Below are 136,854 nucleotides of genomic sequence, written 5' to 3'. Positions count from 1 at the left end.
GGACAGAGGATTTGCCTCTGATATTAATTACAGTATAAGGTTCCCTGGGAGGCTTGGGCACTGTAACAGCCTACTTAGTCAAATTAAGAGTTTTTGTATTGTTGTCTTTTCGAAAATGGATTTGTTTATTGTACGTGTGTGGTGCGCATTGGGAGGTCTTCAGAAGATAACAAATGGGACTTGGATCTCCTTCCACCATATGGTCGTGGAAATAGAATTCAGTTGGTCAGTGTAGTGGGCAAGAGCCTTGACCTGGAGTCGGCTTGCCAGCACTTTTTATATGTCAAGCAAATCCCAATTGATATATAAAACGTTCTTTCCCAACGTAAGTTAAGATTTTTCTTTATTTGGAGCTTGAAGTTTGCTCATACGTGTTATTAACAAACTATTACAATATCCAAGAAAATAAATAATACTGCCTTATTTTTGTCATTAAAATACCAAGTGCCTGAGTGTCGCAAGAAATATTAGCGTTAAGAATACAATAAACCAGCCGGGTGGTGGTGGCGGCCCACGCCTTTAATCCCAGCACTCGGGAGGCAGAGGCAGGCGGACTTCTGTGAGTTCGAGGCCAGCCTGGTCTAGAAGAGCTAGTTCCAGGACAGGAACCAAAAAGCTACAGAGAAACACTGTCTCGAAAATAAATAAAATAAAATAAAGTAATGCACCACCAACACCTGGATGGAAAAAGTATTTTTACCAACCAGTTAGATCCAATTAATTGATTGCTGTTGGGTTCAATTATGTCTTTGAGACTTTCTGCTTCTGAGATCTATCATTTAGTAGAGGGAAGTTGAAATCATCAACTATGATAGTGATGGTGTATTTATTTAGATCTCCTTGAATTTCTGGAAGTTTTAGCATTACATATTTTGACCTTTTCTTGTTAGGCGCTAACACTCACTTCAAAGGGAACAAGAGATGGTTCGTTCTGGAACCATTATGAGTGACTGATCTGGGAACATGGATTCAGATTACCCCAATACTGTGTTTCAACACAATAATAGTTATAATGACAGAACAAAAGGAAATAACGAATCAGGACACTCTTAAGTCCATTGCTAAGACCCCAGGGTAAGCAGGCCCAAAAAGAAGCCTCAGCGTGGGCAGCAGATGCTAACTGATAGTCTCAGCTCTGGGTTGGTGGAAACTGTATTCCAACAGATGTCACCTGAGAGTCATAGGGATGCTAGACCAGACTCAGAAGTGGGCTACGAATGGCTATTAATAGGGCTAATGATAAGCACGATAAGTCGGCTCTAGACCTGCAGCATTCCAAACTCTCCCCAAACACGGAACTTCTGATCAGTTCATCAGCCTAGCAGGATGTGTGGCGCAGGTGAGGCTGTTTCCTAGCGCTGCAGCTGCCAAGAGTAAGAGGCAGTGTGTCTTCTGCAGGAACTGACCTTTTTGTGGTTGTCGAATGCCACTCTTTACCCTGGAGAGTTTTCTTTCCTTCAAGGTCTCTGTGGTCTAAAATCAACATGGTTACTTCACCTCTATTTTGGTCGGTGTTAGTATGGTTTATTTTTCTTCATCCTTTTTTCCCCTTTATTTCTGCCTAAACTGATCTTGAATTCTGAATCTTTTCCCTTTGGTTTCTACCTCCTGAAAACCAAGATTATCAGCGCACACCATCACACCCAAGCCTGTCCTTTCACTTTGGGTATATCTGTGTCTTTATATTTAAGAGAAATTTCTTATCTGTTTTAAAGATTTTATTTTTTTTTATTTTTTTTTTTTTTTTGGTTTTTCGAGACAGGGTTTCTCTGTGGTTTTGGAGCCTGTCCTGGAACTAGCTCTTGTAGACCAGGCTGGTCTCGAACTCACAGAGATCCGCCTGCCTCTGCCTCCCGAGTGCTGGGATTAAAGGCGTGCGCCACCACCGCCCGGCCTAAAGATTTTATTTTTATTTACGTATTTATGTATGGGAGTTTTGCCTGCATGGATGTCTGTGTACCAGGTGCATTCAGTGCCTGTGGAGGACAGACAGGGCATCAGATTTCCTTGAACTGGACTTACAGATGGTTGTGAGCTGCCACACTGGTGCTAGGAATCAAACCTGGCTCCTCTGGAAGAGCTACCAGTGATCTAGCCACTCAGCCGCCTCTCCAGCCCCCCTTTTTAAAAACAAGTTTTTCTTTTTCTTCTTTCTTTTTTCTTTTCTATCTCTTTCTTTCTTTCTTTCTTTCTTTCTTTTGGTTTGTTTTGGTTTGATTTTTCGAGATAGGGTTTCTCCGTGTAACAGTCCTAGCTATTTTGAAACTCGCTTTGTAGGCCAGGGTAGGCTCAAACTCACAGAGATCCACCTGCCTCTGCCTCCTGAGTGCTGAGATTAAAAGCAGGCATCACCATCACCCAGCTCAAAAACAAGTTTCTTATAAAAGCAAATTCTGGAATACAGGGTTCCTCAATTTCTTCATCTCTTTCTATGTCTTGACCAAAAGTCACAGTTTCCAGAAACTTTTTTATTAGCACTTTCCCATTTTCCCAGTGTGTATATGTCTGTGTGTGTGTGTGTGTGTGTGAGAGAGAGAGAGAGAGAGAGAGAGAGAGAGAGAGAGAGAGAGAGAATGAGCACTTTTGCACAGGGGTATGCACAGACCTGAGGTTGACATCTGGACTGTTTCCTAGCTGCTCTCTACCATGTTCACCAAGGTAGGGTCTCTCAACTGAGCCCAGAGCTCATTTGCAGCATCTTGATACAAATAGCCAGCCAGCTCCAGGAATCCCCCATCCTGGGCTTTCAAACTCTGTAGTGACACGCAGGCCACTACACCTGCCTGCTTTTACATAGGTTCTGGGGATTCAAAGTCTAGCCCTCACGCTTGGTCCACTGAGCTATACCCCCAGCACGGAGCCCCTTCTATTAGTTCTTTTTATAGTTCTTAGTGCAACATTTGAAGTTTGTAAATACAAAGTGTACAGTTGTAGCAGTGTGGGAATGGTGATTGAGAGACTACAAGATTGTATACACACACATATCTATATCTAACAGTCACTAAAGGGATATGTGATGCTCTCCAGCTTCCTCTCAGATGTGTATCTGAGACACAGACACAGTGTGACGGAGCAGAGCTGAGCTCTCACCAAAGTTTCCTTTTATTGCTTTTCTGTGTCTCACGGATTGGTGGTAGCAGACCAGAAGCCGCTTTAATAATGAGCCACGGACCTGGGTCTGGAGAGGCAGGCAGAGGTTCTGTTGTAACCAGAGCATGGGAGAGCCCAAGCTAGCACTGGTATTGCTGTAGGCAGATCCGATCTACAAGTGAGAAGGGGGACAGGATGCAACCTGTCAACACAAGGAATGCCCTTAGCTGCTAACTAGAGGAATCCATACTTGCCATGGAGACAACCTAGAGCTCAGGAAGTTCCCTGAGTGATGCACTGTAAACAGTCAAGCTTCATCCCAGTGTGTTACTGTGGAGTCCTAGCTGTCCTCGAACTCTTTCTGTAGACCAGGCTGGCCCCAAACTCACAGAGATCCACCTGCCTCTGCCTCCCGAGTGCATCACCACTGCCCAGTTTGACTCTGTTCTGAGAACTGATTATCCCTGAGTCTTTGGATCTTTGGCAACTGCTCAAATGCAAGTGACTATTAGATATCTTCCTGGAGCATCATGACAGGAGAAGCCCCTCAAAAAGCATAAAGAACTTTTACTTTTGTTTCTTCTAGTTAAAAGTCATCTCATGCCATACAGGGTGTAGGTCCAGCTACTTTAGAGGCTGATTCAAGATCTCTTGAGGCAGGAACTCAAGGCCAGCCTGGGTAACACAATGAGACCCCAGCTGAAAACAAACCAACAAGACATCAGGTTCAGACATATACACTGAACTGCTAACCACGCCTCCTTTGGGATGGCGCAGTGGAAAGGGCTTGACTTCTCTGCATCATAGAAATCCATTCACTTGGAAAATGAGCACTGGCTTTATGATTTGAGAAAAAGTAACGAAAATGTGAAGGAAGGAGGAAGGGAGAGACAGAGGAGAAACGAAGATCAAGGGAAAGACAAGGAAATGCAAGCTGTGCCCTCTCCTCCATCCAATCCCGGATAAGGTCTGGGGAAGCCCATCTATGTCCCATCAGGCAGCAGCTCGCAGTGTCACAAGGACAGCAGCTGCTGGCCTTCTTTGGTACCTTATTCATCATGCATTTATTTTATTGAGATTTGTCAGAGGCAAAAGAGCTCCAGATAAAATACAAGCAACATCTTATTTTTTTCATTAAAAAACAAACGACCCCCCCACCCCAAATCAGTGAGCAACACTCGAGGGTACCGAAGGAGAGGGAAAATGGACAAAGACAAGAGTAGTTCCAAGGGAAACTCAGCAAGTCCCTGGCCTGCCCGTAAGACATGCAGCCTGCTACTCCCCATCTAATCCTACCCGGAAGATGTGCAGCCTGCTGCTCCTGTCTGTCTAATCTTACGGGATCTAGTCCTGTAGAGTTTAGGCCCCAAGACTTGACACAGAAGTCACTGTCCTGGGTCTTTGTCACAGCACTGGCCAGCAGCTGGGGACACCCAGTCCCTTAAAGACCCCTCCTCAGGCTCACCTGCCAGGAGCCCCCTGCTTCCCCACCCTCCAGCAAAGCTGCTTCTGCACTGCTGCTTCAGTGCTTAGGGGTCCAGTCATCTTGCTGATTAGCGGTTGCCCCCCAACACTGTTTCCACCTTGAAGATGGGTTTATTTACTGATATGAGGACTCAGCATAGGCTTGGACCCTACCCCTCTTCATGTGGGGTGTTGCCATGTCTAGAGGGGTGTCCAGTGACCTTCCAACCCCTCCCACCATCTCTCTACCCTCTTCTCTAGTGACACTACCCAGAAGCCAGAACGACCTTGCATTCAGATGCTCACAACACAACTGCTAATTCTAGCCAAGGGCGTGGGGGAAAGGACAGCACCCAGGGGCCTGTGGCTGCTCTGCGGGGAGGGCTCTGGGCTAATAATAGGCAGGGAGATTAGGAAAGGATTTGAAGTGCTTCGTTATCTCACAGGAATGGCCTTCAAGAGCCTTTCCCAAGCTTCCCCAAGAGCTGTGCCACCCCCTGGTCCTGTGTGTCTGAGGGCCACTGTTGCTTCGTCCTTATCTGCTCCACCCCCACGGGCTCCTGGCCCTCCACCCCAAGTTTTCTTTCTGCGTCTGGTTTCCTGAACCCACTTCTCTGTTTCTCTTCCTCCATGCACTTCCCTCCACTGCTTCCCACAAGTCTTCCCGTTCCTGGTGGCTTTTGTTCCCTCGTCCATCCGGCCAATTCCAGCTCCCCCTGTTCCACCTTCTTTCCTCCCCGGAGCATCACTGTTTCCAGCTGTGGCTCCGACCTTTGTGCCCCTCCCTAATACGTGTGTGCCAACTCCATGCCCACTCTTCCTCTCCTCTGCCTCCTGTTACAGTAGAGCTGGCTAAACATAGGTAGCAGAGTCTGAGGTGGGGTTCCCGAGCTCCACTTCCTCAACATCTCACAATCGGTACCATGACACCAGGCATAGGAACACCTTTGAACACCAGACTGGGGACATGGCTGACTGGGGAGGCGCCTCGTGGAGCCCAGCCATGGCTATTCTTAGAAACCCAGCACCACAAAAGGGCCTTTGCTTTGTTTCATTCCACCCCCACAGAGTTGCTCTTGGCAGCCAAGACTGTAATCTCATAGATGAGGGGCCCAACACGGGCCCCTTGCACAAGCCCAACCCTTCGTCCTGGTTTCTCTCCACTAAGAGGCACTGCCCTTGGGGAAGGTCACCTCCTCTGTGACAAACACACACAGTGGCAAAACTCTGACACTCTCTCTACAGTCTTGGTCTATCTTAGACCCCAGTTGGGCTTACCTTTGGCAGCCCCACCCTTACCACTTAGCAGACCGCCTCATTGGCTCCTCTCTCCCACTCTCCAGAAAAAGCAACCACCATATTTTCCTTCTCCTTTCTCTTTCTTCTTGCTCAGAATGGGTCAGCTCTTCCAGCCTAGTGAGTTCTGAGCCCCTTTATAAAGCCTCATCTCTTCGAACTTCAGGGAGTCTGCCCGGCTCTGAGTTCTATCTGTCTGCAAGTCCAAGCATCTCTCTAACCCCAAGGCTGCCTGCAGCTCCTGAAAGGGAGGCATCCACGAGGAAACAGCAGCCAGACTCTAAGGTCCCTTCTTCCAAATGTGACCTGAGAGCCTCAGATCAGGGAGTGACTTACTGTCTTCTCCCATGCTCAGAAAAGCCGGTATGTGTGACTCTGTTTCTAATTCTTGTTCAGAAATGTGGACTCTTAGTGGCGGGCTACATGTTTGTGCAGTACAGGAACACCAGAGAACATTCTATCAAGTTCTTAGAGAACAGCAAGGGCCCATCCCAGAGATCAGGAAGTCATTCCAGGCCTGGGCTATAGGCTGAACTTCTAGACTTATAAACACTGTAATTCTAGAATAATTCACAGACACCAAAGCCTGAGCAAAGGCTAACCCTGGGTCTCTGGGCACAACTTATTTCCAGACCTCTATGTACTTCCCACTCTGCCTTGAGAGCAGAGAGCTCTGGAGGCTGAGGTAGTTGTCAGGCCGATCAGTGAGAGCCGAAGACAGAGCTAGGGCTGCAGCAAGCTCCCTTCCATGGACCTGTGGAAGCCAGGAAGCCTTTGCATCCGCAAGTCCAGCTTGTGTTCTCTGAGCAGTTACAAGTCACCCTCCTAGGTTCCAGAAAGAGAGCTGGAAACGAGAAAACTGTACCAGAGAAGACAAAAGGGAACGGAGAACAAAGCAAGGACATGGTTCCTCACACACACACACACACACACACACACACACACACACACACACACGGCTCCACGTGCTCAGGGCTGCCTTATCTTCAACAAAATAAACCATGCAGTCTGGCCTGCTTCCCTTTGGTCGATGTTTAGTCTCATTCTTCCCATTGCCAAATTGCTCAGCTGGAAGGCGTAACCCCCACGGCCCACACTTCCTATCCTTCTCCTTACTAACCTCATCCACCCCATCCTTCTTCTTGATTAAACTGCAGCAGCCAGGCTCTGCCCTGTGGCTGCCCGGAAGCTGCTTCCTGAAGATGAGCCAAGTTCTCTTCTCTGTCCTTTGGTCACTTGGCCTTTCTTTGGAATCTGACACTACTGGCCACCTGCTCCTCTTGAAATCCTTCTGGGATTTCTAGGAAACTTCTCTCTCCTTATTCTCTTTGGCTCCTTTTTTTCTCTTCCCAGTCTTTCGTGTGTGTGGTGTATGTGTATATAACGTGTGTGAACATTCTAATCTTTAGTGTGTGTGTTTGTACATATAAGACATGTGTAAATACTCTAATCTTTAGTGTGTGTGCACATAAATGACATGTGTAAACACTCAGTCTTTAGTGTGTGTATGTACATGTATGTTGTGTGTAAACATTCTAATCTTTAGTGCATGCACATGCATGATGTGTGTAGATATTCTAATCTTTAGTGTGTAGATATTCTAATCTTTAGTGTGTGCGTGCACATGCATGATGTGTGTAGATATTCTAATCTGTAGTGTGTGTGTGTCTGTGTGTATACCAGCATGACGTGTATAAACATTCTCATGCCACAGTACACATATGGAGGTCAGAACACAACTTTTCAGAATTGGTTACTTTCTTCCATGTAACTTTTTTCTGATCCCAATAATTCTCCTGTCTTCCCCTCCCATTTTGCCATAGGACTGCTGGAATTACATATGTTTGTTACCACACCCAGCATTTTTTTTTAAAGATTTACTTTTTTAAGATTTATTTATTATGTATACAGTATTCTCAGTATCCTGTCTGCATGTGTGCCTGCAGGCCAGAAGAGGGCACCTGATCTCATTTCAGATGGTTGTGAGTCACCATGCTGTTGCTGGGAATTGAACTCAGGACCTTTGGAAGAGCAGGCAATGCTCTTAATCGCTGAGCCATCTCTCCAGCCCCCTAAAGATTTATTTTTATGTTAGGGCTGTGTGTGTGTGTCCTGCACGTATGTCAGTGCATCACAGGCAGGAGTACCCATGAAGGCCAGAAGAGGGCGATGGTCGCTGGAAATAAAGCTATCAATGGTTGTGAGCTGCCATGTGGGTGCTGGGAGCTGAACCTGAGTCCTGGACAAGAGCATCACGGAGCCATCTCTCTAGCCCACAGCCAGCTTCTTAGAGTGGGTTCTGGGATGGAGCACAGGTCATCAGATGTCATGGTAAGCACTTTTGCTCACTGGGCCATCTCTGTCCTCTGCGGGCTTCTTTCCTTTTCTCCTTCCTTGGGCCATGCTGTCTCTCCAGTCTTTCCTTTGGTCTCCAAGCTCATGGCATCTTACAGTACTACAAGGTGGCCAGTTCTCACCCACCAGTCCTACCTGCCAGCCCACGAGTCTCTACCCTGCCGGTCTGCAGACTTGCCTTCTTTCTACCCCAACTTCGCTGACTCCCCACAGTCGTGATTTCTCCTTCCCAGCTTCCCGGAGCCTGTCTGTAGAAGGGCATTTTATCCCCTCCGTGGGAATGCCTCCCAGTCTGCTCACTTCCTTTCCCTACCTCTTAACTTTGATGGCAGCTTTAACCTCTGCTGCCGTCTCCTTGCCTCTAGCTTCTCCCCTCTCGGTACCCAGCCTGCCCCTCAAGCTGTGCTTTCAAACTATCACACCATGTGCCATAGTCTAGTGCTGCGGCCACTCTCCATTGCTCCCACAACAGCATCCATTTTGCAGGTCTGAGAAATACGGCAGGTCAGTAGAAAGCACTTCGAACGAAGTGGCCCTGAGCTTGAATCCTAACGCCACATTCCCTGCTTGACTTTGGGCAAACGCTTTATTCCCTCTGAACCCACTGCTTGTGCACAGACTGTAATTTGGGTTGTATTGACTGAGGTGTGTCTAACTCTGTGCAGAGAGGTACCCACATATAGACCGTGAGGCCTCATGTCTTTTTCTTTCCTCCTGACATCTCCAAAACCACATAGCAAGAGAGGTTCCCCTCGAGTCCTTTCTAGCTCACCGCAGCATTCCCCATCCACATTTTGGGCCACACTGATTCTCACTGCTGGGAGCACAGCTGGCCGCACAATGCGTTCAAAGGCCTCTCCTCCTTTTAAACTCCAGGTCCATGTTCCCACCTTAAAACTCTGCCAGCCCCCATAGAGCAAGAGGTTTTCAGCCCCCTGGTTGTTCTAGATCCAGACCCTGTTTTGTAACAGGTGGTTGTGAGCTGCCTTGTGGGTTCTAGAATTTGAACTCAGGTCCTCTGGAAGAGCCTCCAGTGTTCTTAACATCTCTCTGCTCACCTCCCTCTCTCTTTCTCTTGTTGAGACAGGGTCTCTCTTGTTAGCCCAGGTTGTCATAGAACTCACTGTGCAGACCAGGCTGGCCTTGAACTCATAGAAATCTACCTGTCTCTGCCTCCTGAGTGCTAGGATTGACATGTGCCACCACATGTCAATAGGTCCAGATCTCCCTTTTTTGAAGAAAGGTTTATTTATTTTTGTTTTATGTGTGTGGATATTTGCCTACGTGGATTCATGTTCATTACGTGTATTCCTGATTCCCGTGGAAGCCAGAAGAGGGCATTGGATCCCTTGGAATTGGAATTACAGAGGGTGATAAGATGTCATGTGGGTTCTGGGAAACAAATCCAGGTCCGCTGGAAGAGCAGCAAGTGCTCTTAACCAGTGAGCCATCTCTCCAGCCCCATCTTAGGCTTTCTTTCAGTGTGCCCATTTTTAAAATATGCATACTGTCCTAGTTAGTCTTGTTGTCGTTGTATCAGTTTGACATAACTAAAGTCATCTGAAAAGAGGCAACCTCAATTGAAAAAATGCCCCCTCATCAGGTTGGCCTTCTTGATGTGGGAGGGCATAGTCCATTGTGGGTGGTGCCAGTCCTAAGCATGCATGGGAGCTATGAGAAATCAGACCGAGGGGCTGGAAAGATGGTTCAGTGGTTAAGGACACTAGTTATTTTTCCAGAGGACCCAAGTTCAATTCCCAGCACTCTCATGGCAGCTCACAACTGTCTGTAACTTTAAGATCTGACACCTTCACACAGACATGCATGCAGGTAAAATACCAATGCATATAAAATAAAAATGAATTATATTGAAGAAGAGGAAGAGAAAGAGGAAGAAGAGAAAGAGGAAGAAGAAGAAGAAGAAGAAGAAGAAGAAGAAGAAGAAGAAGAAGAAGAAGAAGAAGAAGAAATCAGACTGAGCAAGCCAGCAAGCTGTTTTTTTAGTTCCCACTCCAGGTTCCTGCCTTGGGTGCCTGCCCTGACTTCCCTCAGGCATGGGCCTGAGAGCTGTGAGCCAAAATAAACCCTTTCCTCCCCAAGCTGCTTTTGGTCATGGGTGTTTTATCATATCAGTAGAAACCCTAATTAAGGCGGTTAGTCATAGTCCCCCAGTGGCTGTCTCTCACTGGCCTGATATCTGGCCAGCCTATCACTGGGTCACGTGATATCTCCCTGACTGGCCTAGGAGTCTCTACATAGACCAGGCTAGCCTCAAGCTCACAGAGACCTGCCTGCCTCTGCTTCCCGAGTGCTGGGATTAAATACCTATCCCACCTTGCCAAGGCAAATTTGCCCGAATTTTCACATCACAGTACTCCAGTATTCTTCTTGGCTGACCCTAACTCAAGAATATCTGAAGGATTTCTGGGTGCACCCCCTCCTGAGGGCTACGGTTTAACCCACCTCCTTCCTATAGCCTGACTGTCCATCTCGACCAGCAGCTTCATTCGGGGTTCTTGAGATTTTCCGGCCAGGACACAAAAAGCATTCACCTAGGGCTTTGCCTCAGCTCCCTGACAGCATGGCCATTTCGCTGGGCCAACTTCTGGTGGGCTGGGGGTACACACTGGTCATGAGAGAAACTCTGCAGACAGCAGCAGAACAATGGGAGCTTTTCTGGCTCAAGGCTAGCCTGTGAAAATGGGTTGGGTCTAGACATGGTGGGACTGAGGGAAATCTGGGGACGGAGAACTTACAGCTGATCACTAGCCCTGCTGTGTGCATCTGAATTTCTGATGTCCTTGTTTCTTGGGATAAAAACTTCTCACTGTGAAGTCCCTTGTGTGCTGGTGTGTGCTAAGCCCGTCATTGGCGACCATAAGCCCCGCGAATGAACACACTGACAATGAAGCTGGCTCAGGGATCATACAGCTCGGAAATGAGAAGCTGGGTCTCAAAGTAGATCTCTGCACCCCCAGAAAGTCACCTCCTAAGTTCCCTCAGGCTCCTAGACTGGCTGCTCCACACGGTGTCACCTCCAAACACTCTTGCAGGAGAGATCCACCTGCCTGAAAGTACTCCTACTGCGGCTGGGCTGCCTTGCCAGTTGGCCCTGTCCATTGGAAATCAGAGACTGGGAGATGGGAGTCTGGGGCATTGTGCGGGCTGGCATGCAGAGTACAAAAGATTTTGGAGCCAGCGGGAACACAAAAGGATGACCAGAAGTAGCAGTTGTTTGCAGAGGGAACCTGAGACTGCGCTAGCTCACTCCCTAATCCCCAGCCCCTGTGGAGCCAGGGACAGGTTCCCCCAAGGTCAGCTTCCCCCTCTCCTGGTCACAAACCACTGAAGCCTCCTTCCTCCTCTTGGGCCAGGTGCCCTACCTCTTTTGTCTCCTTCTGTCCCTCTCCCTTTGGGTTTTGGGGTTCCTTTCAGATTTTTCCCCTTTCCCATTCAGGTCTCTTCTGGTTTAGCCTGTGTACCCCACCCCCATCCTCACCCTAATTCCTAGCAGTAATTTTAGCAAACTTTCCGCTGGTCTCCCCTGGCACGTTCACAGCAAATGGCTCATGTTTGGGCTTGACATTCGATCAATGTGGTGACAGAGCCCAGACAAAGCAGACACAATGCCTAATTGGGGGGGGAGGGGGGGGAGTAGGGAGGCAGATTACCTTCCTTCCACCCAGGCCTTATTTGGTCTACCTTAGTGAAGCGGCCCTCCCTCCCGGCCCTCTTTATTTATAGCCTTTGCTCTGTGTCCTTTGTGTTGTCGGCTGTCACTCTGTAGTGCACACCAGTCACCACCCACTCCTCACAGGAGCAGAGCCCCCACTCTCCCCACGAGGAATGTGCCTGCATGCAGAGCACGGGCTGAGCCCTGAAGTCAGGGTCCACTGCTACAAGCAGTCGGATTGACGAAGCTGCCCAGGGCAGGCGTCTTTGCTTTGGTTCATTGTTCCCTATTTTCCATTGACTAGAACAGTGCCAAGCTCGTAGTAGACACTCAATAAATGCTTGCTTAGGAAAGGGTGGGCAAAGCCACCCAACCTTCCAACAGCAGCAGCAGCAAACAAAAGACTCAAAAGCAGGTGTCGGAGGGGCTGCAGACGGAGTGGGAATTTTGAAGGGCACCAGATCCTCGGGTCTGGGATATGAGACATGGAACTTAAAGTTAGGAAAGTGATTTATATTCTGCATGGGGCATTGAGAGCAATACACCTAAACACCATAGGCCAGAACCCTCCAAACCTGATTAAGTTACTGTTTGTAGAGACAGCTTCCTGGTCATCCCTCAGCCAATCCCCAGCCATGCAGGCTGACCCTGCCTAAAGACACGCACTTTAAAATGGCTCACCTGTGTTCCAGGTATTCTTTATCATCTCAGTTGCATGCCCCTGTGCCTGAGCCCTGCCCCTGAGCTGGGCAGGATGCCATCTTCATACTTTGTGCTTAGAAAGCTAAAAGCGTATGAAAGAGATGCTGCCTTCCTCCAGTGCTAGAGGTCCCTCCTAGTGAGTCCCATCTATTAATATCTGGCAGGGTCTGGAAGGGACCCCCAGAATTTGTTCTCTTGAGCATGTCAGCAGCAGAACCTACTCCTTACCAACTGCAACTTCATGCTTGAGGACTGCAGAGCTGCGCTGCCATGGGAGGCAGCCCCTATCGTCTGCACTGTAAACAGGGCTGCTCTGTGTCCTTAGACTGTGCTTTGGTTACCAAGAAACCCCAGAGCAGCCCTTCCTGGAATTCCCCTTTCCTGCTGTGCCCATCCCACCTTCAAAATGTACCTGCTTTGCGCCCCATCCCCCAAGCCTGTCGCTCTCCTTCAAACACCGAATCAGCTGGATTAATCCGCAGGCACTCAGAGCTGTGCTTGGGAAAAAAAAGAGGGGGGGGGATTTCAAACCAAACCATGAAGCGGTTGCCTAGACACGGAGCAGCGGAGCTTGCACAGGTCATGCGGCAGGAACAAGGACTGACTGTGCGCTGTCCAGCGGCTGGGCGCCAGCGTTGCTCCCAGGCCCTGCAGGGAAAGGAAAGATTTTTTTTTTCCTGTCCTGTCTCTCTCCCCACTTGCAAGAACAAAGATTGCATCCATGTCTGAACAGAGGTCGGGTGGGCCAGCAACAGTAGCTGTATTATCTACAGCCCTGGTAGGCTCACTTCTGTGCCCCTCTGCAGGGCAGAGAGATGAACACGGTCAGGAAAGAGCTCGGAAGTAGGACCAATAGGTAACTGGTCCTCCGCGGAATCCCTAGTTCCCCGGCCCTGGCTAGGATCAACTTCCTATCTGCAGAGGGTCCCCACCTTGCTCCCCTGAAGCTATGGGACCTTAGAGGAAGCACTCTCACCTCCATAAAGTGAAGCACTTAGATGGATCACACTAGGGACCTGCCTGGCTCAGTGATCTCAGCACATTGCCTGCCAGGCCCATGAAAACCCGTGCCTGAGCCAGTCCCAGTGTCTAAACTCTCTGGTCATTCTTTTTACCACTTAACCAGGAAGCTGCCTCCTGGCTGATCCAATCCAACTATCATCCCAGGGCCGTGCCCCCAACTCTGCCCTGCCCCTTCCCACCTCAGTCAAATGAGGGACTCAGGCCAGGAGACTGGGGAGGGTACTGGAAACAGGACTGGGCTAGTCCTGGGGGCAAGGGCTCTGAGGGGCAGCAGTGCCAGGGCCCAGGCCAGGGCTCTGCCTGCCTGAGGTCACGGTGGTCGTTGTCAGCTCACTCTCCAGTGAGCTGTGGAATGTGAGAGATATTTCTGCTTCACTTTGAGCCACCCCAGCCCTGGAACTCAGACCCTGAACATGCCATGCCACAACAATGACGACCACTTCCAATTGTTTCCTGGCTGGGGGTGGGGAGGGCGAGCACTGTTTGGACAAGGGAAGGGGGGGAGTTGGGGGGGAATGCTTTTAGTGACAACAGCCCTTTCTAAATCTGGCTAGGGACTGGGTGCAGGTGGGGGTGGGGGCACCCTGCTGCCCCATATATAAAGTCCCTGAGGTCAGGTCTGGCTCTGAGCAATCTCCTGTTTCCTTCCTTGCTGGCCTCAGGTAGGAGCGGGAACTGGAGGCCTTCCTCTGGGATAAGGGGCTCCAGGTTCCGGAAGAGATTTCTCTAGAATATCAGGCTTCTGAAAGGACTTCACGTAGTACCCGATTATTATTGAGCCCTCCTGTGCAGATCTAAATATACAGGCTTGTGCCATAGAAATGCAGGGCCGTGTGTTCCCCAGGGGAAATATCTGTATCTGAACATGGCCCAGAATGCAATAGTGGGGGGGGGTGCACACACGCACACACATGTGCATTTGCACACAAATGTGTGGGTGCACACTTGACTACAAGCACATGTGTCTTAAATGTACGGGTGAGTATACTTTTCACCACATAAGATTCAGTAGAAGACATGCTTGCCATCACGCCTGGGTACAGCGTTTTGGGGGAGGAGGGGCAGAATGCCGGAGAATAGTTCTGAAGGAAACCCGTACTGTGAATAGTTGAGTCTCCATGTTTGTGGAAGCACCCGACTGTCCATGGAGACTCTGTGTGTAGTCTCTGCAGCAGGACCTCACAGGCATGCAGGTGTCTGGGGGGGGGGGGGGGTCAGGGTGTTCTCTGGTCTGGGGACTCTGAGGCAGCCACAGGAGCCAGCTTGTGTGCATGCTTGGCTGTTCTTGAGGCACACGAACACTGTGGGAGCGTGTGCGCTGAGGATGGAAGCAGCCTATCTTTCTGAAAAGTGTGTATACATGCAGCAGGCATGCATGCTCACTGGGGGACGTGGAAGATGCGCTGGGAGGGATGACCCATCTAACAGGATGCTGTTAGAGTCCTGACCCTTGAGCCTGAAGTCTTGACTCTTGTTTTGTGCCCTGAGAAGAGCAAATCATGTGGCCTCGGTTTCCTCACGTGTCCAAGGGGTGGCCATTGAGTGAAAGAATAAAAGTGCTTTGTCTGAAAACATAATAAACCAATATCACTATTATTGCTTTGTAGGTGGCTCAAAGAAAGGAAGTCTCGCCAGTCAGGTACAGGTAAGAGTAGAACAACCCCCTAGGGGTAGAAGATTGGGGCTCAGAGGCAACAGAAAGCTGTTTGAATTAGTTCTGGGGAGAAAGGAAATAGCGTTTGGAAAGGAAGGAGAGACTGAGCAGCGCTTCTGGTCTCTCCTGGGGGTGGAGGAGCAGGAAGCTAAAGAGCACAGAGGACAGGATGGAGGTGGCAGTGGCCAGGTTGGCCTACAGCCTGCCGCAGCCCCTTTTCTTCCTCCAGGGTTCCTCTAGGCCTGGGCCTACTTCCTCATCACTAGACACGTTTGAGAAACCAAGGTAAGAAGAGCTGACGTTCAAGTGTTGGGGAATCTGGGGAAGACTGGACATGGTAGGCCAAAGCCAAACTGGAGCTGTCTTTTCTTGCCCTGCTTGGAGACAATGACCTGGTTTCCAGGAGCTCCTTGCCTATGGCCAGTGAGGGACGGGGTCTGTTGACAGGGAAAGGTAGAGGCATACAGAATCCTGCCCAGGAAGAAGGTTAGGACACTCCCCAGAGTGCCCCAGCTTGAACAAGGTGAAGCTGTCCCTTTTGCCTGGCAGTTCTCAGGCTGATCTCTCATTTAGGAGTAAGCTTGCAGAGCAAGGGACTCGTGGGTGACTCCTCCTGAGTACCGAGCGTGGTACCAGATCTGGGAGCTGCCACCGAAGGGGACAGCCCAGAGAGGGAGAAGGCATGTAGGTAACAGCCGCTTCTTCTCACCCCAGGCTCAGCCATGGCAGATGCCGAGATGGCCGCGTTCGGGGCTGCAGCCCCCTTCCTGCGCAAATCTGAGAAGGAGCGGCTGGAGGCGCAGACCAGGCCTTTCGACCTCAAGAAAGATGTGTTTGTGCCTGATGACAAGGAAGAGTTTGTCAAGGCCAAGATTGTGTCTCGAGAGGGTGGCAAAGTCACTGCTGAGACAGAGAATGGCAAGGTAGGTGTAGATACCGGCATGGGAAGCCACTTGAGAGAGCCCACAACTGGGGTGCACAGAGAGGGTACGTGCATGCACACCTGAGGGCCACTGAGCCTTTTGTCCTCTAGGTAGGATGGAAGCCCAAACTCTCCCATGATCCTTCTGACTCCCAGCGTCCACCCTGCATTCAAGATCCCTCCTCAGCTAAATACCTTCTCACCCACCCGTACCTTCCCTACTCCCTGCATTGCCGCTAGAGCAGGGCAGACACAGGCTGACAGTGCCTGTGTGGGCTGTTACAGACGGTGACCGTGAAGGAAGACCAGGTGATGCAGCAGAACCCGCCCAAGTTCGACAAGATTGAAGACATGGCCATGCTGACCTTCCTGCACGAGCCGGCTGTGCTGTACAACCTCAAGGAGCGCTATGCCTCCTGGATGATCTACGTGAGTGTGGCACCAGTACCTAGAACCTAGAGCTTCCTGGGCAAGAGCAGCCTCCTGAAGCCAAGCCAGGACCACGGCGCTCTACACAGGCTCCTGCTCCTTGTTATAACACTGGACACATTCTGAGCTTTCCCTTTGCTTTCTTCCTCTCTTGGAGTCTTTCTCGAATTCTGAAAATCACCCTCACACGCTTCCTCTTCCTTACCCCCCAGACCTACTCAGGCCTCTTCTGTGTCACTGTCAACCCCTATAAGTGGCTGCCAGTGTATAACGCTGAAGTCGTGGCTGCCTACCGGGGCAAGAAGAGGAGCGAGGCCCCGCCCCACATCTTCTCTATCTCTGACAATGCCTATCAGTACATGCTGACAGGTGAGCCTGGTGTCCTGGCCTGTGTCCCCTCACCCCAGCCCCCACCTAGCCCCAACCCATTGTCTCTCCTCTTCTCTCTTCCAGATCGGGAGAACCAATCCATCCTTATCACGTGAGCACAGTTCCAGACTCCCTAATCCCAGCTCCCAGGGGGAACCCAGACTCCTTTGCACACACCTATGATTCTCTTTCTCTCCACCCCATGCTTTCTTCTCTGATTTTTTTCCCCAGCTCCTTTTTTTGTGTCCCTCTTCCTTTCTGATATATATATATATATATATATATATATATATATATATAGTTTATTTAACTTTATTTTATGTGCATTGGTGTGAATGTGTCAAATCCCCTGCTACTGGATCTTCAGACAGTTGTGAGCTGCCATGTGGGTGCTGGGACTTGAACCCGGGTCCTCTGGAAGAGCAGTCAGTGCTCTTAACCACTGAGCCATATCTCCAGCCCCTCCTTTCTGCTTTTTATCTCTCTCAGTTTTCTCGCTTGCTTCCTTCACCTGTTGCCTTCTAACTCTTCCTTCATCTCTAAGCCCATTGATAAAGTCTGCACGTCTTCACCTCTTCCTCTTCCTTATCTTTCCTTTCCGAAACCTTTTCTTTCCTCCACCTACTCTTCCAAAACAGTCCTCCCCTCTGATTGAGCCCATTCTCTTATGGCATCTTTCCTGCTTGCTCACTGGATCCTCGGTGCCATTCTCTACCAACTTCCCTATGAGAATGCCCCCTCTCCAGTAGGGACAGGTGTTCTCTCCTCACTTGAGGTTTGTTGACCGTAAGCAGCAGTATCTACTGCCTATTGAGCCTTTGCCTGTCACAACAGTGGAGAATCCGGAGCTGGTAAGACTGTCAACACCAAGAGGGTCATTCAATATTTTGCTGTTATTGCTGCCATTGGGGACCGCAGCAAGAAGGACCAGACCCCAGGCAAGGTAGGCTTGTTGTCACCTAAGGGTCTGCATTATGAGAAAGAGAGTGGGAAGTCTTCACCTCCCATCCTTCATGACCTCTTACAGGGTACCCTGGAAGACCAGATCATCCAAGCCAACCCCGCTCTGGAGGCCTTTGGCAATGCCAAGACAGTCCGGAACGATAATTCCTCTCGATTTGTGAGTGATATTCCACCTTGCTCTTGGGACTTGGGCTGGCTGAGGATTGGCCTCAATTACGAGCCTTTCCCGGGCTTACTCCACCCTCTTCTATCCATCTCTTCAGGGAAAATTCATTCGAATCCATTTTGGGGCAACTGGAAAGTTGGCCTCTGCGGACATAGAGACCTGTAAGTTCCGTGAAGCTACTGGGGCTATTTAGGCTGAGCCCACCCTGCCCCCACACTATCTGGTCTCAATACCTTTCCCCCATACCCCAGTTTTGCTTTCTTTTCCTGACTCTATGCTCGTCTGCCCTAGGCTTTCCCTCTGTCTCGGGTACCAGTGCATGCTCTATTGGGGTTTTTCTCTAAGATGCTCTTTCCTTCTGGGTCTCCGCCCAATCTTCATGTGTGATGTCTGCATCCATGCGTTGTCTCTTCCCTGCCCTCATCGCCATGCTCCTCACCCCCTTTCCTTCATTTCTTTGCACCTGCATTCTGCCCTTTCATTCCTGCCCCCTCTCCATTCACAGACCTTCTGGAAAAATCCAGGGTTATTTTCCAGCTGAAAGCAGAAAGAGATTATCACATTTTCTACCAAATCCTGTCTAATAAAAAGCCTGAGCTTCTAGGTGAGTCAGACTGAGACCAACTATTTCCATGGCAACCCAGTCCCCTCTGCTAGCGCCTGGATTCTGTCGGTATGCCTCGGGCCTGATGACACTGCTAGATCCAGTTTTGTGGGTCAAGTCAAACTCTGAGCCTTCGTCCCCTTGGCCTGTGTGCTATAGCCAGCAGCCGCCCCGATAGCCAGGGGTTATGGCACCATCTGAACCCCGCTCCTCCCCCTCTTAGACATGCTGCTGATCACCAACAACCCCTACGACTACGCATTCATCTCCCAGGGAGAGACAACTGTGGCCTCAATCGATGACTCTGAAGAGCTCATGGCCACTGATGTAAGTATGTGAGGACACAGCCGGGGTGAACAGGGAGGAGTGGCCCATGGTGGCAGCTTAGGAGCAGAGCTACAGCACTGGCTATGATTTCTAAAGAAATACAACCCTCCTTGAGAGCTAGAATGTGCCCTGTGGACAGAGCCTGCTGAGATGCATGCCAGGAAACAGGAGACTGGAGCACCAGAGTGCTGAGAACCATGGACAGAGAGGCCAGGGAGGCAAAGGACAAAGTGACGTCACAGGAGAAGTGGGAAGGAGAACCATAGATCCCGTGGGGCTGAAAGGAGCTATGGGTAGAGGAATGCATACAGGTGTGAAAGCCCAGGCAGAGGAGTGAGGGAAGGGCTGGGACCACAGGTGGGTAACCCACAGTGGCCGGCGGCAGTGGACAGGTGTGACTGTTGACAGCAGGCAGTGACAAGGCAGGGCCCTGAGCCTCTGCTGTCTCTCTTGGTTTTGGAGTCCCTCTCTGGGTATGGAAACCATACTTGACAGGGACTAGGAAGACACACTCAAGTCCTCTCTCCAGCCTTCGAGGGATCTCATTAACCAGCCATACTTCCTTTTCTGGGATTCACCGATATGGGACCCGCTTACAGAGCGCCTTTGATGTGCTGGGCTTCACTCCAGAAGAGAAGAACTCCATTTACAAGCTGACAGGCGCCATCATGCACTTTGGAAACATGAAGTTCAAGCAGAAGCAGCGGGAGGAGCAGGCGGAGCCGGACGGCACAGAGGGTGAGAAACAGGAAAGCTGCCGAGCGGCTGCGGGTCACGTCTGCAGCACGTGTGTCCTGTACTAACTCTGCCTCCTGCCCTGTCCTTCCAGAGGCTGATAAATCCGCCTACCTCATGGGGCTGAACTCAGCCGACCTGCTCAAGGGGCTGTGCCACCCTCGGGTCAAAGTGGGCAACGAGTATGTCACCAAGGGGCAGAATGTCCAGCAGGTGGGTTTTCTTCGAAAGAGAAACAAATGGAGGAGAGATCATGGCGTGCTGGGGTATGAGCTTTCCAATTCATGCTTCCCATTAGCACAACTCGTCTGGATCTTTCCCTTATCCTGCAGGTGTCATATGCCATCGGGGCGCTGGCCAAGTCAGTGTATGAGAAGATGTTCAACTGGATGGTGACTCGCATTAACGCAACCCTGGAGACCAAACAGCCCCGCCAGTACTTCATAGGTGTCCTGGATATCGCCGGCTTTGAGATCTTCGATGTGAGTCCGGGAACCCTGGCCTGCCTGGGACGCCACTTGTCCCTCACCCACTCACTCATACCTCTGGTCACGTGTGGAGGGCTAGCCATGGGCCAGGCCCAGGATGGCAGTGGAGATCATATAGTGACAGAGCCAGTCCCTGTCCCCTCCCTGCCATGACCTGGGAGGGGACCAGCTATGCCTGTGCTGGGCTCCGTGTGTGGCACAGTCGTAGGCTGGCCCCATGGCCACTCAGACCCTGAGTCAGCCTGCCTGACTGGCTGTCACACCCTCCAGTTCAACAGCTTCGAGCAGCTGTGCATCAACTTCACCAACGAGAAGCTGCAGCAGTTCTTCAACCACCACATGTTCGTGCTGGAGCAGGAGGAGTACAAGAAGGAAGGCATCGAGTGGACGTTTATCGACTTCGGCATGGACCTGCAGGCCTGCATCGACCTCATCGAGAAGGTGTGCCCGGGCTCCACTACCTGAGCCTTCCACCCACACTCCCCACGAACACTTCAGAACTCCAGATAAGGGGTGGCTCTTCTCCCTTCTGATGAGTTCAGTCTGAGTATCAGAAGTGGGACTCTATTTTCCAGAATCCTGTGTTGTCCAGAATGCCCATGACAGAGTGCCCACAGCTGCGATCCCACTAATAGCTGTGTTCCCAGGGGCTGCAGATTGATACATAAAAGACAGGCAGCTAGAGGTTGGCCGTCCCCACCAGCCTGTTTGCCGACCCTGGCTTACACACATCTAAGGTTCAGGGAATGTGAAGGTGGTACAGGAGTCAGAAGAGAACACTGTTTTTAACCTCAGCATTGCAGGGATCCAGGAGATGGACGTATGTTAAAGGTACTAGTAACAGCCACAGACCGAGACTTGCAAAAAAGACCCAAAAACAATAAAACAACTCCCGCCTGTGAAGGCTTGACAGGTGTCAAACAGTAGACAGCTGCTGTTCTTGAGCAGAGCTTAGTTTCCTACCCTCCCCCTTGTGAGAAAACACTTACATGAAGAATGTATGTCTACCTGAGTGAAGTTTACTCAATGATTCTCTCCCTCCACTCTCAGCCCATGGGCATCATGTCCATCCTGGAGGAGGAGTGCATGTTCCCCAAGGCCACAGACATGACCTTCAAGGCCAAGCTGTACGACAACCACCTGGGCAAGTCCAACAACTTCCAGAAGCCTCGCAATGTCAAGGGGAAGCAGGAAGCCCACTTCTCTTTGGTGCACTATGCTGGTACCGTGGACTACAACATCCTAGGCTGGCTACAGAAGAACAAGGACCCCCTCAATGAGACGGTGGTGGGTTTGTACCAGAAGTCCTCCCTCAAGCTGCTCAGCAATCTCTTCGCCAACTATGCCGGAGCTGATGCACGTGAGTGTACCGGGCGTTAGCATTCTGAGCTTTATGCCTAGTTCTGAGCCACATCAAATTGCAAAACTCCACCCCTTCCCTGTCACAGAATGCCCTGAGGTGAATGGAATAGACTCAGTGAGAGAGAACTGGGTAGAGACACTGACACAGCCACTTCGAAAACCTTGTCTGATAGCCAAAGAGGACAAAATGTGAGGAGAGGCTGTTGGCCTCCATGCCCCGTTCCTGGCCTCCCTACATGCCCCCTAATGCCCCCTTTCTTGCCTTCTTCTCCCACAGCTGTAGACAAGGGCAAAGGCAAGGCAAAGAAAGGCTCATCCTTTCAGACTGTGTCCGCTCTGCACAGGGTGAGTGTGTAGAGCCATGCCTAGCAGGGTCCCCATCCGTTCACTCCCTCAGCCCCAGCGCCTGCCAACACCAGCTCTCCTCAGGTCTTCCTGACCCTCTTCATGGCTGTGCCTTTGGTCGTCTCGTAGCCTCTACTCTTGCTCCCCGACTCAGCTCTTCCATTTCTCATCTGCCATCAGCCTCTCCTTTGCCTGTGCTCTCCCTGGGAACCCGAAAGCCTCCTCCTTCCTGTATTTTCTCCATTCCTTCCTCTCCTCTCTATTTGCTACTGCTTCTTCTTGCTTGCTTTTATTTCTCCCTCTTTTTCTGACACAGGAAAACCTGAACAAACTCATGACAAACTTGCGCTCCACCCATCCGCACTTTGTACGCTGCATCATCCCCAACGAGACAAAGTCTCCAGGTGAGTCCATGAACTTGAGCGAGCCCACACTGGGCACGCACTGTCTCAGAGACAGGACCAAGTACTCTCCAAGCCTTGGTTTCCAAATCATTTTCTTCTCCCAGACTACCCCTCCAGTGTTCCCTTATGCTGGGAATGTATACCTCAGAGTGATGTGTAAGGCATTTTTATGGCTATCAGCTCATGAGTGACGGAAAGCCCTTCAAGAGGCATATAAGGAATGTCTATCTGTTTTTAAACTGTAGAAAACAAAATATCAGGAAACTTGGGTTCAAATCTGGCTCCGATTTCAATTAGCTCACTGACTTTCTACAAGTCACTTAATCCCTTAGCTCACTCACCTGGAAGATGAGATACATCTGTCCTGGAAACAACCACGAAAATCAGTGTAAATTATATGAAGTGAAAGACACGAAATCTTTTGGTTACTGTTAAAAAGCATGGCGGGGGGGGGGGGGGAATGAAACAAATAAAGAATTCTTACTGACGGATTGGCTTGCTAAAGTAACTAACTAATGTGTGCCTGAGCCAGGTTGGGAACCCAGGGGACTTGGTGTTTGTCTAGCTCTCTCTCCAATCGTTTTTCTCCTCCCTGCTGCCCCAGGGGTGATGGACAACCCTCTGGTCATGCACCAGCTGCGATGCAATGGCGTGCTGGAGGGCATCCGCATCTGCAGGAAGGGCTTCCCCAACAGAATTCTTTATGGGGACTTCCGGCAGAGGTGGGTAAGGGGTGCCCCGGAGCTCAGGGAGCCAGGGGTGGGCTGCTTTGCTGGGAGTGGGGGCCTATGGTGGCCCTGGAATTCTGCAGGCAGAGCAGACCCACACCCACCCAGAACGCAAATAACTCTGAGAACTTCCCTCCCAAGGTACCGCATCCTGAACCCAGCAGCCATCCCTGAGGGTCAATTCATTGATAGCAGGAAAGGGGCTGAGAAGCTGCTGGGCTCCCTGGACATTGACCACAACCAGTACAAGTTTGGTCATACCAAGGTGAGTCTAGAGCTGCATGGAATGGGTGCAGAGCAGATAGCCGTACTGAGTGCCACAGCTGAGACGGTTGCATTCCCCACAGTCAGACCTAGAATGCGCAGGTGGTGGGTACCTGCAAGCTCACTGAACTATCTTCCACCCACCTCTGCCCTGGTCACCCTCCCTTAAGGCTGTACCCCCATGCTGATTCTACCCACTTGCCCACAGGTGTTCTTCAAGGCAGGACTGCTGGGGCTGCTGGAGGAGATGCGTGATGAGAGGCTGAGCCGCATCATCACCAGAATCCAGGCCCAGTCCCGAGGTGTGCTTTCCAGAATGGAGTTCAAGAAGCTGCTGGAACGCAGGTGAGAGGACTTTAAAGGAGGTCCCCAGACCTCCTGAGGTCCAGGCTAGTTCAGTGACAGTGTCAAGAGAAAGGCAACAGTGGGCCCATCAGGAGGAAACTGTTAGGAAAGGACCTTATAAACACAAGATGGTCCTTAGCATCCGAAGGCCTCGGGGAGGGTGAGATAGATAAGGAAAAGGGGTTTATCTAGGAATAAGGGTCTTAGATGGGAAGGAACAGGAGTGGTTCTCATGCCGTTCCTCTCACTGTGCCCACAGAGACTCCCTGCTGATTATCCAGTGGAACATCCGGGCCTTCATGGGGGTCAAGAACTGGCCATGGATGAAGCTCTACTTCAAGATCAAGCCTCTGCTGAAGAGCGCAGAGACGGAGAAGGAGATGGCCAACATGAAGGAGGAGTTTGCACGAGTCAAAGATGCACTAGAGAAGTCTGAGGCTCGCCGCAAGGAGCTGGAGGAGAAGATGGTGTCCCTGCTGCAGGAGAAGAACAACCTGCAGCTCCAAGTGCAGGCGGTGAGGCCCCGTAGCCATTATCAGCTCCCCTGCTGCCCCCTCTGTACTGAGGAGTGCACCATCTTGTCCCTCACAGGCTGAGGATTCTGGGAGCACATTTTCAAAAGCCTCCAAACTGATCCCTCAGGAGGAGAAAAGGCAAAAAGAACCCCCTTTTAAATATACAGGCTTAGTCATGTAAGGTGGCGCACACCTGTTATCCCAGCACTTGGGAGGTGGAGACCAGAGAAGCAGAAGTTCCAGGGTGGCTTTTGTTATAGCGTGAGCTCAAGGTTAGCCTGGGCCATAAGAGATCCTGTCTTAAAAATATGTATGCATTTGTACACACACACACACACACACACACACACACACAAACGCGCGCACACACACACACAGCAGGGTTCCTAGTGGAAACTGTAAGCCATCTTCGAGCCTAAATTTCTTCATGCTTACACAGAAATTAAGCTACAGGTTCTAGAGGTTAAATTCACAAATGCAATTTCTTCAAGCAAGGAAACTAGAGGAAAAGGCCATGTGAAGACTTTTGATTTCCTCCTCTGCTCTTCCCCCAGTGCTCCCACGCCACACCATCCTAAAAGCCCTCACTGTCCTCCTGAGGCTCTTTTCAGCCAAGAATAAGCTGGGTCCCTCTCCTATCTGGGTGATGCACCTCTCCCTTCTGCCACCTGTGAGGACAGGAACCCACCCTCAGACCAGCCTCCCTTTCTGTACCTTGACCCCAGGAACAAGACAACCTGGCTGATGCAGAGGAGCGCTGTGACCAGCTGATCAAGAACAAGATCCAGCTGGAGGCCAAGGTGAAGGAGATGACCGAGAGGCTGGAGGACGAGGAGGAGATGAATGCTGAGCTCACGGCCAAGAAACGCAAGCTGGAAGACGAGTGCTCGGAGCTCAAAAGGGACATTGATGACCTGGAGCTGACACTGGCCAAGGTGGAGAAGGAGAAGCACGCCACAGAGAACAAGGTGAGGCCAGCTTCCTCTGGTTCCAAACCACATTGCTGTAGCCTGGAGGTTCTTCTAGGTGTCCCCAGGTAGTGTCCTTTGACTTAAGGGGAATGTGGGATTTTTTGTTTGTTTGGCAGGTGAAAAACCTGACAGAGGAGATGGCTGGACTGGACGAGATCATTGTCAAGCTGACCAAGGAGAAGAAAGCTCTGCAAGAGGCCCACCAGCAGGCCCTGGATGACCTGCAGGCTGAGGAAGACAAGGTCAACACTCTGACCAAGGCCAAGGTCAAGCTGGAGCAGCAGGTGGATGATGTAAGTAGACGGGGTGTAATGAGCTTTGATACATCAAAGCATGTCCATCTGCGTTGAGAGGTATGCGTGAGTGTGTGTTTGGGTGAAGGTATTGGAAAGTGTTTATTCTCCTGATATCTTCCCAGAATAAAACTGGGGTATAGGAAGCACGAGGGTTATCAATTTTAAATAATGTATCTAATATCACTGTTATTTATGATCAATCACAAAGCTAGGCTGTTGGGGTTTTTTTTGTTGTTGTTGTTGTTTTGTTTTTCAAGACAGGGTTTCTCTGTAGCTTTGGTGCCCATCCCGGAACTAGCTCTTGTAGACCAGGCTGGCCTCGAACTCACAGAGATCCGCCTGCCTCTGCCTCCCGAGTGCTGGGATTAAAGGCGTGCACCACCACCGCCCAGCTGTTGGTTTTTTTTAAAAAACATAATTAAACTTTAAAGTTTAAAAATTAAACTCACCTAACTCTATCTTTGACCATAGGGTTTAAGGAATTATCTCATAAGAACATTATATATCTCTTTGGTAAATTGTGAGACTCTTTGAAGAGGATCTTGGCAGAGTCTGATCCTGAGCGACCATTGGTCCCTCATATGTGTATATATGTCCATCAATCCCCTTATCATTCTGCTCTAATAACTTAAGTATTTGTCTCAGCCATAGGACTAAGAGCTCCCCTCAGATGGGAACTTGAGTTTGCTCAGTTTTGTATCTTCAGTACCCCGCCCAGAGCCTGGAACCAGTAGGTACTTACAGGGTGCTGAATGAATGATTAGAGTTCTGGAATCTTATCCCAATTTCATTCATTCAGAAAATATCTATTGAGCAAACCCTCCATTCTCAACATTCCCATGGTTACCTGGAAACATTGGTCCTTTCCAGGGGAGTTTCCAGAGTCCTGGATTTCCCAAGGATTTCCAAAACGTAGAGTAACAAAACCAAGGCCTTTCTCCCCACCAGCTGGAGGGATCCCTGGAGCAGGAGAAGAAGGTGCGCATGGACCTGGAGCGAGCCAAGCGGAAGTTGGAGGGTGACCTGAAGCTGACCCAGGAGAGCATCATGGACCTGGAGAATGACAAACAGCAGCTGGATGAGCGACTTAAAAAGTACCGCGTTCCCTCACTGCCATGGCTTTTTCTTTTCAGCCTGGTTTAGCTCACAACTGTGTGAGCTCACCCAGGAACCATGCTAAGAGGCAATGGATGCTCAAACTGAGGGCAAAGACCTACAGGAAGAGTACTTTCGTCTCTAACACGCACGTTATGGTCCTGTGGTTCTCCCTGGCAAGGAGCCTTGCTTGGACCCCTCAAGCCCCTTGTTCATGCTAGGCCCTTGGGAGAGGTGAAAATAAAAACATATATTCTTTGTGAGCAATCAGACAAGGAGGAAGGCTGTACACAAAAGCCTCCCAGGAAAGCCTCCTTTGGGTTTTTCCACAGAAAGGAAATTGAATCACAAAGAAATGGCTCTGATGTTCAAAAAGAAAGAAAGGGTTGGGCCATTTCTTTTTTCTAGGTAACTTCTAGTCCCAGTCTTTATTGCAAGACCTCTCAAAAGGTGCACACACAGACTTGGTTAATAGTGAGTTGGAAAAACGTATTTTGATATTTGAGGATCTTATCATACTTCAGCTGTTTTTGCATAGGAATCTTCACACTTCCCTAGACGCAGTTTTAAATTATATGTAAATATGTGTCTGTGAGTGTAGTGCCCTCAGACGCCAGAAGAGGGCATCAGATCCCTGGGGGCAGCATGAGGTCAGTGCTTCCTCTGGAAGAGCAGCACTCTCTAGCCCCTGCTCTGTCTCCTTATAAAGATGACATAGAGGTGGCTAAGGCTCAGGAAGATCAGTGAGTTGAGAGGAAAATGAGTATGATCAAAATGCATGATGTAGGGATATGAATCTGGAGATAGGTACAATGTTTATTCCCCAATTTTAAAAAAAGAGGCTACTGAGTTGCCTAAACTAACTGTGACAAGTTAAAGACCATGCCCCTTCCCCTTTCTCAGAGAGAGAGAGAGAGAGAGAGAGAGAGAGAGAGAGAGAGAGAGAGGTCTTTGAAATAGTCTCACCCTTTCACAGAGGGAAAACATAGCCTGAGGGGACAGTCCCATAGAGGCCAGCCCTGCCGCTCTCCAGGGCTTTCCCACTACATTCTTACTGGACTTGAATACCCCAGCAGGAGGTACTCTTTGGGTAACCTTAATCACTCCTGGAAGTTTTTTTTTCCCCCTGCGCTTAGTTTTATAGCCTCTGATCTCTAGTGGATACTCCAGATGCCTACCTGGCCTCCTACCCCACCCCACCACCTTTCTTCCCTGCAGGAAGGACTTTGAGTTAAATGCACTCAATGCCAGAATTGAGGATGAGCAGGCCTTGGGCAGCCAGCTGCAGAAGAAGCTCAAAGAGCTTCAGGTAAGGCGGGGGACTCCAGCTGTGTGGGCAGTGCCTGGCTGGTTCTCAGCTTCCCTGGATCTCCTCCAGCCTATGCTATTCCTGAATCACAGGAGCTGTGTGTCCATGAAAGGGGACAAAATGCACAAGTCTCCCCATGGGATTCCCATAGGAGGGGCTTCTAGATTTGAAGAAGAGAGCCTGGGGAGAAACAGCTCTGAGGGCAGCCCTCCTGACTTTCTGTCTCAGCTCTGGCTAGTCACGTGATCATAGACTTCTACTGCAGACCTCTAGGTCTCGAGGCCCACCCTGTCACCTGGTGACTTTTGAGATCCCTGCATCCTTTATGGTTCTTTCCTCTAGAGCAGGCATTGAGTCAGACCGTCAGTATTCCATCAAGCAGGCATGATTTTCTCAGCTAGACTTTTGCTATTTTCCTGCCACTAAACTGCTCGGAAAAACCCATGAGACACAAATTTATTTGTCCTTCTCCAAGAGATGTTTTCTTCTATTAAGATAATATGCAACTCTAAAGCATAAAGGAAAGCTGACTGGGCTGTGCAAGACACCTTCCTCCCAGGGCTGGAGAGATGGCTCAGTGGTTAAGAGCACTGACTGCTCTTCCAGAGGACCTGGGTTCAATTCCCAGCACACACATGGCAGCTCACAACTGTCTAAAGGTCCAGTTGCAGGGGATCTGACACCTTCACACCAATGCACATAAAATAAAGTTAAATAAACCATTAAAAAAAAGACACCTTCCTCCCAATCCTTCTAAGTCTACCTCTCCAGTAATATAGCAAACTCACTTGGTGTTCTACATGGGATCCTTTAGAACCCTGGGGTGGGGGACATCAGGAGACCCTCAGTGGAGGGGTCCAGGAAGCCTGTCTGAACCTCCATGTCCCTGACTAGGCACGCATCGAAGAGCTGGAGGAGGAACTGGAGGCCGAGCGCACAGCCAGGGCCAAGGTGGAGAAGTTGCGTTCGGACCTGTCCCGTGAACTGGAGGAGATCAGTGAGCGGCTGGAGGAGGCCGGTGGGGCCACATCTGTGCAGATAGAGATGAACAAGAAGCGGGAGGCCGAGTTCCAGAAGATGCGGAGGGATCTGGAGGAGGCCACCCTGCAGCACGAGGCCACAGCTGCGGCCCTGCGCAAGAAGCACGCGGACAGCGTGGCCGAGCTGGGGGAGCAGATCGACAACCTGCAGCGTGTAAAGCAGAAGCTGGAGAAGGAGAAGAGCGAGTTCAAGCTGGAGCTGGACGATGTCACCTCCAACATGGAGCAGATCATCAAGGCCAAGGTGGGCCCTCTCAGCCGCCCCCTCCCCTGGTTCCCTCCATCGGCCTCCAGTTGCTTTGTCTTCCTCCGTCGCTCTTTTCCTCCTTCCTTCCCCTAAGTTGTTCTCTGCTTGCCTCCTTCCTTCCACGGATCCCTCTTCATCTCTTCTCTGATTGTAGCCTTACTCCATTTCACTCCCTTCCTGCACCTACTGTGGAACTCTTTCCCCTCTCAGGCTAACCTCGAGAAGATGTGCCGGACCTTGGAAGACCAGATGAATGAGCACCGGAGCAAGGCTGAGGAGACTCAGCGTTCTGTCACCGACCTCACCAGCCAGCGGGCCAAGCTGCAGACAGAGAACGGTGAGACAGGGGCTGGAGCTCCAATGGGCCACCCCAACCTTGGGTGCACATGCCTCTTACCTGCCCCCGATGTCTCCAGAGCATGGGACCTACGGTTGAGGTTGGGGAGGGGGTTGAAGATACCTCGGTGCCTCCCCAGGGGAGCTGTCCCGGCAGCTAGATGAGAAGGAGGCGCTGATTTCCCAGCTGACTCGAGGCAAGCTCACCTATACCCAGCAACTGGAGGATCTCAAGAGGCAGCTGGAGGAAGAGGTCAAGGTGAGGCCTGGACTCCACCTGGCCCAAGCACAGAGTGCATTGAGTCTGCATCTCTTTCTTCCCTAAGAGAGAGGCTTATCTGGTCCACAATTCTCTATAAATTATAAAAAGAAATATTAGCCCAGCCTTTCCTAAGTGTCCTTTAAATCTGTTCCCCAGACTGAGAGGTACCCTTTGGGTGCCGCACTGGGGTGGGGTATGGGGTGAAGAGGCATGGAGGGAGTAATCTAAGGCAGTGGTTTTCAACCTGTGGATCACAGCTCCTTTGGGGGTCAAAGGACCTTTCCACTGGGGTTGCATATCAGATATTTATGTTACAGTCATAACAGTAGCAAAATCACAGTTCTGAAGCAGGAAAAATAACTTTATGGTTGGGGTCACCATGGCATGAGGAACTGTATTAAAAGGTCACAGTATTAGGAAGGTTGAGAACCACTGATCAAAGGAGACAGGTTTTGGCCTTCTTGGGTGCAGATATGGGGTGCAGGGCCTGCACAAAAGGGTCCTCGGCTTACGAGAGCAATCTGAAGACTGGAGAAGGAAGTAAGCTGTTCGTGAGAGAGAGACAAGAGCGTGAGTTCTCAAATATGCCAGGGCCAGAGCCGCAGCCTAGTCAGTAAAATACTCACCACACAAGCATGGAGACGGCTGGGCCCGAGTTCAGTCCCCAACACCTATGGCGCCACACTTGTAATCCCAGCACTGAGGAGGCAGAGACAGGGAGGCTTCTTAGAACTGACTGCCCGCCAGTCCAGTCAAATTGGTGATCCTTAGGTCTCAGTGACAGACTTTGTCTCAAAAACTATGGTGGACAGTGTCTGAAATGACACCCAAGGTTGACTTTGGGCCACCATATTCTTGCAGAAACACCCAACATCCTCCCCACAAAACCCCACATCTCTACTGATGTACCTCTTATAGTGTGGTGATCGTAGAAATATCCTGATGTCCCTGTAAAGGCAATGGATAACAAGACCTGCTACATGGAGCACTGGGCAGCAGGCACAGGAGCACTGGGCAGCAGGCACAGGAGCACTGGGCAGCAGGCACAGGAGCACTGGGCAGCGGGCACAGGAGCCCTGGGCAGCAGGCACAGGAGCCCTGGGCAGCGGGCACAGGAGCACTGGGCAGCGGGCACAGGTGCACTGGGCAGCGGGCACAGGAGCACTGGGCAGCGGACACAAGGAGCACTGGGCAGCGGGCACAGGAGCCCTGGGCAGCGGGCACAGGAGCCCTGGGCAGCGGGCACAGGTGCACTGGGCAGCGGGCACAGGAGCCCTGGGCAGCGGACACAAGGAGCACTGGGCAGCGGGCACAGGAGCCCTGGACAGCGGGCACAGGAGCACTGGGCAGCGGGCACAGGTGCACTGGGCAGCGGGCACAGGAGCCCTGGGCAGCGGGCACAGGAGCCCTGGGCAGCGGGCACAGGAGCCCTGGGCAGCGGGCACAGGAGCACTGGGCAGCGGGCACAGGAGCCCTGGGCAGCGGGCACAGGAGCCCTGGGCAGCGGACACAAGGAGCACTGGGCAGCGGGCACAGGAGCACTGGGCAGCGGGCACAGGAGCACTGAGCAGCGGGCACAGGAGCACTGGGCAGCGGGCACAGGAGCACTGGGCAGCGGGCACAAGGGCTTCCTCTGTAAACAGGGCAGCAGTGCTTTACTCTATAGGATCATTCTAGCTCAGGAAGCCACTCCAGGTTCACCGGAGACTTGGAAGTAGATGTGGCCAAGGGAGCATGTTGAGACTGCGGTAAAGGTATGCCAGGGGTAGCTTTATGGAAAAAGTTGATCCACTCCCTTGATGCCCACCTCTTCCCAGGCCAAGAACGCCCTGGCCCACGCCCTGCAGTCAGCCCGGCATGACTGTGACCTGCTGCGGGAACAGTATGAGGAGGAGACAGAAGCCAAGGCTGAGCTACAGCGTGTCCTGTCCAAGGCCAACTCAGAGGTGGCCCAGTGGAGGACCAAGTATGAGACGGACGCCATCCAGAGGACGGAGGAGCTGGAGGAAGCCAAGTGAGTCCTGGGCAGCCAGCCCTGGCTGATGCTCAGTAGGCCCCACATAGGGGACTCTTAGCGTGTGGTTGTGCAGGAGGGCCCTGCCCCAGCCCCACCTCCTGCTCCTCTCAGGGAAGCTTTTTGCTCGCGTTATGTTTCTCATCCGAATATAAGACGAACAAAAGGTTTGTCTGAGGGCTGAGTGCTCCCACCTGGGGTAGGGTGCTGTAGGGAAGGCGGCTGCAGCCAAGAACACAGTCTTCACAGGTGTCTAAGTCTTCATGTTCAGCTACCAAGATCTGCCTGCTAAGTGCTCAACCTGTCCTCGGGCTTTTCTGAATGCTTCTGGGTTGTCAAGGAGAGTCTTTTGGAAGGCTCACATGTTCTTCTCTTGTCCAAATCTACCTCCTCCATTTTCCCCATCCCTTTCTACCCTGCCACCCTTCCTACTTCCCCTGGACAGGAAGAAGTTGGCCCAGAGGCTTCAGGATGCAGAGGAGGCAGTGGAGGCCGTCAACGCCAAGTGCTCCTCCCTGGAGAAGACCAAGCACAGACTGCAGAATGAGATCGAGGACCTGATGGTGGATGTGGAACGTTCCAATGCGGCCGCCGCAGCCCTGGACAAGAAGCAGAGGAACTTCGACAAGGTAGGCTCACGCCGGGGCTGCGGGCAGGACTGTGGGCAGCGCAGCGTGCACGTGCACGGGGCTGGTGGGGGCAGTGCCAGCTCAAGGCCAGAGCATTCTCCTTGGAGGCAGGGGAGGGGCCTGGGGCAGCTCTGGACCGCGTGCCCTGCCCTGCAGATCCTGGCAGAGTGGAAGCAGAAGTATGAGGAGTCGCAGTCAGAGCTGGAGTCGTCCCAGAAGGAGGCGCGCTCCCTGAGCACAGAGCTGTTCAAGCTCAAGAATGCCTATGAGGAGTCCCTGGAGCACCTGGAGACCTTCAAGAGGGAGAACAAGAACCTCCAGGGTGTGTGGCTGAGGGGCGGGAAGGGCCACATCCCCATGCCTGAGGACCCCAAATGCAGTCCAGACAAAGAAACATGACCAGCCCTACTGAGACCACAGAGACTCCAGACTGAGTTGCTACATATCCCCCACAGAGGAGATCTCGGACCTGACTGAACAGCTGGGCTCCACTGGCAAGAGCATCCATGAGCTGGAGAAGATCCGCAAGCAGCTGGAGGCTGAGAAGATGGAGCTGCAGTCGGCCCTGGAGGAGGCTGAGGTGGGCGTGCAGGGGAGAGCAGGGCTGGGGTGCAGGATGGGATCTAGACTTTGGTCCCTGTTCCTATTTTCTCCTCCCCAGCTCATTGCCAGGGCCTTGGTCAGTGCTGGACAACACAACCAGCACCCGGCAAACATTTGTCAATGAACGAGTTGAGGGTCACCGAAATCCCTTCATGCAAACATTTTATCACTGAGTCTCCGAGGCATTCCTCTTTCCACTCAGCCCCTTTCCACCTCTGCCTGCCTGTGTTTTTTTATACTCCGCGCTTGATTGCTTCTGTTTCCTTGGCAACACTTTTCATTTTCTTCCTTTGTCTTCCAATCTGGCTCTCCCTGCTGGGAGTCGGCCTCACCTTCTCTTCAGATTGCTTTCATTTTTCTTATGTACACCCTCTCTTCCTTCCTCTGCACCTGACTGCAGAGCCATGTACGCTATTCCTGAACTCTCTCTGTATTATGGTTGTTAAACAGACTCCCACGTCTGCCCTGGACATTGACTATATGCCTGCCAACCCTCCCCCCCTCCCCCGCACCCTTTCCAGGCCTCCCTGGAGCACGAGGAGGGCAAGATCCTCCGCGCCCAGCTTGAGTTCAACCAGATCAAGGCAGAGATCGAACGGAAACTGGCAGAGAAGGATGAGGAGATGGAGCAGGCCAAGCGCAACCATCTGCGGGTGGTGGACTCCCTGCAGACCTCCCTGGATGCAGAGACGCGCAGCCGCAACGAGGCCCTGCGGGTGAAGAAGAAGATGGAGGGCGACCTCAACGAGATGGAGATCCAGCTCAGTCATGCCAACCGCATGGCTGCCGAGGCCCAGAAACAAGTGAAGAGCCTCCAGAGTTTGCTGAAGGTACCCAGAGACTTCCATAAACAGGGTGTCACCTCACCCAGAGAGGGAACTAATTGGATGGCAGAGGCACTAGCTCTCTCTCGTCACACAGTCATTGTAGAGCTACCTGACAAGTCAACCCTGAGCCACCACAATGGACTTTCTACTCACATCCAATTCTACATGACAGCCTTGTGAAGGCCAGCCTTCTATCTTATGTTCACTTTGTTGCTCTTCAGGACACTCAGATCCAGCTGGACGATGCTGTCCGTGCCAATGATGACCTGAAGGAAAACATTGCCATCGTGGAGCGGCGCAACAACCTGCTGCAGGCTGAGCTGGAGGAGTTGCGGGCTGTGGTGGAGCAGACAGAGCGGTCTCGGAAGCTGGCGGAGCAGGAGCTGATTGAGACCAGTGAGCGGGTGCAGCTGCTGCACTCCCAGGTGAGGAGGTGCCCTGTGCATTCCTGAGCTCAGCGGGTGACAGGGGAAGGAGCCCCTCAGAGATGCCCAGAGTGTTTCCTACTATGCCATTCTCATCCCAGAACACCAGCCTCATCAACCAGAAGAAGAAGATGGAGTCAGACCTGTCCCAGCTCCAGACTGAGGTGGAAGAGGCGGTGCAGGAGTGTAGGAACGCAGAGGAGAAGGCCAAGAAGGCCATCACAGACGTGAGTCCTCTGCCCTGCCTACCCACCCCAGGCCAGCATCTCCCCAGCCTGCTCAGTGAGCCCATGAGGACCTGAACAGACCACGTGTCCCCCCTCCCATGCACAGGCCGCCATGATGGCAGAGGAGCTGAAGAAGGAGCAGGACACCAGCGCCCACCTGGAGCGCATGAAGAAGAACATGGAGCAGACCATCAAGGACCTGCAGCACCGGCTGGACGAAGCCGAGCAGATCGCTCTCAAGGGTGGCAAGAAGCAGCTGCAGAAGCTGGAGGCCCGGGTCCGGGAGCTGGAGAACGAACTGGAGGCTGAGCAGAAGCGCAATGCAGAGTCAGTGAAGGGCATGAGGAAGAGCGAGCGGCGCATCAAGGAGCTCACCTACCAGGTTGGGAGAGCACTGTGAGCCCAGCCCATGCTCAGTGTCTTAAAGCCACAATAACAAGCAACCGAGGGGAACAGAGAGGTGTTACTACTTCTTCCTAGCCATAGTTGGCGTGCCGCCCCTGGGCACTCTTCACCTTGCCCTAGCATGGCCAACTCTTGTCCCCTGGCCCAGAGGTTAGTGGTTGAGCCTTGTAGCCTGTGTGTCCCCCCTTGACATGCACCCTCAGGCCATTTACAAGAGATATGCACAGTTTCAATCAGCAATGCCTTTCCCCAGAAGATAATTTATAGCCAAGCTTGCTACCAAAGACGCCAAAGCCATTCAAATAAGCCTCAAAACTTTTTGGTACCCAGAGCAATATAAACCCAGCTTTCCGACTCCCCATTAGAACTTGTGACTCAGTCTAGCATGCTGCACCCTCCAAGCACCCTTTGTCCTTAGCCTAGCTCAGGTTCGTGTCAGCCCATCGCGATCCAGGAAATTCTATCATGCTCACAACCCCGGAGTCACTCCCGGCACATGCTGGGCCCAGAGCCAGTGGGCTTACGCTCCGTGCTCCATGCTGTTCCAGGGCCCCAGGAGCCTGCTCCCTGGGACAATACACATAAGTCACTGTACTCTTTCAGGAATCCCATTACCTCATCGGGTTCTTTCATTATATAATTATTTAAAATACTCACATTCAAAGTGAGCTTAGTGGTACATGCCTATGATTCCAATACTCAAGAAGCTGAGACAGGAGGATCATGTGTTTGACTAGTCCGGGCTGAATAGAAAATCCATGTCTCAGAAAGATGCTCCTTGGGTGAGAAATTATAAACAAATTCAAATATGAGGACCAGAGAGTAGCGTTGGTTCAGAATGTAGCATTCAGGATGAAGAAGTCAAGGGAAGCCAGGGTGGGTGCTCCCCCCTCTCACCTCTGGCCGTCCCCTGACATGCAGACAGAGGAGGACAGGAAGAACCTACTGCGGCTGCAGGACCTGGTGGACAAGCTGCAGCTGAAGGTGAAGGCGTACAAGCGCCAGGCTGAGGAGGCGGTGAGTGACCTTGCTGGGGTTGAAGCCTAGAGGAGGGACACAGTGTGCCAGTCTCCAAGCCTGGAAGGCTAAGAGGCCAGGTCCCTTCTTAGCCATCTCTTTATCTGCACACAGGAGGAGCAGGCCAACACCAACCTGTCCAAGTTCCGCAAGGTGCAGCATGAACTGGATGAGGCAGAGGAGAGGGCAGACATTGCTGAGTCCCAGGTCAACAAGCTGCGGGCCAAGAGCCGTGACATTGGTGCCAAGGTGGGTTCCTCCCCTGGACCTCACTTGTCACCTCCCACAGCCCACACGATGCCTCTGTCCCCTCAGACAATACCATGTAGTATGTCCCCTAATTGACCCACAGAGTTTCAAAGGCTAAGGCAATTGAGTTCCCAGGGACTTCTAAGGTTCTCATTTTCAGTGATTCTGGGTATCCCAGGTCAAACGAAGTCAGAAACCCCACATGGCCCCAGTTTATATATACCCTTTAGATCCAATTCCTTCCAACTACCAGCTTCTAGTTCCCAGTTCAGTTCAGCTGCTAACCTTAAAACTCAAACATGAAAAGAATATCCCACAACTGCCTTGATCTCACAGAAGCAGCCTGCCTCTAGCCTACTCATGAACCCTTTTCTCCAGAACTTTCCCCTCCTCAACTAATCCCTGTAAATACATCCATGCCTACACAGGGGTTCCCACCAGATCACACAGGGGCTCCCACCAGATCACACAGGGGCTCCCACCAGATCGCACAGGGGCTCCCACCAGATCGCACAGGGGCTCCACCGACCAGAAGCCCAAGTTTCAACCTCAGTTTCCAAGCGCTGTCCTCAGGGTGCTGGCCACCCCAGAGCTAATTTGTACTTTGTTTTATTTCAAAAGGGCCTGAATGAGGAGTAGATCTTGAACTGCCTGGCCCTCAGGGTGCCTTTGAAGCCCTCAGATCTGAAAGCCTTTGTAACTTCCCTTAGGAGGAAACAGAATAAAGCAATTTTCCTTGAAGCCAAGACCCTGCCTCTAGTCTCTTCTTCGCTGATTTCCGACCCTGGGGCTCTGGGGTAGGGAGGTGGGGCTTGGAAGAAGGAGGGGCACCTTCAGAGGTGAAGGCCTTCCCCCAGGACCCTGTGAAGCTCTGAGCCCTGCTGGCGCAGCATTGGTCCATGGATCCCCCTCCAGAAGAACATAGCAAGAAGGACACACCTCTGCTCTCAACCTTTGCCCAGCCCAGTGCCTGTCAGGTTGAAACAGGATTTAGAGGAGACTCTGAGCTCATCTGGAGCACTGAGTCCACCTATCACACACTTCTGTGCCCGTTCTAACCAGTACTCCACACTGATAAAACCCAGGGCTGGCCCAAGGGAGGAGGCCCGGAACATAGTGACTCTTCCGTCTGTGACGGTATGACCCCCTCGGCAGATGTGGTAATGTCCCCTTAGACCCCATCCTAGGCAGGTCTCTGGGAGGACATAGGATAACAGATGTAGTCACATGCCATTCCAAACATAGCCACCTGCAGTGGCCCATGTCCCTCGCACATAAGCAGGAGGACAGTAGCCTTGACATACCTTTGTTTTCCCTTTCTCCCCATCCCCCCAAGACCCAGACCCTTAGTCTCTGGTGCTCATTTCTTCTCCTTCATATTCCCCACTGAGACTCCCGTTGGCAAGGCTTTTTAACTCTGCAGAAGCTGGAAAATGGGCTTTGGCAAACCATCTCAAGAGGAAGCGGGCAACAAAGGGACCAGATTTTGGAAGCAGGGAAACTAAATCGTTGAAAAGTCTGGAAGTAGGGGAAAAAAGAGCAAGCAAGACTTCTTCAGCTAAGCAAGGCTGGCTCCCTTGGCATTCTGACACAGTAGGGGCTGAGGGCAGGGCTAGGGATGGGGTCTGAGAGACAGTGGGGTTTTAATCCATCTGTGGGAACCTGGCTCAGCCCTGGACTGAATCTCTCATCAGCCATACCCACAGAAACATTTGTGCGTGGCCTGACTCCTGTTCACCAGCTCTCCCTGGGCTCTAATTGCTGAGAGAGGCAACCAGAGCATGGGCCCTGTACTGAAAATGAGGGGACAGCAATAGCAGAAACTGCAGGGGAGGGAGAACAGAGAGTTGATAAGGAAGGAAGAAGCGTCCTAGTCAGAGTAGACAGGAAACCCAGGGATGGCTCAAGCAGAGGAAACAGAGAAGAGAAAGAGATCCTGGGCACAAGGAGGCTACAGAAAGGGCCCAGGTCCCCACACTTCCTCTTTAGACCCGCATCCCTTCTCCCTCTCTAAAACCACCCCTCTCTCTAGAACGGATTTGAGTAGCCATGAAGGGATCAGTAGAGTCCAAAGAAGAGCACACTGGAAGAAGGGGATGTGTGGAGAAGCCCAGGAAAGCTAAGAGCCAGAGTCAAAAAGAGCAAGAGATAAAGATGCTGTCAAGGTAGCCAGGCTGGGCACAGACAGAGGGTGAAGGATTGAGAATGGATGAGGAGAGACAATGAGAAGACCAGAACAGACTCCTGGGGGGCACTGCAGGTGACGCTGTAAAGGGAAAAACTTGGGCTACCTTTAGATATAAATCATGGAAGCCAAGGAGAAGGAAGGCTGGAGAGAGCTGAGGAAGAACATGGAAGCAAGGACAAGCCAGGCTGAGTGCCCCATGCGATCAGTCTGCAGAAGGCAGAGCCCAGGTATGAACGCCTGTACAGCAGAGGCTAGGACTGATTTCACGACAGGGGACAGAAGGAAGACACGGGAGCAGATGGAGACACGGGGAGCCAGGTAACAAAGGGATGGACTGCGCCTCAAAGACATGCTCGGCCCTTGGGACCCTCTCACCTGTGACCAAAGTGTCCATCTGTGTCCACGTACTCTAGAATTTTCATCAGACTGCAGGACTGTTTTGGGAAGCAGCTGCAAAGAGCATGTGAGAGCCAGGCGAGAGAAGGGGGCCTAGAAAAGGAAGAAAAGGCCAAACCAGGCCACAGAAGCAGGCAGAGCCCAGAACTGAGTTAACTCTTTCCTTGTCACACCTTCCGTGGGAGACAATGGGAATTCCATGCCCATAACCCTCCATGGGCCCCCACTACCTACACCAACTTTGGCCTGCTTGGCATGCAGGGTTCCCTAAGGACAGAGCCTGGTCTTTGTCACTTGGACCTGACCCAGGCTGACCCAACGTTCTTGGTCCCTTATCATGTCCTCAGGACCTTGAAACCAGGCAGTGACATATTAGGCCATAGGCTAATCTTGCAGCTTGCACACAGGGACCTCAAGTGACCTCCAGTGACCTAGCTGCAGACAAGTGGCTTGCATCCTCTGAGGGCAACCATTTGGCTTCTTCACCTGCAGATGGGAATGCAAGGTTGGCTCAGGTCCCTTCAAGGGTACAAGATCTAAGACCCCTGGAGGTCAGTGTGTGTCCCTGAGCCCATGATGGGACAATGAAGTATCTTAGGGGCTGGTGACATTGGGAGGACACCACATTACTGGCTGAGAGTGCTGTACTCAGAGAAACTGACCGCTGTGTGTCCTACCCACCTCCACACTCTAGAGCTATATTGAGAGGTGACAGTAAATACGGTGAAAGCTGGGTGTGAGGGTGTAAGGAAAGCCAGAGTAGGGGAGTCTGGCTTTGTCTCCTGAACACAATGTCTGCTTAGTTATAACAGCCATGGCCTGCTAAAGGCCTAACACCTACGGCCTCTGAGAAATGGCAGCCCTGGAGGACAGGGAGGATCTCTAGGGTTTGAGTGCTCAAGAGTACCACAAAGAAGGCATGTGAGGATAAGGCCCAGGAGGGTTACAAAGGGGGTACCAGAGTTCTACCTGGCAAGAGGAAAGTCTGCAGAGCCCCCACTCATGGAATCCGGAGCCTGGGGCCAATGGGTATAAATCTCTGGGCATGCCAGGAGCCCCAGCCAGCCATCCCAAGCAGCACCTGCATCCTCTGGCAGCTCGGAGGGGCGGAAGGGAGCAACCCCTCACTTACACCCCTCCTCCCTCAGCCCCAGGATTAACACCTCTGGCCTTTCCACCCTCCCACCTCCCATCAAGAGTGGAGGGTTGAAGGAGAGTGAAAACCTGTGCATCCAAACATGGGAGCGCAGATCTATGCATCAGTATGTGTAGAAGCAAGAAAGAAAATTTGCAAGCTTAACTGGGTTAATGTGTAAAGGTGTGTGTGTGTGTGTGCGTGTGTGTGTGTGTGTGTGTGTGTGTGTGTGTGTGTGTCTGAAAATGGGCATGGATGTGCAGCCGTTCAGTTCTGTGTGTGAAGTTTACTGGTCTGCAAGTTTGTATGTAAATGCCCAAGGCAGAGTGGGCTAAGTCCCTCCCATGGCTTAAAGAGATTGGATGATGGCCTGCATGTCGGGGAGAAGCAAGCACAGGATGAAGACTCCATATGTGTCCCAAACCAAGGGAGCAAGGCCTTTGGAGGATAGTTGTCTAGAGACATGGGCAACAGAGACCATAGACAGCATCTGTACAGAGTAAGGAGTGGGGGGGGGGGGGGAGAGAGAGAGAGAGAGAGAGAGAATTCTTTTACTAACGAAGGGAAACTGAGTCTTGCACCCGAACAAGATGCCCTCCCTGAACATCTTGACTCTAACCCCTGGGATCTAGGACTGTGGAACTCCAGGTGTGAGAGAGTAGGCGAAGCCCCTCAGCCTGGAGCTGTGCAGATAGCCAGGGTGAAAGGGGAGGGGAGGAAGCCTGTGAGCTGAAGGCAGGGGATAAATATGAGGCGTGCGAGAGAAGGTGACCCTTACCCAGTGTGCTCAGTTCACCCTTCAGCTTAAAAATAACCGAGGTAAGGGCCATGTGCGTGGGGAGGTGCGACAGTCTGGTCTCCCCTCCTCTGCCCATCGGCCCTTTGGGGAGGAGGAATGTGCCCAAGGACTAAAAAAAGGCCCTGGAGCTAGAGGGGCTAGGGCAACAGACCTTTCATGGGCAAACCTTGGGGCCCTGCTGTCCTCCTGTCACCTCCAGAGCCAAGGGATCAAAGGAGGAGGAGCCAGGAGAGAGTGGGAGGGAGGGTCCTCCAGATGGACTCCAAATTTAGGCAGCAGGCACACGAAATGGGATATAAAGGAACCGGAGCCTTGAGAGCCGTCGGACAGAGATTTCTGCAGCCCAGGTAAGAGGGAGTTTAGAGTGGGGGCTCTCCAGCCACACCAGACTGTCCCCACCTAGGAGGAAGCTGCCTTCCCTGGAGATCTACCTGTTAGGATGGTCTTCCAGCAGTCTGGGAGGTTCTCCCTAACAGGGGTTCCACAGGAAGCATCAGATGCCCGGCCATTATTCTCCCTCCTGGGCCTGCTTTCCTTATCTTGGTCTTATCTTGCCTCCTGGTCTTCAGCAAGATTTGCCTTGACCACGTTTCTCTGCTGTCTCTCTGCCTTGCCTTCCTGTGTGTTCTTCCTTTCCCACCCATTTCTCACTCCCCTTGCCCCCTTCTCGTGTTTATCCTTCCCTTCTTTCTATGTCACAGTGCTGGGAATTAAACCCAGGGCTCACACATATTAGGTAAGCAGTCTACCAGTGAGCCACACCCCAACCATGCTGTGTCCTTTCTTATCTGCTTCACTCCCTATGTTGGCCTGTTCTAGCCTAGTCAGGATCTCTGGGTCGGATTCGCCGCCTGCCTGCCGGCATCTGCTATTCTTCATCCTGCCTATTCTTCTTTCTGTCCTTTGTGGAGCCTCATCCCAGCTGTGGTTCAAATTCTTCAGGATTATCTGTGAAAAGATTAGCCAGGTGAGAATGCCCCCAAGTTTCCCCTGCAGACAGCGGGTCATGATTCTTCCAGAAGCCAGGCTGCCAGACCCCTCTCTCTCTCTTCCCCCCCATCCCCTGGCAGCCCAGCACCCTCCCATAACAAACTCAGGCCACTCCTACCCCATACAGACCTCTTGCAGAGAGCCTCCTTCAGATGACTTCACAGGCAGGACAGACAGGTCGGGGAGGCAGGCACTTTACATGGGGCAGTGGTGGCAGATCCTTAGGAACTGGTACAGAAGAGGCAGCACAGGGGTGGGCTAGGAAAGATGAGGCTACGCAGAAGCCTGGGTCCGCACCAGGAATGACCGACCCTTCCCATCTCCCCCATAAGGGCTTCAGATCGACAAGATGACGGATGCCCAGATGGCTGACTTTGGGGCAGCGGCCCAATACCTCCGCAAATCAGAGAAGGAGCGCCTAGAGGCCCAGACTCGGCCCTTTGACATCCGCACAGAGTGCTTTGTGCCTGATGACAAGGAGGAGTATGTCAAAGCCAAGATAGTGTCCCGGGAGGGGGGCAAGGTCACTGCCGAAACTGAGAATGGCAAGGTATGTGCACCCGTGGAAAGACAGGGGTGGGGTGGGGCAGCTTTGGGAGAGGGGTCAGGGTGGAGCCACCTGTAGTGGGATCTAAGGCACCTGAGAATGGGTGGTAATGCCAAGGTATGTCCCCTTGAGAACCCCGGGATCAGAACCTTCTCAGGGGAACCTAAGCAGGTGCATCACAGTGTAACCCAAGAGAAGCTCTCTTGCCAGAAAGGATGGATGCTGTCTTTCTCCTCAGGGAGGTCTGTAGATTAAGGACCAAAGAACGGCATTAAAGACAGACCTCTGTTCCATCCCTCCTGTCTGTGCCTCAGTTTCCCCCAAGAATCCCCTTTCTCCAATTCCCTTCCCCTAAACCAAAAGCAGATGCAGGCCCAGATGGGCATAAGGAGCAGAACTTTTGAGCCCAGAGCTGAATCCTAAGGCAGCGATGCACCTAAATGCCCCTTTCCCTGGGTGCTTGGTCTACCGTGAGACTCTCACCCTGTCACCAGTGGGGCTCAGAGCTGTGTGCCTCACAGGTGTGCTTCACAAGGATGTGTGGATTGGTAGCTACAACCCACAAAGGTTTCCAATCCATCCCGGTTCAGCCCACTCTGGCCACGATGAAGGCACATCCTCTTCCACTGTAAAAACACCTGGATCCCTATTGCCAGATGCTATTGGCATCAAGTCATAGCAAACTGATATCAATCAAGCCCCAACTGTGACTGATGAGGAGTGCAGAGTTGGGGTGTGCTGCTTTCCCATAGGGGGAAAGGTTTTCCTCGAGCAGCAGTGCCCTTGAGGACTGTGTCCAGGAGACAGCCCAAGAGTCACACATGACAAGTGGACCCTGATTTTAGAGCCGCTAGTCCCCAGCTTTGCCTTTATGTATTTAAAACACGGGAGCAGAAAAGAGATGGCCACTGGATAGGGACAGGGTTGGCAAGAGAAAGGAACCCTAGAATATCTTTAGAGCGTAGGCAGGAAACCACCTGGGGCCTGAGTCCTAGTGAGTTAGGAGCAGGAAGCTGGGACCCTTGTCCCCTAGGAACTGGGGAATGATGGCAAGTCAGAGCTGTGTCCTGGGAAGAGAAAGATCTGACAAGAGCCCACAGGAAAGTGGTCGTCCATCCCATCACCCATTCTCCTTCTCCAGACGGTGACCATAAAAGAGGACCAGGTGCTGCAGCAGAACCCTCCCAAGTTCGACAAGATTGAGGACATGGCCATGCTGACCTTCCTGCACGAGCCGGCTGTGCTGTACAACCTCAAGGAGCGCTATGCAGCCTGGATGATCTACGTGAGTGGCTGCTGCACGCTGCAGAGGCCTACACAGGCCAGGGGGCTCACAAACCCAGCTTCCTCTCGCCCAGCTGATGTGGCCAGGGATGCCTCTGACTGCCCCCCCCCCGCCGCCAGGCCTAGACTCCCCTTACCAACCACACACCGTCTTTGTCTTCTGCTCAGACCTACTCAGGCCTCTTCTGCGTCACTGTCAACCCCTATAAGTGGCTGCCAGTGTATAACGCTGAAGTCGTGGCTGCCTACCGGGGCAAGAAGAGGAGCGAGGCCCCGCCCCACATCTTCTCTATCTCTGACAATGCCTATCAGTACATGCTGACAGGTGAGCCTGGTGTCCTGGCCTGTGTCCCCTCACCCCAGCCCCCACCTAGCCCCAACCCATTGTCTCTCCCCTTCTCTCTTCCAGATCGGGAGAACCAATCCATCCTTATCACGTGAGCAAGCACTAATCTTCCACAGGGGTTTTGGAGGGTTTTCCCAGGCTGATTCTTGGGGTGCAGGTGGGAAAGAGTGCTTTCAGGGTATAATTCAAAGGTATGGGACCTGGTCTCTTCTTAGAAGGCAAACGTTATGTGATATTGGGCTCTGGTGGCCAGGGCTAGGACAGAAAGGACATGGAGAACTCTGTATGAACAATAGTGGAATTCCTGGGCTCTGATTGTCCCTTCTTGCCTCAAGCGGAGAATCCGGAGCTGGGAAAACGGTGAACACAAAGCGTGTAATCCAGTACTTTGCCAGCATTGCGGCCATAGGGGACCGCAAGAAGGACAATCCCAGCGCAAACAAGGTGAGCATGGGTCACAGGCTCAGCAGAGGAGCTGCGGGGTTGCAAGTAGGGCTTGTGGGATTAGTGCGGAAGATCGCCTGGCAGGACACACGTGTGGCCTGAAGACTCATCATCCATGCAGCCCTACTCCTGAGGAGCGGTGTAGGCAGCCGGCTAATCAAAACTGTCTAGAAGTGAATGGCAGATGAAGCCCCAAACTTCTGCTCCTTTCACAGGGCACCCTGGAGGACCAGATTATCCAGGCCAACCCCGCCCTGGAAGCCTTCGGCAATGCCAAGACCGTCAGGAACGACAACTCCTCCAGATTCGTGAGTGATCCTGGACCACTACTAAATGGTCTCATCCGAACTGGTCAAGAAAATGATGGCAGTTCTATTTGGCCAACAGTCAACACATTTGGTTGATTATATTGCACCTGGGTTTTGGATATCATTAAGTACATGTGCATGCACACACACACACACACACACACGTACACATACACATGTACACACACACGCACGTGTGCACATACACACATGCACACACATGCACATACACATGCACACATGCACACACACGCATACACACATGCACACACACATGCAATACACACATGCACACACACATGCACATACATACACATGCACACACATGCACATGCACACACATGCACATGCACACACATGCACATACACATGCACACGCATACCTGCGCATACACATATACACACACCCTCCTGACCCATTCTGGCTCCTTGAGTTCTGGGAACCCAGGAAAGAGACCCAAACTCTCCAGAGGTGTGGCAGAATAGATTTGGGTCATATTTGAAATCTCTTATGGACATTTTCAACATATCTTCCCCTTTTCCCACACCCTGGGCCCAAAGGCCTGAATTTCTACATGCTGAGAAAGTCACCAACCTCCTTGAGCCCCAAGTCCTTCACTTGTAGAACAGGAGTGATACCAGCTGCCTTACGGAACACTGGCAGGAGGGGATGAGGTGAAAGCCACAGAGAGGGGCTGTGGCGTAGAACAAGCCTGGCTGCTGTTTCCCCCCCAGCTTCTCGCTGGTGTCTGGGCATGAGCTGCCTTCTCCTAGTTTTGCTGATACTAAACTACAAAATCAAATAGACCATTTACATTCTAGAATCATCCAGGGCATTCTTGGTTGGGCTGACATCCAAGATGATGTGAGTCCATATTTCTGACCAGTGCCTTCACTCTGTCTGGTCTACCCACAGGGAAAATTCATCAGGATCCACTTCGGAGCCACCGGAAAGCTGGCTTCTGCCGACATAGAGACCTGTGAGTACCTCCACACCTGCTCCCATCCTGCCGTACAGCCGCATCTCCTCACTCCCTCTGTCCCTGCCTAGATCTCTGCCTGCCTTTCGGTATTAATATTCTTTCCTGAACCAGTCTTTCCCTGGGAAGTCTTCACTGTGGTGTGGAAGCCTCTCGCTCTGATCCCGCTCTGTTGCTGACTCGGCTCTCTCCTCTCACCTGTTTGTCCTCCTCACTCTCTTTCCCCCAGACCTTCTGGAGAAGTCCCGGGTGATCTTCCAGCTCAAGGCTGAGAGAAATTACCACATCTTCTACCAGATCCTGTCCAACAAGAAGCCAGAGCTGCTGGGTAAGGCCAGCCTGACCATTGCCCACGGCCTCCCCAGAGGCCCCCTGTGGGCTCCTCCCCTGGCTCTATCCATCCTCTCCTGGCTCCTCTTTCCTCTGCTCCTGTCTTCCTCCTCCCTGCTGGACCACACCTCTCTGGATGTGTTATCAAGTGCCTTGCCCTCCTTTTGTCTTTCCTCTCTTGCCTACCATGTTGTCTCTCCTCCCCGTTTTCTTCCTCCTCTCCACACACTTCTCTTTGGTCCACTGTCTTTTTCCTTCCCTTTCACTGTAGCCTTGGGGATATTTTTCTTGCATGTTTTCATTTCTTTTGTATTCTCTCATTGGCCCTCAGTGACCTTCCTCTTCTCTACCTCCCCCCTGTCCTATCTCCCTCCAATTCTCCTCCATTCTCTCCTCTTTCCCCTTCTCTACCTCCTTCTCCCCCATCCCCACCTTGCCCTCCCTGCTTGGCACAGACATGCTGCTGGTTACCAACAACCCCTACGACTACGCCTTCGTATCTCAGGGAGAGGTGTCTGTGGCCTCCATCGATGACTCCGAGGAGCTTCTGGCCACCGATGTGAGCGAGGAGGCTGGAGATGCCTTCAGGGGTTCTGGAGAGCTCCTGGGTCGCCCTCCACCCAACCTCCATGTCTCTCCCTCTGTCCCAGAGCGCCTTTGACGTGCTGAGCTTCACGGCAGAGGAGAAGGCTGGTGTCTACAAGCTGACTGGTGCCATCATGCACTATGGGAACATGAAGTTCAAGCAGAAGCAGCGGGAGGAGCAGGCGGAGCCGGATGGCACAGAAGGTGTGGGGAGGTGCAGTGTTGAGGGAACCCTAGGTACTGCATGGGCTAAAGAGGCCTATTGACCTTACATGCAGAGGACAGTCACCAGGGGCTGAACCCTCCATGCTGTGCCCAACGGTTTATTCAACAAGCCTTTGGTAACAAAGTCGTTTGGACTATTATACAGAAAGTGGGGGATCTTGGGAGCAGTATGAGATCAGTAGCCAACGTCTTCACCCAGGGCCAGGCCCTGCTGCCATGCCTGCTCTTCAGTAAGGTCCCAGGCAGGCTGGAGGAATGGAGCCTTGTGGGATAGAGAGAGGGAGTGGAGGATGTGGTGGGACGAGGCCTTGGAAAGTGGACCCATGGCCACACTGATCAGAAGTTAATTGGGACAAGGAAAGGAGGCATTGAAATCACTTCTACTGTCCTTGTCGATCAGATGCTGACAAGTCCGCCTACCTCATGGGGCTGAACTCAGCTGACCTGCTCAAGGGGCTGTGCCACCCTCGGGTCAAAGTGGGCAACGAGTATGTCACCAAGGGGCAGAGTGTCCAGCAGGTGTACTACTCCATCGGGGCACTGGCCAAGTCAGTGTACGAGAAGATGTTCAACTGGATGGTGACTCGCATCAACGCAACCCTGGAGACCAAACAGCCCCGCCAGTACTTCATAGGTGTCCTGGACATCGCCGGCTTTGAGATCTTTGATGTGAGTCCGGGAACCCTGGCCTGCCTGGGACGCCACTTGTCCCTCACCCACTCACTCATACCTCTGGTCACGTGTGGAGGGCTAGCCATGGGCCAGGCCCAGGATGGCAGTGGAGATCATATAGTGACAGAGCCAGTCCCTGTCCCCTCCCTGCCATGACCTGGGAGGGGACCAGCTATGCCTGTGCTGGGCTCCGTATGTGGCACAGCCCTAGGCTGGCCCCATGGCCACTCAGACCCTGAGTCAGCCTGCCTGACTGGCTGTCACACCCTCCAGTTCAACAGCTTCGAGCAGCTGTGCATCAACTTCACCAACGAGAAGCTGCAGCAGTTCTTCAACCACCACATGTTCGTGCTGGAGCAGGAGGAGTACAAGAAGGAAGGCATCGAGTGGGAGTTCATCGACTTTGGCATGGACCTGCAGGCCTGCATCGACCTCATCGAGAAGGTGTGCCGGGTTCCTGAGCTCTCTTCCCTGACAATCCAGACAAAGCAGAGTTCCATCTTCTCTACCCTCAGGAAACTACAGTCCCCAGAATCCCAAGCTGCTTCCCAGACCCAGCTTCACCCACTGTGGTGAGGTCACAGGCACCCACAAGTGCTTTCTTCTTACCTCAGACGTGGAGGAAAGTTTCTTTGCTTTTTCCAGTATAAGACGGTCACCTCCCAGGGACTCCTTACCCTTTTCTGTCACATAAGAGACATCGTTCATGGAAGGATCCTAGACAGAGCCTGGAAATGTCTGTGCTTCCTGCTTGCTGAGAAATAACCAGTTTCTAACCTGTGTCCCCCGTGCTGTGGTGACTGCCTGCAGGGCCTTGCTCTTTGATATGGGCCACAGCCCAGTGTCTGAACTGCACTCGGTCAGCCACCATCCTCCAAAAATGGGAATTTCCCACAAGCCGAGTCATTGCTTGAATTATAGATCAAGTTTCTCATTTTCCAGGGACCACAGACTTCCCTAAACTATGAGAGTTTATATGTATCTTTCTAGAGTAGTAGTTTCCAGAGTCATCAAATTCAAAAGAATTCTAGCCCCAAGGAAAGACAAAACATACATTTTTTAAAGGAGAAAAAGGGGTTTCAGAACCTAGATGGCCTACCACCAACAACTTTTGAATTGCTGCTGACAGAGATCTGGTTGCCCCTGTAGCCTGTGGATGCATATCTCTCCCTAGCCTGAAAAGTGGCTTGTTTCTAGTCTTTGCAGACCTTGAGGGGAGTCATTAGGAATGAATAGCTATTGTGCCATTGGGGGGAAATTATGTGGGGTATCTCCAGATGTAACTGGATATAGTTTAATTAAGAATATTATCAGCCAAGCAGTGGTAGCGCATACCTGTAATCTCAGCACTTGGGAGGCAGAGGCAGAAGGATTTCTGTGAGTTCAAGGCCAACCTGCTCTACAGAGTAAGTTCCAGGACAGCCAGGGCTACACAGAGAAACCATGTCTCAAAATAATAATAATAGCAATAATAATAATAATAATAATAATATCTTCCTATTTGGGGCCAAGAGGCTCTGCCCAGGCACCCTCATTGACAATGCAGGTCTGTCTGTAGGATCTTCCTGTCAGAGTGTGGGACTCCAAAAAACTGGATGTGTAATCAGGGATTCTTTCTCTCCTTTCTCTATGCTTTCAGCCCATGGGCATCATGTCCATCCTGGAGGAGGAGTGCATGTTCCCCAAAGCCTCAGACATGACCTTCAAGGCCAAGCTGTACGACAACCACCTGGGCAAGTCCAACAACTTCCAGAAGCCTCGCAATGTCAAGGGGAAGCAGGAAGCCCACTTCTCTTTGGTGCACTATGCTGGTACCGTGGACTACAACATTATGGGCTGGCTGGAGAAGAACAAGGACCCCCTCAATGAGACGGTGGTGGGTTTGTACCAGAAGTCCTCCCTCAAGCTCATGGCCACACTCTTCTCCACCTATGCGTCTGCCGACACTGGTAAGGGAACAGCCCCTACAACGGGCTAGGGAGTTTCCACAGGTTTGGGGTCCAGAGGCAGCAGCCAGGCCCCACCAGTCCATCGGCACTGGCCTGCACCTTCCTTTACCTTGAGCCATGGGTATTGGAATACTTGTCTGTCTCCTGAAGACTGGGAGTAGCTGGAGGCCAGCAAGGGTGACACACACATTTCTGTCAGACGCTCAGCACAGAGAAATGTAGAAAGATTTCAGTGCACATTGACAAGATCGCTGAGTAAAGGGTTAGACAGATGAGCCTCCAGAACGAAGAACAGGTGTGGTTTGAAATGACTCCAGTAAAGAAGAAAAAGAGTTGAAAGCAGAAAGAGCTTGAAGGCGGGGATAGGGGAGAGGAAGGCAGGGCGGTAGTGGTGTTTCCAGCCTTATCTTAGCCTGCACTCTCCTTAGCTTCCAGAGGCAGTTACTTCCACCCTCACGGAAAATAGTTTGCCCAAGTCACACAACCCCTGAGGAACAGAGCTCTGCCCTTGCCCAGGAGCGCCTGTGTTTTTAGGTTCTTGCTCATGGGTTCTTCTCATGTTGTTAGGTGACAGCGGGAAAGGCAAAGGAGGAAAGAAGAAAGGTTCATCCTTCCAGACAGTGTCTGCTCTCCACCGGGTAAGGACCCAGAGATCGCAGAACTCCTGGAGTGGGTAAACCCGGGCCTCTGTCCTGATGCTCAGTGTGTGGGAAGGACAGAAGCCAGTTACGTGGTCATTTTTTGGTACTTAAATACTACATGAAACGGAGCTCACTCTGTTTCCTTTGGGTGGTCCTGGTGATGGAGCCTCTCCAGCCCAGGGCTCGGGTGCCCAAGGGCAGATACATAAGGTCCCTGATTCCCCACCATACTCATATCCAGGAAAATCTGAACAAGCTGATGACAAACCTGAGGACCACCCACCCTCATTTTGTGCGCTGCATCATCCCCAACGAGCGGAAGGCACCAGGTGAGCCATGGGGAAAGTTTTAGTCATGGGAGGCTGCCTGGTATCCACTTACCCAGAGACTGATTCCCTTCTGCCCTGCTGCCCCAGGGGTGATGGACAACCCTCTGGTCATGCACCAGCTGCGATGCAATGGCGTGCTGGAGGGCATCCGCATCTGCAGGAAGGGCTTCCCCAACAGAATTCTTTATGGGGACTTCCGGCAGAGGTGGGTAAGGGGGGCCCCGGGGCTCAGGGAGCCAGGGGTGGGCTGCTTTGCTGGGAGTGGGGGCCTATGGTGGCCCTGGAATTCTGCAGGCAGAGCAGACCCACACCCACCCAGAACGCAAATAACTCTGAGAACTTCCCTCCCAAGGTACCGCATCCTGAACCCAGCAGCCATCCCTGAGGGCCAATTCATTGATAGCAGGAAAGGGGCTGAGAAGCTGCTGGGCTCCTTGGACATTGACCACAACCAGTACAAGTTTGGTCATACCAAGGTGAGTCTAGAGCTGCATGGAATGGGTGCAGAGCAGATAGCCGTACTGAGTGCCACAGCTGAGACGGTTGCATTCCCCACAGTCAGACCTAGAATGCGCAGGTGGTGGGTACCTGCAAGCTCACTGAACAATGTGCCCCATGCTGGTTCTACCCACTTGCCCACAGGTGTTCTTCAAGGCGGGGCTGCTGGGGCTGCTGGAGGAGATGCGTGATGAGAGGCTGAGCCGCATCATCACCAGAATCCAGGCCCAGTCCCGAGGCCAGCTCATGCGCATTGAGTTCAAGAAGATGGTGGAACGCAGGTGAGGCAGGAGTGGAGAGGGGGGTGTCAGATGAGAGGCAGGCAAGCAGTGCCAAACAGTTAAAGGATCTGGTTCAGATCTTGGCTCTGCCACTTGCTGGGGATTTGGACAAGTAGCTCCACTCCAAAAGCTTTCATTTTGAACTACTGTTTTAAAGGCTCCATTACGTGTCCAAACACTGGACTAACAAAGAAGTCTGACCTAATACTTGTAGATGTATAAACTGGTATAGGATTTTGAAAAACATTTTATTCTCTTTTTAATATGTGTAGTTTTTCAATAGATCCATTTATTTATGGGGGAGGGTGCTATGTGACATCTATGAAAGTCAGGGCACAATCAACAGACCTGGGTCTCTCTTTCTACCATTTGGGTCCAAGAGATCAAACTCAGGTCTGCAGGACTGCAGCTTTTACCAGCCGAGCCAACTCACCAGCTCTTATTCTCTCTCTTTTAAGGAATGTGTTACATTTATGTGTTTATGTGTGTGCCCGTGTAGGTGGCATGTGTGCATGTGTGTCTGTGCATGAGCCGTGGTGCATACAGAGGTCAGAGGACAATTCGCAGGGGTCAGTTCTCTGCTTCTCCCGTGGTCAGTTCCAGGGACTGAACTGAGGCCATCAGCCTTGACAGCAAGAGTCTTTGCCAGCTAGGCCATCTCACCAGCCCTATTCTTTTCTTTGAGGTTGAACTATCAGATACTTTTAATTTTTTAAGCTTTTGACAAATTCATGCATATATTCAATGCACTGTGATCATATTCACCCATTGCCCCTCCCCCAGCACTCCTGCTGACCCCTTCTCCTTCCTAACTCGTCCCCTCTTGCTTTCATGTCTTTACTTTTTTTAATCAACGCATTTCACTCCTGAATACAACCCCTCAGAGAAACCCCTTCACATGTACACCATGAGACAAAACCCCAGTTTTCACAGAGGTCTTAATCTTAAGAGCAGAAACCTGGAGACGACCTCAGTTTCCCTCTAAAGGAGAGTGGCTGAATAGTGTTCTGGCCACTTGGTGAGATACTAAAAAACAGCGAAAATGGCTAAACTTCAGTTACATGGTAGATAATACATGTGAACTTTAAAAGCATAAGTCACTAAGGGAAGAAAAGCAAGTCAGACAGCAGACATTCAGTATGACACAGTGGAGGAGGCCAATGCGACTGGTACCATGACTGAGGAGACTTCCTTCTAGTGTTCTTCCTAATTCCGCACTTTCTCGTCAGGGATGCCCTGCTAGTTATCCAGTGGAACATCCGGGCCTTCATGGGGGTCAAGAACTGGCCATGGATGAAGCTCTACTTCAAGATCAAGCCGCTGCTGAAGAGTGCAGAGACGGAGAAGGAGATGGCCAACATGAAGGAGGAGTTTGGACGAGTCAAAGAATCACTAGAGAAGTCTGAGGCTCGCCGCAAGGAGCTGGAGGAGAAGATGGTGTCCCTGCTGCAGGAGAAGAACGATCTGCAGCTCCAAGTGCAGGCGGTGAGGCCCCGTAGCCACTGTTAACTTCCCCACCCCACACTTTGGTCATACTTCCCACAACTCCACACCTCTCTGTACCAAGAGTGCACCATCTTGTCACATGAAACCACATACTTTCTCTTCCCTCTCTCTCTGTCTCCTGGATTATTGTCCATCTCATCTCCGGAGTATGAGAATCCAGAAGCTTCACCCTCTAAAAGACCCGGCATCTTTCTTCTCTTTAATCATTAGCTTCTTCTCTCCCTCCTCCCCCAGGAACAAGACAACCTCAATGATGCAGAGGAGCGCTGCGACCAGCTGATCAAGAACAAGATCCAGCTGGAGGCCAAGGTGAAGGAGATGACCGAGAGGCTGGAGGACGAGGAGGAGATGAATGCTGAGCTCACGGCCAAGAAACGCAAGCTGGAAGATGAGTGCTCGGAGCTCAAGAAGGACATTGATGACCTGGAGCTGACACTGGCCAAGGTGGAGAAGGAGAAGCACGCCACAGAGAACAAGGTGAGGCCAGCTTCCTCTGGGTCAGCCCAGGTCTCCTGAAGATTTCCAGACCAGAGTATGGGCCTAGTTGATAGCATCTTTATAGGTGTCTCTGGGATGACATCTTTTGACCCTAAAAGCAATGTGATTAGTTTTTTTTTAATTTATTTTTATTCACTTTTGGGGGACAGGTTAAAAACCTGACAGAGGAGATGGCTGGACTGGATGAGATCATTGCCAAGCTGACCAAGGAGAAGAAAGCTCTGCAAGAGGCCCACCAGCAGGCCCTGGATGACCTGCAGGCTGAGGAAGACAAGGTTAACACTCTGACCAAGTCTAAAGTCAAGCTGGAGCAGCAGGTGGATGATGTAAGTAGCAAGAACCAAATTCCCCTTCTCTCAGATCAAGATTTTGTAGTTGGTACCCATAGATAAGGAGTTCTTCCCTCGGCATCTAACGTCTCTAGCCCCAGGGCTTTCCCGTTGTCTGTGGTTCCTCGTCAGGCATCTCTGAGTCCTTTGTGTTTTCAGGATTTCTTTGCAGGCTTGAGTACCAACCTCACCGGACTTCAATTTTAAGACTGTGGGTTTCGGCCTCTCCAGCATTTATTCATTTTATTCTGTCCGCCAGCTGGAGGGATCCCTGGAGCAGGAGAAGAAGGTACGCATGGACCTGGAGCGAGCCAAGCGGAAGCTGGAGGGTGACCTGAAGCTGACCCAGGAGAGCATCATGGACCTGGAGAATGACAAACTTCAGCTGGAAGAAAAACTCAAGAAGTATGAACTGTGGTGGGCAGGAGGGACCAGGGCGTCTGGCCTGGTAGCTATGGTACAGAGTGCCATGTACAGTATTTCCACCGGTTTGATTGCCCTGGGCACAGTGGAAGGGAGAGCCACCAGGCTGCTCCCCCACTGTCAGGGCCAGGACCGGGTTCTGGCATAAAGCAATAAAAGGAAACAGGCCCAGTGAAAGAAAGATCACCAGTCCCATGTCCGTTCCTCTCCAGGAAAGAGTTCGACATCAACCAGCAGAACAGTAAGATTGAGGATGAGCAGGCCCTGGCTCTTCAACTGCAGAAGAAACTGAAGGAAAACCAGGTGACCTTCTTCTCAGTGTGGCCAAAGGGAGTCAGAGCCTGGAGGCTGGGGAGGCTGTTTAAGGTTCTAGACAACATCTGGGACTCCAGGCAGCCCAAGACCCAAGCACTCTTCGGTGCAGAAACACTGGCCTTCCCACAACTGAGCAAGAATATGTCATCTTCTTGGAAAGCTGTTTGGGGAAGAATCATACCTAGAAATAGGGCTTCTTTTTCCCAAGATGCACTCTGCCTGTTGAGAGCTCCTCTGAGCCTCTCTGCTCCCCCTCTGCACAGGGGTGAGGCAAGCCCTTACAAAGCCCCCTCCCATAGGCTGCTTCGTTCACAGTCCTTGGGTACTAACCTCAACCTCTAACACAGCCTAGCGCCCACAGGCATCCTGGAGTAAGTCACCTATCCTCCTTATAGTCAAAATTCTTCTCGCTGTGCTATGACAGTAAGGCTGTAAATGAAGGCTTACCCACATTCATGAGTGGTTTGTTCTCCCATCCTCTTGGGTTAGCCAGAATACTGAGCCATCCCCGGGATCTTTGGCCTCTTGAAGACAGCAATGTTGTTATCCTCACCAGGTCTTGGCTCTGGGCTACAGCATCTCCCTCTTTAGTGTAGGCCCTGAGTATCAAGTCCCAGCTTCTCCATCTTGAGAGTGGAAGTGTAGATCCCCTCTTTCCCACCCCAGGAGTCACTCTGTGGCCCATTAAAGTTGTCCACTACACCAAAAAAATGGGATCCCCCAGATCTTCCCTACAGAGACAAAAGTCCAAAATGCTAAGTGGGGCACTCTCCGATTCTAGCCAAGACCAAGATAAGGCTACAACAAGGTGGGGGTATAGAGAAGAGGGCACCTTGTGGGCACATGGCTGGCTTGGGAAGCAGCAATCAGGCTAGAACTCAGGCCTGGCTATAGCTAAGGAATCCACAGAGAGTGAGGAATGCATTTGATTAGGCTTCATGGTTAGCTCAGATAACTACAACAGTATCTGATTGCACCCGAGACAGCTTGCTGCAAATGTTTATAAAGACATGAACACTTGCTTTCCTGCATTATGGTTAGTGGAGCAGAGTCAGGTGAAACTGGATTCTTCGAGGTTCATAATCTCATGAGGTCTCAGGATCCCCCTCCAAGCCAAGATGCTCAGCACTTAGGCTGCAGCTGCTCAAGATGAGGCTGGGATGGTTTTAGGAAATTCTCAAAACTTTGGCATCAGCTGAATTCCTAATGATAGACAGTTCAAGTTAGGGTGTTTAGCAGCACCTCTTGATTCTCCTTAAAGCTGCCATAGCATCCTCCACCAAGTCCACATGATTGAAAATGTCTCCAGGCATTGCCAGCTGTACCCAATGGCTGAAAACCAGAGCTAGAGACCTAGTACCTGGGAGTCTTTCAGAGCTCTGGAGTGGGGACCTCAATGGAGGGGTCCAAGGTCTGTTCTGAACCTCTGTGTCCCTGACTAGGCACGCATCGAAGAGCTGGAGGAGGAACTGGAGGCCGAGCGCACAGCCAGGGCCAAGGTGGAGAAGTTGCGCTCGGACCTGACCCGGGAGCTAGAGGAGATCAGTGAGCGGCTGGAGGAGGCCGGTGGGGCCACATCTGTGCAGATAGAGATGAACAAGAAGCGGGAAGCCGAGTTCCAGAAGATGCGAAGGGATCTGGAGGAGGCCACCCTGCAGCACGAGGCCACAGCTGCGGCCCTGCGCAAGAAGCACGCGGACAGCGTGGCCGAGCTGGGGGAGCAGATCGACAACCTGCAGCGTGTGAAGCAGAAGCTGGAGAAGGAGAAGAGCGAGTTCAAGCTGGAGCTGGACGATGTCACCTCCAACATGGAGCAGATCATCAAGGCCAAGGTGGGCCCTCTCAGCCGCCTCCCTCACCTCCCTTACAGCTGTGCCTTCTTGTCCTCTCTGCCATCTCTTGTCATTCTTATTCCCTTTATTCCCCATTGGCCTTTGCCTCCTGTCTGCTCTGCCTCTCCATAGCCTTTGCCTACATTTTTCTACTAATCTTTCCTTAATTCATGTGCTCTCCAGACTGAGTCCCTTCTACTCTATGTCACCCTCCTGCCTGTCCTCTGTGCTCACTACATCCCCTTCCTTCGTCTGGTCTGGGTTCACACAACTCCTCCTCCTCCCTGCCAGCTCTAGCCCTTTCCACACTCACCTTTCATCTGCTTGTCGTGGCCTGTAGGCAAACCTGGAGAAAGTGTCGCGGACATTGGAGGACCAGGCCAACGAATACCGAGTAAAGCTGGAAGAATCCCAGCGCTCCCTCAATGACTTCACCACACAGCGAGCCAAACTGCAGACAGAGAATGGTGGGTGCCCCTGACCGTCTCTTCGCCTGACCTTGGTGGGGCTTTGGTTTCCCCGTTCCGTGACCCACGAACCCATCATTCCATCTCCAGGAGAGTTGGCCAGGCAACTGGAAGAAAAGGAGGCGCTGATTTCCCAGCTGACCCGAGGGAAACTTTCCTATACCCAGCAGATGGAGGACCTCAAAAGGCAGCTGGAGGAGGAAGGCAAGGTGAGGCTCAGTTAATGACAGCGGGGCAGGCTTGATGACATCCCTGGTCATGACATTAACTGCAGAAATGCACCTGGAAGCCAGAGATAGTCTAGTCACCTATCTCCCTACTAAATGACCCTTTAATGACTCCTTATTTATAAGGAAGAGAGGTAGGCATATGAAAATCACTCAAAGATGTTGAGAATCCATTTAATTGGGTGAGTCTGGGCCTTGACTGACATGAATAGACATAAGAACCAGAGGATAGGGAGGCTGGGTTTGCTCTCACCCCCTTGATGCCCACCTCTTCCCAGGCCAAGAACGCCCTGGCCCACGCCCTGCAGTCAGCCCGGCATGATTGTGACCTGCTGCGGGAACAGTATGAGGAGGAAATGGAGGCCAAGGCTGAGCTACAGCGTGTCCTGTCCAAGGCCAACTCAGAGGTGGCCCAGTGGAGGACCAAGTATGAGACGGACGCCATCCAGAGGACTGAGGAGCTGGAGGAAGCCAAGTGAGTCCTCTGTGGCTACCACCTGCATTTGCAAAGAGAAAGGGGCGGGGCATCTGCTGTGAAGACAGGCAGAGTAGACACAGGAAAGGCTTCTGGAGCGGGAGATAGAAGAGTGGGGAGGACGGGTGAACAAGAGAGGCATCTGAGAGAAGCCTGACTCCTGCACACCGGAACATCCGGCTGGCCGGCCCTGATGTGTTTCCTTTGACGGGTGAGCTTTTGGCCCGGGTTATACCTGACACTCACGTATAAGACGAGCAAAAAGCTTGTTGGTCAGAGGAGTGATCGTCATTCAGCCTGGGGGGGACTCAACCTGGAGGGGGGCACTGCCACCCAGATTGCTGTGGCGGGGGATAGAGGCTGAGCAGCCTATGCTAGAAGACTCTGTCCTAGGTACCTGTCTCACCTCCTCTAGACTGGGGTTCGAGGATCTATCTCAGAGAGTACTGGGGAGAAACTGGGTTTTTCTCATCAACACTGGGAAGAAGGGGATCATGTCAAGGCTTTGATGCCCCAAGTACAGTCACATACATTCCCCTGGACAGGAAGAAGCTGGCCCAGAGGCTTCAGGATGCAGAGGAGGCAGTGGAGGCCGTCAACGCCAAGTGCTCCTCCCTGGAGAAGACCAAGCACAGACTGCAGAATGAGATCGAGGACCTGATGGTGGATGTGGAACGTTCCAATGCGGCCGCCGCAGCCCTGGACAAGAAGCAGAGGAACTTCGACAAGGTAGGCTCACGCCGGGGCTGCGGGCAGGACTGTGGGCAGCGCAGCGTGCACGTGCACGGGGCTGGTGGGGGCAGTGCCAGCTCAAGGCCAGAGCATTCTCCTTGGAGGCAGGGGAGGGGCCTGGGGCAGCTCTGGACCGCGTGCCCTGCCCTGCAGATCCTGGCAGAGTGGAAGCAGAAGTATGAGGAGTCGCAGTCAGAGCTGGAGTCGTCCCAGAAGGAGGCGCGCTCCCTGAGCACAGAGCTGTTCAAGCTCAAGAATGCCTACGAGGAGTCCCTGGAGCACCTGGAGACCTTCAAGAGGGAGAACAAGAACCTCCAGGGTGTGTGGCTGAGGGGCAGGAAGGGCCACAAGGGCAGGGGAGGACCAAGTGTGATCGCACAGACCCCCAATATTGATCTTTCTGGTCCTCTGATCCTCAGAGGAGATCTCAGACCTGACTGAGCAGCTGGGAGAAGGGGGGAAAAACGTGCATGAGCTGGAGAAGGTCCGCAAGCAGCTGGAGGTGGAGAAGATGGAGCTGCAGTCGGCCCTGGAGGAGGCTGAGGTAAAGGGGCTGGCTCTCCCTGCACCCTCCAGTCTGTCCCATTGTGTCCTACCGTACAGGAGTCACCCTGATCCAAAGGCAAAAGTCTCTTGGCTCCCGTTCTTAGTAGAAGATCACGTACCCAGTGACCATTTACTGCCTCCAAAGCTAAGGTCTTTACGCTGGACAATGCCACGGTCTGCTTTTAGGGCAGAAGGTTTGCTTCCCAGTTGTAATCTGGCCATCATAATGACAGCTCAAACAGCTGGGGAGGAACTCAGGCCCCAGAGCCAAATGACCTGGGTTTGAACCCTGGCATGAGACCATCTGGGTGCCTTGCTGTCCTCATTGGTAAGGTGGAATTAATATATACACCTCATAAGACTGTGTGTATGATTATTATGAAGATGGAGCAAGATAACACAGTCAAGGATTTGTTATATATTAGCCATTATAACTGTGCTTTTCTACAAAGCCAGAGGGCTATAGAAACTTCAACCTTTTCTATGATTATATTTTGGTGGGTCAGGACTCCTGCTATGTTAGTCCCAAAGGTCTGGTGACTGAGAAGTCAGATTCTTTCCTTTTCAGAGGACAGTCCAGGAGTTAGGAGGCTCTAGGGGTCCAGCATTTCCTCTCCCACTGCAGTCTGGGTACAGGGTCTAACACCACAGCTCCTTTCTTGGTGACAGTCCTGGTTAAAGTCTGTCATCCTCTCATCCCCAACACCCAACCTAATTCAGCCCTGATTACCCATCTTCAACTCCTCTTCCCTTTCCAGGCCTCCCTGGAGCACGAGGAGGGCAAGATCCTCCGCGCCCAGCTTGAGTTCAACCAGATCAAGGCAGAGATCGAACGGAAACTGGCAGAGAAGGATGAAGAGATGGAGCAGGCCAAGCGCAACCACCTGCGGGTGGTGGACTCCCTGCAGACCTCCCTGGATGCAGAGACGCGCAGCCGCAACGAGGCCCTGCGGGTGAAGAAGAAGATGGAGGGCGACCTCAACGAGATGGAGATTCAGCTCAGCCAGGCCAATAGAATAGCCTCAGAGTCCCAGAAGCACCTGAAGAATGCTCAGGCCCACTTGAAGGTAACAGGAGCCAGGGCTCTCAGAAGGTAGCGAATCAGAGTGTGTGTAGTGCCCAGAAAGATGCTAAAAGGTCTACAACCAAAACATTTTATCCAATCTTGTCCGATCTTGGAAGCTAAGCAGGGCTGGGCCTGGTTAACACTTGAATGGGAGGTAGTTAAGGACAGGGAATAACTGGGTTAACAAATATGAGAAGGTAGGAGCCACCTACCTCCTGGACCAGAGCCTCAGGACCAGAGAATAAAGAATAAGATAGGTGCTTACTTTCCTGTTGACAAGAGGCTGTTGGAAGGGATGGGGTGGGGTGTGCTAGACCCAAAATGAGAGGTTTGGATGGCATACGATCTATGCCCTTTCCCATCATACTTTCCCCATAGGACACCCAGCTCCAGTTGGACGATGCTGTCCATGCCAACGACGACCTGAAGGAGAACATTGCCATTGTGGAACGGCGCAACAACCTGCTGCAGGCCGAGCTGGAGGAGTTGCGGGCTGTGGTGGAGCAGACAGAGCGGTCTCGGAAGCTGGCGGAGCAGGAGCTGATTGAGACCAGTGAGCGGGTGCAGCTGCTGCACTCCCAGGTGACTAAGTTAGGGTCCCTGTGCAGTAACCAATGAGTGTCAAAACTCAGGATAATTTTAGAACAAGTCAAGCAGGATTGCAAAGTATCTTACTTCTTGGGTCCACTCTCATCTGGGGAGAACTGTTATCTTGAGAAAGAGCAATAGACTCAGAAGCTAAGTACGTCATGACCAAGTCACAAATCTGGGGACCATGGACTCCATTTTGTCATCTGATAGTCTTGACCTAGAGGGCAGCCTCCAGCTTGATCTGTAAAGATAGGAGCTTGGGAGTTTAAAGATGTAATGGGGCTGGAGAGATGGCTCAGCAGTTAAGTGTGTTTACCGCTCTTTTGCAAGACCTAAATTTGGTCCCCAGCTCCCAAGTCAGGTGTCCCACAATGTCCTATAACTCTGACCCCAGAAGATCTGATGTTTTGTCCTCTGTGGGCACCAGGACTCACATGTGCGTGCGTACACACACACACACACACACACACACACACACACACCGGGACTTTAAAAAACATTTCTAAGAACCATGACTACATCTTCTTGCCAGGCAAACTGTGCAGAGGACGCCACTTTATAAACCCCCACTGTATCCAGCTCTACTCAGAACAAGTGTGCCACACTATTGTGGTGCTTTGTGTGATTTTGTTCCATAATTTAGCACGTGTGTAAGTGACACCATCCCCTGACTATACCCTCTCCTTTAGTCAAGTACACACTCCTCTAATCATAATCATCTCTAGTTATTGTTCCTTAAAATCTTCCCGTTTCCCCTGGAGCACTACGCTGTTCCATACACAAACATGTATTACTAAAGCGCTCAAGGGTGAAACTCTAGACCTTGGAGTCTGGAGCCTTTCTTCAGAGCTGGTAATTTCCTGGACCATATTCATTATCACGAGGAAGGGAAAGTAAGGAATATCCTGAAAGCTAAGCTTGTTTGACTTTTACTTGTATATGTACATGTATGTGCACGGTACATGTATAAGTGTGCATGTGTGTAGAGGTCAAAGGTTGACCTTGGGCATCTTCTTCTCTCTTGAGAGAAGGGAGACCTGAGTGTGGAGCTCACCAACTGGCTGGACCAGTTGATGAGCATCATCTGCCTCTAACCTCCCGGCACTGGGTTTTCAGATGTGCACTGCTGTGTTTCCAGATGTGCGCAGCTGCCACATCAGCTTTCACACGGCTTCTGGGATCTGAACTTAGGTCATGTCTGTGTAGCAGGTACTTCACTGACTGAGCCATCTCCCCAGCCTTAGACGGACGGCTACTGCTGCTGTGGCCTCCTCCTCCTCCCCTTCTTCTTCCAATGACACCTTCTAGTTTTCTCTGAAAAAAATATGGAACCAAGCAATAAAGCGTGTATCTGATCTTTCTCTATTCGTATCTAGAACACCAGCCTCATCAACCAGAAGAAGAAGATGGAGTCAGACCTGACCCAGCTCCAGACTGAGGTGGAAGAGGCGGTGCAGGAGTGTAGGAACGCAGAGGAGAAGGCCAAGAAGGCCATCACAGACGTGAGTCCTCTGCTCTGCCTACCCACCCCAGGCCAGCATCTCCCCAGCCTGCTCAGTGAGCCCACGAGGACCTGAACAGACCACATGTCCCCCCTCCCATGCACAGGCCGCCATGATGGCAGAGGAGCTGAAGAAGGAGCAGGACACCAGCGCCCACCTGGAGCGCATGAAGAAGAACATGGAGCAGACCATCAAGGACCTGCAGCACCGGCTGGACGAAGCCGAGCAGATCGCTCTCAAGGGTGGCAAGAAGCAGCTGCAGAAGCTGGAGGCCCGGGTCCGGGAGCTGGAGAACGAACTGGAGGCTGAGCAGAAGCGCAATGCAGAGTCAGTGAAGGGCATGAGGAAGAGCGAGCGGCGCATCAAGGAGCTCACCTACCAGGTTGGGAGAACATGTCAGGACAGCAATGGCTTTCCTAGCCCACTTCTGGGCTCAGACAGGGTCCTTCTGGGATGTGCCATCCCTCACTAAGGCTAGGCACCACTTCTCACCCGCACCTCTAGGTGCTCTCTGCAGTTTCTCTGACGGTTTCTGGAGGCAGTTCAGCTTGAGCCCAGGGATTTTTGTGTGAATAGAGACTCCTATTTTTCCAAAACTATTTCACTTAACATTTCTCAGGGTTTTTTTTTTTTTTTTTGGTATTTCAAAGCACTACAATAAATGTTTCACAATAGTCCAGAAAATTGTTCTACCCTCTGCCAGCCAGACACAAAGAAATGCCACATGGCACTTTAGAAACAAGAGTCAGTTCATGGGAGAAAACAGATCCCCTGTGGAACTACTGGGACAGCTAAAGGAAGCCAAGGTCTTAGAGCACCCTCTCAGAGTGTCTGAGAACTCCAATTGTACAGCTGACATTGGCCAGTGACTTGCTAGTCTCAATTTCTGGGAGGAGAATGTTAAGGAGATGGGTAAATTGGTCCATTTAAAGAGTGGATACAGAGGCACAGGGACAAATGTGCAGTGGTATCCTAGAGCATCAAATGACATGGAGACAGGACTATCTAAGGTCATCAGAGCCACTGGCCTTGCTGCCCACATTCTGGCTTGTTAATTAGAATAATCTAGACAACGATGATACCAGCTTTTCTTTTGCTTTCTTTACCACTCCTCTTCTGGTCACCTTAGAACCACTGGCCGAAAGTGCCCGTGTTGCTGCAAAGGGCCCTTCATTCACCAGATGGAGGCCAGCAGACCCTGTCCCTGCATATGTCCACATTAAGAAGTTCCCTGTGGCTCTGAGAACCTCAGAACCTCCGCCCACTCACAGTACCCCAACACTCATTAATTTGTGGGTCCCCGACTAAAATTCTCTTTGATGTACAAAGAGAGACAGCACCCCTTGACAGCCACTGGAGGGAGAAGCAGCTGAGGCCTGGGGAGCAGAAGAGAACGAGGGAGGAGGAAATGATGATTGCACTTGCTCCTCTCTCCCAAAACTGGCTTTTCCCTCCCATCCACCTTCAGACAGAGGAGGACAAGAAGAACCTGATGCGGCTGCAGGACCTGGTGGACAAGCTGCAGCTGAAGGTGAAGGCGTACAAGCGCCAGGCTGAGGAGGCGGTGAGTTGATAGTTTTCTCTCCCTCTTTTATCAACACACCTACTAGTGAGAGCCAGTATCTGCCACGGTGGGGCCTTTTATCCTGCATGTCTAGTATAATCAGAGCTGTATCTGGTACCCCAAGTTCAAAACCCAGTGCTGTATGAGCCCTGTGTCTGTCCACTCGTTGCTTAGAGCCCACATATGTCAGGCCAAGTGAGGAGTAGGGACAGAACAGGGGCAGGTGCCGCTGAGGACAGGAGAGGGCCATGAGTTGGAACTGGGACTGGAAGGGAACCAATTAGACACAGAGCAAAAGAGAAGAGATCTGGCTGGACAGAAATGGTGGGTGCTGTGTGGATGAGCCCTGCCGTGAAGAAATCCCCCAAGTCTGCAGGCATCTATCTGAGGCACAACTGGAATAGATGTAGTGAATCTGGATTCTGAGCAGGTACGCCAGGCAGCATGGGTTGGTTCATTGCAGGCAGTAGGTGGCCGTGAAGGATGTTAAGCACAAAACCAGTTTGAGGAGGGTACAAGACAGGACATTCCTGGGAGGGTTGTTGCAGGAGCTGGGTGAGGAGCGGCTCAGGAACAGGGACCATGAGAATCTGGGAATCCACGGTTCTTCTCACCCCATCCTCCCATCCCCTTTATCTGCGCACAGGAGGAGCAGGCCAACACCAACCTGTCCAAGTTCCGCAAGGTGCAGCACGAACTGGATGAGGCAGAGGAGAGGGCAGACATCGCTGAGTCCCAGGTCAACAAGCTGCGGGCCAAGAGCCGTGACATTGGTGCCAAGGTGGGTTCCCCTGAGATTTCTAGTCATGCTCTCACCAGGATGTCCCTGCAAGCATGATGCTCTGAGCAGCTACATGTATATCCTGCATGCATTTAGATATGTGGAGTACAGGGAAAAAGGAAACCTGAGGGTCCCACAGACACCTAAACCTGAGAATCCACTCCCCCACTCACAGCAGCCCTAGGTCTGTATTCTAAACCACAAGCAACCCTATCCTAAGACTTCAGTTTAACCCTGAGATACCCCTGTCTTTCCAAGGGTGTCTTCTAAAAGCCACTAAAATCTCTAGGGATTCCTCCCCAGACCATCTTGCCCTCGCCCTCATGCCTCTTATTGCCTTTTCAGCAGAAAATGCATGACGAGGAATGATGCCGCCTGCAGAGCCTTGCTGTTGCCAGCCCACAATAAACACGAATACCTACCTGAGTCTGCCTGTTCCCTCTGTCCTTTCTACCAGCTGTCTATCTAAGGTGGGAATTCCGGTGGCCCAGGAGGAGGGTGGCCACAGCCTCTGTATGAGCTGTGGGATCAAAAGCACTCCATATCTGTGGAGGAAGAAACCAAAAGAGAAGTGAGGAGCTCTGTCCCAGGGAGCAAAGCTATGGTTCCAGCATCGTTAATTGCACGAGAAGTTCAAAAGTAGGAGAAGCAAAAGCCGGGTGCAATGACCCAAGCCTGTATTCTCAGGAGGACGTAGGAGGTAGAAGCAAGAGGCAGCCCAGCTAGAAAGCAAGTTCAAATCCAACCTGGGCAATGTGAGACCCCACCTCCAAAAAAAAAAAAAAAACAGCACCCCCCCCCTCTCAAAGAGTAGAAAAAACAAAGGTACTGCAAGGGCAAGCCAGCTCTAGACACTGAGGCATGGAAATTTAGAATTTAGTGTGGAGGTCGAAGCCGCCCTCCACTGCTCCACCACTGAGCTGGCAGAAATTAAAGTTGTTCCGGGCCATGTGTTCCTTCTAAAGTGAACTTCCCACTGATACCAAAAAGGTCTCTGCACTGTCAAGGTTGGAAGTGTGGAAACTTCTGTGGGACACTCAGGAGACAGCTGAGACCCCAGTCTACTTGGCTCCTTAGCCGGAGCCCATAGGATGTGTCTTCCCACCGCCAATATCAGTCCCAGCCTCTGTGAACCAGGCCCCAGCAGGAGAACATTCCAGGACTCAAGTACCAAATGATGCTAGACCCAAGTCAGGATGGGGTATAGATGAAACAGGGACAATCCTCACTTTGTATTCCTTCACACATACATAGGTGCATGTTCAGATCCAGAGCTGGTACAAGTCCAACACTCCCCCGCTTCATCCTGAGCTCTTTCGTGGAGTAGACACACAGTTGCTTGGGGGATGGAACTAAGATCTGCTGGAAGGCAAACCCATGCCCTCTTCTGGGCATTTGGGCAAGGTTCTCCCGACCCCTATGGCATCTTTTCACTTACACTCTTATCCCCTGCTTCCTTAGCCCAGCCTTTCTTCCTCTCCTCCAGGACTATGCCCCTCCCACCCCCATCCTCCTGACCATGGCAGTCAGCTAGAAAACCTAAGTCCAGGGAAACCCAAAGTCCAGTTGACTTCTTCCCTGGAGCAGCTGCCAGGCCTGAGGAGGTACCAGAACACAAAGATAGGAAGACAGGAAGCAGGAGGCAGGGGAAATCTACTCGAGGGAAGAGTAGTCACCAGAGGAAAGCATGGCACCACACTGCCCCCAGGTTCAGGATTAAGGGCACAGCAGGACTTGAGGCCACAGCCTAGAGGGAAAAAGGCATTTCAAGAGAGGAACAAAGCATTGAAGAGAGGGGATAAGAAGTCAGTTGGAATGGAACCACTTAATGGACCACAATGGGTTCCCCAGCTGGGCAGAGAAGTACTGTCTATAGACTGTCATGGACCACACAGTTCCTCTTTTCCAAGCCTATTTGCCCAGCTGTTACCTCAAAACCTCTGGTGTCAAGTATAGGCTCTGTAGACAGGAAACACTCAGGAAATGTGTCCTGAGGAAGTGCCAGCCCGGGAAAGTGGATCCACTGGCAAAGGGGTGGGCCCCTGTTTTCAGAGCTTCAAAAGAACTCAAGACAGTATCTAGATCAAGACAGTTCTGTTTCAGTGTCAAGATGTTCTAGACCCAGCTCTGCTACAAATGGAGGTCACCTCCCACTAACTAAGCCCCCCTTTTCTCCTAGATAGAATGAGGGAGTGTGACCAGTTCATATCAAGGAGTTTTTCCTTCAGTGCTGGTATTTTAGGAATTTCTCCTAAGACATTTGGCGGTCCTCTTCCCTATGGTCTGCCAGTCTGACCCTCACCATGCCACAAGGGGGAGCTCTGCACAAACCCCAGAGAAGGACCTTAGCCCACGGCTGACAGGTGTGCTGGGCTGTCAGCATCAGGAAAGCAGCCCAGTACACAGCAATGTGGCGCCTTCCTCTGGTGTGTCAGGCTTAGGTATGAAGTTTCGTCTTTGACATATGTCTTCAGTTTCTTCAATCTAACCCTCGTTCCCTCGACCCAGGATCTTGGCTCTCTGGATCACTCTTCCCTGTGGATCACGATGAACTCTTTGGCTTCCTTACTCAGTATGATTTTCTTTTCTTTTCTTTTTCTTTTTCTTTTTTTTTTTTTTGAGACAGGGTTTCTCTGTAGCTTTGGAACCTGTCCTGGAACTAGCTCTGGTAGACCAGGCTGGTCTCGAACTCACAGAGATCTGCCTGCCCCTGCCTCCCGAGTGCTGGGATTAAAGGCGTGCGCCACCACCGCCCAGCGGTCTCAGTATGATTTTCAAGGAAGAAGAAGACCCACCATTAGGATTTGAATATTTTAATTTGGGAATGACTTGGAGGCGCAGCAGCCTGCCCAGCCCCCCACAACTCTGCCACTTTTCACAGATCCCCTGGGACTTCTCAGGCACACGTCTCTATAGACATAGAGTAGATGATGGGCACTTGGGAGGTTCAGTGAATCCAAAGATGACAAATCTGGGCTCCGTGGTTCCTGTGTCTGGTCGTGCGAGCCAGGTGACCCTGGAATCACTGCTGGTCCCCTGTGGAGATGAAGCCATGTATGACTACAGTATCTGGGGCAGAGATAGCAGCATCTCCTCTTGCCGGGCATAGACACTCACCCTCGGTTGTCCTAGGCATCAGCTCAGTTCGGTAGATCTTGAATGCATCATAGGCAAAGACAGAAACCAAGATTATGCCAAAAACCTGTGGGGGAAAAAAAGAATGGGGGTGTCTCAGCGGAGGTTGTCAGACTAGGAGAGAGGGGTCAGGAAGAAGTAAAGGGATGAGGTATGAGCAGATTCAGGCTTTGGTTTGGACACCAGAAGTGTGCCAATACCCCAACCACAAGTCATGCAGATCACGGCAGGGATGAACTCACAAAAGCAGCAATGGCAGCCCCCTCCCTCGAGGTCACAGCAGCAAAGGAGACCACCAGGAAGATGATGATGGCGCTGACGCAGCGGAGGAAGTCCTGGGGAACCAGAGGCAATGCGGGGAAGGGGTCATTCCCAGCAGGTTTTCCAAGCTAGTGAGCTTTTCCAGTCTGATCCTCAGAGAATTAATTGCTGCCCGGGGATACCTCTGGACACAGGTGAAAGACTTTCAAGGGAGTGAGCTCACAGCGCTACACAGAGGATGGGAGCAGATTAATCTAGATCAGCAGGAGGCAGAGGGGACAGCAGTGAGCACAGCCACATGGAGCAGGACTGAGCAGGCCTTGGCCTACAGTCTATATGTCTCCTTGGCAGGGGCACTCTGATGGGCCAAAGCTCACTGTTGAACATAGGCCACCACGTGAGTCAACACACAGCTTGACTGTGGGGATGGAGGGGAGCCGTGAGACAACAGGAAAACTGGGCAACCGGAGAGAAGCAAGAGACCAGGACGGGATGGGAGAGGCAGTGTTCCTCACCAGACAAGGCCAGTTAAGTCTATCGAAGCGCTGGTAGTACTGGGTGGCGTAGAGGAAGAGGAAGGCGAGCGTGATGAAGAACTCTAGCAGTGCTGCCGCCATGTAGGCAGAGATGGAGGCCGTGAAGCAAACGAAGATGACAAAGGTCAGGGCCTGCGGGACCAAGTATGGTGTGCTTTCTGAGGAGACCCAGGCACAGATCCGGCCACAGTCACCCGGAGCCCCCTTTTCTCTTGATACCCAGCCTCACTAAGAGGGAAGCATTCTCAATGAAGATCCCTGGTGTCAGGGATCATCAAGGACATCTCCATCCTCCAATCCTGTCATCCCAGGAATCCCAGCAACTCTAGTTGTTTGGCCAATCTGCATATCCCCAGGGGAGTCCCCAGAGCACAGGACCCAGAGCACAGCCAGCTACAGAACCTCTGCCCAAAAAACTTTCCCTACTCCAGGCTGCAGCAGACAACGCAGATGACAGCAGCCAGAAGACAGACAGGAAAGAGGCTCCGTATCAGCACCGTGATCTTGCTCAGCAACCAGGGAAAGCCCGAGAGGAGACGCTCATGAGCCACAGCTGACAGACAAAGCGTGGCTGCAGGAACTCTACCCTTTTGGACACATCAAGAAGTAACCCTCCTAGAAGCTGGCGGGAGACAGTGAGCCTCCTTCCTGGATATCCTCTCCCCACCCCCGCACCCACGTCTCACTCCCTCAGTATCCTGGAAAGTCATCTTTCCATCTAACTTCAGTCCTGCAGCAAATGGTACGCGTTGTAACTGTCTCCAGAGAGACGTCAGAAAGACCAGAGTTGAAGAAGGTGTGCCTGGGGCTGGAAGGGGCTGTGAAGGGGTGAGCACAGGAGGCCAGCACAGGTCTGCGGCAGGGATTGGGATGGGAGAGATGGAGGCACCAGGTTGGGGAGGTGGCTGTTACCAGCTCAGTTTCCAGCAGGATGCCTTTGAGGGAAGACAGGAAGTTCTTGTCCACACCGAAGCCCTGGAGCCCTGTAGCTGCTCCTTCCTCTGGGGGCCGCTCCCGGCAATCCCAAGCATTGAACATGGCTCACAGGGCACAGACTCCCCCTCACCAGACTCCCAACAGCCCGGAAAAGGAACAGAAATCTGATTAGGAGAGCAGACAGGAGGAAGATGGTGCTTCAAGAGCCTGAAAGTGACGCTGGGCCCTGCTGCTGGACTCTCTGAGAAGGCAGTCCCCAGGGGAGGCTCGGCCAGATGGGCTTCAATCAGCTAGCTGCCCAGAGTGCCTCTGCTCTGGCCTGTAGGGCCCCTAGGAGGCATGGGGAGGAGGGAGGGAGAGGAGGTTAACCCTCCTCTTCCTCCAGCCTAATCTAAGTTGGAGAAAGAGAGGGGAGAGGAAGAGATGGGAAAGAAACCAAAGGGGTTAGGGCGGGGGTCGGGGGCGAGAGAGAGACAGAGGCAGAGCAAGGAGTTCCCCGATACCCAAAGCCTGAAGACATTCATGCCCTCTCCCATAACTTTAACCCACTTCCTTGGCTGGGCCTTTCTCTCTTTTCCTTTAAGGGAGGTGGGAACTGGAGCCCAGCCCAGGCACTACCCTGCTGGACCAAGCTGCAACAGCCAGGACAGGAGGACAAAGGCAAATTGTTGGGGAGACAAGGGGGCGCTGTGTGCCTACTGCAGTGCCTCAATGGGCTTCTGTCTCTCCCCCATGTTGAGCTGTCTGACCCCCACTCTTACGTTCAGGGATGGACCAGTGAGGGGATGGGTGTTTGCAATGGACACCAGGGCCAGTGACGGAGCGGAGAAAGTACTAGAAAAGGAAAAGGGATCCAGTTGGGGGCCATGGATGCCAAAGACAAATTAGACCATTTTGAAATATGGATATTTATTTGGATAAATCTCTTCACATTTAATAAGTTTTCTCCTCAGAATCATCCATGTCAAAGTAGTTACACCTGGCTGCCTACAGAGTCAGTATTCACAAGCAAACAAAATGAAGGGCAAAGGGGGAAATGTGGAGAAAGTGCCTGTGCTGGGCAGGGAAAGTCAGGGGGAAGGAGGAGTCAGTAGTGTGGCTTCCGGGGTCAGCAGGCCCCTTGGAGATGTCTTCTGAGAGGGAAGGCCATGACAGCATCTTCCAGCAGCCACAAACGGAAACTAAGCTGCTCCTTCCCAAAAGTTCTTTCTGAAAGTGCAAAAGTAGGGGGTTTCTCCCCAAGTTCTCCATCTTGTCCCAGGACCCTGGTGCTTCAGTAGAGCTCTGGAGGGCTTGAGTGCTCAGGTACCCTGGCCCGCTGCGGCAAGACATCAGCCTCAGGTAGGTGGCAAGCGTGACTAAGAGCTTACAAGGGGCCGCACACACACACAAGCTAAGGAGACGCGGTAGAGCTTACGCTCCAGACAGTAGCCATGATGGCAACCTTGCTGTCCGTGGCATGGCCGCCGGTAGAAGACCGTCTGGTTGTGGTAGATTGGTACTGAGTTGCCCTTTTGGTCCATGTGGGAGCCTGTCTGCAGGCTGACACAGTGTGGACACAGGCAGCGCGCGTGGTACAGGTCCTGGGGCACCCGGTTCAAGTCCCTGTCCAACCTGTGGGAAGAGAGCTGATGAGTTCCGGAGGGACAGGTGGGCTGGAGAAGTTGGAAGGAGAAAAAGGTGTGGCTGTGGACTCGGCTTTTTAAATCTGGTCTGGCATCTGATACTGTATCACTTTAAATGCACCCCCTCCTCTCTGAGATTTATTCTCTCCAAATATAGTATAGGTAGGGGACTAAAGAGTGGCTTTCCCAGTGGCACTGAATGCCAGGCCCTAGCCATAGTAGCTTCTTTCAGAGGCAGAGGAAGATGAATAGTCTCCTGCCAGCCTCTGCCAGACCAGCTCTGCATCTCTCTGATAGGCACGAGGCTTCTCAGTAAGGTATTGTATGTTTTTGTGGGGTTTTAAAATTATAATTATTACAAAACTAAAAACTGGTATGTGACCAGTATGGTGGCACATGCCTATAATCCTGGCACTTGAGAGGTGGAGCAAAGAGTGCCATGAGTTTGAGGCTAGCATGTGTCATATAGCGAGCTCCAGGCCATCAGGGCTACTGAATGAGACCCTGTGTCACAAAACAAACAAACAAACAAAACCCCCCAACAGCCTGACAGCCAAGCATAAACGGATATATAACCAACACTGGCCATTTCCAAAGCACCGGTCTTACTCCCCAGGGAGAGCAGCTTCAAGTCCACCCTTCCAGATATTGTCCAAGCAGATATTACAAGCCCATTTTGGACATGGGCAAGAATTTTTTTTACCTATTCAGAAAGGATTTGTGGCAACAAAAAAACAAAAACAGACCAAAACAAAATAAAAGAAACCAACTACTAAAAAGAAGATATAAAAAGTATTGTGTCCAGCAGCCTAACAGGAAGCCCCAATCTGGTAGAATCATTTCCCATACAAGCCCTGGCGAGACTGGGGTCCAGCTACTGCAAATGCTTCCCAAAGCAGGGTCCATAGTAAACACCCTGGGGGTTTTCTTGCTATTTGTTTTTAACGCTTTTGCAATCAAAGCTCGGGGACAACTGATGGTCTATTCTTGTAGATTTCTTACTGAGGTTAATGCGTGGAGACCACTCTAAAGTCTGTGCTGACTTTCTCAAGCTCACTTGATACCATCACTTTTTTGCTGCGTAGCAGCTTGTGAGACAAGTGTATAGAGCTTAGGTTGGAAATGGTCTGCTAAGAGGGAATCAGAGCTCACTGCTTCTCAGAGAAGAGGATGGTAAGCTGGGCCCACCCCCATAGACACATCTTCCAGGCAGCCTCTGAGACTACTCCAAAGTATGATGAACTGGTATCTTAGACATAATATCAGAGCTGACCCACTCCCTCCCTATACCAGGGAATGTCTCTATGACCCTCAAAGGACAGGCTAGGCAACAGAGACACGTGGGGAATGAGAGCACAGAACCCTGGGAAGAAATAGACCCGCAGAAATAGGCTTAGGAAGCCAGGCGGTGGTGGCGCAGGCCTTTAATCCCAGCACTTGGGAGGCAGAGGCAGGCAGATCTCTGTGAGTTCGAGGCCAGCCTGGTCTACAAGAGCTAGTTCCAGGACAGGCCCCAAAGCTACAGAGAAACCCTGTCTCAAAAAAAAAAAAAAAGAAAAGAAAGAAAGAAAGAAAGAAATAGGCTTAGGACCCCTAAAACCCTAATTTACAATACTTTGTTTCTCTGCCCCAATTTCATATCATGGCACAAGTAGAGAATTATCATATTTACGTGACACACTATGTAGAAGACCAAGAGAACCATGATTTTGATTAGAGATAATAAGCCTGAGATCTAGCCACCCACCTGCCACACAGGAGCTGAGTGACAGCATTTGACACAGTGGTGCTTTGTGTCTGCATCACATATGACAGCTTGACACTTATTAACACTTTAGTTAGAAGAATAGGAGTTATGGGAGAGACCAGACAAGAAACAGAATCAACACAAATATGGGTTTTACGTACATTGTTTCGTTTGATCTATATACTAGCTTCTAGAATGTAATCTAGGGAGAAGAAGGAAGGAAGCCAGCCTGAACTTGGAAACATCACCCAACATAATGCAATGAGAACAGAGCTGAGACTCAAATTCAGACCTGTGTAACTCCCAACTTCTCTGGTCCTTACATTTAAAAGAGGCTGATAGGTCAAATTCCCTGGAGGACACATGAATATACCAGGGAGGGAAACAGTAGACTCACTCATAGCTCCAAGGAGAGATGGCCCTGGTGTTGAGGGGCCCATCACTGCTGGCCCTGCAGGATTGTGTGCGCTGTTTAAGCTCTCGGAGAGATGAGGCAGTGTTCCACGTCAGCAACTCCGGAGTGGAGTCTTGTTCTTTGCTGGGGCAGCAGCTGGGCCAGTGACTGCAGTCACTCTGGGTGTGCAAACTGGCCGTGTGGGTTCCCACGATCACAGCCAAGAAAGCAGCAACCTAGAAGCAAAGGCCAGTAAGGAAGTTACTCTCAGGTCCCCGTCACACATGAGCCTCCCCTGGCAGTTCCCTGAGACCAGAAACCTGGCCGCTCAGCCTGCCTGCACACTCAGTACCATCCCTGCTCCTTTCCCTCTCAGCCAATCTGCCGCAGACACCGGGGCCACTCACCTGGTACATGCTGGACACGGCTCACTCACTCAGCCACAGGTACTATCCCGCCTGGCAGGCCTTCTGGAAGCAGGCTGACTGGAGCAGTGGAGGTGCCCTGGTTTTATTTTCAGCAAACCTGTTTTGTTTATTCAAATTTATTTCCACTATCTTTTGGAGGGAGTGACCTGAGATTAAAAAAAAAAAAAGAAAACCAAAAAGAAAAAAAAAAGGAAAAAGGAAAAACCACCCAACAATAACATAAGACCTGTTAGTGTTGCCAAAAGGTGTTTAAATGTTACCCTCATGGAAGTTGTAACAGCTGTCATTATCAGCCTGGCAGCCCATTGGGTAAACTGTTCCTTACCACTTTCCGGGCGGGGGGTCGTAGTAAGAGCATCTGCAACTCTGTCTCTGTCTCTGTGAACTGGCATCATGGGAATTTCCCTGGTTGGTTTATTACCTCAAATTAAAGAATGTCGTCTGGTCTTCCTTCCAGGGGCACCACTTTCAAGACTTCTGCTGCTTACTCCTGCCTAGGACCTGACCTCCAACTGTCTCCCTCTTCTCACCAGCTGTCCCCATCACCTGTCTAAATGAACACTTCCCTCTTCCTTATCTTTTTTGACTTTCATCCACTCTGTCCTCTGACCCCTCCTCATTTTTAGGACCCCAACTCTTTGAGCACCATCATCCGTCAGCATGAGTTCTCTGTCAGTGTCCACTACTGTCCCCAGTTTCCTTTTGCCCTCTCAGTTTGCCACCCTGTCCCTAGACCTTCCCTGACCTCTTCCTGGGATAAGGATGCAGCCGTCACCAGACAGTGCTACCAGAAGCATATGCAGAAGTTTTCTGGTTGGGTGGGCAAGATGGCAGGAAGACGTTGTGGGTGAATGTCCACACTGCACAAATGAGAAAGCGGATCGTGGAGAAAAGAACACCGTGTTACCTAAGACCTAGCGGGAGGTCTCACCCCTGTTCACAGAGCCCCAGGAACACACAGCAAGGACAGCTGTCACTCTCGGGCCATAAGGGAGCCAACCTACTCAGCCTATGCATTCTCATGGGCCTTATTGGATAGGCGAGGGTGTGCAAACTCCAGAAAGACAGATTCCCAAGATACAGGTCGGTCACAGTCCAGCCTGCGGGGGAGGACTGTGCAGACACCGGCCATCACTCTTCATGCAGGCCTTTCTCTGTTTGCCCAGGGATCTATGCCCCACCCCAATACACTCATACACATTGTCTCTAGAATAATGTGTACTGATTTGCATGTGCTTTCCCTCAGAAAATACTCCTGAAGTAACCAAGGGATCAGAAAGTAAACAAAGGGAACCAGGAATATTGTGTACCATAAAGAACCACTCTTTCAGATGCCGTAGGACAAAACAGCCCCAAAGGAGAGCTGTCATGACAACAGAGAGCACTCTCAAGAGTTGGAAGAAACAGCTTTGGCGACTCTTAGGGCCCTGAAACAGTGGACGGCACTGAGGAGAAACCACTGGTGGCCAGGGTTAGAACACTTAGGAGGAACAATACGACCAGGAATATCTTCAGCTGATGCCCATGCCCACCCTTGCACCAGGGGTCCCGGACGCTGTCTCCCTGTGTACGCTGCTGGCCTTGTCTTGCTCCTACACATTTGAGTGTGCCCGACATGGATGGTACTGAGCCCCAATAGTAAGAGCACATCATCTTATTATGTCCTGATACTAAAACTATGGCAAGAAAAACCATAATCCTCCTATTACAGATGGAGAAAGTGAGACCCAACAGAATTTAATAATCTACCCAAGGTTATGCACATAGAAAGACTGAGCTGCTTTTCAGTTCCAGCCCTCAATAACTCTGAACCTAAGCTCCTGGTGTTACAGGAAACCATAACATTTGGCATGAGCCCCTCCTCAGCTGGCAATGAATGGAGGTGAATGTGTACCTGTTAGCTTGCTTTGGACGTGTTTTATTTGCACCTGCCCAAGACCACAGGGCATTCCTGCCCGCTTTGGCATTCAGCCCTGGTGGCTGGGATCCATTGTTCCAGCTTCCTGTTCCCCAGCCTTTTGTCTGGCACATGGCCTCAGGTGGCTTGTGGTGTTCCCTAGCAACTCTAAGCCCAGAGTAGGGTCCTTTAGCTAGCAGTGCTGTTTCAGAGAGCAGGATTCCTACAGGTCTCCTCCAGCTGCACCCTAGGGAGCAGAGCTTGACCAGCGCACAAGGGGGCGCTCTCAGGCACTAAAAATGATCCCTAACTTGTCTCAGCTGCTGACACTGCAGAATGGAACTGGCCTGGGTGACTGGGACATTGTTCTTCACAAGAGGCATTTGGGGTCTCTCTCTGGCTCTGTAGCTCAGGCCAGAGGAAAGCTCTGGAAGGCAGATGGGATATCCCTCTAAGTACACGGTCTTCCCCGGGGTTGGCTTTCCCCATAGGTGATGACCAAGCTGACCCATGAACCTATTCTCTGAGCCACAGGCCCCCACCCCACCCTGCTTGCTCAGCCTCTGTCCTTATCTCATTAGTAGCTTTGTGGGACTCTTTAGGGTGACTCCCTGCCATGAGAAACATTTTCCAGAGGGTTTCCTCCTGGGGTGACTAGTTTTGGAATCCCTGAGTCATTTCAGCTTCCAGGGAATCCTTGGGGGTGTGGGGGTGGCACTGGGGAGAATCCTGGAGGCGGGAGCAAAGAAAGGTTGGCCCAACATCTGACATAAGGAGTACCCTCCCAACGTGTCCCTACTTGCCTGGGCCTGACCTGGTAGCCAAACAGGGCTGGAGTTTCTATCCCTGTACCCCTGGGAAAAGAGGTAAGCACCTACCAGGAAAGGGCGGGGAGAACGTGATGAGCTTCATCTTTTATCCTTTGCTTGAGAAAGCTCTCGAGGCTTGCAGTGAGTTCGAATACAACTACTCTAAAGCTTATTAAAAGGGTACTCATGTCCCTACCTGCTGCCTTGAAATTTTAGTCTGTTCATGACCTCGGATGCTCCTTCTGCACGTCCTTCCTCATCGGTGAGAGTGTACATGGTATTTTGTATGCATCCCTGGGGGGAAAGGTGGCATTGATGTGAGTGACCTTAGAGATACCAAGATTAGTAGGCCGGACCTAAGGTCCTAAGACAGTGCAGCAGCCACGGGACTCAGCTCCTTTTCACTCACCTTCTAAGAAGCTAGGACGGGAGGTACTAGGATATTGAGATCCTCATCTGCCTCCTGGCAAGTAGGTGGTGCTCTTGGCAGTGGGGCATCCCCATCACACTCTCCCAGGGACCTAGCAATGGCAAAGACGGAGACTTCTGGAATGGTGTTCCCACATTCTGATTTGTAGGTAATAACGACCCTCGATGCTAGTCATTTTTAGAGATTTATTTTTATTATTTTAATTATTAGTATGAGGGATGGGGGATATGCACATGAATGGAGGTGCCCACAGAAGTCAGAGGTATGAGATCCCCCTGGAGCTGCAGGTTACAGCTGATATAGGTACTGGGAATTGAACTCAGGTCCTCAGGAAGAGCAGTATGTGCTCTTGATCACTGAGCCATCTCTCCAGCACGCTAATTGTTTTTTTTTTTTTTAAATACAGTTGTTAACTACAGAACAGTTAAGCTCAGGAGACTAACTTCAAGGAGAACCCAGTTTAATCTGGGAAACACACGGAGCTAGCAGATGAAGACTGGAAGGACCCAGAAGAGGCACCTTTCCAAGGAGAACCCAATTCTGCCCTATATTCATAGCCTCTGTGTCCATCCATCCACTTGCCAAATATTTATTAAGCGCCCACTACACACCAGGCACTGACATTCTAAGCGTTAAGAGATGAAGAGGAGAACAAGACAGACAGCACCTCTTCCTCCTGAGGCTCACAGTTTAGGAGACAGATGAAGGACAACGAAAAAGCTACATTCGGACTATAATAGAGTGCAGTGAAGAAAAGGAAACGGTGTTGTGGCACGGGGGGGGGGTGGCACAGAGTTGCTGTGGAGACAGGAGGGGGTGGGAAGGCCACTCTAAGTGGGAACACGTTTTTGGCATGATGACAGGAAGGGTCTGGAGGAAGGATAGCCTTATCAAACTCCTAGAGGTGGGTATGGGTTTGACACATTTCACAAGCACATAGGACAAAGGGAATGGAAAACTAGAGGTGATGGGTAGAGTGGGGTGAGAAGGAGGTGGAACATATGGGTGGGAAAAGGACCCTGCTGGGAGGAGGGAAGAGAAGGAGAGAAGATGGAGGCCTGGGAAGACAGAAAAGAGTTCCTTCCTTACTACTCTTTAAAAGACGGAGCCAGGGCAAACCGTGGCATAAGACGAGAGGAGGCTGCTCTCCGCAAGGTACCAGCCCCTGAGATTTCCCCTCCATGTGTATCCTGAAGCCAGAACTCTTTCAAGTATGAGTAACTCTGTACCTTCAACACTAAAGGAGAGGGCAGAAGAAAGGGTATATGGATCTGGGAAAGGCTCCCACTCCCTCAACTAAGAACATCCCGTTTTCATGAAAACCCTGTCAGGGGGAGGAGGAACCCTTTGAAGAAAAGCAATGTGCCAGGCACTTTCCATCTGTGTTCTTCTCACCAAAGCAAGGGGGAATGAAAACTCCAAAGTAACATAGCTAAAGAGCCAGGATTTACTCCCAATACAGAAGTTGCCCCTTACCTGTATTGTTTCTGAGGCACTGAGAGCCCCGCCCATTGCTCAGATTATCACCTTGCCTGGACCATTGGCATCCTTTCTACTTAGCTTCTGGCCTGCATCTATTTCTCTGTGCCCATCAGAGCACTTATGTCTGGGGACCAAAGTGCCCTACCCATCTTTGTTTTGTACTGGTGACCCTGGGTAGGGGTCATACCGCGTCACTCCCCAGCAGTGCCAAGGCAGCCGAACCAGATCATCTCCCCCAGAACTGGAGTCTGGAGGATAGTGAGCACCTCCAGCCAAACTGCAACTGGGATAGGACAACTCTCACTTCAGACCTACCGAGACACTTTAAGGTTCCTTTTCGGTTCTAACGGACTCAGAGTATGTTCAAGGTGTCCAGCCAGTGGATGCGTTCTGCACTCCAGCCGAGTCCAGAGCCAGCACCATTCATCCTGTGTTCCTCCAGAAACTGTCACCAAGTCATCTCAGTGCCGCCTCTCCCCTCTGCAGAGGCTTCCAGGGAGTAAGGTGGGGAAGGTCTGGGGCAAACACTCTTCCCACGGGTGGTCCTGGGAAATGCCTGTGGGTAAGGCTGTGATACACTGCAACGTGACAAAGAGTGGTCTCAAAGCCACCAGTTCACAAAGGTCCTTAAATAGGAGTTCGGATGTTCTTTCCTAAAGAGGTTGCGACTAAACTCGCTATTTTGTGCTTTAAGCGTTCATTTGTTAAACGTAGACACTGGGAATACACTGCAGCCTTCCACCTGTTTAGCAGCCTGCTTTTCAAATACCAGGAACACCCCACCCGCAATAGAAGAAGACAACTCTCTCAATCCTCTAAGAAGTTCTGCTGTGTATCTTCTCAAAGTTAAGGGCCAGCGAAGAGGGGTGACTGGAGGAAGGCATGTAGGAGGATTTTAGGAGGCAGAGAGCTGAAACTCCCGATTCCAGGCCCTCTGAAAGAGTTCTGCCCTCTTCTGCCCACGGTCTCCACCCCAACTGCTCCAGTAACTGCAAGAGTCAACCTGAAGAAGAGAAACAGGCCCAGACTGGCAAAGGAGGCTAAAGGGCGGCGCAACCTGACACCCTGCGATCTGGGGCCAGACTCTCAGGCTTCACGTCCTCTCTCCTCTCTCAAGGGCCAGGATCTTTGTCCAACACACCAGACTCCAAGCCTGGGCCCGGCTGGACCTCCCCGGCTCGCCCACCCCCCCCCCCCGCCACCCCACCCCCCACCCCCTGCAAAGTCAGCTAGGGGAAACCGCCTGGACCCCAGCGCGCCGGAAGCAAGCCCGTTCCCTCCCTCGGGACGGACAGATGTGGGGCTAATGAAAGGGAGGCAGGGAGAGGCGTGGGGCTGGCGTGGGGGAGAGCGGGGGCGTGGCGGGCAGAGCCGAGCTCCCCCGAGCGCGCACAGCAGACCACCCGCCGGTCGGCCTCGCGGTCCCCAGGAAGAAGGTGCGGGCAAGAGGGGCCGGGCTGGGGCGTGCCGTTTGGCCCGAGGGTCGGGAGCTGAAACTCAACACCGCCTCGGAAGGGATCGTCCCCCTTCTCCGCAGCTTCCCCTCCCCCTTCTCTTAATCCCCTGGACTGAGCCCCTCGCGGGAGGGGTGGGCCCGCGGGGAAGAGAGCGAGCTTGCGGAGGGGGAGCGGGAGGCCGGGCACGGAGGGAAGGGGCGCGGTGTGGGAGGGCTGAGCGGGGCCACGCGCGACCCGGGACCTCTTCTAGCCCTGAGTGTGCGCACCCCGACCCCGGGCGAGCCCACAGGGCCGCTCCTCCCCTTCACTGCTCCCTTGGCTCTGTGGTCTTTTTCTTAGCTTCCCAGATACCAGGAGCGTCTCTAAGCTTTGGGGGTAGGGGGACGCCAAGGGCCGGATCCAGGGACTGTGAGAGGGGACTGGGTGTCCCGGGGCAAAGGGTGGCGCGCGCCCTTTGGCTCCGAGACCCAGAAGTGGCTGGTGGCTGCCTCAAAAGCCCCGGCCGCGCTAAGAACGAGTGTGGCCGAGAGAGCCCGCCTCGGCGCGGGCCTGGGCAGAAAGCCCGGCTGCACCGCCACGCGCTCTCAGGCCTTCGACTGCGGCCTGCCTTTGCTCTGACTTGAGCCATTGGGAGCCTCGCAGTTCAGTTCTCGCTCCTCCTTCCCCGCGGGTCCCTCCGCAGGGCCCCGGCAGCCGCGACCACAGTCCTGGGAGCACCGCTCTGCCGCTGGGGGAGGGTTGGCCCCTGGAGTCGTTCGTCCAGCCCAACCACTCGGGCAGCTTCTCCCAGCCCTCGGGGCTAGCCTGATCTGCCTTGAGAGGCGTCGAAAGCAGCAGCAGCTCCTGCCTCCTTGCCTCGCCGGCCTGGGACGGGAGCTTTGGACCCATGTGTGTCCAAGAGGCGTCTGCAGCCTAAGGCCACAGCCGTGGGGGCCTAGTGCCCCCCCCCCGAGAGACCCTGGGGACAGTTTAGAGCGCGCCCCTTGGATGAGGTCCCGTAGCGACGCCCAGGCCCGCCCCATTCCTCCTCCTGCCTGGCCAAGCTGCCTCCCTTTTGGAAAGTTTTGTGGGTTTTCTTTCTCTTCCTCCAACTTTGGAGGAGGCAACTCCTCAAGCGACACAACTTGGGGGTGACCTTCTGGCTTGGAGGCCGGGAACCATGGTGAGGGGCAGCCATCGTTGAAGTCAGTGAAACTGAGTCTGGTCTGAAGCAGGCAACGCTGGAGGCCAGAGCCATGGCCATTGCCACGTCGGTGAGTCCGCCAGGGAAAGGAGGTTTGCCATGCAGAGATCTCCAACCTACTCTATGGCACAATCGCCTTTATTTCTACCCATTCTTTGTGATCTCTTCTCCCAAAAGCTGTGCCCTCTCTCTTTTGTTTTCTTTCTCCCTCTCCCTCCCTGTGCCGCCTTCTAGGTCTGGGCTGGCCCCTCCTCCCTTCTCCCTCTTTTTTATAGTAGCTGTGGCTAGACGGAGGAGAGGGGGGTGTAACCCCAGTCCTATCTGCTCTTTTCTGGGTGGGAACAGATGGCCCCTGGTGGTTGGCAGGGAGGTAAGTAAAAGGAGTTTTCTGGCAAAGACCAGGCAGCCCACGGAAAATGGACGGCCAAGGAAGTCCAGCTCTAGAGGGTTGGAGTGAGGCAGGAGAAAATAATAGAAGAGGGGAGAGGACATCTGCCTGCCTCGGGCCACTTTCTGGTAACCGGGGACAAAGCGGAGGAACTGTTGGCCTGTTGGGATTGTGGGAGGAGACCTACCAGAAAATGCAGTGGAACCCTTCCACCCGGAATAAGTCGGCTAGGCCCTTAGGAGGAGACAGAGTAGGGTGATCACACCCATTATCCTTCATTCTCTCCGAAACTCTGGCCTGGGTTCAGGCAAACTGCAAAGCATGGGCCCCATTGGACAGAATTCAAACCTAATACAGGGAGGAGCTATTCAGCCCCACCTCTGCTCTGCCTTGGAGGCTGTAGAACAAATCCAAGCAAATCAATTCCTCCTGACACCTCTCCAGCGCTTACTGGGCATTCCCAGGGAAGGCCAGCTGCCACCTGCTTCCCTGAACTCTGGCTTTGGGAAGAGAAACTATGGAAGGGAAAGCAAAGCCTGGAGCCACAGGCACCCTGGCTCCAGTCTCCAATCCTTAGACAAAACCTTTTAGTCCTCTGGTGGCAGGGTGCCTCTGGGAGTGCCAGAGCAGCTGCTGTCTGGATCCTGGAGTCACTGCCACTTTTGAAGTCCAGAAGGTATACGGGGGAGGGGTGTTTATGCTAAGGAAACTCACAGGCGCATAACAATAGTAATATTTGTAATTTACACACCTGGCCCTGTGCTAAACTTTGCCATGATGGATCTTTGATGCGTTGTTGTTCCGTGCAGCTCTCAACTTTAGGAGAACATGTTACCATCCAAAAATAGGCACTTGGCTATAGATAGAAATTCTACAAAGGATGGAACTACAGTACCGTGATGTTTAAAGCCACTTGAAGGCATCCGAGCAAAAAAGGGGCTCAACCCGAGTCCACCTGTGCTTCGAGCTTTGTCTTTTGTCTCTGGCTAGATCCAAAGAACTGATTTCCAGTTTGCAGTTAGAAGGAAAGGTGGAGGGTCTGGGGACATGGCTCAGTTGGGAAAGTGATTTCTGCACCAGCTGAGGACCTCGGTGTGATCCCTAGCATCCACATAAAAAGCCATGTGCAGGGGTGCCTGCCTGTACTCCCGGCACTGGGGAGGCAAAGAGGATCCCAGAGACTTGTTGACCATCATATTCGAACGCTCTCAAAGAAATAAGTGGATGCCCACCATCAGCCTCTGGCCTCCACATGCATGTACACACAGAAGGGAGGGAGAACACAGAGCCAAGCAGCAATCTGTGTTATCTGTTTAGTGTGTTTTCTTTCCTTTTTTTCTTTTTTGGTTTTTCAAGACAGGGTTTCTCTGTAGCTTTGGGGCCTGTCCTGGAACTAGCTCTTGTAGACCAGGCTGGCCTTGAACTCACAGAGATCCGCCTACCTCTGCCTCTGGAGTGCTGGGATTAAAGGCATGCGCCACCACTGCCTGGCGTGTTTTCTTTTTGTAGACTATATCCTTTAGAAGCCAACGTATAATCAGAAATGGTGGTGAGGACCAGGCCCGTAGCTTAGTGGTAGAGCATTTGCCTGGCATGCAAAAGGACCTGAGTTTGACCCCAGCACCTTAAGGAAGGGAGGAAGGGAGGAAGGGTAGGTGGTTGTTTGGGGGCCACAGACAGGAGCAAAAGGACTGGGCCACTTGCTTTCTAGCACAGAGCAGGATCCCAGAGGACCAGCACGTCTGTGAGTGAGCGGAGCATCCTTCTCCCCTATGGTCCAGCAGCATCCTGCTGCAGATGGAGATTTGCTTGTTTGCTTGATGGTAGTGTGTGTGTGTGTGTAGTGTTAGTGATTGAATCTAAAGTTTCAAACATTCTAGTGAAGTGTGTTCTCTCACCTAGCTACATACTCAGATAGTCAGTGATTTGGTTGGTTGGTTGGCTGTTTTCTTAAGTTTTTTTTTTGTTTTGAGGCAAAGTATTATGTAGCTCAGATTGGCCTTAACCCCCCTGATCCTCCTCCCTCCACCACCCAAGTGCAGGGATGACTGGTGTGTGCCACCATAGCCCCAGTAGCTAAAAATAGACTCCAGGACTTTGTGTTTGCTACAGGAACCTCTCCACCCACTGCGTGACATCCCCAGTCCTCCAGCCTTCTTTTCATTTTTCATTTTCAGATAGAATCTTACAAAGTTACCCAGGCTGGCCTCAAACTTTCAACCAGAGTACTGCTTCAGCCTCTCAAGTAGCTGAGACTATAGGTCCCCATCACCAGACTTGGTTTAACTAAATAGTTCCTAGTTAATTATTTTAATTATGTATATGTGTGTATCTGTGTGTGGTTGTGTAGACATGAGGGCAGGTGCCCACAGAGACTAGAGGCATTGGACGCCCTGGAACTAGCCGTACATGCAGTTCTGAGTTAGGCAGTGTGGCTTCCTCTGGAAGATTAGTGTCCACTTTTAACCACTGACCATCCCTTCAGCCCCTGACTAGAGACTTTTAACTGAATTAGAGGGGTCCGCATGGCTACCGGACTAGCAGTGTCTACCTGGCTGTTCACCGACATCTCCGGGTGAGCCACAATTGCCGGAGATCCCACCAGAGGTCATTTGGCGTTCACAACTGAGGCTGAATGTGCCATGATATTCTGAGTGGAATAAGCTTGGTTCTACTAAAGGACCTGTGGGACAAGAGCCCTAAGAGGAGCTAGAACTGAGAGAGATTGTGTATAGGAGCCTATAGACATATATTCCTCACCTTGGAGTCCCACTCCCTCTCCATTGCTGTGCTAATAATAATAATAACTTTTAAAAGAAAAACAGAAGGGCTGGTGAGGTGGCTTAGCAGGTAAAGGCACTGGCTGCCAAATCCCATGACACAAGTTCGATCTCCAGAATACACACGGGAAGGAGAGAGCCAGCTCCTGCACGCTGCCCTCTGACCCCCACGTGTGGATCACGGCACACATACACACAGACTACAGATGCAGTAGAGGGCACCCTTGAGAGACAGCCAGCACAGGCTCTGCCAGCTGCATCAGCCTTACACCGTGGACCAAGCCTAAACCTGTGCCACAGTTTTCCTTCTATCAGGGAGGTTCTGAGAGTTAGATTTAGTGTGAAGACACTTTGAGTTTGTGACTTGGTACCTTAGCTCATGGCCCTCCATGGAAAAATCTTAGGTTCCCTTTAGACCAGGCCTGGAAATAGACACCCTCGTGTTTCTCCAGCCTCTTGTGGTAGAAGTGTATTTGTCCAGGCTAGGAAAAGCAGTAAATTCTGTTTTTCTTTTTCAAGTATGTCTCAATGCTTCGTCTAAATGATGCTTCTTCCAGGCTCCCTCAGAAAGATGGGTCTCTGTATTTGTTTCATCTGACCTTTTACTTGGTGGAGTAGTCACTGGGGGACAGAAGGAGCAGGAGAGAAATTCTGTGGGAGACCCTAGTGAGACCTCTTCATGTGCTCTGAGGAGGCTGACCTAGCAAATGTGTATTGAGGACAAGTTCTGAGTGGGACTCTTCGGTGGGGCTTACGAGATATAGTAGCCCCTGTTCTTACAGGGCCTACAGTGTAATGGCAGGACTCAATAATAACAACATTAAGTAATAGAAAGTGTCTGAAGGAAATAGTGGGTGGATACAGGTGCAGATTGTGACAGGATGCCTAGTAACGATAAGGTCTCTCTGAGGAGACATTTTCTCAGAACGGAAGACTGTGAAAGGATCAGTCAGATAGTCAGGGAAGAGTGCTTGGAGTAGAGGAAATAAAAGTGCAAAGGCACTAAGATGGGAAGGTGCTAGGTCAAAGCATGTGGAGGAAGAGAAGCGGGTCCTCCATGACGATGACAAGGCAGAGCCTAATCAGGAGCAGCTGAGTCACCTTTAATGGCATGGGAGGCTGGTCTGGTCCACACGGCCTTGTACATGTGTGTGAGAGCTCTTCTCTCCCAACCCCCCGCCAGGCCCAGCTTGCCCGGGCGCTCTACGACAACACTGCCGAGTCCCCCCAGGAGCTGTCGTTCCGCAGAGGAGATGTTCTCCGGGTACTGCAGAGGGAGGGTGCCGGCGGCCTGGACGGCTGGTGCCTTTGCTCCCTGCATGGTCAGCAGGGTATTGTGCCTGCGAACAGAGTGAAGCTCCTTCCTGCTGGCCCAGCGCCCAAGCCTGGCCTCGCCCCAGCATCTCCCACTCAACCAGAGCATGGCAGTGAGGAGCAGGAGGTAAGAACTGGAGCCTCGCATCACCCCAGGCCTGGCAGTCTTTGCCCCATCCAGGCTCTGAGGTCTGGCATCCAGGACCTGTCTGGTGTCTGTCTGCCTTCTCTTTCAAAGCTCGGCACAGGGAGGATGGAGGGAGGAGGCCACATGCTCTATGAGCTCCTGAAGATATATGTACTTGTGCCGGTGACTTCTACTCCTGACACACCCACCTCTTCATCCCCTAGGTGTACGTGGTACCACCACCAGCTCGACCTTGCCCTGCGTCAGGACCTCCTGCTAGATCCTGCTCACCCTCTCCCGACTCCATCTACAAGGTTCCCAGATTCAATGGGACACAGCTAACTGGCCCCAGAGATGCGTTAGAGGTGAGAACTCTGTGTTGGGGGAGGGCCAGAATTAATTCTCAAGGGTGGTCTACTGCTGGGCTGACAGCTAACACTGATCCCTCCCTCCAGGTCTACGATGTGCCTCCCAACATCCTCCGGGCTCCCTCCAGCTGTCCGTATGACTCCCCAGCTTCCTTTTCCTGCCCTCTGGCTCCAGCTGACCCACAGTCCCCTGGAGAGGATGAAGCTCCCTACGATGTGCCCCTGGCCTTGAAGCCATCTGCTGAGCTGGAGCCAGATCTGGAGTGGGAAGGGGGCCGGGAACCAGGGCCTCCCCTCTACGCTGCCCCATCAAACCTGAAACGGGCGTCAGCTCTCCTCAACCTGTATGAAGCCCCCGAGGAACTACTGGCAAATGGGGAAAGCAGGGACCCAGATGAAGACATCTACGATGTGCCCCTGCTGGGACCAGAGTCACCATCTCCAGAGTCACCCGGAGCCTCTTCCTCCACTGACCTGGACACTGTGGCCCAGCTTCTGACCAAAAGCCCTCCACCCCAGCACAGGCCCAGGCTGCCCTCCACCGAGAGCCTGTCCCGCCGCCCTCTGCCTGCCCTGCCTGTCTCTGAGGCTCCCACCCCTTCCCCAGCACCCTCTCCTGCCCCAGGCCGAAAGGGCAGTATCCAGGACAGGCCCCTTCCCCCTCCCCCACCCTGCCTGCCTGGTTACAGAGATCAGGAGTGCAGGGAGGTAGATGATGGCTCAGCGGCCCCTCACAATGAGTACGAAGGCATCCCGACGGCCGAGGACTATGATTATGTGCACCTGAAGGTGAGGGCCTGGACAGCCGCACCAGAAGGGTCTCCCTAGCCCTGTCCCTCTCTCCTGGCCTTTTGCCCTTGAGCCTGAGGCTGCAGCTTGAGCGAGCGCCACATCCAGCCTTAATCCCAACACAAAGCTAAACAGCTGTCAGCACAAGGACTGCCAGCTCCCATGCTAGGAATCCTTCCCTGAAAGAAGGGGACGAGGAAGGGGCCCAGAGGCCATGGAGGCCTGCAGTTTGTTCCCTTCACTACCTCCGTCTGACACATGATCCCCCTGCAGGGTGTGGATAAAGCCCAGAGTTCCAGACCCCTGGATAAAGCCTTCCCAGCCGATCCTGAATTGCTGGAGCGGGGGCTGCCGGAACAGCAGGTAAATCTGGAGGGGTGTGCCAGACAAGATGGACTGGAACTTAAGGGAATAGGTATTCCTAATCAAACCATCCGTGAGATAGGTGGGGCCGGGCTGAGTATGTGGGAATGGGGTCAGAACAAAGAGGAATTAGTCCACAGAAGGTGCTAGGACATGGAAGAGTTTCTTAAGAATCCGGGAAAAGAGGAAAGAATGTGTTGGAGAGAGGTCGGGGAGCTGGGAGAGCTGAAAGAATGTCCGGGCGATGGAGCAAAGCTGGCCAGGTGCCCTCCCTCCTGGAGTGAATTCCTGGGCTCCTGAGAGACTGGCTTCTAAGCCGGGCTCCACCGCTGAGTAACTGGGATCTGTAGCATTTGCCATCTCTGGACCTTGAAAGTGAGGCACTTTCCTCAACCCCATTAATACCTGATCTTAGCCAGAGACCAGAAGGATGGCCTTTCGTAGCCCCTGTCCGTCAGGTGTTTCCTGAGTGCCGGCTCCCATGCTAGGATGACTGCATGTGCCATCGCGGTCGCGGTGATGCTCGTGTGGGGCTCCCGTGCTAGGATGACCGCATGTGCCATCGCTGTCGCAGTGATGCTCGTGTGATGCTTACACTGTGCGCAGTTAACTGTGAGAAGCCAGTTCAGCGTTCTGTCTCAGTCTGTGTTCACCATAGTCTGAATACAGGCTAGACCTGCACCATCTGATAGTTACCTGTGTGGCTTCTGCACACTTGGAATGTGGCTAGTCTGAATTACAATGTAATGTATAACAGAGTCCCGTGTGGTGGTTCAGTGGGTAAAGGCGCTGACTCCAAGTCCAGTGACTTGAGTTGGATCTAAGGACCCACATGGTGGAAAGAGAGAACAGACTCTGAGAAGTTGTCTTTTGACCTCACATACTCAAAGCAAGCCTCCTGTCCCAGTGCCCCAACTGCTATAGTGACAGATGTAAGTGACTATGCTCATCTCAGACCTGGTTTTGCAGAGTCGGTATGAACATAAGTCACCTGATATACATGGATGCTCTGACTGTTTAAATACATAAAAAGCATGGCTTGACTTGTGTTGATGTTGGACGGTATGATACTGGGAACCAAGGCCAAGGAAAGTCTAGGACAAACCCCATCCCCAGCTCTAGGCTGCTCTAAGATAAGGAACCAAGGAAGTTCGGAGACTTCTCTGAAGTTGCTGGACACTATTTGAATCCAGATCTTTCTGTCAACTCTGAGCCCTTGGCTGCTGTCTCTGAGAATCTAAATTCTCTATGGTGAGAAAAGCTGAAGGGATTGCACTCAATGAAGAACAGAGGGAGTGAGGGAAACAAGCAAGAGCAGCAGTGGCCTTGATGGCATCGTCCTCATTGACCCTCCTCTTCTCCACAGGAAGTCCTGTCGCCAGAGGAGCCGCTGGTCCTGTCCACCGGAGACCTACAACTTCTGCACTTCTACGCAGGGCAGTGCCAGAGCCACTACTCGGCTCTGCAGGCTGCTGTGGCCGCTCTCATGTCCAGTACCCAGGCCAACCAGCCGCCGTGTCTCTTCGTGCCCCATGGCAAGCGAGTGGTGGTGGCTGCTCACCGCCTGGTATTTGTTGGGGACACCCTAGGCCGGCTGGCAGCCTCTGCACCTCTCCGAGCACAGGTCGGAGCTGCTGGTACAATGCTAGGCCAGACTTTGCGGGCTACTGTGCTTGCTGTCAAAGGGGCTGCCTTGGGCTACCCATCTGGCACTGCGGTCCAAGAGATGGCACGGTGTGTAGCAGAGCTTGCAGGGCAGGCCCTGCGCTTCACCACCTTGCTCGCTGGCCTGCTCCCCTGAGGGCCTGTTTCTGCAGCCCTGCTCCGTGAGGGTGGCGAGAGGGCTCTGTCAGGGAAGGAGAGGATTCTTCCCCTTTTCATCTCTTTGGGTCATCTTAGCCACTCACCAAGGCATCTCTTTCCCCGTACCTACTGCTTTTTGTATGAGCCATTTTGTATAAATTATTTATATTTAATATTTCTTGCTTTGTCCAGGCAGGCATCAGGCCCTCTGCGGGTGGGAAGGGACTGGATTTTCCTCATCAGGCTGGGGTGGAGGTCGCTGTACTGCCTTCTGCCTTGGGGGTTTGGAAGACGCAAAGTCTGGTGACTGAGACGTGGGGCTACACAGAGCCTCTCTCCTGTTTCTTGACTGAGAATGACCAGCGCGTCACGCTCTTCTGAGAGCGGGGCAGGCAGTAATTGCCCAGAATGTAGGAGTCTGGGAAACTACTAGAGGGCTCTGCCCCTGACAGGTCAGGCAAGCTGGCCATGGTTAAATAAACCCTGCCGTCTGGTCCCTGACTCTGCTTCTTGAGAGCCTGAGGGGGAAGACATAGCACCCCTCCCCATTCCTGAGGGACACACCGTGTGATGGGTAATTTTATTCCTTCAAAATCTATCTGATAGACTAGTCCTCAGCTCCTGCAGTGGGCCAAAGGTCTACAGGTACACAGTGAATGTACTACGCCAGCAAAACTGGGGTAGACATCAAGTTATTACTGTGAGTGTATCTTTAAAAAGCCAGGATGCATACTTAAATCCTAGCACTTGGGAGGCAGACGCAGGTGGATCTGGATCTGTAAGCTAGGCCAGCCTGGTCTACATTGTGAGACCCTGTCTCAGAGAAGTGACTGGTGATGGAATTAAAACAGGTGATAGGAGAGACCAGGTGAAGGGAGCAGCTGGGGAAGGAGATCTTGACCAGAAAGACTGGGAGGGGATGCCTGAGCCGACCCAGAATGGTCTTAGTGCTAGCGCTTCCAGACTTTGCTGTCAGATGACACCATTGAAGAGGTGCAGATGTGGAGAATGTAGCCACAACAGTCCCAAAAGGCCCCTCTTTAAAGAGCACCCCAAAGGGAAAGGAAACCTCAGTTTACCTCCACAGGCCAATGCTAACCAACTGAAAAGCAGCTGTTGGATGACCTGGCTTCCTCAAGTGACTTTCAGAGAGTCTGTCCCTTTCACTTTCCCCAGGTTTCATCACTTAAGACTATCCGAGACCGCAGATAAATGCAGTAGGTTAGAAAGTCTCAGGAGTTTGATGAGATCAGGGCCTATGGCTCAAATGACATTGACTCCAGCCATTAACCACAAGAGAAGGCAGCTGTCATCACTTTGGTTAACCTTTCCCAGGAACCTGGCTCAGTGACTGTTGGGGCACCTCGAGTTTTAATCATACTCTTTGGATCTTGGCACCCTTGTGCATTTGCCTCTTCGATTTTGAGCACCTTTCTACTTGAGGGAAAACATTTTCAAATATGGGCGCCAACAAATTCACCCCTATACGTTGAAGGCCATTCCCATCTCCCAGATAATGCCTTCCAGAAAGGACCGTGAACTCAGAAGAGGGGGTCTGTCTTCAGTTCAAATCTTAGATGTGTCATGGACTTGTGTGTCTCTGGGTAACTCGCCCCTTTTTTGAGACTTGCCTTTAGCTTTAGTATGAGGGTGATCAAAATGGCCTTACAGGACTTTGGGGGGAAAAAAGCATAAAACTAAAGAATTATTAAGCTGGGCTATCACACTTCTTTATTCCCAGCACCTGGGAAACAGAAACAGGTGGATTTTTGTACCTGGTTCACATAGTGAGACCATGTCTTTTAAAAAAAAAGGGGGGGGGGATTATTGTCCCAAGATAGAAGGCTGGAGAGCAACTAGCCCCAGGATTTCAGGCCATAAGAAGCCCAGTAATTCTGAGACACTAAGGGGAGATGCTCTGAGGGCACTTATGTTAGAATTTCTGAGCAGAGGAAGTAATGGATCAACGATCCTGTGGCTTAGTTGTCTTCCAGGGTGGTTCAGAGGAGATAATCACAAGGTCACTGAGACTACCCCTTTCTGGATACTCTACCTCTGGCGTGGCGGGTGGAATAGTCTGTCAAGCATTACATCTCTTCAAGGAGGAATATGTGCCCAATTTTAATATCCATATGCCTGGGTATCCAGTTGAAAATTATGGCTCAAGGGTCTGGATGATGCCAAGGTTGTGCATGTTTAGCAATCTCCCTAGCGGTATGGATGCAGCGAGTCCATCAACCGCACTTCGCACAGCAAGTCTGGGTTTTAGGAGAGGTGTCTTTGAGGCAAAGAGACTTGAACTGACAGCCAAAGGCTAAGGGAATGTGGAAGAAGCCCTTGGGCATAGGAACCAGCCTGTGCAAAAGCCCCACGATGCTGGGAAAACAGAGGTCAGCCAGGTGGTTAGAATGCGGGGGGGGGGGGGGGGGGGGGGGATGCGACTGCAGGGAGCACGTGACCAGGCAGGAGGCTCAGGTATGCATTGTCTAGACTGTTTTCCTTGGTGAGAGAAGTCACTGAAAGCCGGTGAGCAGGCAGAGATGTAGTCCGACCTCCATCTGGGGGCCTGGCAAGGTGGTCCAGCATGCAAACGTGGCAGTCACTCTCTTCTCCAGAACCCGTGAAGATGGAGGGCTCCAGTATCCTCTGACCTCCACCGTATGCAGCACGGCATGCACACCTACTCATACACATCACACACTTACACACTAATAGATAAAACATTTAAATACCTGCTTTTAAAAAAAGATGTTTCTCTCTGCACCTTAAGTGCAGAGAGAAACAAAGTGGGCTCCTCACAGCAGCTGGGAACTAGGAGTACAGCAGCCCACCCGAGGGAGAGAACTATAGAGGTAGTAACAGCATTTTGTTAGGGACTTGATGTGAGGTGAAGAAGGCATTTCAAGGGCAAATGCCGGACACCTGACCATAGGTAAATGATGAGGGCGCCATTCCCTCAAAGATGGGGCATTATAGAAGATGCCCAGATTGCAGGAGAGGGTGTTGTGTGATTCCTTTCTTGAGGACCCAAAGGGACAGTCAAGGTTATATGGTTACCGGGAGGTTGCTTCACTGACCCAGGACTCTGAGCAGAGGTGGAAATAGGAAACAGGTGTACACTGTCTGGGTGGATGATCTCTTGCACGTATAGCACAGAGGCAATGGCGTGAGATGGGAAGGACGGCTTAAACGGAGTGGTGCCGAAGAGGAGGAGCGTGTGGCTGCGGTGAAGAAAATAAACCCGGGGAAGGTGAAACTTGGCGGTCAAAGGAGGAAGTTTAGAAACAGAGGTGGTCAATAGTGCCAGATGTGGCTGGAAGTGGCGATTCAACGCATCTGGATGTGGGGAAACCCAGAGACCTGCCCCCCAGTAGAGAACTGAAGCTAGGGAGTGACGCATAATGCCAACCGATTCCTCCATCTGCATAAACCATCTTGCAATTTACCAAATTCCACATCTGCCTCCCCTAGAAACCACCTCCAAGGGTATCTTGTCCATCCTACAAATCCTTCAGCTCTCACATACGGCCTGGGATACAGTAGGCACTTAATACATTTTATTGATGAAATTAATGTGGAGGGGTGGGGAGTGGATGCGTGAGTGACAAGGAAGACTGGAATGAGGAGGAATCTTGGTATTTTCCCCAGCTTTCTTCTATCCTTCACGTTTTTCTTTTAAAACCGCAATGGCCTGCAGTCCCAAGGAACAAACAGCGGAGACCCCCAGCCCCTACTTCCATGCGAGCCCTGGCCCCCCTTCATCTCTGACGAACAGTCTGGACCCAGGTTCTGCTGACGTGGGAAGGGGAGGAGAGTCTGGAGGAAGGGGAGGGGAAAGCGGCGCAGAGACGGTAGAGACGGAGGAGGCGCCCGCGGCTGCAGAGCTGCAGAGCGGGGTCTCGCGGCCCTCGGCGTCCCAGTCCTGCGCACACAGCTGGCCAAACACCAATTCATTCTTCCGGCGCGGCCGACAGGGCCCCTGAGGTCGGCAAGCTGGCTCCCCGAGTGGCCACCGGGACCCCCGAGCCCAATGGCGGGGGCGGCAGCAAAATCGACAGCACCGTAGAGATCGCCCCCAACGCCAATGGAGTAAGTGTCAGCGCCCTGGGGGCTCGGCCGACCTCTCCCCGCCCTCCTCCCACCCACGTCCCCGCGTGCCCACGGCCTCCCCTGCCTCACCTTCTCTCCCCCCCCACCCCTCGCCGCAGCAGGTCGGGAGCCTCGGAGATGCGGTGCCCCCAGAGCAGCTGCAGGGTGAGCGGGAGCGCCGGAGGGAGGGGGAGGGCGACTCGCTGGGCAGCAGCCTGTCTCTGGCCGCGCCCCCGGGCCCCCTCAGCTTCGAGGCCCTGCTCGCCCAGGTGGGGGCGCTGGGTGGCGGCCAGCAGCTGCAGCTCGGCCTGTGCTGCCTACCCGTGCTCTTCGTGGCGCTGGGCATGGCCTCAGACCCCATCTTCACGCTGGCGCCCCCGCTGCACTGCCATTACGGCGCCTTGCCCCCCAACGCATCGGGCTGGGAGCAGCCCCCCAACGCCAGCGGCGTCAGTGTCGCTGGAGCAGCCCTAGCAGCCAGCGCCGCCAGCCGAGTCGTCACCAGTACCGACCCTTCGTGTAGTGGTTTCGCTCCGCCGGACTTCAACCATTGCCTGAAGGACTGGGACTATAACGGACTACCAGTGCTCACCACCAATGCCATCGGCCAGGTGAGGCAGCTGGGCGGGATCTGGATTGGGAGCCGACCAGGGCAGCGAGGACCCGGCCTGATGTGGCTGCACCCCTCTCATATCCCCAGTGGGATCTGGTGTGTGACCTGGGCTGGCAGGTGATCCTGGAGCAGATCCTCTTCATCTTGGGCTTCGCCTCCGGCTACCTGTTCCTCGGTTACCCCGCAGACAGGTGAGGACTTCTGTGGGGGCAGGGCAGATAGAACGGATGGGGTGCTGGCAGAGCTAGCCCAAGCAGCTGGATCTGCAAGAGGACAAGGATGGTTCCACTGACTATGCTCTACAGTCTCCTCTGGACTCCTGGTTAACAGTCTGTCTCAGTCTCACCCCCCCCCCCCCATCAAGAAATACACCTATACCCACTTCCACATAAGGAAATGACCTCACATTCGTGACCTGTTACCCCACCCCACTGTTCAGGAGATCCATATCCGTAAGTCAGTGGCCTCATCTCCAGAGTTAAAAGTCACTTCCTCAGCCAAAACCTTTTCTCCACATTCCATGTTCCATCTATGCCTTCGTTACCCTTATAATCCCAGCTGCCTTCCTTTCCATCTTTATGGATTGACAGATTCCTCTCCACTGGCTAATAGCCTACATTGACTGTTAGCCCCTGTCAGTGGCCACATTCCTAAAACTTAATTCCTAAATGTCAATAGCACCATTCCCATCGACTTTACAAACAGATGATCCCATCCCCTGCGGTCATTAGCAATCTCTGGGAGAGACTCTCTGAAGTAACCCCTACTCCCATGCCTTCCACCCACCAACTCCAAGAGAACCTCACAGACCAACAATCCTATCCTCATGGCTGCCCAGAGCTTTCAGATCCTCTTGGACCAAAACCCACGTCTCCATGAGTCAGTCCTCTCCAAAGACAACAGTTTGTCTGGCTAGCTAGTAACTCTGTGTAGATCCAAATTTCTATCTCCTCTTCTGAAAGCCAGGACCACTGACCATTGACCTGGGATCTATAGTCCCACCTAAGTGACTCATGGCTCAAACGCATTTATGGCCAGGTTCCTTAAAACCAGTAGCCATCCTCCCTGGTTAATAACCACATATACCTGTGAACCGATGATCCCACACCCAGAGTAGTAGCTAATCTTCAAGCATCAGTAGCCGAATTTTCACATGCTATGGAATAATGGTCTCCTTCCCAATGGTGGATAATTTAGTCTAAATTCAGAGGCACGTTAATCAAATTAGCCCATCCTTATGAAAAGCAGTCCTTACCTATCACATTGATTGCTGTATCCTGAGGTATCAGCCCTTTCCCCTACTAAGGACCATCACTCATCCCCAGCCGGTAACTCTGTCTTTGCTTGGGGTCAGTGACCATCACCAGTAGTTCATCTCCCTACCCTTCATGTCTGTTTTCATGGATTAATCAATTAGTCCCATTGGCACCCACCCATCTACACTAAGACCCCCAATTCCATCTCTAGAGATCAATTCTCCAGCCTCCAAAAGTAAGTATTCTGAGCCTGTGGATTAACAGACTCAGTCCCCTGGATCAGTAACCCCGTGTCCTCACCAGTCCCCATTCCCACTGTCTACCCATGTGTTCAATGAGACCCAAGCCACCACTTTATGAAACAGTGGTCTCATCCCCAAGGGACGACATCTGTATCATCACTGATGAATAAATAGCTCTCTGCGTGTGCAGTTGGCCAGTGGTTATCCCACAGACCAGGAGCTCCTACTTCATAGATTGATGACTGAGCAAGATGCGATCTGTTACCTCTACCAATGAGGATGAAGGACCCAAGCCTCCTAAGCAGAAAGAATCTCATTTTCCACCCTGAGGGCTGATCAAAAGCCCTAATCTCTGACTGATAGCCCTGTCCCCAAGAGTCATTTGTCCCCATAAAACCATAGCTGCACCTCATTGCCCAGTAGTCAGACATCTTGTATGCAGTCCCCATCCCAACTCCCTTCCGTCTTTTCTTTCTTTCTGTCTCTGTATGCCTCTCTCTCTTCAATTTTAGACTATCTGTGTGATAGTCCTGACTGTCCTGGAACTCCTAAGACTGGCCTCAAAGTCATAGAAATCCACCTCCCTCTGCCTCCCACGTGCTGGGATTAAAGGCGAGTGCCACCGTGCCCACTCCGCCACCTGGCTTCAGTACAGCTCTTGCTCCCTGAACCTCATCCTCATACCAGCTTTGAAGTAGGCAGATAGGGTCCACCCAGTACCTCCTGCACCAGAAACCCTTCCTACTTTGTAGGTTTGGCCGCCGTGGAATTGTGCTGCTGACCTTGGGGCTTGTGGGCCCCTGTGGTGTGGGAGGAGCTGCTGCAGGCTCTTCCACTGGCATCATGGTTCTTCGATTCCTCCTGGGCTTCCTGCTAGCTGGTGTTGACCTTGGTGTCTACCTGATGCGTAAGTGGCACCCTGCCCGAGATCTCTGCCTTGGGTCCTGTCTGCCTTTCTGCAGTTGCAGGCCATTTCCACTGCCCCTAGCTCCCAAATATCAGCTGTTGTTCTGATCTGTTTATTTATTTATTTAGTTTGAGGTTGGATATTTATTAATTTATTTATTTAGTGGATATTTTTTGAGGTTGGTTATGGAAGGGAAGGGGAGAGGGAGGGAGAAGGGGGCAAGGAAAGAGGGAGGAAGGGGGGGGGAACGAGGAAGAAGGGGGGTAGAGGAGAGGAGAGGAGCCATGGCAGCAGCTACCTCTTTGGGAGAGAGACAGAAAGCCTGACCTGGTCCAGGCAAGGGTCCTGCTTCTTCCCACTCCGTCCACCCACTTGCCATCATCTTTAAAGCCCCAACCTGACCTTCTTCTGTCAGAGAAGAGTCTCTGATTTTAAAAATGAATATCGGCCACATACGTCGGCATGCGGGTGTGATTCCAGTACGTGGGAGGCTATAGCAGAAAGGCTGAGTTCAAGCGTGGCCTGGGCTGCATTGTGAGACCTTGTCTCACATCTAAAGGAAATCCTAAGAAGCTATGTGACCTTGGACAAAGGTCGAATTGAAGGTCAAATAGAACAAATAGGAAAGGACCTGTAAATTAGGAATGCTGAGCGCCCAGGCGACTCTGATCCTAAAGTCCAGCCAGGTTTAAGGAGTGGGGTCCGGGCTCTTCCTCCTTGCCACCCAGAGGTTAGTCTGTGGGAGGTGACCGCTGCAGCCTCTGTTGAGGGCCTGACCTAGCTTTCTGTCCTTTCCTCCATCCCTCCCTTTCTCTTCTCCCTCACACCTCCTTATTCCCTGGCCTCTTCTCCCTTCATCCCTGCTGTATCTCCAGGCCTGGAGCTGTGCGACCCAACCCAGAGGCTTCGGGTGGCCCTGGCAGGGGAGTTGGTAGGGGTGGGAGGGCACTTCCTGTTCCTGGGCCTGGCCCTTGTCTCTAAGGACTGGCGATTTCTACAGCGAATGATCACCGCTCCTTGCATCCTCTTCCTGTTTTATGGGTCAGTATCACCCTTCACCTGTGGCCTGCTTCTTCCCATCTTTACCTCCAGTGTAGTCCCTAGTCCCCGCCAACTGCCCAGTTCCTCAGAGGTGGTAGGGTCCCATCCCTGGGTACAGAGAAGGAAGGCTTCACAGTATACTCTACCGCCTGCCCATAGCTGGCCTGGTCTGTTTCTGGAGTCCGCACGGTGGCTGATCGTGAAGCGACAAATTGAGGAAGCCCAGTCCGTGCTGAGGATCCTGGCTGAGCGAAACCGGCCCCATGGGCAGATGCTGGGAGAAGAGGCCCAGGAAGCCTTACAGGGTAAGAAGCCAGGGGTCTCTACGGCAATGACTTCTGTGTGACTGTGCTTGTGCCTGTTCACCGCGGGAGAGCCCGGGGCTCAGCTGTCTCTGATTGCTCCCGTCTCTCTCCTGCAGAACTGGAGAATACCTGCCCTCTCCCTACAACATCCACCTTTTCCTTTGCGTCCCTCCTCAACCACCGCAACCTCTGGAAGAATCTGCTTATCCTGGGCTTCACCAAGTGAGCCTGGCTGTCTGAGCTGAGGGCCAGGCCAGTAGCTGGGATAGGGGCTGGTTGGGTGGGAAAAGCCTCTTGAACAGGGGCAGAGGATGAAGTTGTGGAGAGGGACTCACGCCCTGCATTGTTTCCCCGCCCTGTTGCACAGCTTCATCGCCCACGCCATTCGCCACTGCTACCAGCCTGTGGGAGGAGGAGGGAGCCCGTCAGACTTCTACTTGGGTTCTCTGCTAGCCAGTGGCACAGCAGCCCTGGCCTGTGTCTTCCTGGGGGTCACCGTGGACCGTTTCGGCCGCCGGGGCATCCTGCTTCTCTCAATGACTCTCACAGGCATTGCCTCCCTGGTCCTGCTGGGCCTGTGGGATTGTGAGTATCTCTTCTTCTCTGCATTGTGGGAATCCTACAGTTAGGGAACCCCGACAGAATAACTTAGCTACTACGTCTGACATAGGCCTTCCAAGACTCAGACTTTCCCTAGACCACTGTCCAGCTGTGTAAACTTGTCTGTTCCTCCATTCCATAATGGAGTGCCCAGAACCCAAACAGCAGGGACCAGAGAGTTTGAGAGCCAAGTGGATGACGTCAGAGACTAGGCCAGGTATGTGTTCCCTACCTCCATTCATATCGTCCATCCCTTTTGGTCCTCCAGATCTGAACGACGCTGCCATCACCACCTTCTCTGTCCTTGGACTCTTCTCCTCCCAAGCTTCTGCCATCCTCAGTACCCTCCTTGCTGCTGAAGTCATCCCAACCACTGTGCGGTGAGAAAGGGGTACTGCCCGGGGAGGGGACAGGGCCAGCCAGACCTTGAGGCCTTTGGCTGAGATAAAGGGCTGAAGGATGAAAAGGAGAAGCTGTTGGAGAACCGAGGTGAGGCCCACAGCTATTGGCTCAGTGCCCTCTCTGTGTTTCTCAGGGGCCGTGGCCTGGGCCTAATCATGGCACTTGGGGCGCTTGGGGGGCTGAGCTGTCCAGCACAGCGGCTCCACATGGGTCATGGAGCCTTCCTGCAGCATGTGGTACTGGCGGCCTGTGCTCTCCTCTGCATCCTCAGCATCATGCTGCTGCCCGAGACCAAGCGCAAGCTTCTGCCAGAGGTACTCCGGGATGGGGAGCTGTGCCGTCGGCCTTCCCTGCTGAGGCAGCCACCACCTAACCGCTGTGACCATGTCCCGCTGCTGGCCACTCCTAACCCTGCCCTCTAAACAGCCTCTGAGCACCCTGGTGGGAGGCTGGCCGAACAGAAAGGTGACAAAGGGCCCTAGCAAGGTAGACAGGAAGGCAAGGCCGTCCCCCACAAAAGGCTCAAAGGCACCTCACTCCAGCCATCTAGGAGAGCTCAGAGGGCCGGTCCCCAACCCCAGTTCCTCCCTGCTGCTTTATGTGCTTTGTCAGCAAACATCAGTATGGGGTGGGCAGAGCATCACACTATAACCCTTAGGTCTGGGCTCCATCTTGTGCCCAAAGACAGCTTCCCAGACCTCACTCTCTCTCGCTCTTTCATTCTGTTTCAATAAAAGACATTTTGAGTAAATGAGCATATGATAGTGTGGACTTCCCTCCCTTATGTTGTCCTTTTATCTCTTGGAGAAAGACTTTTCTCAGTGTGACACAAACCAGTAACAACCTTGCCTTTCTCACTGTGGCACTCACTGCCAGCTGTGTGCCCGTGCCGCTCACTGCGGCTGTGCCGGGATGCTCACTGGCTCATTCCATCCTTGCAACAACCTCAGGGTCGGTGTGGGGAGCAATTAAGGTTTTAGGGAGCAATAAAAGTTAGCTTGAGGGGCTGGAGAGATGGCTCAGCGGTTAAGAGCACTGACTGCTCTTCCAGAGGACCTGGGTTCGATTCCCAGCACCCACATGGCAGCTCACAACTGTCTGAAAATGCAGTTCCATGAGATCTGACACCTTCACACCAACAAACATAATAAAGTTAAGTAAATAAATAAAAAAAAAGTTTAAAAAAAAAAAGTTAGCTTGAGGGCTGGAGAGATGGTGGTTGTGAGTGCTTGCTGACCTTCCAGAGGGCCGGACTTGGTCTCCATACCCACACATGTCTGTCCACAGCTGCCTGGGACTCCAGCTCCAGGAATCGAACACTGTCTTCTGGCCCCCAAAGCACCCACGTGCGTATACTTAACGCTAACATACATGTGCACAAAGATAAGATGATCTCTTTAAATTGACGTAAAAAAGGAATTTATGAACTGTGGAGCAGGTTAAAGAGAGAGCTCACAGGATGGAGAAGCGAACACACACAGCACAGGCAGGCCTCTGCCTGAACTCCAGTAGAAATCCTTCCGGGAAGCCTCATGCAAGTTTCTTTCTAGCAAGCATGTGATTGGCTAGCTCAGGTAGCGTTCTGCTCTACCCCTAATACTGAGGGCTGTGAAGAAGAAAACTGAGTAGTTAGGACAGGACTGGATATTGTTTAGAAATGAACAGTGGCTGTCTACCATAGTGTTTCTCTTACTAGTGTTCAAGGACTTGATAACTTAGCCAAGGTTCCAAAGTTAGACCCTGTTAGAGCCCAGACAGAGCTAGAGTTCTGTTGAGCACAGTGGTACACGCCCTTAATCCCAGCTGTTGGGAGGCAGGAGGAGGGGGATCTCTGAATTAGAGGCCAACCTGCTCTACATAGTGAGTTCCAGGCCAGCCAGAGCTGAGTGAGAACCTGCATGCACACACACACACACACACACACACACACACACACACACAATAAAAAAGGAAGGAAGAACTAGAGGCCATCACTGTACTCTGGCCACCTTTCCCACTAAACTTTGGACACTTCCCTTGGCGGTGAGGAAAGGGGTCTCTGGCCTTCCCTGGGAAGTGGCTGTAGGGGACTCCAGCTCAGTTGTTAGAGTGCTTTACACTAAAACTGAACTTTGACCATGTGTGCCTGCAGTCTCAGCATCCAGGAGGTGGAGGCAAGAGGATCAAAAGCTCAAGGAAACTGTCAGTTACAGTCAGAGTTCAAGGCTACCCTGGGGTACATGAAGCACTGTCTAAAATCATAACAAAAAACTCACACTAGGAATATTAATAAGGAGGAAGAGAAGTTTGTGGTTAGGAGGATCATGGGCCTTTTTTGCTTTAGAAATGGGATCCTTTTATACAGTCCAGGCCAGCCTTGAACTTGTAGCCCAGGTTAGAAGACTGCTTCTTGAAGGAGGTGAGGCAGATTCCTTGCTCAGTGCACCTAACTCGAGCCTATTGTACAGGCAAAGCAGATTCCTATGGTTTGGAAAGGGTAGGCTTTAACTTGGGGGTAGTTCTGAGAGGACTTTCTAGGAAAATGGAAGTCCTTCCTCTTCCAGAAAAGAGGTCAGTCATCGGCAGCACTGGGCTCCCTTCTCCTTCCCTTTTGCCAATTCATGTCTAAGGCTGCACGCTATCAATAACGCCATGCTACAGGGCTCCAAGTAAGTGTGTTCCTGGAGACCTCATAGGAGCATCCTCAGTGACTCCCCACAGTCCCTTGAGAAGGAGCCATTTTTATTCCTGCTCCATCACATCACAGAACAATGAGAACTGAGAGAAACCAAGGGGACTTGTGGGGGGCAGAGCCAGGCAGCCGCCTCTACTCACCTCTTGTTCATGGAGTCAAGTGACTGGTGTTGCCTTTTGCTTGAACCATGGCTTGAACTGGAGTAGAGGTTCTCCTCCTCCTCCCCCCCCCCCTTTTTTTTTCTTTTTCGAGACATGGTTTCTCTGGTTTCGGAGCCTGTCAGGAACTAGCTCTGTAGACCAGGCTGGTCTCGAACTCACAGAGATCCGCCTGCCTCTGCCTCCCGAGTGCTGGGATTAAAGGCATGCGCCACCACCGCCCGGCTTTTTTTTTTTTTTTTTTTAAATATAGGATCTCCTTTTGTATCCCAGGCTAACCTCAAAGTCATAATCCTCCAACCTCAGCCTTCCCGTGTCCTGGCTAAGGGACACTTCAATGAAATGCCTCATTCTGTAAAACCAACGAAACAAAACCAACCGGAAAGCGACCATAGCTCCTGTATGGGAGGCAGGTAAAAGTGAACAGGAGAAAGGTATGAGTCACACAGGGAGGAGGGATCGCCCCAGTGTCTAGACTGGTGGAAATGGCCAGTGTCTGTAGCCCAAACAACTGACGTCAACTTCTCCAACCATAAGACCTTCCTAAATTCTCAGCCTATGGAAAAACTGACCTTCTCTGAGGATGTTGCAAGACTGTAGCTTGGAGAGGCACCTGTTGAAAGTTTCACGAGCTGGCCAGGGGAGTAGCCAGATCTTGAAGAGGGAGCGCCTGCAGACTTCTTCCTGCACAACAGCTGGAAATGGTGTGCGGTTCTGACGTAGGGTTCATCACGTTAGCCCCGCTGCCGTGGAATTATGTAATTCAAGCTGGCTCTGAACTCACAGTGACCTTCCTGCCCCAGCCTCCCAAGTGCTGGGACTAGAGGTGTGAGCCACCATATCCAACTCAAGACAGGAAATATCTGTAAGTGCCATGTGAGAAAGTATTTCTCTAATACTTTGTTTATTTTAAGTTTTTGTTGTTGTTTTGGTTTTTCGAGACAGGGTTTCTCTGTGTAGTCCTGGCTGTCTAGGAACTCTTTGTAGACCAGGCTGGCCTCAAATTCAGAGATCTGCCTGCCTCTGCCTTAACCTCTGGGTTAAAGGTGTGCACCACCACCCAGCTATCTCTCTAATACTAAATTCATTGGGAACCCCCAAGAACTTCAAGGATATATAGTTCTCAGACAAGTAAGAGAAATGACTATTCTGTTTGTACTGGTTGAAATTTGGGCTTTCTAAGTGTTTTAGCTGGATTTACGACTAAGTCATAATGGACTATTGGGAGGGAAACGAGGACAAAGAGGGCACATTTCTAGCGTTAGAAAGTTGTGAGATGGGCCTGTGAAAATGAGCGCTGCTAGGTCTGGCAACTCAAGTTCCCACAATGTGGGTCAGAAGAGCCCACTCTAACGAGCGGTCCTCTGATCTCCACACGTGCACGTGGTACACCCATCTCCCGACACACACAACATCTCATTCTTTAAAACTAAAACTATTCTTAGAAAGCTATTTAAAATGACACGATATCCACTTTTTGCCCTCTCAAGACAACCTCATCTGGTCACCAGGCAACCAAGTTTTACAATAGCTAGCCACGAACGTCTGGCTTGGCCTCGGGTCTGAAAGGAGCCCATGTTCCTCATCTTGTCCCCTTGAACTGACTAAGAACTCCTAAGACTAATAAGTGCAATCTGTAGAGAAGATGCGACAAGTACAAAAGAAGGAAAACAACTATCGTACAACAAAGTGCACCGCGTGGCTTACCGCTCAGTTCCCAAGGGGGCTGGGGAGTAAGTCGAGGGTGTCGACCATCTTGTGTATAGAGCAGAGGCATTTTACTGCATCTCACGTGGTAGAAAGGAAACTCACAGTCGTATTTTTGAAGGGCACGAAGCATTTTTATAAAAGCAGAGCTCTTGTGACTTACCCAGCTCTCAAAGACCCTCACAGTAGGAATAGGTGTCATATAAATTTGGGGCTACAAACATTCAGACCATAACAGGTTATACTCTATTAAAGAAAGATAGGGGGCTGGAGAGATGGCTCACTGGTTAAGAGCACTGACTGCTCTTCCAGAGGACCTGGGTTCAATTCCCAGAATCCACATGGCAGCTCACAACTGTCTGAAGATCCGGTTCTAGGGGATCTGACACCTTCACACCAATGCACATAAAATAAAAAGTTAAATAAACCATAAAAAATATTATAAAAAAAGGCGGGAAAAAATCCTTGACAAAAATACTCTTTTAACCCGGTACTCAGGTGGCTGAGGCAGGCAGATCTCTGAGTTTGAGGTCTGCTTGGTCTACACAGCAAGTTCCAGGCCAGTCAGGAATACATAGTGAGAACTCATTTTGAAAAAAGGACTGAATTTTCAGAATATAAAATCAGTATAAAAATGACTGTTTTAGCCAGGCGGTGGTGGCGCAAGCCTTTAATCCCAGCACTCGGGAGGCAGAGGCAGGCGGATCTCTGTGAGTTCGAGGCCAGCCTGGTCTACAAGAGCTAGTTCCAGGACAGGAACCAAAAAGCTACAGAAAAACCCTGTCTCGAAAATCAAAAAAAAAAAAAAAAAAAAAAAAAAAGACTGTTTTGGGGCCAGCAAGATGATTGAAAGGAAGGTGGCTTGCTGCGCAGGCCTGGCGACTTGAATTCCAGCCCTGCACCCTATATAGAGCTAGCACAGCACAGAGTTGTCCAGAGCCCTCATGTGTATGTACTTGTAAGAATTAAAAATGTTTAGTTCTAAAGTCAGATGTGGTGGTTCACACCTATAACCCAGCAGCTAGAACCAAATACCATAAACAGAGTATGTTACATAAGCAACAAAAATTGATTTCTCAGTTTCGGCTCAGTGGGGGGAAAGTGTTTGTTCCTGAGTGCAGTCACCCGAGTGTGAGCTCAATCCCTAGAGTCTACAAGTGCAGGGAGAGAAGCCAGTCCCGCAGGCTGTCTAACCACCATATGGACGACCTCCCCTGCCCCTACACAATAAATTTAAGACAAATCTTAATAAAAACTTAGGGATTTTTCTGGAAGTTTTTTGGTGGCATACAAAACAGAGAAAAGACAGACATCATTCTTCAATAGGTCCCTTTACAGAACAATAACACCTTCAGTAGAACCCACGTTTGGGAAATGCCCAATAAATACATGTTTGAATAAATGATTACCAATAAGCCTAGAGAGGAAAAAATGTGGAAACCTTGTGAGGGTTTTTTTTTTTTTTTTTTTTTTTTGGTTTTTCAAGACAGGGTTTCTCTGTGGCTTTGGAGCCTGTCCTGGAACTAGCTCCTGTAGACCAGGCTGGCCTCGAACTCACAGAGATCCGCCTGCCTCTGCCTCCCGAGTGCTGGGATTAAAGGCATGCGCCACTGCCAACCGGCTTGCTGTGGAGCTTTAGGAGGGGGGACCTGGTTGGTGGAGGGATGTTACTTTGCCTCCTGAATACTGAGATTAAAGTCATAGAGCCCTATGCCTAGCAGATTTTGTGAATTTAGTCTATAGTGAGGGTCTGTGAGGGATAGAAGACAAGCCAAGACAACCCAAGGCATTTCAAGACAGAACTTCTCCAACCAGGTATCAGAAAAAGGTACACCGAGGCATGGTGGCACGCACCTTTAGCTCCAGTACTTGGGAAGCAGAGGCAGGTGAATCTGTGAGTTCGAGGCCAACCTGGTCTACAGAGTCTTCAAGAGAGCCAGAGCTACATGTTGAGACCCTGTCTCAAAGAGACAAAAAACAAAAACCTCCCAATCTTTAAATACTTTGCTTCCACACAGAACTCCAATAATAGACTTACTCCTATTCTTCGATTAGCCATAACTGATGGACAGAAATAATATACCAAAAACTGTGTTTGTCCAAGAATGTCAACTTTTTCCCCATGCTTCTGCCTTTAAAACCTGGAAGACCAAAGAGGGGCAAAAATCCAGTCACCTGCCAGATGTGGTGATGCACATCTGGAATTCCAGCACTTTGAAGACAGAGGCAAGAGGATTTGTGAGTTCTAGGCCAGCCTGGGCTACATAGATTATCTCAAAAGAAACAGTTCACAAAAACTAATTGGTTCTGTGAGATGCCTTAAAACAGCAATGGGCGGTAGACGTAGGCAGGTCTCTTGAGCTCCAAGCCACTCTGGTCTCTCATGTGTTGGCAGCCCTTCCACAGCTACATAGTGAGTTTGTCCAAAAACAATTTGCAGGGATCTTTCAGAACTAACCACTTAGTGCCCTCTAGTGGGTAGGTAAGAACAGACCAGTACTTATTTGTACAAGTTCAGAGTTTCAAATCCTTATTTTTTTTTTCCTTTGAGACAGTCTTACTATTTAGCTCCTGGAACTCTGTAGACCAGGCTGGCCTTGAACTCCGAGCTATACCTGCCTCTGCCTAAGTGCTGGTACTAAAGACATGTACCACTATGCCTGGTATCACATTCTTGTTTTTGATGACCAAACCAAATAGTGATTAAAAGCCCCAATGATGGAACCCAACAAGGGCTTGATCCTGAGAACTTCAAAACGTCATCCTCTTGAGCCCCATATGTGCTCTGGGGCACATTCCTTCCCTCACTAACAAGAATACCAGGAAACAAGAATAGAAGTAGGGTCACACTTTATAGCCCAGGCTAGCCTAGATGGAAGCATCCTCTTGTTTCAGTATCCTTAAATGCTGGGGTTGGTCCCAGGTACACTACAAAGTTTCCATTTTTCTAATACTCAACTTTAGACTGCTTCCTGTTAATCAGCCTCTGCAGACATCACATATACTGACCAAATACTAAAATACATAGGTTAACGAGTTTTTACAAGAAATAGAGGTATTAGGGGTTCATGAATGTATTTGAGTTCTGAAGAGCATATTGGTCAGAGGCAGGATCAAGACATTAGCAGAACTAGTATTGGTAGAATGGACAGAGACTAAAATACATCTTGGGTTGGAGTAAGAGCTCAGCCAGGTGGTGGTGGTGGGACATGCCTTTAATCCTAGCACTTGGGAGGCAGGTGGATCTGAGTTCAAGGCCAGCCTGGTCTACAGAGCAAGTACTAGGCCAGGCTCCATAGCTACTGAAAAACCAAACAAACAAAAGAGCTCAGTGGTTAAGGGCCCTGACTGCTCTTCAGGAATACACAGGGTTTTGTTTTTTAAGACAGGTTTCTCATTAAAGGTGTGTGCCACCAGGTTGGATTCCCAGAACTCACAATCACTCCTGTCCTGTCCCTGGGATTCTAACACCCTCTTCTGGCCTGATACAGAAGTGAGGCAAAAGCCATAAAACCCTTTCTTGGTAACATGTTTTAATGTAGTACCCAAGATTCCAGCCTGACATTACAATATAAACTGTAGCCCTCTCTGGCCTCTAACTCAGATCTTGACTTCTGAGTGCTGGCTAAAGGTGTAGGAGAAACCAGGCGCAGGGAGAGATCTTTGTGTTCTTGCTTACTTTGCATTTCTTGAATCCATCTTAGAGCACACAAGGTAAGACACAAACTTACAAATAGGTCAAGGAGTCACTTGTAGTCAGGTTTTCTCAGGAACACAACTTTTAAGATCTCTGTAGCTCAGGTGGGCGGTGGTGGCACGTGCCTTTAAACCAGCACTTGGGAGGCAGAGGCATGGAGATCTCTTTGGGTTCAAGGTCAGCCTGGTCTAAGAGCTGGTTCCAGGGCAGGCTCCAAAGCTACAGAGAAACCTTATCTCAAAAAAACAAAAGATAAAAAAAAAAATTAAACACACACACAAAAAGGATTTCTGTAGCTCTGGCTGGCTGGGGAGACCCACCTGGCTCGGCTTCCCAAGTGCTAGGATTAAAGGTGTGTGCCACCTCAGCTGGCTCAGGTATACTAGTCTGTCTGGGTATCATGCATGCCTATAATTCAGGCACTGGAGAAGGTAGGCTCTTGGGTCACCAGAACTTCAAGGACAGACAAGCAGTTCCATCAGCCAGGGCAGCATGACTTTATATCAAAAACCACCAACACTGTTAATTCTTTTACTGATCAGAAGACCCACCACCCTCAACTGAATACACTATAGCTAGTTGCAATCCAATTTCTGCCCTAATTTACAGGTTGCAACCTCTCTAAAACACTAGTACTTTCCCCTCAACAACCATCTGTGACTTGAAAACTAGCATGTAAACAGCATTTACACTCACAAGGACCAAAAATTTTTTCATAAACAACTTTATTTATTCATGACACATTATTTAAAAAAAATCCCATCCCCTGGAAATGAGTTAAAAAAAAATAAACAAAATCCACCTCCCACCTCCCTGTTCCCACTTCCTCCCATTCCCTCCAAATAAAAGGGAAAAAGGTAAAGAAAAAATAAAACAAAACAAAAACACCTGAAAAACAAAAACACCCCCAAACTCCCCAAAACAAAGTAGTGCATTTCCCCAGGGGTAAGGGGAATTTACACTGGAGCCACTGGGAGCGAGATCTTCCGGCTACAGAAACCTGCAAAGAAAGACACTCAAAACAGAAAAAGAAACACAAAAGGAAACAAAATAGATCACCAGGCAAACTGGAGGGGCAGGGAGCCCGAGGAAAGAAGGGCAGGGTGGGCGTAGACCTGGTAGGACAGGAGCAGGCAGGCAGGGACTGCAAAAGGCAGGGAGAAGACGAGGGAAGGAAACAAGCTGAACAGATTGGTGTCCTTCCAGAGCCCTGGGTAAAAAAAAAAAGCCCTACCACCCGTGCCCACCTACCCCTGAGCAGGCCCAAAGAGGGTGAAGGGGAGCAGGGAAACAGGGAGCAGCTTGCACAGTTGAGATGTGTCCATGGCGAATCCCCAGAGGGAATATGTAGCCCCTGCCCCACTCCCTGGGCCTCCCCTACTTCCCAGAGCAGGTCCCTCCTCAGTTAGTTATGGGATTCTCCCCCCTTCCACAGTATATCTTTTTTTTTTAAAATATTTTTTTTTCCATCAAGGTCATCTTCTGTTTTTCTTTTTTTTTTTTTAATTCTTTTTTTTTTCCTTCTTTCCTCTTTTTTCCTCTCTCTCCTCCTAATACACACTTTTTTTAGTAAGGGGAATACCATGATGTCGCTCTAGCCCGGCCCCTGGAAGAAAGAAGGAGAGTTAGGTGTTAACATGGTTCCTAGAGAGCTCAGTGCAAGACCCTCCCCGTGGGCCCGCAACTGCCCCAGTACCAAAGGGAGCTCTTAAAAGTGAGTGTTCGCTCCCAGAAATAACAACTGGCAAACTGGGGCCTCCAGAAACGGGTAGGGAAGTGCATCTAAGACACTGAGGGTCAAGAAAAAGATCCATTGTCTCTCCAGTGCTTCAGAGCTCTTAGACCTTATCGGTGAAAAGGCAGGGTTTATCTTAACAGACAACTTAGTGCAAGGACAGAAGGCAAGCACAGCCACAAGATGGTGCCACTAGGCCCATCAGACAGCTAACCTTGGAACAACCTCAGCCCTCCCACACGGCTGTGGGAGAATCAGCCTGCAGCTGGAAGCTTCCAAGGAAGCAACATTTAAACCCCTCCCTAACTCTTGGAAAAGTAACAATGTCCCAGCAGTGCTTTCCCTACATGAGGCCTTAAACTCTTAGTGTAAACTTTCACAGCCACCAATACCCAAAGAAAGAAAGCCGAGGAAGAAACATCTCAGAACTCTGTCCTCATCAAATTTCTGCTCAAGGAAACAGAACTGAATTGGCCTGCAACTACTTCCTCCCTCTGAATGCGTGGGAGGACCAAGTCCCCAGAAACCAAAAAAAAGAGGACAAGGGAGCGAGGGTCCTCAGATCAGGAGAGGATGAAGCCTAAGGGCTCATGGGAGGCGGGGAAGAGGAGCAGCCCATCTATCCTGACCTGTAGACTCGACCCCGGGGCCTGCTGTTAAAACCACTGTAGAATCGAGATCGGGAGCTGTTGTAATTGGTAGTCCGGGCACGGTATCGGGCACGCGGGAAACCCCGGTCTGTTGTGCTGATGCCTGGTCTGTTGGTTCGTTTGGGAATCACCTGCAAAGGATGTGAGAGAGAAAGACGGAGTAAAGGCAGAGAATCTGCAGAGAGTCCACAGCCAAGGCACTTACTGTGCTTACCTTGATCTGTCTTCCTCTGAACAGGGACTCATCTAAGGCCAGGGAAGTCCTCACTGACTCTTTGTCTGAGAACTCTATATACGCAAACCTGGAAAGAATCATTTGTCATTTTATTGGATTTTACAAATAACTCACAGGTTAAACCTAACTTATAAATAGTTAATTGAAATTTTAAAATAATTATTTAAGTACTGTATTTATAAAAATTTCCAACTACTTTTGGGCACAGTGAACACAGCTTGCAATCCCAGCTACTCAGTAGGCAGAAGCAGTAGAACCTCATTTCAAGTTTAAGACTAGCCTGGGTGAAAAAGTGTAAAAAAAAGGATGAATGGGTGTGATGGCTCAGATAAGAGCACTCGCCAGCATATACCCCGACTCCCTGGGTTCAATTTCCAGCACAAAAATTAAAGTAACAGGCCCAGATTTCCATACAGCCACACCTGGTGCCAGCTAGGCGCTGCGGCCCTTCTTGCTTACAACCCCCGCCCCAAACATGCCTTTATTACCCTGACTCTGAAGATAGTTAACAGAAAACCACTGATCATATATAAACTTGCAGGTAAAACACGCTTCTTATGAAATACTAAATGTTCATTTAAGTCTGGCTTGAAGCAGTGCTTCAAGACTTTAATCCTAGCACTTAGAATGCAGAGGCAGAAGCAGGTGGATCTGAGTTTGAGGTCAGTCTGGTCTATAGAGTTGATAGCCAGGGCTACACAGAATAACCTTTATCTCAAAATTAAAATAAATTAAAAATTAAACTAATGTGAGTTCACACTAGTAGCTCAGCAGCAAGGCACATACTTTTAGCATGTTCGAGGTCCTGGCTTCCACTCCCAGCTTGGAAACTGGTGGTGGTATGAAAAGCAGTCTGTATTTTAAACCGTGGCTAACATGATCTCAACTTACTCCCCTACTCACCCTTTGGGATGGCCACTGAATTTGTCACAGAGTATAGTAACACGGTTGACTGAACCACAGCCATGAAAGTGAGCTTCCAGCTCTTCTGCTGTTGCACCATAGTCCACCTGAGGAAAGGAACACTCATTTTACAAGTACTGGGAAAACTGAACAGGTACCCTGCCTAGACGTCTTTAGTCTGGATCCAAGGCATAGCTAATATTGTTCCCCTTTCCTCCAACTCCAGAATCTTACCATTTCATTACCTCTGTCTCCTCACAACCTTCCCCAAGCCCCAAACTGCAAATCAATTCTAGAGATTCCTTTCAAATTATTATGTAACATCCTATAATAAGAATGTATTTCTGCCAGGTGATAGTGCACGCCTTTCATCCCAGCACTTGAGAGGCAGAGGCAGGCAGATCTTTGAATTTCAGGCCAGCCCACTCTACAGCACAAATTCCAGGCCAGCCAAGGCTATACTGAGAAAACCCAAAATAAGGCCATGTATAGTGGCACACACCTTTAATCCCAGGCAGATCTCTGTGAATTTGAGGCCAGCCTGGACTACAGAGCTAGTGCCAGGTCAGCCAGGGATACATAGGGAACCTCCGCCCCCCCTCCCCCAAAAAACCCAAACAACAATGTACTGTTATAATGCCAATACTCAGTAGGTTGAGACTGGAGAATCACTTTGAAACAATGGCCAGTCTGGGCTATGTAACAAACCCTACCTAAAATAAAAACAAAAGAAAAAAAAAATTGAACGCTCCCCAAACCCTATTCAGACTCTTCCTCAATACATACATTGCCAACATAGATAGAACGAGCATCAGCCTCCATCTTCTCCTCAAGAGACATGATCACTGGGCCAGCTTGGGAAAAAAAAAGTATTTTAAGCAAGCATACTTCTGTTGGATCAATACATATATACCCCCACCACCATGAGGCTAAGACTTGAGGCTGTTCTACTATACCCATTACCTAGAATAGTGCCCAGCATAGTGGGTTTCAATATATATTAGTGAAACTATCCCCTTTAAAAAAAAATCCTAATTTATATTTCCCAAACCGAGTTTCTATTGAACTGCTCTGGCTGAAATGCCTCAGCGTGAACAGAACTGGATGGACTGAGATCTTCCATTTCTACCAGTTATGAGGATCTTCTAAGTCCTAACCGAGGGGTCTCTAACTGAAAGCATTAGACTTGAAGGTCAAACGCAAGCGGGCGATCTCCACAAGAAGGGTACGGACGGACAGATGAAGAACAAAGAGAAACACATATTAAATGAGACAAAGGAAGGCACAAGAGTGTCACCATCAAAACAGCCTGTGTCTAACAAAGGTCAACAGAACACACAATGGACTATGACCACAACACCGGCCCAGAAAAATTGCTCCGACAAGCAGCTTCAAGGTTTCGAGCTTCGAAGGCCACACTGCCGGTCACCCCCCCCCCCCCAATCCGGACTGTATGTGCAGGCGCCGATATACTCACCATTGCCTGGGGGTGGACTCATATTCATCTGCTTCTCTACCTCGTTTTGTAGCTCCTTTAGCTTTTCAGCCTCTTCCTCCATCTCTCTGACTCGAGCTTTGATCGCTTCTAGCTCCTACAATGAGTGAGCAGGGCATGCAGAAGGTTAACCGCAGACGCAGAGGCTGTGCCGTACATTTTGTCTGGGCCGGCCACAGCCACCCATGCTCGGCCATTTCCCTCGCCTCGTGCGAGAGTCGTAGTTAAGGAAAAAAAAATAACAGCACAAAAAAAATAAGCCAAACTACCTTTTCTAGAACCCCCATAGGCATCCACGAGGCCCAATCTGCCCGCTCACGAACGGCCCCGGCCCGCCATCAGCCACGTTATTCCCCGCCCAACCCCACCCCCCGCCTGCCTCCCTCCCGCCCGAGCTCTGGGCCTCGCGTGACCCGGCCCGCTCGCTCGGCCTCCTTCCCTCACCGGGTCCTCAATGGCGCCGTCCCCGGGGTCGGCCTCGACCAGTCCCGGCTCTTCCTCCTCCTCCTGGCTGCCGGGGGCTCCCGAGCCGGGCCCAGGACCCGGAGCTCCGGGGGGGGCACGGGGCCGGGGCGGCTCCTCTTCGGGCTCGGGCTCTGGCAGCAGCTCTCCAGGCTCCAGCTCCTCAGACTCCAGGCCGTTCCCGTAGTCCCCTGCGCCCCCCGGGTCCCCCTCCCCGGCCTCCCCACCGGCCCCGGGCACAAGATGGCGCCGCCGCCCCGGCCCGGAGCCCCGACCGCCCGCAGCCCCCGCTGCTGCTGCCGCCGCCGCTGCCGCCGCCATCGCCGCTCAGACTGGGGCCCGCTGCTCGGCGATTGGAGAACTGTGCCGGCCACGCCGAGGATTCATTAGTCAGTCCGCCTGCCCGTCACCCCGAGCTCGAATACGATTGGGGAATTCTCCTTGACAATCAAATAAGACCCCACCTCTAAGGCGGGTCGCTGCGCCAAATTCTGGGATCCCGGTAGGTGAAATACGCTTGTCAATCAACATACCCCACCTCCTGTCGAGTCCTTAGGTAACAATACGCCCACACTGTGACGACTTTCCGCTCCTCCTCCGCCCATGGGCGGGCCGGCAACATGGAGGCTGCTCCACGATTGGCCCCAGACTAGCGAGCGAAAATGACCAATCTTCCAAAGGCCTCACTGAAAAGGACCATTCTCAGATACCGATTGGCTTGTGAGATTCGACGGGATGACACCCGTTGTGCGACAGGTGAACCTTGCTCCCGAAAGGGTTGTGAGGTTTAAAGCTACTGAATTCCTGAGCCGGGCAGAGTGGCGCACACTTTTAATCCCAGGACTCGGAAAGCAGAGGAGGCGAATCTGTTAGTTCAAGGCCAGCCTGGTTTACACAGAGAGTTCCAGGACAGTCAGCCCTGCATAGAGACCCAGTCTCAAAAAAAAAAAAAAAAAAAAAAATCAAACCAAAAACCTAGAGGGTAGGCCTGGGGTCTTAAGTGTTTAGGGATGAGGAGCTGCCTTGACACAAACTACAAACCTCACTAATCCTCGCCCAGATCTAGACTGGGAGTTCTGTGTCGTTGTTCTGCATAGATCTTCTGTCTAGATCCTCAACCTTAGTGTCTAGGCAGTCACAGCACCCTCTTTTTCCTGGGCAGCTGAAAGTCATTCCTTAAGGTGGCTGTAGCCACAGCAGAACTCAGCTAGTTTGCAAGGTCTCCCTCCACCCTTGTTCCATGATTGTACCTGAGATTCAGATTTTGCCTCTCCAGTTGTGCGGTTTCTCCTAAACCAGGCCACCTCAGTGGTGAATGCCTTCCAACTTTCCCCTCCTGCCTTGAGACAAGTGGGCTTAGCCACTGTGCACTTAACGATTTTATGCTGTTTCCTAACTAGGTGATGAGCGCCCGCAGACAAGGGGCCACGTGCTGTTTATAAGTGGTGATGCTCTTAGCAGAGTACACATGCTATGAGATTATTGGCTGACTGCAACTTTGAGGGGCCACCTTTCACCCCGCATGCGAGCTGGCCCTGGACAAGGCAGGATTCCCAAACTCTAGGAGAAATCCCACACGTTTATAGGAGTTATGAGCAGTAGCGCTACAATCTGCAAAGGACTTTTTTTGTAGAAGAGACCAAACTACAAGTTTGAGAGGCGAACTTATACAAACACCGCCAAAAATGTTACCATGGTTGGGGGGGGGCGGGGACGGGGAGTGAGCAAAGAAACCCTTAAGCAAACCAGAGTCAGACAGAAGCACCACGCATTACACCCCACTGCCGTCCCCACTTCTTGCGGTTACTTACCTCAGGAGATTGGGAGCTGGAAGAAGAGTCAGATTTTTGCTGTGGATTCATCAGGGTTAAATCACCAAAAAATGGGCACTTCTGAAAAAAGTTCTCCAATACTGATTCTAACCAATTCAAAATTCGCAGCGTTTGCTGGCACCCAATTTAACAAGGCAATACCTTTCTGTTGTGATGGCGTGGTTCTGAGACACGGTCTCACTACTTCACTCTGGCTGGTCTGAAGCTCAATATATACACCAGGCTGGCCTTAATCTCACAGAGATCAGCCTGCCTCTACCTCACAAGCACTGGGATTAAAGGTGTGTGCCACCACGCCCTTCATTAAATAACTTTTAATTCTACTTTCCGGCAAACCCATGATTGTATTAACTGCCACTGTTCCTTATATTGGATTCTCACCTGAGTAGGAAAGAGCTTCTCAAACCATATTCCCCTAAATCCTTTGGAGTTTATTTTGTTTTTCTGAGACAGGATTTCTCTGTGTAGCTTTGGCTGTCTTTGGACAGGCTGGCCTCAAATGGAGATCCACCTGCCTCTGCCTCATTAAGTGCTAGGATTAAAGGTGTGTGCCAGCACTGCCCAGCTTTTTTTTTTTTTAATTATGTAACTCAGTCTGGCCTCAAACTTGAGATCCTCCTCCCTCAGCCTCCTGAGGTTATGATTTTCTCAACATTGTGATACACATCTGTAATCTTAGCACTTGAGAAATTGAAGCAGGAGGACACCGTAAGTTTCAGGCCAGTCTGAACTACAAAAAGAGTATCAGAGTGAATTATAGTGGTATATTATTTGTATTTTGCCTGAAGACCAGAGGCAAAGCTAAAGCTAGGAGAGAAGTCTTAACCTCAATCAAGGCACTGTAAACCAAGCACTAAGCCTTGTGCTGGGATTAAAGGCACGACTCCCTAGGACTGGGATTAAAGGTGTGAGACACCACCACCTGGATTTGTTTCTGCATTGATCTTGTGTAGCCCAGAGTAGCCTTGAACTCACAGAGATCCATCTGCCTCTGTCTCCCAATCCTGGGATTAAAGGTGTGTGTCACCATTACCTGACCGGCTTTAGCTTTGCCTCTGGTCTTCAGGCCAGGTTTATTTATTAAAATACTAGTAATAAACCACTACAGGGAGTAGCTAGAGCTACACTGCAATAGCCTGTCGCAGAAACAAAACAACACAAGAGTGCTTGGTCCTCTTATAGAGGACCTGAGTTTGGTCCCCAATACCCCATGCTCATAACCACCTGTAGCTTCAGCTCTCTTGGTGTCAACATCTTCTGGCCTCCACAGGCACCAACACACATGCATATACTCGCTCCCACACACACATGCATTAAAAGTTTTTAAGTCTTTAAAAACAAAATACCTACAGAGGCAGGTGTGGAGACATACTCCTGAATTCTTAGCACTTGGGAGCAGAGCCGAAGAATTAGTTTAAGGCTAGCCTCAACTATATAGGAAAGTTGAGGCTAGCTTGTGCTACATGAGACCCTGTCTCCAAAAAAAGAAAGAAAAAAAAAAGAAAAATCCTTTTAAAAACTCCCTACACTGTCTGCTTTAATACATAAATTATATTAAGTATGACACTGAAAATGATAAATTCCAGAGACAAAAATGTAAGCAAACTATAATATCCAACAAAAGATTATTTTGTACCCGAGAGGTTATACATATCATGCAAATATATGTATTTTGTACCTTTTGTGAGGTTCAAAATATTCTTAAAGTTGCAAAAATAATACCAAGCCAAAGCAGCAGAATGTAAGATTATATATCAAGTACATGTGCAGCTGTATCTGATTTCCTTTCTTTTCTTTCTTTCTTTGTTTTTTCCTTGTTTATTTTGTTAAAGACAGGATTTTTTTCCTTTTCTTTGGTTTTTTGAGGTAGGGTTTCTTTTGGGAGCCTATATTGGAACTCACTCTGTAGAGCAGGTTGGCCTAGAACTGAGATTCACCTGCCTCTGCCACCTGAATGCTGGAAATAAAGGCGTGTGTCACCACTGCCCAGCAAGACAGGATTTCTCTGTGCCACCCTGGTTATCCTGGAATAAATTTAGAGATCCACCTGCCTCTGCCTCCCAAGTGCTGGGATTAAAGGTGTGCACCACCACCGCCCAGCTGCTATTATATTTTTAATGAGGTGTCTAGAATAGTGTAAAACTCTAATTGTGGCTTGCATTTTTCTTCACTGGACAGTGCTGACATAAGACTTGGAACCTTATGGTATTCTTTTAAAAACTTACTATTTTTATGTGAATGTATATATATGTGCCTGTGTGGATTTACGTTTAACACTTGTATGAAGGGGGAGTCCCCAGAAGCCAAAAGAGGGTGTCAGATTCCCTGGACCTGGACGTATAGATAGTTGCGAGCTGCTCTGTAGATGCTGAGACGTGAACCCAGGTCCTTCTGTATATATGTTGCTTTTGTTGGTTGATAAATGAAGTTCTTTCAGCCAGTGGCTTAGCAGAGCAAAGCCAGGTGGGAAATCTGAACAGAGATATATAGAATTAGACGGAGTCAGAGAGGCACCATGTAGCTGCCGAAGGAGAAAGACACCTACCGGTAGGCTACAACTTTATAATACACAGCTTTATGATAGGAAATGGGTTAAGATGTAAGAGCTAACTAGAAATATGCCTGAGACATTGGCCAAACAGTATTGTAATTAATATAGTTTCTATGTGATTATTCGGGGCTGGGTGGACAGGAAATGAATAAGCAGTGTTTGTTAGATAAGCTAGATATAAAACTTTAGACTCACAAAGATAGAATAGATGACAGTATTTTCCTTAATTTGCCAAATGTAAAAGGACTAAATATTGTAACTATAATTCTTGCTGGATAACTGTTTTGCTATATGTAACTTTACTATGTTAAAGTAAAAACCTTTTTTATTTAGACAGAAAAGGGGAGATGATGTGGGATGTCCTTCTATACATGTGTTGCTTTTATCGGTTGATAAATAAAGGTGTTTTGGTCAATGGCTTAGTAGAGCAAAATCAGGCAGGAAATCTGAACAGAGATAGAGAGAACAGGTAGAGTCAGAGGACGCTATGTAGCAGCTCAAGAAGCAAGAGGTAACAAACCACGAGCCTTGTTGTAAAATATAAATTAGTAGAAATGGGTTAATTTAAGATGTAAGAGTTAGTTAAGGGGCTGGAGAGATGGTTCAGAGGTTAAGAGCACTGGCTGCTCTTCCAAAGGTCCTGAGTTCAATTCCCAGCAACCACATGGTGGCTCACAACCATTTATAATGGGATCTTGTGCCCTCCTCTGGCAGAACACTGTATACTTAATATATAAATAAAATCTTAAAGAAAGGGCAACATAAAAAAAAGAGTTAATAAGAAACCTGAACCAATAGACCAAACTGCGTTGTAATTAATATAGCTTCTGTGTGATTATTTGGGTCTGGGCAGTCGGGGGACAAACGAGCAGCTTCTGTTTACAAGCAGTAAGCACTCTTAACTGCTGAGCTATCTGTCCAGCCCCTCATCCCTATCTTACAGAGATCCTGGTATCTTCTAATATTGCCTGACCTTGCTTGTGTCAACATCTTGGCTCAGACCTCACAAGAAAGTAGAATGGACATTTAAATGAGAAAGGGCTGCTGCCAGGGCTGCTTAATTTCAGTTTTGATTGGATAACTTTAAAACATTTTATTTATGTATTTGTCTGTGTGCTCTGGTGCCCACAAATACCAGAAGGTGACTAATCTCCTGGAGCTGGAGTGACAGGTAGTTATGAACTACCCGACACAATACTGGGATCTGAACTCATTCTTCACAATCGAGCAGCAAGTGCCCTTAACCAATCAATCATCTCACTAGCTCCACCGATTGGCTCTTTTTTCTTTTTACATATATTTATTTGAGGTGGGGAACACACAGGTCCTGGCACTTGTGTGGAGGTAAGAGAAGAGCTTTCAGGACTTGGTGGTCTTGCTGCCATGTGGGACTGAACTCAGGCTGTCAGGCATGGTGGCAAGCACTGTTAGCTACTGAGCATCTCACTAACCCACTGAGTGACTAATCTTTTCATAAAGGGTTTGCCTATGTAGCCCTGGCTGGCTTAGAACTCATATGTAAACAGACTGGCCCCTGACTGTTGGTGATCCTCCTGCCCCTGGAATAGTGAGATTGCAAATATATATGCCCTCCACTGGGCTTGACTGGTTAGCTATTTCAGAATGTGCTTTAAGGTGGTGTGTCAGATGTTTATGTTCATTACCCTCCCAAATCAGAACATACTGAGAGCAGAAAGAACAAAATCTACCCACTAGACAAAAGCACAAATGGTATTTGATGTACTCTTGTTGAAGTCTTTGTTTAAATAGGAAACACACACACACACACACACAGTATGACCCTTCACACTTAACACACGATCTTCATGAGTTTTACAAGAAAATACAGAAACTTTTTAACATGCTAATGAATATTTTCAATTACCCCATTCATGGTTTACTGTTGCCTTGGACATGAGGGTCCCCTTGGCCATCTGATTTAAAATTAGAATACATACATATTTCCAACCTTGCTTTTCTTAAAGTATTTTTAGACATGGTCTCACACTAGGCCAGGCTGGTCTTGAACTTCCGGAGATCTGCCTGCCAGTGCCTCTCTAGTACCAGGATGAAGGTGTGTGCCACATCTTTCTTCATAGTAGTTACTATCTTCTAACACGTTATGAAATCTTTGTTTCCCTTCCTAGAGCATAAGCAAATTGTGAGCCGAGGTGTCTTTCTATTCTTTTTGCCTGTATGCCTAGCGCTGTACTAAACACACACCAAATATTTGAACATTTTCTCTAAGAGTGAACAATGAGTAGAAAACAATCATATAGTTCATTATATTATGTTTTCTGCTCAAAATTTCTGTTGTTTCTATGTGTGTGTTGAACACTGGCACTAAACTACCTGATCCTCCTGCCTTTACCTCCCAAACGCTGGGACTATAACTGGCATCTAGCTTCTGGTTGTGTTTATATTACTTATATAGCTCCCCATAACCACATCCAGACATGCTGGTATAAGCCTAGAATCCAGAAACTGTGAGTCTGTGATTAGTCTGAACTACAAGCAAGATCCTGTTTCAAAAGAGAAAAGAAGCCAGGCAGTGATGGCTTTAATCCCAGCGCTTGGGAGGCCGAGGCAGGTGGATCTCTTTCAATTCAAGGCCAGCCTGGTCCACAAAGCGAGTTCTAAGACAGTCAGAGCAGTTACAGAGAAATCCTGTTCTCAAATAAATAAATAAAAAGCAAACAAACTATTTATAAAGAGTATCTATAATGTACCCATTTGTCAGAAACTGTAGGGTTTTGGTTTTACTATTTCCCTGACAATGAGTCTTCTCTTGCAGCCTGGGCTGGCTTGGAGCTGTGCAGTACCAGCTAAGCCTACACTTGAGGTCTTTGCACTAGAATCACAGCATGGCCAGAACCACCCCAACCCAGCCTCCCTACGCTCACAGTGCTCAGAAATCATAACTAAGTGCTGTCCAACTTTGTTAAAAGTGCCATCTGGATGAGTGGCATTTACAGAGAACTTATATAAACAGCTGTGTCTCTTTGGACATCTACAGTTCAGCAACCAGATCATCATAAAGTAACATTTGGACTAAATTCTAGTGAGGATGATACAGCAAACCTAAGACCGTCTGGATCCCTACTTGGAATTTCTAAAAGGACAGGGCTAGGAAATATTCCACTTGCCAGCAGCTGTGCCACTAAGCATCTTTTGAGAAAACTGTGCCTTCCGAGGAACTGGAAAGCTTTGACTCTGTTTTCCAGTTTTCTGGCTGCCCAGAAACTCACAGCAGAGGTCACAGCCTAGCTTTTTCTTTTTCTTTTCTTTCTTTCTTTCTTTTTTTTTTTTTAAGGTTTTCCAAGACAGAGTTTCTCTGTGCAGCTTTGGCTGTCCTGGAACTTGCTACGTAGACCAGGCTGGTCTCAGCCTAGCTCTTGTATTTGAGAATATTACTTAAGAATGACCTTCATTTATTAATTTCTCTTTTGCTTTCTGATGATTGGTTTAGAGACAAGGTCTCATGACTCCTTGGCTGTCCTTAAACTCACAATGTACCTGGGTGGCCAACCTTCCTGTCTCCAACTCTTACTGCTGGATTGCAGTCTGCCACCACACCAAGCCAGGATACTGGGGAGGGGATTGGAGTGTCGGGGGGCTCCCAATGCACCATATGCCTATACCATTTATTATAGAGTTCTTAGACTGAGTGTTTGGCCAGGTTAGGGTATTGTGATTTTTTTTTTTTAATCTCAAAACTTCCCCAAATCCCTGTAACTCTAATTATTTCCCTTGACAAGGTTATGTTCATAAGAAATGGCTGTTTAGGGAATGTTCTAAAACCCAGGCTGTACAATATAGAAGTCACAAAACCCTGTTCAGTACTTCTCGTTAAATTTCTGGGCTTTATTTATTTTTAATACGACCATTACATATTACACAAAAATAAAAGTCAAATGAACTTGGCATTTATAAATTATTAAATAAAAATACAGGAATATATATTTATATTTATAGAGCTTTTCTCTTCTTCTAAACTAACCAAATCTGTTCTCCTGCCGTTTATGATTTTAAAAAAGTAAAATAGAATATGTGTGTCCTAGTGTGAATGGGGAGTGGGGTTAATAATCTCAGAGCTGAGTTGCCCAGCTTCTGCTCTTTCCTTGGCCGATAAGCTAAGTCCCTATTTGTCCCTTTGGGCTTGGAGAGCAGGAACATCCTCTCCACCTATTTAATCTGAAAAATTATATCCATTTCCCTCAGTTTAAAAAAATGAAATGGATTTAAAAGTCGGGAGCCATACTCAGCCCTCTTGGCCAAGAGCTATTCCAAAGGAACGATATGGCTCTCCAGACAGTCCCTGGTTTCCCTGACGGAAGTCTCTGGGTTTCTGCTGGCCCTTAAGGGAAGCGCAGGACAGGTCGCACCTCCCCACTTGGTCCCATCTGAGCTAAGCTTCTGGGAATCCAGACCAAGCACTTTACCATCTCCTAAGAGCCTCTGTCCTCCACCCTCGTGAAGGCTTGTGAGCAGAGCATGCTGGTAACCTGGCCATGGTTCCCGGCGTCTGTGCGCTAAAGGCCTCCAGGAATGCTAACTTGGGCAGGTGTCCTGCAGGAAGGGCAGAGCAAAGCACCTTCCCTGAACTTGAAGGAGCACAGGCTCCCCGTGGAGCAGATGGTCTAGTCAGTGGTTTTCCAACTTTTTTCAGCAGCAAAGCCCTTACCACAAGTAAAATCTTACCCTGAACCCCGATACATACATAAGACAGCTACAAGGGGAGCTGTTCTGTCTGAGGGCAAATTGCCCAGTCTGTGCAGCCCTCCACCCCCCACCTCCTTAAGGACTCCTGAGGAGACAACCCCTAGAACACTTCGGGGCCCTGCCAAGCAGTTTGAAAACCACTGGCCTGGTTTGTCCTGAGCAAGTCGGAGCCTTGCACCCCAACTGCTTGCTACAGATAGCTCTGAGTTTTCTCGGATCAGCACGCCGACTGGCACATGCAGCCTACCACACCCCCCACAGACACTATGAAAAAGTGCAACCCTCTCCAAAGAAGAGTCTGGACAAAACACCTGAGGCCAATTTGGTCCCACATTCTAGCAAGCACAGTATGATGCCACATTCTCGGACCAAGTGAAAAGTAGTCGAATCAGCTGTGGTCTAGCTCAGCCGAGCAGTGCTCAGCATCGCAGCTGGGGTTCAGAGCACTGTGAGCAAGTCAGCAGTGAGGAGCAGCGACACTCGCACCTCGGAAAGTGCAGCAGTGAGGTCTGGCTCAGGGCATGCATTTCTCCCTCAACAGAAAAAGCTATAGTCCCGATTTGTTCTAGAGGACTGGACTATGAGTTCTAATGCTAGCGTCATCAGAGACTCCGTGTTGACAATACCTATGCAAAGAGCATAGCTTCAAAGGAAACATACACGTGTTTAGGTCATGGTAGGTACTCTAGAACCCATACACCTGGTCTCTGATAAAGCAGCACCAGAACCCGTCACACAGAATGAGCCAGTCAAGGAGTATCTGTCACCATCACACCCGAGGGGCTCAGAGCTGGAATGGACCTCTCAAGGCATCGCGTCTCACCGAGACCGCTCGGGACCCGAACAATTCTAGGTCGGCATTTATGTCCACATCCTCTAAAGGAAAATTAGAGCCCCAATTTAGAGTTTCTGCTGGATAGAGAGGTTCCAGAAACAGGCAACACTTTAGGCACCATTGTGCCCCCATTGGAGGGGAAGGTGGCAGGCAGGTCCAACTACCAAAGCTTCTACCCACGCAGGCTCCACAGCCTTGCCCTCTGTCAGCCCAAGTGCAAAGGTGCACACAGCAGGGGGCCGATGAAGATCAAGGCTGCAGACCTCTCTCTCCACAGACTGCCAACAACTTCGGCAGTGCCAGCGTCCTCATCTAGATACGGTAGTCCTTCCTCAGCCTGGAGGCATAAGGTCAAGGGCAGGGACAGCGGGGAGAAGGCCAGTGAGCTGGCCCTTGTTCTTGTCACTGCAAGAAGGAATGTTTTCTCGAAATATCCCATCACCAGATTTGACAAACAGCCCAGCATGCACATGAGCGTGCGTGCATGTGCAACATGCACACGTGTGCCCATGCAGCCCACAGCCATAGCATTCATCCAGTCACCTAATCACCAAGCTTCCATTCCAAAGGGAGGTGAATCCTAGATTCCTTAGACCCCATTCATTGGGGGGGTGGGGGAGGACGACACAATTCTTGAAATAAGTTCACCTTCCTTGGAGCCTCCTACCTCTCCCCAAGTCCTGCGATGACTCCATCTGAGCTCCTGGCCTTGAAACATTCCTCAATGTTTCTTCTTGCCACCTGCCTGGCAAGCTTGGCTCCCTCACACACTACCTTCCCCTGTCCTTCTGTTCCATGACCATCCAATTTCTTCCAAGGGCATCATTCTCTGTTCTGTTCCAGCTCTCCTGGCCCCCTAGCCACACCTAGCCCCACCTGGCCCTAGACTTTCTCACTTGCTGGCAAAAAAGGCCCCTACAGTTACCAGGGCCCCCAGTGCCACAGCCCCCGTCAGCACTGTCCTCACTGATGCCCAGTTCCCCTCCCGCAGACGCCGTGCCTCCTCCAGGGCCCCGTCCCCGTATAGAGCTGTGAACTCCGCCTGTGGGAGAGAAGGGAAGTAGAGAAAGAAGGAGAAAGGGATATCAGGAAAGGAGAGTGGAGAGAAGAGGGAAGGAAGAGTTCCAGTTCCATCCACTGTGAGCACTGCCCACACCCAGTCCCTCTCGCCAAAGCTCTACTGTCTACACGCCCCCGGAGCCCTCTAACCCCCTGCCCAGGGTACTTGGCTCCTTTGCACTGTCCGCATCAAGTGAGCCCCATCTTTTCCTTGGCAAACAATTCTGCTCAGAACTGGCATCCTTTGCTAAGACTTGACTAACCACAACCCATCCCTGGTCCTCCCCACTGTCCAGGCTGTGTACTCAGGGGCGCACCTTTTCTCTGAAGGCTCTTTGGGTACTGTTTATAAAACTCTGTATTCGGTCGTCTGCTTGGGACCGTGACACCCATCCTGCGCTAACTGCATGGTAGCCCTGGAGGACAGTTAGCTTGATGCTTTCAGTCTGACGCCACTTAAATAGGGGAACTCAGCCCCAATGGCTCCTTCCCAGCACAAATGCCCCAGCCTCCAATCAGAGGCCCCATTTTCCCATGAAGAGCAACTTTGCAGAGGGATGTGTAGGGCAGCAATTGAGAAGCTTCTTACCCAGCCCCCACTGCTGTGGATCCAGTCGGCCAGGCGCGTCTCCAGGTAGGCCACCATCCAATCCTGCACTTGTCCCACCAGTGGCTCCATTTCTTTGTTGACACTTTCAGCACACAGGGCAGCCCCAAAGACAAAGAATGCCACGAGACGGCCCCAGTTGGGGCCCCCTTGGAAAAGTTCGTCGGAAACCTGGGTGAAGCGTTGCTGGGCCGAGCCTGGGGTCACGTGTAGCTGGGCAGCCAGGTCGGAGAAGGTGCGCCGGAAGCGTGTCTCAAATTCGTCTCCAGCAGCCCGCATGGCTTGGTGCAGCGGGTCAGCTGCTGGGCCCTCCCCAGGGCCAGCTCCACAGACATAACCCTTCTGCCTCAGCTTATAGCCTATAAAGTCAGCCACTAGAGCCCGTGTGTCTGGGGCTGAGGCTGGGGTCGCCATCCGGGCGGCTAGAAGAGGCAAGGATGACAGACTGACATAAATAGATAGAAAATATTAAAAGAGACCCAGAGGGGACATTTCCTATTTGGCCAACCTCCTGGGATAGGTGAAATGCCCAGAGACCACTAGACAGGGACAAGCAAGAGCAAAGGGTTTGTCATGAGGTGGGTTCCAGGCATAAGCAGCTGGCCACGTATTACATGTCAAATTAAATTTTAATTTTAGACTACTTCAGATTCCTTTCATACCAGCTGTATGACACCTCTGCGCCCCACCCCCACGGTACACACCTTTTTGGCTATAGGAGGAGGCTTAGGACCCCCCAGGAGCATAATGTGAAGATGCTGACAGAGGCACAGGTAGGGAGGCGACAGGGACTAAAGAGCAAGATGGGGAAAGCAAGGGCTGTGTGGGGCAGAAAGGAAGAAGACACTTACCTAGCCTGGATGGCAGCTCTTAGGACCCAGTGCTGGTGGCAGGGAGCTCCCTGCTGAGGCCTTTCATCCTCGGCCAGAGTTTAGCCCTGGAAAAGGGAGGGAGAGAGCAGAACTAGATGAAAAAGGCCAGGGATCTGGGTCTGGCCCGGAAAGGGCTGGAACTGCAGCTCCTGGGACTGGGCCCCAGCTTCCAAGGCTTTGCCAGCTGTGTGGCCGATTCCATGTTTAATGACTGGCCTCTTGGGAAACCCGGGTCCACGGGCTTCCTGCCGACACCATCTCTACTCCCGGTTCCCCCAAGTGCAGCCCAAAGGCCCAGCTCCTCCCTTTCTCCCACCCGTGGCTGGTCTCCAACCCCGCCCGCCAGCCAGGTTAGGGAATCTCACGGGTCAGGCCGCAGCCGGGATCCGGATCCGGTTGTTTCCTGGTGGAGGAACTAGGAGGGAGGGAGGAAGGAAGGGAAGGAAAGGAAGGAGGGAGGGGGGGGGCGAGAGGGAGGGGGGGCCAGGAGGGAGGGCCCGGCGCCGGGTGATGATGGGACCCAGAGACGCGTCCAGAGAGAGGGGCGGGGCTGGGAGGCAGGGCTGGGAAGAGCCACAACTCCTGGAAGAGAGGGCCATTGAAACGCACTTCGGAGGCCATGGTGACCGGAGCCTGCCGGCTTGCTTGCCGAGCCCGCAGCGTAGCCAGAGAAACACACCCGGCCCCATCATCTCGGTGCAAATTCAGCATTTCCGGAAGGTCTGTCCTGTTCATACACTTGTTGAACTTCCAAGCTTTGGATTATATGCCTGGGGAAAGAAGAACAGTCCCCTTTAACCTGGGAACAGCACCTTACCCTTGTGGGACTATAAGAGACACGAAACAGAAACCCAGTTTCCCTCCGGACCCTTAATGCAGTGGGCTCTCCCTGGACTGGAGCCTCAGCTGGGCACCAGGGCGCGAGGCCTTGCATTGCAGCGTCCACAAGCACCCTTCGTCTTTTGTAATCAGATTGATTTTCGTTATGTTTTGCCCACCACATGAATTAATTCTCATTATTTAAAAGGGTCAAACAAAGGCACAAATGGACTCACGCCTACTAATCATACCCACCCTCCCTAAATGCAGGTTGCCAACGTTAAGATTAATACCTGTTTTACAGATTACATGTATCTACCTTATACGCGGATATATATTTATGTTTATATTTGTTTTTTTGAGACAGGGTTTCTTCTCTGTGTAGCCCTGGCTATCCTGGAACTCACTTTATAAACCAGGCTGGCCTCGAACTTGCAGAGATCTGCCTGCTTCTGTCTCAGATCTGCTAGGATTAAAGGTCTAAATCACCCTCAGCACATGGGAGGTAGAGACAGGCAGATCTCTGTGAATTCGAGGCCAGCCTGGCCTACAAAGCGAGTTCCAGGACAGTTCCACAGAGAAACCCTGTCCTGAAAAGCAAAGCAAAACTAAAGGAAACCCCGTCTAGCTGAGACCAGAAGGAGGCAACCCAACTGTGCTGCTTCGCTTCAGTTCTGTTGATTGCCTTGCTTCTCCCATTAGCCTGGGCGCCCGTTTGTGCAGCCATCAGGGAAGCTACAGTGAGGGTAGCAGCAACGCATTGTGCGAACTCTCCCTCTGTCTCTCTCTCTCCTTCGTAGGTGAGTCTGACCTTGAACTCACAACCTGTCTCTGCCAGCTTTCTAGACTGGCGTCATTACAGGCAAGCCACAGCACTTTCTTTACGTGTGTAATTTTTCTTCTTACATCATCTCGAAGTTGCTTAGCCCTTATTCCATGAAAAAGGAAACTGAGGGTTGTTTGGACAGGTTAAATCATTTGCCCAAATCCACACACTGAGGAGAGCAGTTAGGACTTAAATCTGCATCAGTCTAACCCATAAGTTTGAACTTTGACAGTGTATTGTCTTAAAATGACCGTTTCATCCCTTTGGCAGTCAATGTTGCTCTTATAGTTAGAATCCACAGCAATGGATTTATAGACCAGGCTGGCCTCGAACTCAGTTCTTACTCGAGTTCTTACTCAGTTCTCTGACTGTGAACATACAGCCTATATTCCACTCTTTCATAGTTATATCCTTCCACCCATACTCATTTCTCCTTTGTTCTTGGAGTGATCATTCTAGGTGCCACCAACAAGACACCACACACACACACACACACACACACACACACACACACACACTGTTTTTAAAGCAGGTCTAGTTTGAGGCTTTCATTTGCAATATGGTTTACTATAAGACATTTACCTGACATGAATATACTTTGTGGCTGTGTTTTGCCGTGAGGTCTTGCGTAGTCCAGGCTGGCCTTGACCTCACTGTGTTGATGAAGAGAACCCTGATGAACCTTCTACCTGCACCTCTTGATCGGTGCAGGGATTACAGGATTGCACCCCACACTGACTTTGCTGTTGTTGCTGACCTTAAGAGACCCTAATATGTTTCTGTCTGACCTTTGATTTTTAAGCTCTTTGACAGCCAGGGCTGTGGTTTACTCAAATTTGTGTCTTCATGTTCAAATAAGCCAACAGTAAGTGTTGAGTAAATGAATCAATTGACACCTCTGGCCAATCTCTGAGCAGTCCCAGGCAGATGTTTAAAGATTACTGCTGTTGCTGTCCAAAAAATAAACACTGATTTGGAAGAAAGATTGAATGTCAGTGTGAGCACTCAGAACAGAATTGTCAGACAGCAGTTTATATCTAGTTCAAAGCTCTATATCTTCCCAGCCCCACACTACAAAGCCAAGGTATGATACAGCAAACTGTAAACAGGACAGCAAAGCCTTTGCCAAAAACGCCAGGTTGTCAACTATCCGGGAACCTCCTTGATTTTACTTCAGTGACATGTTATTATTTTACCAGTGTGAGGAGGATCCCTTTAAACTGCATGACTGTAAGATTAATTAGTGTACAGTTATTTTACACCTTAAGACATAAAGTATGTTCGTGCATTTTTTGTGTGAAGTGAGAAACAAAACGCAATATGGTTTTTAAAATGAGTCCTAGCTAGGATTGCTGTGTTTAATGTTGCTGTGAAAGCACACACAGGGGTGAATGTGTGACAATAAGACAGTATAGGTCTCACTGTGTGATAATAAGATAGCATAGGTCTCACTGTGTAATGATAAGATAGCATAGGTCTCACTGTGTAATGATAAGACAGCATAGGTCTCACTGTGTAATGATAAGATAGCATAGGTCTCACTGTGTGATAATAAGATAGCATAGGTCTCACTGTGTGACAATAAGACAGCATAGGTCTCATGTGTGATAATAAGATAGCATAGGTCTCACTGTGTAATAATAAGATAGCATAGGTCTCACTGTATGATAATAAGATAGCATAGGTCTCACTGTATGATAATAAGATAGCATAGGTCTCACTGTGTGATAATAAGATAGCATAGGTCTCACTGTGTGATAATAAGATAGCATAGGTCTCATGTGTGATAATAAGACAGCATAGGTCTCACTGTGTGATAATAAGACAGCATAGGTCTCACTCTCTGTTTCCACTTGAGGCACTTCTGTTGTTTGGTTAAACCATCCTGTTACAAATCTAGAGACTTCGTGAGCTCAGTGGGAGAGTATCTGCCCAGCATGCTCGAGGCCCTGGGTTCAAACCCCAGCACCCCAAATAAATAAATTTAGAGATTTCATTTTTACTCTAGTATTTTCATTTCTTTTTGAGACAGGCTCAAAAAGACATAGTCATGGCTGCCCTGGAACTCACTTTGTAGACCAGGCTGCCTTGAACTCACAGAGATCATTCCTGGTCCCATTTTATTATTTATTTACTTATTTATTTATTTTGAGTTTGTTCTTTCTTTCCTTCATTTTTTGTTTGTTTGTTTGTTTAGTTGGTTTCTTGTTTTTGAGACAAGGGTTCTCTGTGTAACAGCTCTGCCTGTCCTGGAACTTGCTCTGTAGACAGGCTGGCCTTGAACTCACAGAGATCCACTTGCCTCTGCCTCCCCCTGCTGGAATTAAAGGCCTGTGCCACCACACATGGCTTTACTTGGGGTTTTCAAGACAGGGTTTCTCAGTGTAGCCCTGGCTGTCCTGGAATTCACTCTGTAGACCAGGCTGGTCTCAGCCTTAGAGATCTTCCTGCCTCTGCCTCTCGAGTGCTGGGATTAAAGGTGTGCACCAACATGCCCAACATATATATTTCATTTTAATTATGTGTTTATGTGAGTGCAGGTGACCTCGGAGGCAAGAAGAGGACATCAGATCCTCTGGAGTAGTGCATGCTCTTAGCACTGAGCCATTTTCCCAGCCCCTAACTTCCACTTTTATATTACATGTTAATATTTTCATTTAATGAAAATACTAGTATTGTCATTAACAGTTTTAATGTTGTTCACTAGAGCTCAGCTGCTGAGGCCCTAATCCTAGCTCCACAGTTAGTAACTGCGACACTAGGCACAGCTCTTTTCCCTCTATTTTCTCATCTGTAATATTTGTAACAATCACAAATACTATAATAATGCCTAGTGCTTTGTATTATAAAACCCTGTAGAGAGCGGGAGAGATGGCTCGGCAGTTAAGAACACATGCCAGTCTTCTCGAGGGCCCTAGTGGATTCTCAGCACCGGCTTCTAGCAGTTCACATCTACCTGTTACTCCGGCTCCACGGTAGCTGGTATCTGATGTCCCCCTCTGATCCCTGTGGGCACCTGCACTCCGGTATACATAAACTCCGACCCCATACACAGAATTTCTTAAAAAATGAAACTAGTCTTTGACAAAAGGTCAGTAGAGAAATTAGAAAACATTTTACATGCCATTGTAAAATTGTCACTAGCGTATTTTTCAAAAATGAAAATGAAAAATAGCAGTCCTATGTCCACCGCTCATCCTTTGACGTTTTCTACTTGAACGACTCTACCTAGAATTCGTGGACTTTCTTTCACTACACCCTATCCCAAACCTGTAGCCTAGGTTTGAGAAAACACTGAGGTCTGGGGAGAATTAAACCCTCGACATTTTGAACTTTCCTGTGCAAGGAAACGAAAGATTTCTTTCCTCCCCGCTTTGTCCCTTCTCACTACTGGAGAAACTCATCTGGGACCCCAAGGGTGGACTCAGTCCCGCCCCCTGGTGCAGCAGTGAAGACGGATACCGAACCACCTGTCAGAGGGCTGTGGGCGGGGGCCGGGTCAGCGAGGCCCGCAGAACCGAAGGGTGAGCGCCGTTGAGCGCACGCTCAGAGCAGACAGCTGGAAGCAGGCAGGACGGACAGCCTAAGACACGGGGGCTGACCACCAAAGGGAGGGAAAGGTGGTTCAGGAAACCAGCCAGGCCAAGCACACGAGGCGACTGCAAGGCGAGTCCACGGCCCGCAGCTGCCGAAGCAGCCCTCCACCTTATGCGCGGCCGCAGAGCAGGCGGGCGGGCGAGCGAGGACGCGCCGGGTACTGTGCGCTGGCCCCGCTGGGGCGCAGGGCTGTCATGTCCCGCGAGCGGCCTCCGCGCACCGACATCCCTCGCAACCTGAGCTTTATAGCCGCGCTGACCGAGCGCGCCTACTACCGCAGCCAGCGGCCCAGCCTCGAGGAGGAGTCGGAGGAGGAGCCGGGAGAGGGCGGGACCCGGCCCGGTGCCCGCTCGCGGGCTCACGTGCGGGATCGGGGGCGCAGGGCCCGCTCTGCGCCCGCAGGTGGCAGCGGGGCACGGGCAGCCCGCAGCCGCAGCCCTGACACTCGCAAGCGAGTGCGTTTCGCCGACGCGCTGGGGCTGGAGCTGGCCGTGGTACGCCGCTTCCGCCCGGGGGAACCGCCCCGGGTGCCCCGCCACGTGCAGGTGCAACTGCAGAGGGACGCCCTGCGCCACTTCGCGCCGTGCCCGCCGCGCACTCGCGGCCTCCAGGTAGGCGCCCCTCCCCTCCCCCCCCCCCCCCCCCCCCCCCGGGACCCCGGCCTTCGCGCTCCAACTCCTCCCCTGACCTGCCTCCCCGCCCTCTCTCCTCAGGAGGCGCGCGCCGCCCTGGAGCCCGCCCGCGAGCCCGGCTTCGCCGCCCGGCTGCAGGCGCAGCGCATCTGCCTGGAGCGCGCGGACGCGGGCCCTCTGGGCGTGGCCGGGAGCGCGCGCGTGCTGGACCTGGCCTACGAGAAGCGCGTGAGCGTGCGCTGGAGCGCGGACGGCTGGCGCAGCCTGCGGGAGTCGCCCGCCGCCTACGCCGGCCCGGCCCCGGCCCCACCGCGGGCTGACCGCTTCTCCTTCCGCCTGCCGGCGCCTCCAGTCGGCGGCGCTCTGCTCTTCGCCCTGCGCTACCGTGTGATCGGCCGCGAGTTCTGGGACAACAACGGCGGCCGTGATTACGCACTACTTGGGCCCGAGCATCCTGGTGGTGCCGGAGCCGCGGAGACCCAGGGCTGGATCCATTTTATTTGAGACTAGGCTCCTGCCGGCCACAGCAGGGAAACCACACAGGGGCACCCAGGCGTGGGGGGAGGGCTGTGGCGCCAGGAACCCGGGGACCACAATTGGCAGGTGGGTGGAGAGTCGTCCCAGAGAGTCAAGCGGAGGTGGCTGAAAACCGTCTGCGAAGCTCAGAGAGATTAGGGTGGGAAACGGCAGGTGGATGTAAGTGGAAGGAACTCAAGGAATTCGAGAAAGGAGGCCAGAAGGGATCTGGGAAGTTGTGCCCCCCTTGGACGGATTGAGCATTATGGACTGAGCAACCTTGACGTGTGAAGTCGGTCGGATTGCTTCCCTCTTACTGGCCTTACCACCTTCAGGTCCCCATGTCCTGCCCATCCTAGCTTTATCTGAGCCGAAATTGCCTTGCTTAACCCCAGGAATTTGACTATTGCCCCCTGGGCCCTGGCAGTTTGACAGGATTCACTTGATTCTCAGCAGTTCTTGACTTCGGCCTTCAAGGAGAGAGAGTCCTTCAGCCACCGCGCAAGCCTCGTAAAGAATATAGTTGGTGGCAAAACTAACTCCGGGCCTGCCCTTTTTTTATAATAGCCAAATAATGGGGCATCTGAGGGGCTGCATAGTCAGGCTTCCAGAAAAATGAATGCCAGCCTTACTTTTCTGGGTGCCTTCTTAGACCTGGAAGCACTTTATGGACTTTGTCAAGGGACAGCGAATCATGAAAATCACTGCTGATTTATTCTTTGTGCCTCTGAAAAAGAGGAAACTACCGAGTATCTGTACGGTTGAGCAGGTTATTTTATCTTTGGGGGCTCCAGGTTGCTCTGTGAGAAATTGGATTTGAGTTAGGTGGCCCTTTAAGGCTACCTTTGTTTGTTTTCAGACAAGGTCTCTAACCCAGGCTGACTCCAACTCGCAGCCCTCCTGCCCTTAGCCTCTGCTGTGCTGGGGTTATTGGTGTGAGCCACTTTGCTCTCCAGGCTCCGTTTTGGTGTTTTATAATCTGTTCCTGGTACAGTACAGGTTAGAAACTGTATTGGAGAATACAGTGCTACAGTTAAAGCCCCCACAGCAAGCCAGGTATCGTGGCACACACAGGGAGTGTTGAGTTTGAGGCCAACCAGGTAATATGATGGCAGCCTGAACTACATAAGACTGTTTCGGAAAATTAAAAGAAGAAACAAGGCTTACCTAGCACAGTGAGCCAGTGTTTGGATATAAGATGAGGATAGTTTCTTCCTTCCCTCCTTCCTTCCTTCCTTCCTTCCCTCCCTCCCTCCCTCCCTCCTTCCTTCCTTCCTTCCTTCCTTCCTTCTTGTGTGTAGGGGCATGGATGATCCAGGACACAGGAAGCATAACCAGCCCATAGCCTCAGCGCCTTCTGTAGCAGCCAAGCCATAGTTCACCCTATGCCATTTGGTTTTTGCACTTAAACCCCACAGACTTCTAGTTCTAGCCTGGGTCCCCTGAGAAAATGGAGCAGAGCATTGCTGTAGGGAGAGTGATGCATGGGAGACCCTGAATGAAACAACGTTGGAACTCTGGAGATTATGGGTATAAGAAATAGAAAACAAAAATGAGAGCAGTTTGAGGAGTAAATGGCACCAGAAGGTGACAGTTGGATCCATATTCTGAGCCAATGACATGGAAAACCTGGAGTCTAATGTAATACTCACCCACCTTCACACCTCATGCCCTTCTTAGGGAGGCTCTAGGTGAGAGTCGGGTGTTGCTGGTTTTCCTTTCCTTGTCTTTCTCCCTTCCCTCACTTGTTTCTTTTTAATATTTGTTTATTTATTTATTTTGTATACAGTGTCCTGTCTGCATGTATGCCTGCATTATAGATGGTTGTGAGCCACCATGTGGTTGCTGGGAATTGAACGCTGTTCCTCTGGAAGAGCAGCCAGTGATCTTAACCTCTGAGCCATCTCTCCAGCCCCTTCGCTTGTTTCTTTGAACATGTGGGACATTTTTGCCATTCTTTCCTCCCTTCGCACTTGTTGGCCCCTACGGGACATCCCCTTTCCCTTGAGAAGGGATGGGTATTGTAACTCCTTTTCTCCAAGGCCATAATTGAGCTACGTTCCTCAGATGTCTCCTTGACAGCTCTTTAAAGAGGAAAGAATGTTCCCAGTGTTACAGCTGAACAAGGACCTCCCAGGTAACTGGCTTCTCACTCTACCTTTCCCCTGTCAGGTACACACACATACATTCAGAATTCAGTTTGGGGCTTGTTCCTTTGCCCTCCGGTCATTTCTCTAACAAACGCACATTTAAGCGCTGTATTACCTTGTACAAAAAACAGTCGGCTGCATCCCACGCATCACCTTCAGGGTCAGCTAAGTCAAGGGAGGCGCTGTACTGGGAACCAGCAAACAGTGCACTCGCTAGTCTTCAACGAGGAACCCAGGGAGACTGGGTTGAGGGTCAGTTGTTACGACATCATTCCTAATGTGTTATGTGTGTGTTACTATTATGTCATATTAACAATAGTAACAGCTCCCGTTTAACTTTCGTGTGCTAAATGTGTTTTATATGCATGTTAAAAATATGACTGTGACTTGAACTTATTATCCTTGTTTTAGAAACAAGTCTAGGCTCAGTTATTTGTTGAAGAGTGCAGGATTGTGAACCCAGGAAGTTCCCACAGTCTGTGTGGTATGTCTTTTTATTTCTCTAAAAACAAAATTAAAACTTTGCTATGTATCATCTGTCTTAGGGAATGGCCATCGCTCTTCATTATGCTGGGCCCTCCTGTGCTCCCAGGGCCCCAGACATTAGCCCGCTGCTTCCTGTGCCAGCCTGCAGGGTCTGCAGGGTCCGTCTGCCTGCTTTCCATACACTGGGGTTCCTTCCTGGCTCAGGCCAACCCTCCATACCATCTGGAATGGTAGCTACCACCTTTCCTCCTTACCCCTCCATTATCCTTGACCAAGTAAATTCTTTTTTTTTTGTTTTGTTTTTTTATTTGTTTTGTTTTGTCGTTGTTGTTGTTTTGAGACAAGGTTTCTCTGTGTAGCTTTGGACCTTGTCCTGGAACTTACTCTGTAGGTCTGGCTGGCCTCAAACTCACAGAGACTCACCTGCATCTGCCTCCTGAGTGCTGAGATTAAAAGTGTACACCAGCACTGCCTTTTTTTCACCCCGGATGACCAGGTAAACTTGAGTTTGGGAGAGGCCCCCTGTCTCCTGAGCTTTCTTTGTAAGAGGTGCCGGCTCTGTTATGCATCTGTTCTCAGCTACATGGAAGAACAGAAGACTTCTAGGTAACCAGTTTTTTGTTTTGTTTTGTTTTTTGAAGCAGGGTTTTTCTGTGTATCTTTGGAGCCTGTCCTGAAACTGACTCTGTAGACCAGGCTGGCCTCGAACTCACAAGGATCCACCTGCCTCTGCCTCCCTGGCGTGCGCTGCCACCACCATCTGGCATCTTCTGGTTCTTTACTGAGCTGCTGCAGCACTTGAGAGTAAGCAGATACTTTTCTCTCTTCCGCTCGGTTGGACTGGACTGAGCACCTCCTTGTGCACACAAGTAATAGGTGCCTCATTCCTAGAACCTTGGACCAAGCTATCAGTACACCACAAACCTTGTGAAATGGGGAAGGGGAGCTGCTATGTACTGTCTCAAGTGTTACTTGTGTCCTTTTGAAAGTCCCAGAAGACATTTCCTGTCCAGATGTCAGTTTCCTGGTACGTGAGTTCAAGATTCTCCCTATCTCTGGCCTTTCCTTACCTTGTATTGGGCTGGTGTCACAGAATCATAAATCCTACCATTGGCTCATGCCTTTAATCCCAGCACTCGGGAGGCAGAGGCAGGTGAATCCCAGTGAGTTCGAGGCCAGCCTGGTCTACAAGAGCTAGTTCCAGGCTTCAAGCTACAGAGAAACCCTGTCTTAAAAAAACAAACAACAACAACAAAAAATCCTACCACCTACAAAAAAAAAGGGGAAGGGATTCCTTTTTTTCCTCACACTGTTCATTCCATGATTCACCTATACTTCTTGCAGTGCCAGTAAGCAAAGAAGAGTATGCCCAGGGAGAGAGCCACAGCCATCGACTCTCACCGTTTGCTTGCTCAGGTTAATTTTAGGAGTCCTGCACCATGGTGGAGACTTCCTCTGTGGTCCCCATGCACTGGAAAGTGCCACTTGAAAACACTACTGTCCTTGATGAATCCCAGCAGAAACCCCCTTTCCCTTCCTCCAGACTTCAGAAAGCACCCTACACCTACCTCTCTGCTAGCTCTTCCTACCTCACACTGAAAGGCCAGCTCCCAGTTCTGCTCCAGGGACCGGGCTGGCCTCGAACTTACAGAGATCCACCTGCCTCTGTCTCCCAAGTGCTGGGATTAAAGGTGTGTGCTGCCACTGCCCAGCAGGAAAAAATTCTTAATCTATTTGAGAGTTAGGGGAAAAATAAGAAAACACAGGTGCTTTCTGATGGTAAGTTTCTCTATACTTCATCTTGAAAAATTCTCTCCGAAAACTCTGTCTCACAGCTTCCTAGTTAGCTCTCTATTCCTCTCTCTCTCTCTCTCTCTCTCTCTCTCTCTCTCTCTCTCTCTGTTTATACCCTTTCTCTGCTCTGTCTCCCACAGCCAAACTCTGGGTAGTTATATGTTACATGTTCAGGGTCTGACCCATTTTCATAACACAAGTCATACAGTTTCTCTCAGGCTAGAGAGGTCACATTGGCTGGCCAGTGAGTAAACCTTGGTCATGCACTTAGCTCTTTCCCAGACAGAAAATGACACTGGAATTCAAGACTTAACAATAGCCATTAGCCGGCGCCAGCGTGGTGGGGAGTGCATGCAGAGAGTCTGTGTATCTACCAACGTTGCTTCAAGCTCTGACTCTGAATCAGCAAAACACCTGGAAAAATGACCTTGTATTTGTCTCTAGGGGCAACCAGATATTCATCTCCAGGGGCAACCAGCTTACTTTGAATTTGTGGAGTCTAAAATTAGCTGTCTGTGTAAAAGGCTGTCTTCATGACTGAGAATCCCATGTCAGTCTGAGTAAAATATCCTAGTATTATTTCTATTATTCAAAATTATGCCGTTAAGCAGAAATCATCTTCCCGGCCATCCACAGCTATATGTGTGTCCAGTAGATGAACTATATACGTGCGATAAACACACAAGCAGTGGGAAAACACCGCAACAGTTCTTAGGAAGAAAGAATGTGGCTCATGAGAAAAATTACAGAGACAACCATTATCTACAGCCAGTGACCCTTTATCAGCTGGGGCTCCCTATCAGGGAGTCACTACCTGTCACCTGCTGTATACCCCACTGCCCCCTCATCTGGTGGGCCAGCCTGCTGAACTCTAACTGTCCCTGCTGTATACCCCACTGCCCTCAGGGAGTCCCTCATCTGGTGGGCCGGCCTGCTGAACTCTAACTGTCCCTACTGTATACCCCACTGCCCTCGGGGAGTCCCTCATCTGGTGGGCCGGCCTGCTGAACTCTAACTGTCCCTGCTGTCTACCCCACAGCCCTTTGCAGTCAACAGCTCTGGGCTCCTCCTCCTGGTCCTTGTTTCACTGCCTCCCTCTTTCTGATATTTCCACTTGAAACACGGTCCTGCTGCTTAGCCCAGCCTGGTCTCAAATGTGGAATGCTCCTGCTTATCCTGAGGGCTAGGATTGCTGTGCTACCGTGCCAAGCTTCTTTTTAACACAGTTTCCCATTTCTTTCACAATAAGCCCTTCAACCTCCAACTTAACTCCTACGTCTTTGTTTCTAACTTGTATTTGTTGGGAACTCCTCTGGATGCTTGCCAGTCACACACCATTAGAAATGCGAAAGGCTTGTCTCTAGAGATCCTTGGGTCTAGGTTCCTTCTCAGAGAACACAGAAGTGGCCAGCAGCTGTCCTAATCTGTCAGTGTGCTTCAAAGATGGTACTTAACATCTGGGCCTCCTGACCACCATATCTCAGTACCCACCATAATTGTTATGGCAAGGGTAAAATTAATATAAAAGATTCCTTAGCTGGGCTTGGTGGCACATGCCTTTAATCCTAACATTCAATAGGCGGTTCTCTGTGAGTTCCAGGCCAGCCTGGTCTACAGAGCCAGGGCTGTTACACAGAGAAACCCCATCTTGAGAGAAAAAAAAGCTAGGTGGTGGTGTCACATGCTTTTGATCCCAGTATTAGGGAGGTAGAAGCTGGTGGATCTTTCTTGAGTTTTGAGACTAGCCTTATCTGCATAGTTTCAGGACAGCCAGGAATACACAGAGAGACCCTATCTCAAAAACAAGAGATTACTTCTTCTACCACTCCCCATTCCCACTAGTCCCCTTCCTTCTTCAAGTGGTAGGTGTGGTAGGTGTCTATTGTCAGCCTTGAGCTTCTTTGGGTGATGATGTTAAGAACACTGACCTTTGTAAACATACAGCCTGGGCATTACAGCGCTGGGTAGCGAATGTGAAGAGAAAATGAGTTTGCTCCATGCACCTCCACTAGTTCCCTAGGCCCTGGGGTGCAGCCCTGTGCACCTCAGACAGTTCCCTCGGCCCCGGGGTGCAGCCCTGTGCACCTCAGACAGTTCCCTCTGCCCCAGGGTGCAGCCCTGTGCACCTCAGACAGTTCCTTCTGCCCCGGGGTGCAGCCCTGTGCACCTCAGACAGT

The 136,854-nt window shown here is 50.9% G+C and overlaps 9 protein-coding genes and 1 long non-coding RNA gene across 14 annotated transcripts; 5 read left to right on the top strand and 5 right to left on the bottom strand.

Moving 5' to 3' along the window:
* Window positions 1–15,961: 15,961 nt before the first annotated feature.
* On the top strand, window positions 15,962–36,921 carry Myh7 (myosin heavy chain 7). The gene is made up of 38 exons (XM_041633879.1): window positions 15,962–16,180; window positions 16,465–16,608; window positions 16,821–16,977; window positions 17,062–17,089; window positions 17,812–17,891; window positions 17,961–18,097; window positions 18,204–18,267; window positions 18,612–18,710; window positions 18,934–19,037; window positions 19,637–19,775; window positions 19,867–19,985; window positions 20,105–20,254; window positions 20,531–20,701; window positions 21,311–21,626; window positions 21,900–21,967; window positions 22,284–22,371; window positions 22,976–23,093; window positions 23,241–23,364; window positions 23,572–23,708; window positions 23,968–24,223; window positions 24,949–25,191; window positions 25,311–25,487; window positions 26,439–26,584; window positions 27,804–27,894; window positions 28,789–29,178; window positions 29,392–29,518; window positions 29,658–29,776; window positions 31,597–31,793; window positions 32,239–32,422; window positions 32,579–32,744; window positions 32,878–33,002; window positions 33,547–33,855; window positions 34,074–34,277; window positions 34,379–34,504; window positions 34,611–34,886; window positions 35,831–35,926; window positions 36,041–36,175; window positions 36,797–36,921. Exons 1-38 carry the CDS (start codon window positions 15,980–15,982, stop codon window positions 36,812–36,814), a joined length of 5,829 nt encoding a protein of 1,942 aa, XP_041489813.1. The 5' UTR covers window positions 15,962–15,979; the 3' UTR covers window positions 36,815–36,921.
* A 4,075-nt stretch (window positions 36,922–40,996) lies between these two features.
* On the top strand, window positions 40,997–64,382 carry Myh6 (myosin heavy chain 6). 2 transcript variants are annotated; one of them, XM_041633799.1, is made up of 39 exons: window positions 40,997–41,040; window positions 41,513–41,660; window positions 42,016–42,233; window positions 43,372–43,515; window positions 43,683–43,839; window positions 43,924–43,951; window positions 44,196–44,304; window positions 44,520–44,612; window positions 45,529–45,592; window positions 45,822–45,920; window positions 46,378–46,481; window positions 46,573–46,711; window positions 47,133–47,401; window positions 47,678–47,848; window positions 49,044–49,353; window positions 49,921–49,991; window positions 50,236–50,323; window positions 50,411–50,528; window positions 50,676–50,799; window positions 50,966–51,102; window positions 52,332–52,587; window positions 52,843–53,085; window positions 53,256–53,432; window positions 53,695–53,840; window positions 54,071–54,161; window positions 55,616–56,005; window positions 56,346–56,472; window positions 56,563–56,681; window positions 56,978–57,174; window positions 57,720–57,903; window positions 58,060–58,225; window positions 58,326–58,450; window positions 59,211–59,519; window positions 59,897–60,100; window positions 61,486–61,611; window positions 61,718–61,993; window positions 63,080–63,175; window positions 63,822–63,956; window positions 64,305–64,382. In XM_041633799.1, the coding sequence occupies exons 3-39, from the start codon at window positions 42,033–42,035 to the stop codon at window positions 64,323–64,325; spliced, it is 5,814 nt and encodes a 1,937-aa protein (XP_041489733.1). In that variant the 5' UTR covers window positions 40,997–41,040; window positions 41,513–41,660; window positions 42,016–42,032; the 3' UTR covers window positions 64,326–64,382. The 2 variants fall into 2 exon arrangements, with proteins under 2 accessions (XP_041489733.1, XP_041489732.1); XM_041633798.1 differs by having other exon boundaries at window positions 64,302–64,382.
* A 2,381-nt stretch (window positions 64,383–66,763) lies between these two features.
* On the bottom strand, window positions 66,764–69,208 carry Cmtm5 (CKLF like MARVEL transmembrane domain containing 5). The gene is made up of 5 exons (XM_041634162.1): window positions 68,801–69,208; window positions 67,868–68,020; window positions 67,334–67,426; window positions 67,074–67,158; window positions 66,764–66,992 (listed from the first exon to the last, which is right to left on the bottom strand). Exons 1-5 carry the CDS (start codon window positions 68,924–68,926, stop codon window positions 66,979–66,981), a joined length of 471 nt encoding a protein of 156 aa, XP_041490096.1. The 5' UTR covers window positions 68,927–69,208; the 3' UTR covers window positions 66,764–66,978.
* Window positions 69,209–69,814: 606 nt separating this feature from the next.
* Window positions 69,815–73,006, bottom strand: Il25 (interleukin 25). The gene is made up of 3 exons (XM_041634258.1): window positions 72,998–73,006; window positions 72,594–72,826; window positions 69,815–70,438 (listed from the first exon to the last, which is right to left on the bottom strand). Exons 1-3 carry the CDS (start codon window positions 73,004–73,006, stop codon window positions 70,183–70,185), a joined length of 498 nt encoding a protein of 165 aa, XP_041490192.1. The 3' UTR covers window positions 69,815–70,182.
* A 69-nt stretch (window positions 73,007–73,075) lies between these two features.
* Window positions 73,076–76,212, bottom strand: LOC121435150. Its single transcript, XR_005972542.1, has 4 exons — window positions 76,134–76,212; window positions 75,921–76,018; window positions 73,344–73,403; window positions 73,076–73,115 (listed from the first exon to the last, which is right to left on the bottom strand). It is a non-coding gene; the product is annotated as an uncharacterized LOC121435150 (long non-coding RNA).
* A 2,874-nt stretch (window positions 76,213–79,086) lies between these two features.
* On the top strand, window positions 79,087–88,690 carry Efs (embryonal Fyn-associated substrate). Of its 2 annotated transcripts, none has more exons than XM_041634025.1 (6): window positions 79,087–80,346; window positions 84,628–84,885; window positions 85,110–85,250; window positions 85,341–86,042; window positions 86,316–86,405; window positions 87,772–88,690. In XM_041634025.1, exons 1-6 carry the CDS (start codon window positions 80,329–80,331, stop codon window positions 88,204–88,206), a joined length of 1,644 nt encoding a protein of 547 aa, XP_041489959.1. In that variant the 5' UTR covers window positions 79,087–80,328; the 3' UTR covers window positions 88,207–88,690. The 2 variants fall into 2 exon arrangements, with proteins under 2 accessions (XP_041489959.1, XP_041489960.1); XM_041634026.1 differs by lacking the exon at window positions 79,087–80,346 and having other exon boundaries at window positions 84,633–84,708; window positions 84,795–84,885.
* Window positions 88,691–92,063: 3,373 nt separating this feature from the next.
* Window positions 92,064–98,414, top strand: Slc22a17 (solute carrier family 22 member 17). 2 transcript variants are annotated; one of them, XM_041634212.1, is made up of 10 exons: window positions 92,064–92,297; window positions 92,420–92,908; window positions 92,998–93,101; window positions 95,161–95,315; window positions 96,191–96,356; window positions 96,516–96,661; window positions 96,778–96,883; window positions 97,029–97,246; window positions 97,530–97,641; window positions 97,797–98,414. In XM_041634212.1, the coding sequence occupies exons 2-10, from the start codon at window positions 92,642–92,644 to the stop codon at window positions 98,083–98,085; spliced, it is 1,563 nt and encodes a 520-aa protein (XP_041490146.1). In that variant the 5' UTR covers window positions 92,064–92,297; window positions 92,420–92,641; the 3' UTR covers window positions 98,086–98,414. The 2 variants fall into 2 exon arrangements, with proteins under 2 accessions (XP_041490146.1, XP_041490145.1); XM_041634211.1 differs by having other exon boundaries at window positions 92,417–92,908.
* Window positions 98,415–106,607: 8,193 nt separating this feature from the next.
* Window positions 106,608–111,715, bottom strand: Pabpn1 (poly(A) binding protein nuclear 1). 2 transcript variants are annotated; one of them, XM_041633788.1, is made up of 7 exons: window positions 111,362–111,715; window positions 110,900–111,014; window positions 110,209–110,276; window positions 109,423–109,529; window positions 108,499–108,586; window positions 108,264–108,415; window positions 106,608–107,505 (listed from the first exon to the last, which is right to left on the bottom strand). In XM_041633788.1, exons 1-7 carry the CDS (start codon window positions 111,698–111,700, stop codon window positions 107,466–107,468), a joined length of 909 nt encoding a protein of 302 aa, XP_041489722.1. In that variant the 5' UTR covers window positions 111,701–111,715; the 3' UTR covers window positions 106,608–107,465. The 2 variants fall into 2 exon arrangements, with proteins under 2 accessions (XP_041489722.1, XP_041489723.1); XM_041633789.1 differs by lacking the exon at window positions 111,362–111,715 and adding an exon at window positions 111,187–111,261.
* A 7,317-nt stretch (window positions 111,716–119,032) lies between these two features.
* LOC121434829 (bcl-2-like protein 2) lies at window positions 119,033–124,335 on the bottom strand. The gene is made up of 4 exons (XM_041633790.1): window positions 124,223–124,335; window positions 123,837–123,922; window positions 122,968–123,407; window positions 119,033–122,361 (listed from the first exon to the last, which is right to left on the bottom strand). The coding sequence occupies exons 3-4, from the start codon at window positions 123,397–123,399 to the stop codon at window positions 122,212–122,214; spliced, it is 582 nt and encodes a 193-aa protein (XP_041489724.1). The 5' UTR covers window positions 123,400–123,407; window positions 123,837–123,922; window positions 124,223–124,335; the 3' UTR covers window positions 119,033–122,211.
* Window positions 124,336–129,077: 4,742 nt separating this feature from the next.
* Window positions 129,078–132,991, top strand: Ppp1r3e (protein phosphatase 1 regulatory subunit 3E). Its single transcript, XM_041633803.1, has 2 exons — window positions 129,078–129,710; window positions 129,813–132,991. The coding sequence occupies exons 1-2, from the start codon at window positions 129,294–129,296 to the stop codon at window positions 130,233–130,235; spliced, it is 840 nt and encodes a 279-aa protein (XP_041489737.1). The 5' UTR covers window positions 129,078–129,293; the 3' UTR covers window positions 130,236–132,991.
* Window positions 132,992–136,854: the final 3,863 nt, after the last annotated feature.

This window comes from Microtus oregoni, unplaced genomic scaffold (assembly GCF_018167655.1).
Source record: "Microtus oregoni isolate MIOR12 unplaced genomic scaffold, Mior012 000045F_ref0000178, whole genome shotgun sequence".
In the NCBI taxonomy this organism is placed as follows: Eukaryota; Metazoa; Chordata; class Mammalia; order Rodentia; family Cricetidae; genus Microtus; species Microtus oregoni.
This window is presented reverse-complemented; position numbering and strand designations above follow the sequence as displayed.

Bases quoted from the DNA above. Each gene is read 5' to 3' on its own strand.
- Ppp1r3e (XM_041633803.1), top strand. From the start codon at position 129,294: ATGTCCCGCGAGCGGCCTCCGCGCACCGACATCCCTCGCAACCTGAGC. The intron at 129,711-129,812 runs GTAGGCGCCCCT...CTCTCTCCTCAG, and splicing joins CGCGCACTCGCGGCCTCCAG to GAGGCGCGCGCCGCCCTGGA.
- Efs (XM_041634025.1), top strand. The intron at 84,886-85,109 runs GTAAGAACTGGA...TTCATCCCCTAG, and splicing joins ATGGCAGTGAGGAGCAGGAG to GTGTACGTGGTACCACCACC. The intron at 85,251-85,340 runs GTGAGAACTCTG...CCCTCCCTCCAG, and splicing joins GCCCCAGAGATGCGTTAGAG to GTCTACGATGTGCCTCCCAA.
- Myh6 (XM_041633798.1), top strand. From the start codon at position 42,033: ATGACGGATGCCCAGATGGCTGACTTTGGGGCAGCGGCCCAATACCTC. The intron at 53,433-53,694 runs GTAAGTAGCAAG...TCTGTCCGCCAG, and splicing joins TGGAGCAGCAGGTGGATGAT to CTGGAGGGATCCCTGGAGCA. The intron at 58,226-58,325 runs GTGTGTGGCTGA...TCTGATCCTCAG, and splicing joins GGAGAACAAGAACCTCCAGG to AGGAGATCTCAGACCTGACT.
- Cmtm5 (XM_041634162.1), bottom strand. From the start codon at position 68,926: ATGTTCAATGCTTGGGATTGCCGGGAGCGGCCCCCAGAGGAAGGAGCA. The intron at 68,021-68,800 runs GTAACAGCCACC...TTGGTCCCGCAG, and splicing joins TCCTGCTGGAAACTGAGCTG to GCCCTGACCTTTGTCATCTT. The intron at 67,159-67,333 runs GTGAGTTCATCC...TTTCCCCCACAG, and splicing joins GGGCTGCCATTGCTGCTTTT to GTTTTTGGCATAATCTTGGT.
- Slc22a17 (XM_041634212.1), top strand. From the start codon at position 92,642: ATGGCCTCAGACCCCATCTTCACGCTGGCGCCCCCGCTGCACTGCCAT. The intron at 92,909-92,997 runs GTGAGGCAGCTG...TCATATCCCCAG, and splicing joins CCACCAATGCCATCGGCCAG to TGGGATCTGGTGTGTGACCT. The intron at 96,662-96,777 runs GTAAGAAGCCAG...TCTCTCCTGCAG, and splicing joins GGCCCAGGAAGCCTTACAGG to AACTGGAGAATACCTGCCCT.
- LOC121434829 (XM_041633790.1), bottom strand. From the start codon at position 123,399: ATGGCGACCCCAGCCTCAGCCCCAGACACACGGGCTCTAGTGGCTGAC. The intron at 122,362-122,967 runs GTAAGAAGCTTC...TCTCTCCCACAG, and splicing joins TCCACAGCAGTGGGGGCTGG to GCGGAGTTCACAGCTCTATA.
- Myh7 (XM_041633879.1), top strand. From the start codon at position 15,980: ATGGCAGATGCCGAGATGGCCGCGTTCGGGGCTGCAGCCCCCTTCCTG. The intron at 18,268-18,611 runs GTAAGTTCCGTG...CTCCATTCACAG, and splicing joins CTCTGCGGACATAGAGACCT to ACCTTCTGGAAAAATCCAGG. The intron at 31,794-32,238 runs GTGAGTCCTGGG...TCCCCTGGACAG, and splicing joins GAGGAGCTGGAGGAAGCCAA to GAAGAAGTTGGCCCAGAGGC.
- Pabpn1 (XM_041633788.1), bottom strand. From the start codon at position 111,700: ATGGCGGCGGCAGCGGCGGCGGCAGCAGCAGCGGGGGCTGCGGGCGGT. The intron at 109,530-110,208 runs GTATGTATTGAG...TCCTTTCCTCAG, and splicing joins GTTCTATCTATGTTGGCAAT to GTGGACTATGGTGCAACAGC. The intron at 108,416-108,498 runs GTAAGCACAGTA...CATCCTTTGCAG, and splicing joins TCAGAGGAAGACAGATCAAG to GTGATTCCCAAACGAACCAA.
- Il25 (XM_041634258.1), bottom strand. The intron at 70,439-72,593 runs GTGAGTCTACTG...CTCTTCCCACAG, and splicing joins ATCTCTCCTTGGAGCTATGA to GTTGGACAGGGACTTGAACC.